Genomic DNA, 139,786 nt, shown 5'->3' with positions numbered 1-139,786 from the left:
GAGCCTCAGGTCGCCAGGGTCTGTGCTAAGCACCCTGGGAGGTCTGTGCCCCCTCTGTTCAGGGGGCCTGGGCTGCCCGGGCTCCGGGGCGCTTCCTCCCCTCCCCGCCCCTTGCCTGTGCACCTGGGGCACAGAGGGCCCACGGGGCGGTCAGCGTGGCACCGGAGGGGACGTCAGGACAGCAGGCCCTTGCAGCTCACACATCTGGGCCACCCTCACCGGGCGGGCTCAGCGTACACACCTGGTGCTGCTGGATCTCTCGCACCAGAGTGTGGAGGGCACCCTGCACGTCCTAGAGAGTAGGGGCTGGGTGAGCGTGGGGCTCGGCCTGGGGGCAGGCAGCGCAGGGGACCGAGGGACCCCAGCCCCGTCCCCACCCCGACTCCCACACACAGGCAGCCCCAGGGCTCCCCCCATGGGCAGCCGGCTCCTTAGGAGCTCCCCCCAGGGCGGCCCCGAGGTCTGGATCCCCGCTGGAGAGGCATCAGGGAGAAGAGAAGCGGCCGGCGCTCGGCGGGGACCCACTGCCACCAACGGGAATGTGGCCGAGCCGGACCTTCCAGCTCAGCTGACCCTCCGGCGTGTCGGCCGGGCACGAGGGAGCCTGGGTCGGCCAGGAGAACCCAGCTAGCCGCCCAGTGCCAGCACCAGAAATGATGGTGTTTCAACCGTTTCGGCGTCAGGACGACGAGGCCCGAGGATCAGATCGCGGCACGGCGACAGACACACACACACCCCAAACCCAACAAATGTCGGAATCCCCCGATTGTTGTCAGACAGCAGCCGGACGGTTACAGACACGACGCTGGGGTCCCTGGTAGGACACATGGAGGACGCTCCAGACCACGGCTGCAGAGGTGCTGGAGGCCCAGGATGTGCCTGCAGGTGCCGACGGGGAGCGTGGGGCGGCGGGAAGCACCCTACAGAGGGGGGCCCCTCCTGGGAAAGGACGCCAGGTCCCCGCGAAGGCTCTGGATGCTGACATCTGTCCTCCTCTCCTTCAGCTTCTGGTCTCCCCCCTATTTTGTTCTTCCTGATTCTCCTTTGGCCTCCACCCTGCATCTGAGCCACTGACCACACGGGCTTCTTTACGACGTTGGGTCCCAAAAGGAGGCCGAGCTCTGGCTCCCGGGATCGGGAAGGATCATTGCCGAGGTTTATGCTGATCCCCCGAGCTCATGCCTTCCCAGCTCTTCTCTCCTGCAGAATGAGGGGAGGCAAGGGCCTTACAGGGAAGGAAGCCCACTCCCACTCAGGCGGGACCGTCCCTCGTGGAGGACGTCATCTGGGCCAAGGAGTGCAAGCGGGGCGATCAAGGACAGGTCGCAGGTTAGACATAGTCCGCTTTGAGGTTTGTCCTGAAGCGAGCACTCACCTTCGATGTCATGCTTTATTAGTTCATCCATTTATTATTTGTTAAAGATTTTATTTTTATGTCCTCTCTACACCCAACATGGAGTTCAAACTCACAGTCCTGAGATCAAGGTCCCCCGACCAGGCCAGCAGGCACCCCAGGGCCATGTTTCTCATCTCTCTGCTGGCTCGCCTATCTCTGCACCCAACTGGGACATCAAGTCCATGACAGGGGAGCTTTAGGTACCTCCGAACCCGGAACGTTCTCGCTGTATCCCCATCCTAGAACGACCTTCGCCATTGAATAGCAATTTAAATAAATCGGCAGGCAAATGACTCCTGGTAAAGGAAATGGCCAACTTGTCACGTGTGTGGGCCCCGCTCCCTGGGCTCCCGGGGAGGCTCTGCTTTCTTTAACATCGATCAAGGTCCCAATGACTCCACCACACCTCGACGCGGGGGCTCAGTTTCTGCCCTGACACAGGCAGCACGTCAGCTTCAATTAATACCTATCAATCAAAGGGAGCCTGGCCGCTCGGTGTGGTTGGTAAAAACAGGCGACTCTTGTTCTTGGGGCGGAGAGTTCAAGCCCCATGTGGGTGTAGAGATGACAGAAAAATAAAATCTTTTTTTTCTTTTTTGAAAAATAAAATCTTAAAAAGAAAATCAATCAGTCGGTCTGGGGGAGACACAGCCCCGGATCCCACAGGGGCAGGGAGCCAGCTGACGGGTCTACACACAGTATTAGAAGAAGCAGAGCACAAAGTCAGAACTTTCAGAAGTATGCTAGAGTGGGGGACACGCCGGCCTTGACGGTGCTTGGGAGGCGAAGTGGGGGGTGGCCCCTGGAGCGACAGGGTGGGCTTAGGACCCCGGGGGTCCCAGGGACGGTGGCGCCAATGGTTCCCAGGCCCAGGAGCGGGGACCCCGGCAGAGAGTCGCGGGACTAGGGCCAGCTGTCTGCCCTGTGTGGCCACAAACTGCAAACCCCTGTGCAGTCACAGGGCTGCGTCCCTGGGCCGGGCCAGCAAAGGCCAGAAGTGGGAGGAGACCCTCCCGAGCGGGAGGAGCACGGGTCTCCCCCAGGGCAGCCCCTAAAACTTGGAGGTTTGAAACTCAGTCACTTGTCCGAGATCAAAAAACAAACAGAAGCTGGGACGCAGGCAGGGTGAACGCAGGGTCTGCAGAAGTGGCGGAGGCCCAGGGCCCGGGGGCTCCTCTGCGGAGGCCCCTGCAGACGGAGGGGGGGGGGGGGGGGGGCGGGGGCGGGATGCTCAGCTCCAGGCCCAGGGGACGCGGCGCCCCCGCCCGCATCCCGCCCTCAGGCTCGGGGGCAGCACAGCGCCGCCCGCGGGAGGCCAGACCCCGCCTCTGACCCGCAGGTGCATCTTCCTCGAGGCAGGTGCATCGCCCCCGAGGCAGGTGCATCGCCCCCGAGGCAAGTGCATAGCCCCGGAGGCAGGTGCGCACCTGACGTCAGCGCCGCGGCCCCGCCCCAAGACCCCGCCCCGACCCCTCGCTGCCGCCAGGTGGACTGACTGCAGAGGCCGCAGAGCTCCAGCTCCGCGGGGAGAGCGGGGTCGAGCTTCCTCTGTACTTTGTGCTTGCTTTATTTTCATTTCTTTTCTTCGATTCTTTTTTATTAATTGCTTGATTTTAATTTTTATGTATATACCTTATATATTACTTATTTTTGTTTACTTTCATTGTACTTTGAGCTGAAAAAGGACAGCAACAAAGCCTAAAGCCTGCAGCAGAAGGGAAATAATAAAGATGAGAGCAGAAATAGACAATACAGAAACAACAAAACAGTAGAATGGAATAGCGAAACTAAGAGCTGGTTCTTCAAAATACTTAAATGGATCAAGCCCTAGCCAGCCTCATCAACAAGAAAAGAGAAGGGACCTTCTCTAAATAAAATCACAATGAGAGAGGAGAGATCACAATCAACACCAGAAAAATAAGACAATTATAAGGGAATACTGTGAAAGATTATACGCTAACAAACTGGGAGACCTGGAAGAAATGGACAAATCCCTAGAAATGTGCAAACGAGCAAAACTGAAATAGGAAGAAATAGAAAATGTGAACAGACCCATAACTAGCAAAGGAATTGAATCAGCAAGGCACCTGGGTGCCTCGGTGATTGAGCATCTGCTTTGGCTCCAGTCAGGATCCCGGGGTCCTGGGGGATTGAGTCCCACATCAGGCTCCCCGCATGGAGCCTGATTTTCTCTCTGCCTGTGTCTCTGCCTCTCTCTGTGTGTCTTTCATGAAAAAATAAATAAAATCTTTTTTAAAAAAAGGAAAGATGAGACAGGACCCAAATAAAATCACAAATGAGAGAAGAGAAATAACAACAAACAAAACAGAAATACCAACGATTATAAGAGAACATTATGAAAAATTATAGGCCAACAACTTAGAACCTGGAAGAAATAGATCAATTCCTAGAAATGGATAACATAGCAGAAATGAAAAAGGAAGAAATAAGAAATTGGAACAGACAGATAACCAGCAAAGAAATTGAATCAGCAATCCAAAATCTCCCAAAAAACAAAGTCCAGGACCAGATGGCCTTCCCGGGGCAATTCCACCGGACATCTAAAGAAGAGTTAATATCCATTCTTCTCAAATTATGCTCAAAGCAATCTACACATTTAATGTGATCCCCATCAACATAGCAATGGTATTTTTCACAGAACTGGAACAAATGATCCTAAAATTTGTATAGAACCACGGAAGATGGGCTGCCCGGGGAGCTCAGCGGTTTAGCGCCGCCTTTGGCCCAGGGCGTGATCCTGGAGACCCAGGATCGAGTCCCACGTCGGGCTCCCTGCATGGAGCCTGCTTCTCCCTCTGCCTGTGTCTCTGCCTCTCTCTCTCCCTTCTCTGTGTATTCTCATGAATAAATAAATAAAATCTTTAACAAAACAACAACAAACCACGGAAGATTGAAAATAGCCAAAGCGGTGTTGAAAAAAACCCAAAGCTGGGGTTTCAGATTTCAAGTTATATCACTGAGCTCTAGTCATCCAAAGAGTATGGTGTGGGCACAAGAAGGAGAGCCTTAGATCAATAGAACAGAATGGAAAACCGGAACAAGACACACACCTGTAAGTCTATTTTCAATTAATCTTCAACAAAGCAGGAAAGAATATCCAACGGCAAAAAGACAGTCTCTTCAACAAACGGGGTTGGGAAAACCAGGCAGCCACATGCAGAAGAATGAAACAGGACCACTTTCTTACACCATGTATGTAAAAAATAAATTCAAGGGATCCCTGGGTGGCACAGCGATTTGGCGCCTGCCTTTGGCCCAGGGCGCGATCCTGGAGACCCGGGATCGAATCCCACGTCAGGCTCCCGGTGCATGGAGCCTGCTTCTCCCTCTGCCTGTCTCTGCCTCTCTCTCTCTCTCTCTCTCTCTCTCTCTGTGTGACTATCATAAACAAATAAAAATTTTAAAAAAAACAGAAAGGAAATTGAAAATCCAAATAAAGAGTACTTAGAGCCGCAAATCCCCTCCTTAGCTCAGGAGACCCCTGCCATGGCTATTGTCACCTCAACAGAGGCCTGGAGTTTGATCCTCTGGAGAGGCTTCTGAATGGATGGATGCCAAGCACATACCCTAATCCAAAACATAACTTTAACACTTAAAACTAACCCATTGAAGCTACTGGGAGTTCCAGTGCCAAGCACATGACCAGATCCAATCTCTACTGTTTACAGACAAAAACCCTAACCCTCATCTTAACCCTAACCCTAACCTAGCCTAACACCAGACCCATCAGTAACCGAAACCAAACACTAAGCCCTAGTCCATAATCCATATACCTAACCGTGATTCCAAGTATAACTGTAAAGTTAACCCTAACACCCCAACCCTAACCCCTATCCCTAACACCTAACCCCTAACTGTAACCCCTGACCCGAACCCGAACCCTAACTCCTGACCCTGACCCTAACCCCTGACCCAAACCCCAAACCCCTAATCCTAACTCTCACACCTAACCCCTAACCCTATCCCTAACCCTAACCCCTAACCCTAACCCAACTCACCCTAACCCTAACCCTAACCCTAATCCGGAACCCCTAATCCTAACTCTAACCCCTAACGCCTAAGCCTAAGCCTAAGCCTAAGCCTAAGCCTAACCCTAACCCCTAACCCCACCACTAACCCTAACCCTAACTCTAACCCTAACAGTAACCCTACGTCTTCCTGAAGCCTTCCCACGGGGTCCTAAGTAGGCCGGGCCCTGTCAGCGTGGACGCGGCCCCACGGCCTCCCCGAGCCTCCCCGCGGGTCCTGAGGAGCCGGGCCCTGTCAGCGTGGACGCCCCCCCCGCGGCCTCCCCGAGCCTCCCCGCGCACCCAGGCTCCCGTCAGCAGGCGGACGAGGCTACTGCGCACGCGCCCCCGGCGGGGCCTGGGCTCGTGCGCCCCCTGCGGGACGCGCAGGCGCTGCAGGAGGCCGAGCGGGAGGCGGCGTCCCCGCGCCCAGGGCCGCCCCCGCCTCCGTCCAGGCTCCAGCCGAGGCCTGTGAGCGGCGGAAACGTCTCCCCGACGCGGAGCCCAACCCCGGCTTCCCCAGGACACGGGCGGACGGGGACCTGGAGCCCAGGGACGCGACGTGACATGTGGACCAAACTCACCCCGTCCCGCAAAACCCCCTGCACCCTCCTGCGCTGCGGGCGGGGCCGCGGGCCTGTGCGGCCGCCCTGGAGACAGCGCGGAGGCTGCTCGGGGAGTTCCCGCTGGAGCCGCCCCGGACCGGCAGGTGCGCGGCCCGGAGCTCCCGGGAGATGGAGACGCGGGAGACGCGGGGCACCTGCCCCCGATGTGCACGGCAGCCGGGTCCACGGCGGCCACACTGCGGGCGGAGCCTCGGTGCCCTCGGGCAGAGGGTGGATAAAGGGGATGGGGACGGGTGGTGGCGAGAGACAGAGACAGAGAGAGAGAGGTCGGTGTCACTCAGCGTCGAAGAGAAGGACATCTCGCGGTTTGCAGTGACGCGGACAGAGCTAGAGGGATCGTGTTAAGTGAAATAAGTCAGTCCGGAAAGAGAATGACCGTGTGGCGTCATTCACAGGTGGAATTAAAGAAGCAAAGCAGAGGAACATCCGTGAAAGGAAGGAAAGACAAATAAGATGGAAACAGAGACGGAGGAAAAAGAGACTCTTAATCCGAGGAAACACACTGCGGGTCGCTGGAGGGGAGGGGAGGGGAGGGGAGGGGGGCGGGGTCACGGGGACCGGCATGAAGGAGGGCGCGGGATGTCACGAGCACTGCTGTTCTCTCCAACTGGTGAATCCCTGAATTCCATCTCTGAAACTAATAATACACTCTACATTAATTCATTGGATTTAAAATTAAATTTTTTTAAAAATCAGTTGACTGTATCAGAGCACATGTCCTTCCAGGCTCTCTATTCTGCTCCTTCAGCTGATGCCGGAACCACCCCCCGTGGGTCTGGTTTAAGTAGGTGCCACGCCTCGTCCACGGCCCAGCCCAGGGCTAGAACTCACGACCCTGAGATCAGGACTGGGGGCGAGGTCAGGAGTCCGGTGATTCACCGACGGAGCCAGCCGCGGCCGAGAACTGCACTGGTTCATCCTGCGTCTCTGTGATGTGACATCGATTGAAATAGGAAAGTACTGCGTCCCGCTCTGTCCTGCTTCTCCAATACTGACTTGCTGTCCGGGGTCATTCGTGGGGGCAGACGGATGTTAGTTTTTTTTTTTTTCTATTTCTAAGATCTGCCACCATGATTTTGATAGGAGTGACATTGAAACTGGAGAGTGGCTTCAGGAACTGCAGTCATTTTCACAAGCTGAGGCTCCCACCCCACGAGCCCAGGATGGCCTCCCAAATTCTTGTAGGTCTCAGTGCACAAGTCTTGCACTTCCTTGGTTTAGTCTAATTATTTTCTTCTTTTTGATGCTCCTGAGAAGAGAGTCATTTCCTTAATTTCCTTCCTCAGTGCTCATTGTCGGGACACAGCAAGGCTACTGATCTCTGTAGGTTCATTTTGTGTCCCATGACTTTACTGAATTCACTCATTAGTTCTAACAGTTTTTGGTGGAGTCTCTCAGGTTTCCTGTTTCTGGTACCGTGTCTTCAGCAAACAGGGACAGTTTGACGTCCCCCTTCCAGGTGTGGATCTCGGGCTTCTCCTCTCTACCCCTCATCCAAATGGCACAATTTCCACCTGGGTGATCAGGTGACCTTTATGATGTGGCTCACTAGTCCCCCACCCTTCGCAGGAGCCAGGCCCCGAGGTGAGGATGGTGCGGAACCCAATTTAGGGTTAGGGTTAGGGCCCTAGGAGCTCTGTTGGTCCTATCTACCAGGGTGGAGACCTCCCAGGACGCTGAGTTGAGGGCAAGACTCAGCATGAGGCTCGGGCTCATAGCCGATGTAAAGGGGGCCATGGAAGGTGTTGACTGGGCTTAAGAGGCCCTTCTGAGTTTTCAAGCTGGAATCATCTGCCGGAATTCCAAATCGCACAATTTCATCTGGGTGCATGGGCGAGCTTTCTGCTGTCACTCATGTGTCCTCAATGCCTTGGAATTTGGAGCTAGGCTCGGGGCCTAGGTCAGGACAGAACACAATCTAGGGTTAGGGTTACTGACCAGGAGCTCAGACGCTCCAATCTGTAGGCATTGGGCAGACCTCCCGGCAAGGCTGAGTGGAGGGCAAGGCTTAGCATGAGGCTCAGGTGCACGGCTTGGGTGCAAGGGGGTGCTGAACTTGGGACTGGTCTGTCTCATCGGCCCTTCAGATTGTTCATCTATGACAGTGCAGTCAAGGATCGCTTGATTCTCAGAGTTAAGTCTATCACATTTTCACTGCACTTCCACACCTACTGTTGAGATAGGTTCAAACTCCCTTATGTGAGAGGGTAGTTGAAAACTGTATTCAAGGAACACTTGTTTCAGAGTTAAGTACAGCGCATTTCCTTTGACAGGCTCAGACAGGCCTCTGCCAGCAGGGCTCCTGGAAAGAGATGGGAGTTCAGGACAGATACCTCTGGGGCTTTGTCTTCTGGAAGTGAACCTGGCTAGGACCTCCTTAGCAGGCACTGGGCATATGGTAAGCAGCCCAAGCCTTGGACGGGGTCACAGCCTCCAGGAAGAGCCCATGTGAGAGAAGGGAAGGTCCCTGGAGTCAGGCAGATGGAGCAAAGTGAGGAAAACAGAGGCTGAGAAACTTGCTCCAGGGCAGACAGCTGTCCAGACTGGTACCAGGTGCCCAAAAGACTTGTCCACTCCCCACCCCAGTGCAGCTCAAGCTCCCTCCTCCCAGAATCCTGAGGGTTTGCAACCCCCTCCCCAATTATCCTTTCCATAGGCCAGGCCAGAGTTGTCTCCATGTGGGAGGGAGCCTACACCCATATGACCCAGCCCCTTAAGACTCTCCCAAGAGTGGGCCCGTCCCTAAAAATCTGAGGTACAGAGGTGAGGGAAAGGGGCTCCAGGGGCAACCAATGCACCACTTCTGAGCATCTCCACGTGCCAGGCTCAGGGTTGGGCCAGGCTGCAGGTGGGCAGACATAGGTCTCACAGACTGGCTGGACAGACAAGCTCCTGGAAAGTTCAACAGGGAAGGCCAGGAGTCACGAGGAGCAGCAGATGAATCTGATGAGGACCGTGGACTCAGTACAAATAGGAGATCAGAGAAGAAAGGGGTTAGGATGGGCTGGAGCCCTCAGGAAGGCTTCCTGGAAGAGGGGTGCTGCTTGTGTCTTGAAAGCCTGATAGGAACTGAGGGGATAGGCAGAGAGAAGGGTCAGGAAGAGCACTGTGAGTGAAGGAGGAGGAGGGGTAGGGGAGTCTGTGCAGGGCAGGGGCCAGGATGAGCAGGATTCTTCAGGGTTCCAGAGCTATGGCTCAGAGTGTCTTTTGAGAGTCAGGCAACCTTCCTCCCCTTCTCCACCGGCCCAGCAGGCCTAGGTACTGTGACCCACAGGGTGGGAGTCTAGCCAGAAGGAAGGGAAAGGCTGGTCAGTAGCCTAATCCATTGAAACGCCCCCCTTACAAGGTGCCCTATGGGGCTCAGAGAGCTCCTCGTTGAGCTCCTTTCAACCCCTGCTGTTGAAATAAATACTTGTGAAGAAGCGGTGAGACCTGTGACCTAGTTTGCTCAGGACTGAGGGAGTTTCTGGGATGCGGGACTTCCAGTTGTAAAAATGGGTTGAGTTGGTCACCCTTAAAAAACAAATCCCTACTGGAGGACAGTCCTAGAGCAAGTCTGAGGAGGTCATCCCAATGATCCATGACAGATTATATGACTCAAGTGTTTCTTAGGAGGAGAAATGTTCTGTTTTTAGTTCTTTAGAACTGTTTTCCAATAATTTAGGAAAGCAGGACTTACATGTGATAGTAAATAACCCACATGAAGTATTACCCACAGAGCAGTTCAGCACTGTTTCCCAAATGCTGTTTCCTTAGGAGATGTTAACTGGTAAATCCAGAACAAAGAATTCCTGTGACCCTTGGGAACACCGAGTCCTCTACCATCCATCCACCTGCTGCACCCTTACCTCAGAGAGTCCTGCAGCCCATCAGTACATTAAAGCTCCAAAAAGCCCCAAGGGAGAGAAAAACCTGCTTCATCCTGTTTAATGGCTCAATAAACAAGGTTATTTGCACAGTGGGCGAATTCTCTTTACTCGCCTGCACACTCTCTCACCCAACACACAGATTTTCTCGTGATTCCATGGAAAACCCTGGAAAAGAACATAGATCTATAGAATCACCCACTTCATGGATCCCAAGAGCCGGTACCAATTCAATAATCTCATGGTAAGACTTTAAGGATAACCCTGTGGGAAGTGCAATTTCCGTTCTTGTTCAATTCAAAATTTCCCTCTCTTTTTTTTTTGCTTTAATAATCCACTGGATTTTATTTTTATTAACTACTCTCTATACCCAACGTGGGGCTTGACCCCACAACCCTGAGATCAAGAGTCGTATGCTGTACTGACAGAGCCAGCTAGGTGCCCTAATCCACTGGATTTTTTTTTTTTTTTTTTTTTTTTTTACTTTTCTTAAAGATTTTATTTACCTTTTTTGTCAGAGAGAGCACGCAAGCAGGGGAGTGGCAGAGGGAGAAGCAGGCTCCCCTCGGAGCAGGGAAACCGATGGGTGGCTCTATTCAGGGACTCCCAGATCATGACCTGAGCCACAGGCAGACGCTGAACTGACTGAGCCACCCAGGCATCCCTCCACTGGCTTTTAAATGCTGGACTTTTCAGCTGTTCCAGGGGCTTCACCCCAAGGCCTCAGGCTTGGGCTGTGCTTCCCTCTGGGCTGGAATGGCCAGCAGCTTCAGGTCATTCTCCGGCCATGCCCTGCAGGGTGGGAGGACAGAGCTGGCACCCCTCACTCCTCCTTTCCTGGGGCAGCTCAGCATTCTCTTCTGGATTCTGGGTCAGGGAAGACAGTGTCCTGCCCATGGTCAGAGCAGGGGTCCAAGCTGGCCCAGGAGGCCCCAAAGCCTCTTGTGGGCGTTCCCTAGCACACTGCCTCTCCCTGAGTGAGGGATTATATCACAGGAGGCCACTGAAGCTCTTGAGCAGATGGGGTTTTGTGCAGTCATGAACCCTCTGCTGGGGCACTGGGGGAAGAAAGGCAGGAGAGGCATGGTACAGCCCAAATGGTCCCTGAGCTCTGTAATCCCCTGAGTGGGGCAGATGGGGCAAGGAGATAGCCACTGGTTGTCAAACCAGGCCAGAGTCACAGTAGAGGGGGACTCCCTGGAGGAGGCAGCACTTGAGGATGGCTTACAGAGTGAGAGATATTCTAGTCCCAAACTGGGAGAAATCTTGGGCCCTGTGAAAGGATATGAGTTAGGCTCTGGAAGAATGAAACGTGGGAGCAAGGTGGGGACCTCTATATGGGAAGCCAGGTCTTGAGCTTTCTCAAGGCCCAAGCACTGCCTCATTCTCCCCGCTCAAGCCCCACTGGGGAAGAAAGTCAGAGAAACTAACACCCACTGAGGATCCCAGACATGGCTGAGGAAAAGCCACTTCGCCTTCATCCACACTCCAGTACCTCAGATATGGGGTGTGGCGGCATTAAGCTAGGCAGCCGCTTCTACTCTAAAAACAACCCACTGAAAATCCCTGGAAATGAGGTGTTGAGAGCATAACAGCATCAAGCTTAGAGCCCTGACAGATGGATACAAGCCAGGATCGATTACAATATTCGAGTTAGGAGGGTTTTCTCTTCCCACCTTTCAGGACTTCCCCCACATACACTAGGGGCTGTGTGTGTTAACAGAAGTCCTGTGGGAAAGCAAGGAGTGACCTAGAGGAACCAAATTGCAGATGGTGGCATTTCAGGCACCATAACAGAGATAATTTGGGTCCGGGTCTTCCTCATACCCTCCTTATCACACCACAGCCCCTGTTCGCCGAGCTATCTCTGCTCCCGCTTCGGGAGTGAGTGGGGTGGGGGCCCCCATCAAGGGGTTCGCTGGCCCAGCCAGTCCCACGTGGCCAGGCATGTGCGGTTCAGTAGCCAGCTGAGGTCTAAGCAGAGGGGACGGCAGTGCCTTTCCTGAGACAAGTGGGAAGAAGGTATCAGCCATGGCTGACCGAGCGGTGACCCAAGGCCCAACACAGAGCCAATTAGCAGCCCCCACAACGGCAGTGGGCTGGCTACAGCTTCCACAGGAAGCCCCACGTGCAACCGGTGTGTCAGGCCGAGTTAGCACCAGGAGGGCTGAGTGGAGTCCTGCTGGAGGCTGCCTGGATGGGGGAACGTGGGTGATAACACCTCCCCCTGGACTCTGGGGAGCTGGGCCAAGTGCGACGCGTGAGGATGCCTGCCTCCACCTGGGCCCGTGCCCACGCGCGTGCTGCGAGTGCTTGTGTGCACGTTCACGAGGTAGGACGTGTGTGTCCCTGGGTGTGTGCGTGCCTGCTCACGCTCACTTAGCATACTCTGTGTGTGTACTTCATGCCTACTTTGTGTGTGCGCTTGGAAATTCTGGGACTAAACACGCCAGGTCTCTGCCCTCGTGGGGCTTCCATTCTAGTGGCGGAGACAGAAAAGAAACAAACATCCACACGGACGCGTAGTGGTCAGCGCCAGAGGAAAGGTAAAACAGGAAATGGGGAGGAGGAGCTATCTTAGAACACAATCAGGGAGGGCTCCTCTGTGGAGGTGACCTTGACCTAAATGACGAGGAGGCAGCCTGCTGCATGTCAGGAGGAGGAGGGCTGCAGATGGAGGCCAGAGAACAGGGCCAGGCGGAGAGGAATTGGGATGCAAACATGCTGCTGGTATGTATGGTGTGGCCGGGAGGAAAAGGAGGATTCCACAGCTGAGGAGACCTCCAGGCAGCGGGACAACCCTCAGTAAGAATCTGCTTGCCTGGCACAGCCCTGAGGGGCAGTTATGACCCTTCCCCACATCCAGTCTCTGGGTCCAGCACACAGAGGCCTCTCTGCTTGCGCAGGTCCTGACCACCCGCAGGGGGCACCCTCAGCTCTCCCAGCCCAATTGTATCCACAGGAGAGGCCACTGCCCAGGAAGGAAGAACAGGACTCTTCTAGCCAGACTCAACCCTGAAACCAGAGCCTGAAACTGGCCTTGAAATGGAATCCTAGTGGCCAGAGGCAAGGCTGCCTTTGGATGCCCTGATGCATAAGACCTGCTGGTTGATGGTGTGAAGCGATGGCTGAGAGGCTGGAGAGGGACACCGGGGATCCAGCCCCAGCTGCGCCAGCCCAGATTTTCCCTTAGGAGGCCTGGCATGGCACGAAACCAGGACTGGGAACTGGGGACACTGGAAGCCTCCCCAGCCTTTGCTGCCTTGCCCAACCCTCTCCACAAACAAGGCAGGCTCTAGCCTCCAGCAAAGAGGCCAAAAGCCAGCTCCAGACTTTGCTTTCCATTTCCTTAATCCCACAGCCCTGGGACAGAGTGCCTCACTGGCTCGGGAGGGGAAGCTGAGCTGCACGCCCCTCGGGAGGCCTCCAGGAGAGGGCAGGTGAAAGGAAAGGGAGGTAAGTGGGTGGGAAACACACTATTATTGCCTTGACAAACCAAGCAAAGGCTTCCTTCCAGTGTGGAAGACTGATTTGGGTGTGTCAGGATGACATCGACGGAGGATGAGAACTGCATCTCTGGGTCTACTTGTACATGAGTATGTTTGATATCTAGGTCAGACTGGTACCTTCCTGATTGTTCACGTGTCTGTGAGTGAGTCCCGTGCCGCTGTGCCTGTAAGTCTGCCTGTGGCCCTTGCAGTTGCCGGCTGTGTGGGCGCCTCTCTGCATATGTGCCTTTCTGGGCATGAGTGGTGAGGTGTCTTAAGGTTTGTCACCTGTCAGCCTCTGAGGTCTGTATCACGCTGTTCCTTAGCCTGGCCTGGCCCTGAGGCTCTGGGGAGACGATGCCTGCTCTGCTCTCATCAAGGCCATAGACAGGGTGGCAGGGGGACTCACAGTTCTTGGGACATGTGATTCTGCTGCTGTTGGCTGGCAGAGATCTGCGCTTGCTTCATCCACGTGTCACCACCTACCCCACCCCCACCCCTACTGCTACACAGCTAGCCAGACCAATGGCCCTAAAACCAGTTCCATGCTGATTCTGGCCTCTTACTGACTTCTGGCTGTGGCTTCAGGCCCTCATCCTGGCCACTGCCTCCCTGGAAGAGGTGGAGGCTGGGGGCGAGGAAAGGCAGGCAGGCTGGCTGGGGCAGCAGTTCATCTGGTATGTTGGGCTCAGAGATTTCAGATTGAGAGGAAATTAAGAGGTAATGTCATCTCCTCCCCCAACTTATTCATTTTATCAGCCACAGTAGTGTCTCCATGTGGGAGGGAGCCTGCACCCATATGACCCAGCCCCTTAAGACTCTCCCAAGGGTGGGCCCGTCCCTAAAAATCTGAGGTACAGAGGTGAGGGAAAGGGGCTCCAGGGGCAACCAATGCACCACTTCTGAGCATCTCCACGTGCCAGGCTCAGGGTTGAGCCAGGCTGCAGGTGGGCAGACATAGGTCTCACAGACTGGCTGGACAGACAAGCTCCTGGAAAGTTCAACAGGGAAGGCCAGGAGTCACGAGGAGCAGCAGATGAATCTGATGAGGACCGTGGACTCAGTACAAATAGGAGATCAGAGAAGAAAGGGGTTAGGATGGGCTGGAGCCCTCAGGAAGGCTTCCTGGAAGAGGGGTGCTGCTTGTGTCTTGAAAGCCTGATAGGAACTGAGGGGATAGGCAGAGAGAAGGGTCAGGAAGAGCACTGTGAGTGAAGGAGGAGGAGGGGTAGGGGAGTCTGTGCAGGGCAGGGGCCAGGATGAGCAGGATTCTTCAGGGTTCCAGAGCTATGGCTCGGAGTGTCTTGTGTGGGAGTTGGGGGAGAGGACCAGGAATGCTCCAGGAGACTGACCGTTGCTGGGTAGGAGCTGGAAGGAAGGGGAGGAGGAAGAAGGACAGGCTGGGCAGGGCAGCTCTAGCTGAGAAGAGGTGGTGGGTATGAGTACTCAGGACTCCAGCCACCTCATGGTTTCCTGTGCTCTTCCTTCCCCACAGCAGAAGTTCCCAACCTGGCTGCCCTGAGGGCACCCTGTGCAAACAGGAGACTTGAAAAACTGCTGCCACCCAGGTCCCTGCCCGAATCTGGTTCCATCAGGCTGAAGTCATTATAGTGTGTGGCCAGGACCAAGAACCATTTGACTCAGTGTTGCACAGCAAGGGGGAAGGGCCAATGCAGCTGGCACTGGGACAGAAGGGGCCCAAATGGGGGGGGACACTCCTCCTCTGGAGCACTTAGGACTCTTGAGTTGCAGGAAACTCAGCGGTGCCATGCAGAAAGAACCCAAGGGGAGAAAGGTAACTGGGAAGGGAGGGGCCTGGAACTGGGATTGGGAAGAGGCCTAGGCCACAGTCCACTGACTGTACCCTGCTCCCACGTAAGCCTGGGCCTTCTCACCAGAGCCTGACTTCCTTTGCTGTCACTTGCATGCTGTAGGCTTGCAAGGGGACATCTTCATGGCCGAGGCCCACATACTACACACAGGCTCGTCCAGCTCTCTCTCAGACACCTTTCCAGTTCTGGGAAAGAGAATGTGTGAGGCCAGCTTAGGTAAAAAGAATCAGTTTGGCTAGCTTGGGTCAAGGCTCTACCTCTCCAAGGGGTGCAGTATCACCCAGCAGAAATATGGCCATAGGTGGGCTGCTTTCCCCCACCATAAGCCCCTTGTTGTGCTAGACCCGCATCGGGTGCTGGAGATATTCTCACGGCCTTCTCAGGAAATATTTAAGCTGGATCTTGAAGAATGCAGGTTGGAGAGGTGGGCAGGGTATAATGGGCAAGGCTGGAGTCTGCATCTGAGGCAAGAAACCACAGAAAGAGAAGGAACCGCTATCTCATCTCATCCTCTCCTCTCCTCTCCTCTCCTCTCCTCTCCTCTCCTCTCCTCTCCTCTCCTCTCCTCTCCTCTTCTCTTCTCCTCTTCTTCTCTCTCTCTCTCTCTCACCTGTGTGAGCCAGGAGTCAGGGAGGGCTACCCGGAGGGGCAGTACTCTTCTTGCATGTTACTGGATTTAATATGCATCTCACCTCTTCCTCCTCCCCTGCCCCCACCCACTCCTGAGGCTGATAACAGAGAGCTGGGGGGGTGGGGGGATTGTAAAGCAGGACACCACTGCTGCCCTAAACAAAACAGAGGTTGTGGTAGTAGGAGGTCCACCAGCAGTCCTTTAGCTGGCATACACATAACCAGCTTTTTATTAAAAGCACCCAAATCAGACTACCGCAGGGGCACAGGAGAGGTGATGAAAAGTTTATAAAAGCAGAAGAGAGTGTTCCACGTGAGTCCAGCAGGAAGGAGAGGCCGTGCAGGGAGTGTGTGTGTGTGAAGTACCCGAAAAGCAGGTATTAGGTATTCTGAGGCCAAGCATCTGTTGGGAAAGGAGTTCTCCTGTGCGGGCCTGAGAACACCAAGAGGCATTCTCCTGTGCTCCGGCCCAGACCTCACCAAGAGCCCAAGAGCCCACACAGCTGTGCTGAGCTTATGGAGCCCTGTGGGAATGTCTTTCCCAGGCTCAGGCTCCAGAACTGCCTCTGTTCTGCCCAAGCAGGTGCCCAAGCCCCAGCTTTCTCTATTCCAGAGTCCATGGTCCAGTTGGGACCTTCTGCTGCGGTCCAAGACCGGTGCACAGAGGCCAAATGCCCAGCTGGCTGCACCCATTGTTGGCCCCCGCCAGCCACCAGGGGATGATGCCCACTGTAGAAGCTGATCTTCTGTCCCTTCTTATGGGAGTAAAGCATTGTTCTATCCAGACCTTGACTGTATTGTGTTTTCCTTGGTGATTCCAACACCAAGATGCAGCGAGAAATGGGCAGTATTTGGATTTCCGGTCCTGGTGGCTGGCATTGTGATGATCTTGGCTATATCGTCCACATGGTTGGAGTGCTCCCCTGGCACTGGTTAGCCGCACATGGTATTCTGTTAGATAGTATCCCAGTGGTTAAGCATGTGGGTGGCTAGAGTCAGGAAGACTAGGGAGTGGGGTTACCAACTCATCCCAGTTTGCCCAGGACTTTCCTGGTTAGCACTGAAAATCCCATGTCCAGGGTATACGAGCAGGGTTGGTCACACAGCCTGCGGCTTACCAGCAGTGTGAACTTGATCAATTTATTAATTAATTTTTCTGTGCCTCAGTTTCCTCCCCTGTAAGATGGGTCTAAAAATAATACCTACTTTATAGAATTTTTGTGAGGGTTAAACAAGAGAGTTCATGTGAAGGACCTAGCTCAGCGCCTGGCACAGAGACATGTTCAACAGCATTAACAGAGGCTAATATTTCCCCTGCTTTGCAAAGTGGGTGGTAGAACTAGCCACCTCCTGGCCCGGAAATATCTTAGTCTGATGATAAATTAATCTCTTTCTCTTTTTCCCCCCATTGCCCCCCAGGAGGGGAACTAGTCTGTCAGAGAGAGCAGTCTCTTTTTGTCTGATCAGCAATTCCTGTCACGGGAGACAACTCAGAGCTGCTTGAATAAAGACAGAGAGACATTCCAGCCATGAATCTAATGATCTGTGTTATGCTAAAGCCAGAAGCAAACATGAATGGGTGTCCTGGCTGCTGGGGCTGCCTCCTCTCCTTGGAAGGGAGCTCCCAGCCCTGGCTGGACTTCCATTAGCAGGCTGCTTCCCCACAACCCTGCTCAGGGGCTCTGCTGTGTGCGTGTGTGAGAGAGAGAGAGAGAGACACAGAGACAGAGACAGAGACAGAGACAGCGAGGTCAGCAAGTGTCTCATGTGATGTGTGCAAAGTCCCAGATTGCTACCCTTCCCCCACTTCGTTCCTGTTATTCCCCAACCTCCTCCCCCTCCTCGCCATCCACCCGCACCTCCACCCCCTATGGCCCTCACAGACCCAGTAGCTTAATGCGAGGCAATTAATAGAGTCCTTTGAGGAATTGTCATTAGAAAGCTCTTTAACTCAGCCACTTGAGTTGGGGCCCCAGGCATGTGACAGGGGTGCCAGGAGCACTGGGGCAGCTGCTTGGCCTGTGGGAGGCAGAGGCAGAGCAGAGAAACAAGGTCAGGAGGCCTAGGCTTTGGGGACAAATAGATGATGTGAACATAGTAGTGGTCATTGTTTTTCATTGTCTGTGGTTTGTCTTTTACCAAATTTTGCTCTGGCTAAGCTGCAGCAAAGCCGAGACCAGAGAGGTGAGATGCCCAACAATAACGCTGTGGGCTACACGGATCACGGTAGGAGAAATTTCACTGGGATGTGGGCGCCCTACAGAGGGGTGGTCATGTAGTGACATCAGATGTGTCAGGGTAGAGTGGGGTGGGGCATAGCTGTGCTTCTTTGGGGCCAGGGGAAGTCATCCAAAGAGGCAAGAGCTCCACGGGGGGGGGGGGGGGGGGGGCGTGAGGAGAGGATGAAGAGGGAGGAGGGACCTGGGTCTGGGGCCTGCCTCTGTCTCTGACTTCCCCAGATCTCTCACATAACCATCTCTATTTATAGCCAAGCCAGCCGGGGGCAGCAGACAGATGCCACCGATAAGGACTTAGTCTCCCCGAGTTTGTAGTGTGTGTGTGCACGCCCCCTCGCACCCCCCCCAGCTCTCCACCTGCCCTCCCCGCCCACACTGGCCTGGCCTCCCCTGCAAGAGGCCTTCGAGTGGCTTTGGTGTTCTGCAGCGCAGCGGGGCCACCACTACAGTGTAGCAGCCCCCCCCACCCCGCCCCAGGAGTTGACCCCTGCACTCCCCAGCCCTCTGCCCTTCCCACTCTGGGGGTGTGCAGGCCCCAGCTGCTGGGACCACAGAACCAGTTAAATTCCTGTCCCTGGCCTCGGGCTTCGTGAAGGTGTAAGTCTGTGAGAGTGTGAGAAGGGCAGTTAGTGCAAATGCAGGCGGGGACCAGAGGTGACCTGAATCCTAGGTGTGTGTTCCTCAGCTCCGTCAGCATAAAGGTGGAAGGAGAAGAGGAAGAGTCAGAGGCTTCCGGGGAGAACCCCTCTCACTACAAAGGCAGGTGGCTTTTCAGAGACCGGGAGAAACCACGTGGCTCTGGAGCCAGACTGCCCAGAATCAACCCAGGCTTTTCCAAGGGCTCAATTTCTTACCTGTGAAGTGGGCCTAATAATGGCTCCGTCTTCTGTGCCAGGTACGAACATTATGAGTTTATACGTACAAATCACATACAACAGCATCTGGCACAGACTCAGAACACTTGAGGGAGAGATCCATATGACAGTGAAAGAGCTAGCTTCTCCTAGAACATCCTCATGACATGTACAGGAATTGGGCCCCACACATGCCAGCATCATGTGGTAACACATGAGTGTGTGAATGAGTAAAAGTCAAAGGATTATGTGTAACGTGGAAATAAGTGTATATACTTACTGTCAGTATGTAAACCAACCAACTTCTGAATCTACAAGCCCTTTCGCTCTTGAGCCCCTTGGATTGAGGGTGGAGAGCCCTCCTGCTCGCTCCAACCCTCCTTCCAGGGAGGCTAGGTTTGCTCTCTCCTGCGACAGCCCTGCCTAAGCACGGGTCCCAAAGAGCTTCCCTGAGCCCTGTCCAGCCCTGTTGGGTCAGCTGGAGCAGATGGGAGCCAGTGTCTCTGGCCTGCTTCCCGTTGCTCTCAGGAAACCATGGCTTCTCCTGCATGCTGTGGGAGGAAATGCCAGTGCTCGGCCTTGGTTCCTGGGCCAGCTTTGGCCCTAAGACAGTAGGGAAGTGAAAGTGCCCAGCCCTGCAGCAGTAACCCTGTATCGGGTCATCTCAATGCACTTAACCTTTTTGGCCTTCAAGTTTCTCTTATCTACAGTTCTGGGGGGAATGGGGGAATACTTTCCTATTCTTCTCCCTCCCTGGGAGGACAATGTTTAGGAAAAAAATAAGAACAATTGAGATTTTTCTGTGCCTCTATTCACTGATGCATCTGTGTCTCAAATACAAACTCCTGGGTGACCAGGTCGCAAGATCCAAGATTAGCCAACTTACCTGTAAGGCCCTACACAGTGGCTTTTCTCACAAAGGGATGAGGTAATAACAAGAAATTTGATCCATTCCAGCAAATCCAGCATACTACGACCATTTTAATTTTAAACTTAATTTATGAATGGGTAATATGTTTACATATATTTACATAGTTCAATGTGTTATAAATATAAAAAGGCATACAGTGGAAAGGCTCTCTCTTACTCTTGAACCTCACCCTCACTTCCTAGGAAGCAAACAACGTGACCATTTTATAATGTACCCTTCCGGAGATATTCTATATAAAAAATACCTCTATAAAGAATACCTAGTTCTTTCTCCCCAGCCTTTTACTTTTTTTTTTCAAAAGAGGGATCCTTTGGGGTACATAAAGAACATCCTCATTTTTGTGTGTTTGTTTTTATTCTTTTTAAAAATTAAAGTAGCGTTGGGCAGCCCAGGTGGCTCAGCGGTTTAGTGCCACCTTCGGCCCAGGGCGTGATCCTGGAGTACCAGGATGGAGTCCCGCGTCGGGCTCCCTGTGTGGAGCCTGCTTCTCCCTCCCCCTGTGTCTGTGCCTCTCTCTCTCTCTCTCTCTGATGAATAAATTAATAAAATCTTTTTTAAAAAATAAAAATAAAGTAGGGTCGACACAATGCTACATCAGTTTCAGGTGTGCAACACTGTGATTCAGCCAGTCTATATGTTATGCTGTGCTCACCACAAGTGTAGCTGCCATCTCTCACCACACGCTATTACAGTATCATTGACTATATTCCCTGTGCTGTACCTCTTATCCCCACGACTTATTCTGTCTTCATTTGTTTTTGCGGCCCCACTCTATGATGTACCAAAAGGCACTTATCGAGTTTCCTATTAGTCTATTAGTAAACTTTTAGGTTGTTTTCAATGCCTCCCAGGGCTTGCAATGAAAAGGCTTGTAGATAAGCACTCAGTCCTTGAAACTCCCGCTGCTCCTTACACATATTCCTTAGGAATTCTTAAGCTGGCGTTTAGGATCCCTTTGGAGTCAGCAGACATAGAATTCAGGGAGATAAACTCCAGAATCCTGGAAAACTAGAAGGAAAAATATTTTCCATCTTTATGTACCCAAACCTCTAACTGAAGCTGAACATTTCCCTCCATTGTGAGTAGAGGCAACAAACTGATAGTACTTGTTAGCAATATCTGGAACTCTCTCACATGGTTGATGGTATTTTGAAATATTGGGACACCTGGGTGGTTCAGTGGTTGAGCATCTGCCTTTGGCTCAAGGTGTGATCCCGGGATCCTGGGATCCAATGCTGCATGGGGCTCCCGGCAGGGAGCCTGCTTCTCCCCTGCCTGTGTCTCTGCCTCTCTCTGTGTCTCTCATGAATTAAAAAAGAAATATCATTTACACTCATTCATAATTTGCCACTGTAGTAGGAAAGGAAAACGTTTCTCTACTCACAATCCTTCTGACACGAAACCTGTGCGCTTTCCCCCTCACATCAACCAGTTATCCAGCACTCTGTACATCAGTGTGGTGTTCCGTAATTTTATTCCATTTTGATACTAACTACCTGGAGTTAGTGTGAGACTCCCCAGGCTTAAGGGCTCAGTTCCACAAGACTGTCCTCATTTCAGATGCTGTTACGGTCATGGGTCACCAGGGTGCCTATGCTTCCGTCTCACTTGGCTACAAAGTGGGAGGTTCCCAAGGTTGGAGGCTCCTCAGGTTGGATAATTTGCTAGATAAAACTTGGAAATAACTCAAAAAGAATTGGCTGACAAAACTTGGAAATACTTACACTTATCAGTTTATTACAAAGGATATCATAAAGGTGCAGTTTTAAAGGCACAGAAGGGAGGGGTCTGGAAGCGCCTCGAGCTCAGGAGCTTCTGTCCCAGTGGAGCTGGGGTGTGCCACCCTCCAAGCATGTGGATGCATTCCCAACCTCTGAACCCTAGAGTTTATGGATTTCTATGGAGATTTCATCACAAGGTCATGATTGATTATTAACTCAATCTCCAGTCCCTCTCCCTTCTGTGGAGGATGGAGGATGGGACTGAAATTTCCCGGGGTTGGTCTTTCTGGTGACCAGCCCCCATCCTGATCCATCCAGGATCCCATCCACAGTCCCCTCGTCAGATCAAAGATGCTCCTCTCACCCTGGAAATTCCAAGGGATGTAGGAGCCCTGCGTAAGAGGCTCCCATCACCTCTACTACTCAGGAAATTACAAGGTTTTGCCTGTCAGGAATAGGAGCAGAGGCCAAACATATAGATTTCTCATTACATCACTGAAAGTTAGTAGATTTTCCATTAGATCTGGTTAGGCTATGCGTTAATAAAGAAACGTATTGCTGTATCACACATTTGGCTTTCTAAAAAGTATTTTGATATCTGTATTTCAGCCTCATTTCTTTGTCGTATTCTTATGTATTTTTTTATTGTGGTAAATATACATAATACATAAATATATATATTTATATACATATTATAAAATTGACCGCTTTATCCGCTTTAAGTGTGCAGTTCAGTAGCGCTATTCGCAGCGCTGGGCAGTGATCACCACCGTCCATCTCCGGAGCTCATCTTCCCTCACTGGGACTCTGATGCCATGAAAAGAGTAACCCCCACGACTCTGCTCCCCTCCTGTGGCTCACGACTTCCCGTTGAGGAGTTTGGGGGCTCTAGATGCCCCAGACAAGCGAAGTCCGACAATGTCTGCCCTTTTGTGTCCGGCCTGTCTCACTTACCACGTCGTGAATGTGCATCCTGATGTGACGTGCGCCGTAATTTCGTGCGTTTTTAAGGTTGGATAATACCGCGTTGTGTGTATGAACGCATTTCGCTCACCCGGCCACCCGTCGCTCTCGGTTCCCCGGCTGCACCCGGCTGGAGCCGATGCGCCTGCGGTGACTCTCCGTTCCACCTTGAGGATCGTGTGTCCACTTCCACGCGTGTAACGATGGTCCCGGGGGAGCGGCGAGCGGCCCGTAGGCGCCCCTACTGCGCACGCGGGCGCGGCCCCTGGAAGGGCTCCCCGCGCGGGTCCCGCCCTCCCGCCCCCGCGGCCGCAGCCGCTGCCCGGGCGCTCCTGGGTCGGGGCGCCCCCGCCCTAAGACGACTGACCGCGGGCCGGGTCGGCAGAGCGCGGCGCAGCCCCCAGCCCCGGAGCCGCCCGCCCTAGGCGCGCAGCCGTGTCGGGGCGGGTCTCGGGGGCGCCGCGCACCCCTCCCGCGGGCGCGAGCAGCGCCCAGGCCGTGCACCCAAGCGGCCCCCGTCCGCGCCCCGGGGACCGTCCGCCTCCTCCCGTGGGCGCAGGCGGGGCGGGTCCTCCGGGCGCGTCCTCCCGTGGGCGCACCTGGCGGCGGGGTCCTCCGGGCACGTCCTCGCGTGGCGCAGGCGGGGCGGGTCCTCCCGTGGGCGCACCTGGCGGCGGGTCCTCCGGGCCTGCGGGCGGCGCTCGTCGGGCTCGGGCCCGGGCGGGGCTGCAGCCGGGCCCCTCTCGGCGGCGCACGGCGGTCCGGGCGGCGCGGCGCGGGGCGGGGCGGGGACGCGGCGGCGGCGGCTCCGAGTCGGCGGGGCCGGGGCGCGCAGGCCGGTCCCGGCGGCGGGGCGGGCGGGGGCGCCATGTGGTTCATGTACGTGCTGAGCTGGCTGTCGCTCTTCATCCAGGTGGCCTTCATCACGCTGGCCGTCGGTGAGAGCGCGCGGCCCGGGGCGGGGGCCGGCACCTGGCGGGCGGGGGGTCGCGCCGGGGGGCGCCGGAGCCGCCGAGGGCCTCCCGCGGGTGCCCGCCCCGCCCGCCGCGCCCTGCCCTGCCCTGCCCTGCCCTGCCCTCCGGGTCCTGCCCGCCGCGCCCTGCCCTCCGCGCCCTGCCCCGCGGGAGCTCGGGGCCTGCCGGGGTCACGGCGGCGACTCGGGTGCCCCGCCCGACCCCGCGCGCCGCCAACCGCCGCCGGGTCCCTGCCCTCCCTCCCGGCCACCGCCCGCTCAGGTCTCCGCTGAGCCCCCCGCTCCTCCGGGCCGGGCGGAGCCTCGGCCACCCGGGGTCCCCGCCCCCCGCCCCGGGGCCAGGGAGGGACCGCGTCCGCCGCAGCCCTGGCCCGCTCCCAGCCGCCCTCGGCCCCTCCCCGGGTGCCGGGGACCCGAGAGCGCCCGTCCCGTCGCTGCCCTGACCCAGCTCTGCTCCCCAGGCGGGGGGACGCCACGTGGGATGAGCGGGTCGCGCCCGGGGAGGGCGGTCACGGGGGCGGCGGGGCGCGCGGCAGGGGGAGGGGGAGGGGAGGGCGGCCCCCCAGCGCCTCCCGCTCGCCTCTCCCCACCCTCAGCGGCCGGACTCTACTACCTGGCGGAGCTGATAGAGGAGTACACGGTGGCCACCAGCAGGATCATAAAGTACATGATCTGGGTAAGCGGCGGCCCCAGGGCCCCCCACGGCCCCCCAGGGCCCCCGTAGTTGCCTGCCTCGGGGGAGGCGGATGGGAGACCTGTGGCCCCGCTGCGGCTTCCCCAGGGGCAGGGCTGCCCGCAGACCCGGCCTCGGCTCCTTAGGCTGCTGTGCACCTGCTGAGCGCTGAGCCCACGCTCGTGTTGGCGGGACCGTGGCTGGGCCTTTGCGTGCTCTTGTCCACGGCCTCTGGCCCTCGCTCCGCGCGGAGCATTTACGAACCTGAGGACGGTCCTGAGTAGCTGGGTGAGAGTACTCGCTGCCCCGGGCGCCTCGTGCCCTGGCCTCGGCTCATGGGAGGCTTCTGTTCCTGAAGACGCAGCCCTTGTCCCCGATGTCGAAGCTGCTAGATCCCTGCCAGCTGCAGGGAGAGGTGGCGATGAGACCATCTGGATGGGAGAAGTCCAGTGCCTCTCAGGTCCCTGGTGTCAGCAGCCACTGGGCCCGGCTTGGGGTACAGGCATATAGTGGCCACAGGACCAGAGCTCTCAGCTCCGGGTTCAGAGGCCTGGGCTGTGGGTTTCGCTAGAGCAGTTAGATCTTCGTTCTGCCGACTGCGGTTTGTTAAGCGCCGACAGCTCTCAGTCCTTCAGAACAGTGTTTGTTCAAGGTACAGGTGTCCTTATTGGGTTGTGCCACCAGTGCAGTGGGTCACGATTAGCGTTCTCAAAAAACACAGAATAGAAAAGAGTAGAATTGAAATTTGAACTTGGGTCTGTAAAATGCCTCGTGGGTTGCTGTCAAAAGTTTCTGAGCATTGAAAGATGTTGCTCGCCCTGTGGGAGTGGAGAGACAAGTTGGGGAGGTGAGATCTGGTGACTGTGAAACACGGAGAGACTGAGGCATGACCCCAGTGTTGCCCGGAGTGGGCTGGGGTGTAGCGAGACCAAGAAGGCTGCCCTGGAAGAGGCTTCCTGTACTGTACCTCTGGTTGTTTCAGTTCTCCACAGCTGTGCTGATTGGCCTCTACGTTTTTGAGCGCTTCCCCACCTTCATGATTGGCGTGGGCCTCTTCACCAACCTCGTCTACTTTGGCCTCCTCCAGACCTTCCCTTTCATCATGCTGACCTCGCCTAACTTCATCCTTTCGTGTGGTGAGAGGGGGCACACGTAGGGAGGCAGCTGGAGTGCATGCGTGTGCCCAGCTAGTCCAGGGCACTGTGGGGATACACAGAAAAGAGGCAAACCAGTAAGGTCCTCCAGGAGGCCAGGCTGATTGGAAATATGGCGCTCTCACACTTGAGGGGCCTAGAGTCTACCTTGGCTCTGGTGACTGGTATTTGGGGCGACGGGGTGGTGGGGTTGGAATACCCAGACAGGGAGGGCTTTCCCAGGGAGGTGAGTTTGAGAAGGGAGAAAAAGTGGGAGTTCAGACCCCTTCTGCATCTTACCAGGGGGTGAACCCCCGCCACCCCACCCCACAGTAGCAGGCCCTCCTGGCTTCCCTTTGTCATCCCCCAGCCTACTCTTTAAATGCATGAGAGAGTTTTCCTGAAGATCTGTGGGCATCTTCCAGTTTCCCCTAGTGCTAGGAAGGAGAAACAAGACGTGGCATCGGGCTTGGAGGTGGATGTGCGGCTGCTTTGTTGTGGTGCCTGCCCCTCACCTCACTGTGGGAATAGGCAGGGATGCCCGAGTCTGAGCAGCCCAGCCCCAGGATCTGCAAGTTGTCTCTCTCCTCCATAAATGTGGCTGCGCTGTAAGGAGGTGGGCGTCAGTCCGGAGACACCAGTTCAGACTGGTGAGGAGCCCTACCCTGGGGCAGCATGAGGAAGGACCTTCTCACCCAGAATTTGGAGGAATCCTAAAACTGCACCCCAAAGCATCTAGCAAACTGCGCCTTTTTATTCCTGAGGAGTGGGAGCCTCTTTATTTGAGGCCCTCTCCCAGCTGCCCCGTGCAGAGTGGACTCTCTTGGGAGTACGTCATCTGCACACCCATGACTTCTGTACCCACTGCCCATGGGAGGGCACCCTCAGGACTCACATCCACTTAAAAGTAGGTTAATTGTCACAATCCTTTGGGTTACATAACAAGGCTCATTGTGATACCACTCAGAGTTTTCTTACCTGCCTTCTAATTTTGCTCACAAATGCCTTCTGCGGAGGGCAGGGAGGAGCCAATCCTCCATTTGCACAGATGGAGAACTGAATTCTGGAGGGTAGTGTACATGGCTCGTAGCCATCCTGTCAGTTGGGTGTGAAATCAGGACCAAGACTCGGGGCTCCCAACTCCCAGGGGCCTCCTGAAGGTTAAAAGTCCAGCTTTATGTCATTCCCCCCCAAACTGACTGACTCTTCATTCCCTCAACAGGGCTAGTGGTGGTGAATCATTACCTAGCATTTCAGTTTTTTGCAGAGGAATATTATCCTTTCTCAGAGGTAAGAAGCGTTCGGTATGTCAAACTCAGCAAGGACGGAGGACGTCAGGGGGACTCGCATGATTTGCTTTGTGAGCTTAGCTGGGATCTGAAATAGTCTATTCAGTGGTAGCACATTTAGAGAAGATAGAGGAGTTTAGAAAGCAGTGTGGGTAAGGAGCAGAGGTCTCCTTGTCCGCGGTGGGGAGGACACTGCCCTCCCCCAGGGAGTCCTTCCGCTGTCCCAGGACCGCAGCCTAACACCCTGAGGTCAGGACAGGGCACTGGGGTGGCCTCGTCTGACGCAGACCTCACGGGGCTGGGCAGGTTGCAGCCCTGAAGCCCCAGCTCCTCCCAGCAGCCTGCCAAGCCTTTTTCCTCTCAGGGGCTCTTCACACCCTGCTGCTTCAGGTCGCGCCCCCCCCCCCCCCCCCCCCCCCGGAAAGAACAAGGTCACTTTTGGGAGGAATATGGGTCGCTCCTAGTTTTGCCCTCCATCAACTTCCTGTAGTTCAGATGAGTTCTTGTCCTAGTGAACGGGATTTGGGGATGGTGCTCACACTGGGTCACCCTCAGTCTCCACCTTTCCCCACTGAGCAGTCTCCAGTCTCCATGTCTGAGGTTGCCCTGTCTCTGCCTCCGGGGGCCTCCTTCAGAGATGAGGTGTGGGGCCGTCTGTGCATCCTCCACCACGTCTGTAAGCTACAGGACCACCACGTGGGGCCCACCCTCAGCACCTCCGGGGCACTCTCTTCTCAGTGTCTCTTGTTGCCAGGTCCTGGCCTATTTCACTTTCTGTCTGTGGATCATCCCGTTTGCGTTCTTTGTGTCACTGTCGGCAGGGGAAAACGTCCTGCCCTCCACCATGCAGCCAGGAGGTGAGAAGGCGTGGTCGGGGTCCCAGGTGGGGTGACATCGGCAAGGCCTGGGCCCTGTGAGGGACACGCCTGGGCTCCGGGTGAGTGAGCCGTGTTCACAGCCAGATGCGCATGCTCATCTCCCTGCCTGTGTCTCCACAGATGACGTGGTCTCCAATTACTTCACCAAAGGCAAGCGGGGCAAACGCTTAGGGATCCTGGTTGTCTTCTCCTTCATCAAAGAGGCCATTCTTCCCAGTCGTCAGAAGATATACTGAACCCCTTGGGGAGGGCATGTGGAGCCCCACAGGAGAGTCGGGCCCTGGGCCTGTGCGCTGGGCGGGGCCGTGAGCCTGGAAGGCATCTGCCCCGAGCCCCAGCCCTTGCTCCCTCGACTCTCTGAAGCTCTCGTCCCCGCCTTCCTCGAAGGGCTCAGCTTGGCTCAGATCTGACGCTGCTAGAGGCTGTGACCCCACAGGACCCCGGGAGGATGCCAGAGCCTGCCTGGCCAGGAGGCCGGGGTCCACCTGGTTATGTGGAAGCTGAGCTCCCTAGGGCCCTCCTGCCCACCTCCGCGGTGGGCCGGGAGGTTGTGGCCCAGCCGGGGCAGGCAGGGCAGGGGCCGTGAAGCTGGAGAGCAGACAGGGCTGTTTCCTGGGCAGACGGCCGTGGGGAGGGGCCGTGGCTTGGCACTTCCAAGAGAAAGAGTTTTCGCTGTTGAACTGTGATTTCTGTCCTAGTGCTGACTGCCATTGAATAAAGATTCTAGGTGGCACTGTTTGCCTTAATACCTGAGAGTTCATCTCCCTGTCTTCCCGTTGACCTTCTGCCCTGGACTAGACTGGCTCTTCGGCTCCAGGGGCCCCTGTTCTGGGTTTGAGTCTTGCCCTCCCGGAGGGACCACTCACGGCCCTTCATGGGGAGCGGACAGAGCTCAAGGGCTGAGCGGTGTCAGGGGAGTTAGGGGCGGGGGCAGCCTTTCTTGTGCCCTTCCCTTTCCTTCCATCTTTTCTTTCCCCAAGGCTCCCTGGCTGTGACACTGGGGGCAGAGAGGTACAGCTTGGGACTGGGTTGGCTTTTCAGAGCATCTGCTGTGGCCTATTTGTAAGCCCTCCCCTGGGGAAAAGGAGTGCTTTCTGGCTGAATTCTGTCTTGGGCCCGAGGAGAAACAAAACAGAAATCAGCTTCCAGGCAGCCTGGGTTACAGCCTCATCGAGGGGAGAAAGGGTTCGTCCTTCGTCCCTCTGAGCACACAGAGGGCTGGCCCTACCTTTTGTGTGCTCTTGGCTCCTGGGGAGCTGCCCTCGGGCCAGATTCTGGCACAGACCAGCACTTGCTGACTTTGCACCCCAACTACAGTGCCTTGCAAGTACCCAGCAGTACACACTGGGGCAAAGCCCCCGTGAGAGCCGGTCTTAGCCACGTCCTGTACCTCCGAGTGGGGCTGGCAGGGGTGCAGATGGCCAGTGCGCGTGGGGTGCATTTAGGCTGGGGGAGGCCCCAGTGCTTGAAATTCTCTATATTCCTGCCCCAAGTCCCACCGCAGCCCTTCACCTCCTTGACTGGCGTGTTTCCTGTTCTCTTAAAAATACCAGCCTTTCCCTTTCCCTGAGAGGAGTAGCTCGTTGTGGTTTTTTTCTTGGTGGGAATGAGATGCCCAGGCCTCCTTATCCCGTGTCGACAGGGGAAGACAAGGTAGAGGACGCCGGAGGCCGACGTCCTCCTCACTGCTGGGTCAGCAGCTGGCCCTGCTCTCCCTTGCTGTCTACTTTGTTCCTCACCCCGAAGCTAGGTCTTCCCTCCTAGGGGTTGCCAGGGGCCTCCTCGTGCTAAATCCAGCGGACCCTTTCCTATCTGCTGCTGGACCTCTGCAGCATCTAACAGGGCTCATCACCCCCAGCTTCTGGAATTGTGCTTTCCTGGCGCTCCTGTGGCTGGCCTTCCTCCTACCTCTGCTCTTCCCTTCAGTTTCCTGTGAAGCAGGCTTCCCCATTTGCCCCATGCACAGTGGGGTTTCTCAGGGTTCTGCTGTGGGCTCCCTGGAGGAGCCCATCCATGCTGATGGCTTCAGGGACTCACTCTTTGCAGCGGAATTGAGTTCACCTCCAGCCCCAGCATCCCTCCTGATCTTCTGAACCATAGTTCTGCTGCCTTTGGATGCACAGACAGCTCCCGTGGCCCAGAGGACACTTGTTGCTGTCCTCTGCAAACCTGCCTCTTTTGGGTACCTGCCGTGGCCCCAAGACCCTTTGGGAGCCAGACTAGAAACCTGCTTTCTAGCCCTGCTTTCTCTTTCTGCCCCTCCCCCGGCCATCCGATCTCTCAAAACCGTTAAGTTTACCTTCCTAACATCTCTTGATTCAAGCCACACCCACTAGTCATCAATTTACACCTGGATTATTGTGACAGCCTCCTTCTCCTCTGTTCCACAGCCAGAGTTGTCTAAAATGTATAGTTGATCAAGTCACTTCCTGGCCTACAACCTTCCATGGCTCCCTACTGCCCGCAGGATAAAGTCCAGACCCCTTAGCATGGCTTGCAAGACTTGTGATGTCTGGTTCCCGCTCACCTCTCTGGCCTCATCACTTGCCACCTTGCATCCCATGTCCCAGCCTCCTGTATTCCACGATGCCACTTTGATTCCCCTTTCTTCCGCTCACCTTGGGACCTTCTCTGTCACTTCTCTACTTAAAATTTCACTTCCTCTGAGCTCTGTCCCCTCTCCCTGCAGCACACCACACAGATCGCTCTAGGCTTACTTACCTGCTTCCTGGTCTATCTCCCCACTAGACTGTACGCTCCTTGAGGGCAGGGACTGTCCTTCAGTTTTTGTATCAACAATGCCTGGCTTGGTGCCTGGTACATAGAAAGCACTCAATAAATGTTTGTTTAATGAATGATTTGTAGTGGTGCGTGCCGGGGAAAGCAGGGGATCCAGGGTAGCTTCCTGGAGGAAGTGCAAGTGCGTTTTTAGTCTCAGATTGGAGCCACAGGTCCTCCCTCCCTGCCCCCGAGATGTGCTGCTTGTGCCTCCCTCAACGACAGAAACCTCAAAGGACTTAATCTGAACAAGAGGCAGAATTTTCCAGGGGTCCCTCATCCTGGAAGGCTTGTGCCCAGTGGTCCAGGGGTCCCTCATCCTGGAAGGCTTGTGCCCGGTGGGCTGGGGGGAGGAGAGGTGGGGATACCAAAGTGTCACTTTTACAATGCCTGGACCCAGGATAGAGACTGATGCCCACTGTCAGGCCTCTACCCTAACTTAAACCTGGGGAGCCCAATAAATGTCTTTGTGGAGAAGGGAGACCTGGGATCTAGGCTTTTGTTAAGAGAGAAGGGGCTCTGATCTTGGAGCTTGGGAGTGAGAAGTGGAAAGCCTGTGAGAACTTCTCTCCCGCTCGTCCATTCACAACACGAATCACCACACCTCAGCTGTCTTTGGGCTGCCCCAGGTTGAGAGCCTACCAAAGTAAGTTTATGGGGGGCTTTTGAGGGAGGGCAGAGTGGGGAGCCCTTGATGGGCTCGCAGAGCTGCCAGGAAGGCTTCATCAAATGTCTCGCGCAGGTTCATGGCCAGAGTGTCAGTCCAGAAGTTGTCACCCAAGTGCCGCTTCTGGGGCACGTCCCTCATGCTGACGGAGTGAAAGCCCTGGGGCGCTCTCATCCTGTACGGCCGCGCTGAAGGGTACAGCTCTTGCACCATCACCTCGAAGGGCAGCTGGGGCACAGGTGCCACCCGGCTGCCGGCCACCGTGCACAGTTGTGCCCCACCTGTGCTCATCAGGCCTCACCTCGAGGAAGCTGCGGAAGTCGTGATCCGGGCTGGGGTCTGGGTGCACGCCCAGGCGGATGCCCTGTGGGTAGCCAATCTGGGCGGTGGGTGATCTGGCTGGGTTGTTGCTCACATTCCACGACTTGGGCCGCCTGACCGTGGGCTTCGTGTACGTGGGTGTGGGTGTCCCCACGGGCTGCAGCTGTAGCGCTGGTGTCTGCCTCAGGCGTGCCTCCGGGGAGGGGTAGAAGCTCTTGGGGGGCCCCTTGTGCTTGGGGGTCTTGGACACGGTGATCGCCTCGGGTGGGGCACCAGGCCCTGGCTTGGCATTGCGGATCAGGGACTGGCCTCGGAGCAGCTGCTTGCAACGGAGCCACTCCTTGAAATCGGCTTCTCTCAGAATTTGGTGCTCTTTCTGCAACATCAGAGGGTGCAAGACAGTCATGGGCGGCTGCCCCTCCTCCCTGCTCCTGTGGAAGGGGGCTCTGTGGCTGCAGCCCTTGGAAACCTCAGGTGTCGCTGGCCAGATGCAGTCTTGCCCCTGAAGGCCTCAGTCCGATGAGAGAAAACTCCCGCCTTATGGGAGCCGTCATTCTGACAGGGAGATAACTGTTGCCTGAAGGGAGCCCTTGGGCTGGTGCGGCAGATAGAACCTCTCCCATCGGGGAGACCTCCAACCTGATACGACCTCCACCCTATGGAAAACCTCAAGTCTCATGGGGAAGACAAGCCTCCACCCCAAAGAAGTCCCCGTTCGGATAGTGGAGATCTGCCCTTCCCTGAGAGAATCTCTGGTTTGATGGGGGAGGAGAGACAAATCCTTGACTCTGGAAGAAGCAAGCAGAAAGGTTTGAAAGGCCTGGAACCGGAGGAGACCAGTCTGGGTAGGCTTCTGGAAGTGGGGCACCATGTATGTTCAGGGATACAGCTGGCCGACTCTCTGGGCTGGGTGGTCATGACTCCATCTACCTGTTTTGCCTCCACTAGAATTGAACCTTCAGCTTGTCACAGAACTGCCCCTTTTCCACCCCCTTATTTCAGTGCCTTGCTCCCCAGACTGTCGCTAAGCCATCAGGTGGTATGGAGATTGACCCAGCTCGGGAGGTAGGCTCTGATTAGGCTAAGCCCATCATAATACTTCCATCAGCCTTGCCCCAGACCCAGGTCAGTCAGTATGTGGCTTTTTTAGCTCTAGGGATTGGGACAAGAATGGACATACGATCCAATTGAGGCCAATGAGATAAGGGGAGATCTGCAAGGGGCTTCTGGGAAAGTTCAGAGCCACGGGAATGGATGAGCTTTGCCTCCTCTGGATGCAAGGGACTCTGAGGACTGGGTGACATAATACAGGAGGGTGGGGCTGAGAAAACTGGAGAGAAACACAGCTGGAACCAAGCTGGAGTACTGGATTTTGCCAGCCCTGAAGCCCTCCCCACTTCTGGATCCACGTAGGATTCCCAGCATCTTTTCTCTGGGGTTTCTGGCTCTTGCATCCTATATAATTATACCTGCTTAAAATCCTTTAGGCATGCCCCCATACATCCCCAGCACAGGTCCATCAGAGGTGTGAGCCCCTGCCAAATCTGTCCATCTCCCATCTCCAACTCACGTCTATTCCCCTAGCTGTACTGACTTTGTCCTCTGCAGATACCACGCCCTCGTGCACCTCGATGCCTCCACAGGGCTGTCTGGTCCTTGTGCCTGGTCAGCCATTCCCTTCTTCATATGGCCCTTCCTCCTCTGTGGGAATATAACCAATCTCCCATTCTAGACCCTAAGCTCCTTGAGTGAGGGGACTACATCTCATTTGTCTCTGGAGCCTCAGGGTCCAGCAGGTGCCTAGCAGACCGTAAGTGCTCTGTGTCTGTTGGAAAGGATGGATTTTTTTAAAAGACTTTATTTTTAAGTAATCTCTACATCCAACATGGGGCTTGAACTCCCAACCTTGATCAAGAGTCACCTGCTCCACCGATTGAGCCAGCCAAATGCCCCAAAGGTTGGATCTGTTTAACCAGTGTGAGTCCCAATGTAGGGAGGGCATGAGTCTCACCAGCGATTTTCCTCCTAATCCAGAAGGAGGCAACGCACTAGGAGGGGTGCCATAGTTCTTGCTTACTTAAGCTGCTTTTGCTTTCTAATACAAAACAAGGTTTTTGACCTAAAGGAGTGGCTTTTAAGGGTGGAGTTTCAGAACATGGAGAGAAGGAGGCTTTTTCTGGATGGGACTGCTACCAGCCACTCTTCTATCTGCACTTGAGTCATGGCCTCTGGTGCTCAGCTGCTTGGATAGCAGTGGCTGCCCAGTGCCCCTTCCCAGCGCCCCCCCTTACCTGATATTCAGTCAGGTAGTCCTGTTCCATGAAGATCAGCTGGTCCTTGAGCCTCTTCAGTTTCTTCGTCTCACAAGCAAAGTCCTTCTTGTCCCGTCTCCACATCGCATCCTTCAAGAACCTGTTGCCAGGGTGGGGGTATGTCATCCCCCAGTGACAACCTGGGCTAGGAAGACTGGCTGCTGCTGAGAGCCTGGATGAGGGTGGGAGGAGCCACCAGAGACACCATTTCCCACTGTCCAAGGCCCCTCTAACTACTATCCTGTGAGGTGAGAAAGGAACGTGTCTGACAGTGGGATCACCACCACCCTGCTGGGGATCCAAGGCCTCGGGGCAAGGAACGGTAGGGCTAAACCCAAAGGAGTGAGGCCCTGTGGAAAGTCTTGGGAATAATATCCTGGGCAGGGGTCTCCTCTGCACACTTATCGCCCAGCCCAGCCCAGCCCCTCCTGGTAGAGGCTCAGCCTTAGGTGAGGGCCCCAGGGGAAGGGCTAAGAAGAGGGAAGGGGTGGCAGGCTGTGGGTGGTTCTCACACCCTCACCGGGCACAGTCGCGGTGGTTCCATATTTTGCAGTAGTCGATGGGCTTGCAGCCCGTGGCATCTCGGGCATGGACATCGGCACCATTTTGCACCAGCACCTTCACACAGCTCAGCAGGCCTTGGAAGGCTGCCATGTGGAGGGGAGTAGAGCCATTGCATGTCTGACTGTAGAGGGCCACACCAGCCGGGAAGAGGAAAGGAAGGACAAAGGCCATGTGCCTATCAAAGAGGTGGGCAAACCGGCTTCCAGGCCTGCTGTGCCACCGGCCCACTGGGTGACGCATGTCCCTTCTCTCTGAGCTTCAATCTCCTCAACTGTAGGACGGCCTGGACTAAATGAATGGTGGAAGCCTGGTTATATGGATACGCAACAGTTCAGATCTGCCGGGTTGGCTAGAGCTCAGAGGGCACTAAACCTTACTCTTGCTCTCCTGCCCCCCCTCCCCTGACTGGCCATGTGTAAGCCATGGCTCACAAAGCCTGTGTGACCTGGGCCCTGCTGCATCCTCCTCACCCTCATCTTCTGACCTTGCCCCACTCTTTCCCAATGTATGATCTTAGCATGTGTTGTTCCCTCTGCCTGGGACTCTTCCCTGGTTTCTTGCATGGCTGGCTTGCTCAGTTTTCAGGCTGCAATTTAAATGTCCCTTCCTTAGAGGAGACTTCCCCTTCCAAAATAGATCCTCTACCCTATCACTTTTACTCATCACCTCATTACCCTGTTATTTCCTGTGTCACTGCTTACTACAGTGTCATTTTGTTCACTTATTAGTTTGCTACTTCACTGTCTGCTCCTGCACCAGGATATCAGCTTCATGAGGGCAGGGTCCTCAACTCAGGCGTGGCGCTGAGCACATAGGGCAAGTGCAGTCTCCCCTATGCCATCCGTGCACTTTCCATGCGTTTCCTCAGTTATCACAATAGTCTCATGTCATCTTCCCACATTTCAGTTGAAGACCCTCAGGAAAGAGTACCCAAACTTTGCTGCAAATTAGAAACACCTTAGGGATCTTTTAGGCCTTCCAAAGCCCAGACCGCACCCCCGTACCAATTTCGACCTTTGATTGGATCACAGGCACTGGTACTTCGGTATTTCTGAAGCTCTAAGGGGACTCCAGTGTACTGAGGCTAAGGGTTAAGTGACTTGCCCAAGGTCTTGCTATTTGCTAGCAGATGCAAAGCTGGGATGTGAACGATGTCTGTCCTCTCCTCATCTCCTTACTACACCACGTGGGCTCGCTGTGTTATGTGGGGCCCAGTCCTTGTCACCCCACAGCCCTCTGCCTGTCCTGGAAGTGGGGTCTCTATCTGCCTAGGCTCCAAAACACTTTTTGGACACAGGCTGGACTCACGTGTTGAGGGCCGCCCCTTGCTTAAGCAGATAGTGAATGCAGGGGAGGGTCATGGTCTTGTTGTCCCCGTGGATGACCAGGTGCAGGGGTGTCTGGCCATTGTTGGTGGGCAGGTCCACAGGAAAATTGTACTCCTCTACCAAGACCTGCAGGCACGCAAGCTTGCCACTCTGGGCTGCAAAGTGGATGGCAGTGAAGCCCTGTGGGGGCCAGAGGAGGGGAGGAGGAGACTGAGCAGGATTGGGGCCCCTGGGGTCCACAACCAAACCTACAGAGCAATTTCTTAGGGTTCCTGTCCCTCTTTCCTGTACCCCAAGAGTCGCTCACACTCCTTTCCCACTCTCACATGTGCTCACCCTTGCTGGCTGCCCCTCAGTGGCCCTCCTACAGGAGCAAGGCAAATTAGGACTATCGAAAGGAGAAAGGCTATCTATGGATGCTGCACAGGCACACCTTGGCCAGGGAACCACTATGTGAGGAACTTTCTGTGGATGCAGAGGACTTCAGTGCTTGCCCCCAAGCACCTAGGCCTTGCCTTGTCATCGGCTGGAATTTCCTTACGGTCCCGACTCAGACAGAAGTGCAACCATTCCAGGTTGCCCAGTGCAGCGGCAAACAACTCATAGTAGCCCCCAATGGCACTCTGGACCCATGCGTCGTCCGGGCGAGTGAGGGCGCAAGAGTGGAGGGCGGGGAGTGGGGAGGCAGGCAGGCAAGCAGCGTTGGAGTCTGGGCGGCCCGCCCTGCAAAGGGGCTTGCGTGAGCGTAAGGGCTGGCATGGAGCCCCAGGGCAGCTCTGGGGGCCAGGTCAGGGCTCCCTGGTCCACAGGGCAACGAGGGAGCCGGGCACCCGGGCACCCAGCCCAGTTCTCCGGGCTCCTCGCGCGCCCAAGGGCCCCTACCCACTCCAGGGAGGCCCCGCAGCCCGGCCACCTCATCCCGGCCCACCTGGGCTGCTTGGACGCTGAGTCACTCAGGAGGACTCTGGAGGAGACCTTCTCCGCTGACTGCATGGCCACGCTTGTGTGTGTGTGGGGGGCTGCTCCCCACCCTCCCCACGCCCCGCCCCCGCCACGCCCGGGGAACCCAGTGGGCAGGCCTGGGCCTGCGCTGCTACCTGGGGGAGTAACCATGACTGCCCCTTGTGGAGGGGCGGAGGGGGGAGGGGAGGGAGGGAGAGGGGGAGGGGAGGGAGGGGGAGGAGGGGGAGGGAGGAGGGGGAGGAGGGGCAGGGAGGAGGGGCAGGGGGAAGAGGAGGAGGAGGGAGGAGGGGGAGGGAGAGGGAGGGAGGGGGAAGGGGGAGGAGGGAGAGAGAGGGAGGGAGGAGGGGGAGGAGGGGCAGGGAGGAGGGGCAAGGGGGAGGGGCAGGGGAGGAGGGGGAGGCAGGGGAGGAGGGGGAGGGAGGGACGGGGTGCACTGCTCCAGCAGCAGGGGCCTCCTGCACAGCATCCACCACGCACACACACCAGAAGACACTTAAGTTTTGTTTCTGATTATAAAATTAGTAAGTGCTGATTGTAAAAACAGAGAAAAGGACGGTGAGGAAATTTTTAAAATCACAGTCGCACCACCCACAGACGTCATGGTCTATGACGATATGCGCATATCGTGCAGACTTTTCTTGTACTTCGTTTCCGTCTAGCGTTTTATTGTGAACTAGCAGCCGTTGCCATGGCGCGTGCGAGACTACATTATGACGCCACCATGGGCCAACATCATAATGATGTGCCATCATTTCACATGTGCGGCAGAAAACAAAATGATTCATCTTGGCCATTTTCTTGAGATGGATTTCCTGGAAGTAGAATTACTAGGTGAAAGGAAATGAACATTTTTAAAATCGTTAGTGTTTGCAAGCTGCCCATCAACAAGGTTTTATATTCCTTTACACTTCTATCTGCACTGAAGCAGCAGGTACCCTGCACATCAACCACGTAACTTTGGGTGACTTATTGGACCTCTATGTCTTAGTTTCTGCATCAGCAAAATGGGAGTAATACTACCTACTTCACAAGGAGGGAGGGGATTCAAGCAGTGAGACAGAGTCAGCCATCTATGAATTTGCTGTTATTAAAAAAGGAACTACTTGAACCATTACCACCAGCCCTAAAACCTGATTTTTTTAAACATTTGCTAATTTGGTAGTGGAAATGTTCTAATTTGAGGACTACCAAAAGTCAAACAATTATCGGTGTTTTTCTCTTCTGGAAATCATCTGTTTCTTCACATTGTTCTCTGAGGATTTAAAAAGTATTTCTTATTGGATTTGTAAGACTTATTAACACAGTAACCCTTTATATATTTGTTGTTGGTGTTTTCCTCAGTTCGCCTTTTAAGTTTTTACAGTATACAGTAGTCAAGCAATCAATGTTGAGTATCACTGGACTATCCACGTTCCATCCCTTCTTAGGGATCCGAAGCTCATGGGAGGTTTACTGAGGCCCCAAGGGTCAACTCTAGCTATACCAGACTACACCCCCCCACTTCTAACTACCTTCTCCCCTCTATGTCCCATCATTCCTGGTATTTCCCCCAGAGAAATCCAAGAAGGAGAGGGGAGGATCTCCCAAGACCACAGTGACCTACAGGGAGAGCAAAAATGCAGATTGCTCACCTGAAGCAGCTCTCCCTCATTCCAGGGAAACTTCCTCTGGTAGCCCAGTCACCTCCCGACCCCAGGGGTCTGAGGAGTCTGCACCCCTCCTGAGCATTCCTAGCAAATTCTACTGGGCATCTGCCCCAGGTGAAGCCTTAACACCTGGCTCCAAATTAAGATAAAGTGACAATGCTTTTCATGCACATAGCTTGAGGATTTCCTGGCAGTTGGGAGATTCTGTGGGCTGTCGCTTCTGAGGTTATTAGGATCCTAAGAATGGCAACAAAACCCTACGTATATGTGGGGTTGGAGAGTGTGTCCCAGGACCTCTTCAAGTTCTCCCTCACTATCTTTACCTGGGTTACCCTGCAGTCTCTATACTAGTGGTTCCAACTCTGGCTGCACCTGGAGGAAAAAAACACCAATGCGCAGATTCAGGTTAACTGCTCTGGTTTGGGGCCTGGGCCTCGTGAAGCTCTCTAGGTGGTTCCCTCTGCGCAACCAGGGGCTGGTTCTCTCCGGGGCGGGGAGTGCAGGGAGAGGGCTGGGCCCGGGCAGGGGGGGGATCCCCAGGTGTGGGCCCAGGGCTGGGGTGCAGCTAGAGCGCGGTGTCGGATGAGGGGGCCTGCGGCGGCGCCTCCCGGGAGTAGAAGTCCTCGAGCACGCTCTGCGGGATGCGCTTCAGCATCTCCTTGGGGAAGATGCGCAGCAGCTTCCAGCCCAGGTCCAAGGACTCGAACACGGAGCGATTCTCGTAGGGGCCTAGGGAGGAGCGGGGTCAGGGCCGTGCGCCCCCCACCCCCGGGTTCCAGGGTGCCCCCAGCCGCCTCACCCTGGTTGATGAAGCTCCTCTCGAACTTGTGCAGGAACTCCAGGTAGAGCAGGTCCTCAGAGGTGAGCGCCTCCTCCCCCACCACGGCCTTCATGGCCTGCACGTCCTTCCCGATGGCGTAGCAGGCGTACTGGCGGGGGGGCGGGGGACGAGTATGGTTTATACTTTCCAACAAATGTGATTTTTGCAATCTCCTTTCTTCCCTTCCTCCCTAGTGGTGAGACGAGACCACCTTGGTTTGTGTCCTGCTTTGGTGCCATGTTGGAATCTACCACTTTCTCCCAGAACTGCCGCCTGGTTTGGTTGTCAGAGCCGAGTCTTTCCTCTCCTTATTGAGTGACTTGAGGGAATGTGGTGGAATTATTTTTTTGGGGGGGGGGGGGGTAGCAGCACTTCACATTTATTGAGGGCCTGCCTCCAAGGAGCTCACAGCCTGGGGGCCAAGACCCCACATGTGCTGGGGTGGAGGAAAAAAAGAGGTAAAGGCAAAGAGGCAGGCAATGCAGAGACACCGTGGCCCAAGCAAAGGGGTTGCAAAGCAGGCACAGGCAGGGGGCGGGGGGGGGGGGGGGGGGGGGGGGGGGAGGTGGGGGGTGGGTGAAGAGCAGCGGGGGAATGGCGGCCCTGCAAGTCCTGCCTAGACCTCAGGATCACAGACCAAGCACAGGACTCAAGGCTGCTCCTCCCCAACCAGGTTGGTACCACCTGGGTGGGAGTGGCACTGGGGTGCCCCGGCTCCTACATCTGCCCTGAGCCAGGCCCCCACAGCGTCAGCCTTCTCCACCCAGGACTGGACCATGCAGACCCCTGACAGGAAAAGGGCAGGCAGCTCAGGTTTGGGGGCCCTGACCAAGACAGCAAGGTGGAGTCCAGGCCTGTAAGGGAACAGCTTGAAGTCTGGGCAGTCCTAGGTCCCTGGGCAAGGCCCCCAAGGAACTTCCAAGATTCTCATGGAAGCCCCTGGGCCAGGGGTGCGAGCCCGGCAGGCCCAGGTGGGCTGAGGCCACCCCGGAAAGCTCCGGCCTCCTCTGAAGCCAGCGTACCCCATGCTGTGTCCCCCTTACCAGCTGGTTGGAGACGTCTCCATGGTCCTTCCTGGTCATGCCCTCCCCGATGGCCGACTTCATTAGCCGCGACAGGGAAGGGAGCACGTTGACCGGAGGGTAGATCTAGGGGAGCAGAAGGCGGTCCAGACTTCCCTTCCCTTCCTACCCCTGCTTGTGTCTCCTGTCCCTGGGCCCCTGGGCTTCTCGAGGGCCCGCCCCTCGCTCCTCCCACACAGCTGGGCAGGTCATGCCCTGCGCCCCTGTCCCCACAGATTCTAGGGCTTAGGTGTTCACTGTTGGCTCGTGTGCTCCTGGACAGGAGGTGGACAGCGGACATGACCTGACTTAAGTAATGAAAGCCAGTATTTCAAGACCTTTGATAATTTGGACAAAAACCAGGTTGAAGCTTAATAGCTACAAAGAAGGAAACCACTAAGCAAAGAGGGAAAAGTCACAGGGGTTGCCTTTGACCTCGGCCGGGGACACATTGTCTAAGCAGCTGGCACGTTATTCACCATCTGCTTGTGTCACTTACTCCTTGTTTTGTTCACCAAAGCAAATCACTGGGAAGGAACGACAAGTGGTATTTACTGAGTATCTACTATGTGCGGGATGCTTTCCATATGCCAACTGACTTGATCCTCCACAGTGCACTCCACCGAGTGATAAATGCCATTATTTCCATTTTATAGAGGAGGAAACCTAGCAACAGAGGGATGAGATGCCCCAGTCTGGTAGGCTGGATTCTTGTGTCTGTGAACCACACAGTCTCCCTGGGTCAACTCCTCTTTGGAGTCAGCCTTGCCTGGCCCCTCCTAATTCACAGAGAAACGAAGCGCAGCTGGTGGTGCGACACCTGCTAGTGTCCCCGGAGGTGGTGAGGAGAGCACTGAGTGGGTCGGGAGGGGACCGTACTTGTCTGTTATGAAGCTGCCTGTCCACGTAGATCTGTCCCTCTGTGATGAAGCCCGTCAGGTCTGGGATTGGGTGGGTGATATCTGCAAGGAAACGCACCGGTCTCTGTAGATGGGGCCCACGTCTCCAGCCACCCAGGTCGAGTGGGTTCTCTTCCTCTCATGGGAGTGACGGGGTATGTGGAGGCAATGAAAAGACAGTGCACATCTTGAGGAAGGAACAGAGCTACTGAGCATCTATGCAAAAAAACCCACGGGCCTTTGAAGCGTCCCAGTGGGAAGGGAGGGCAGGGGCTGCAGTAGAGACTCACCATCATTGGGCATGGTGAGGATGGGGATCTGGGTGATGGACCCTCCGCGGCCCTCCACGCGGCCTGCCCGCTCATAGATGGTGGCCAGGTCTGTGTACATGTATCCCGGGAAGCCTCGGCGCCCAGGCACCTCCTCCCTTGCAGCTGAGACCTGCAATATCAGTGTTGCTGGGTAAGAAGGGGGGCAAGAGGCTGAGTGGGAGGTTCAGCAACTGTGAGAAATGCAGTGGGGGCACGCTTGGATGGGCAAGTTTCGGGGTGTAGGGACCAGGGAGAGGCAGGCACGGCCCTGACACCCTTCACCAGCTGCCTCACCTCCCGCAAAGCCTCTGCATAGGAGCTCATGTCGGTCAGTATGACCAGCACGTGCTTCTCACACTGGTAGGCGAGGAATTCAGCAGTGGTCAGTGCCAGGCGTGGGGTGATGATCCGCTCGATCCTGGAGGTACAGCCAGTGTTTAGAGAGCCCGGAGGCCTAGGCCTGTGTGCCATCGAGCCGCAAGTGCTGAGTGGAAATCTCACAGTGCACAGCAGCAGAGGAGTGGGTAGGAAGGATGAGCCCCATCTCCCAGGTACCTAGTCAGGGCTCTGCTTCCTGGAGGTGGGCAGTTCACCAAATCTGGCATTCCTCCCTCCCACCATCCACGGGAGGAAAGGGTAGGGAGCCTGGGACAGGCAGGGAGTTGGGTGAGAGTAGGACAAGCAGGGCCCAGAGTGTGGAGAGGATGACAGCACCCTGTCCCAGGGGGCCCTGAAGGTGAGGGGCTCTGGCCTTCAGCGCCAGGCAGGGGCAGGGCTCCGGCTGTAGCTGTCTCTTCCCCAGGCTCCCTCCCGGCCTGACTCAGCTGGAGCACTGTCTGGATTCTCTCTGTGAGGCTCCTCTCATACTCCAGAGCCACTTAGTGTGAGAGTCCCTCTGCTTGCTCTGCCCGCTTGGCAGCCCCTTTCTACTCTGAGCTCTCCCGAGTCCCTTCCTCTGGCTGCAGGCTCTCTGTCCTCAAGCTCTGTGCCTGTGGGTCTTTTCCCTGGTCATGTCGCCTGGGCCTCCAGAATTCTGTTACTTCAGTGTTTGGAGCACCTTCAGTACCTGGCACAGTTTATTAGCATTCTTTTTCATCCACCTGACCCACGGATGTAAACTCATATTTTCTGAACTTTCCAAATGAATAAATGAACAAAAGGCAGAATCAGACCTATACATACAGAGAATAAACTGATGGTTGGCAGAGGGAGGAGCTGGGAGATGGGCAAAATGGGTGAAGCAGCGGGAGTTACAGGCTTCTAGTTACATAGAGAATACAGTCCATGGTATTATCATAATGCTGCTTGGTGACAGGTGGCAGGTACACTTGTGGTGAGCACAGCATAACCTATAGAGAAATTGAATCACTATGTTGTAGGCCTGAAACTAATGTGACATTGTGTCAACTGTAGCCATATAAGAAAATTAAAACGAAAACCAGCAGTTTTTGTAAACAAATGGATTAAGGAAATATCTCTTTAGTGGTGACTTTGTGGAAGTGACTCAAGGATAAGGAGCCCTGACTGGGGACAGTGGCTGGACGCAGATACTGGGAAGAACAGAGGGGCTGCAGGTGGCAGGTGGGGTTGAGGTCCAGTTCCCTCTGTCTCTCCGAGGGCTAACCCTAGCCCTTACCAAGCCTCAGATTCCCCGTCTGCACAGAAAGGGGTTGTTTTCCCACCCCTGGCCCATGGCTGTGGTTCTGGGAGACTCGTGAACTCTGGCACTCTGGATTTTGAGAGGGGATGGGGTCTGCTGCCTGAAGGCAGTCTGGGTACCAGGGGCTGGCTCACGTGGGGTCGTTGGCCAAGTTCAGGAAGAGGCAGACATTCCCCATGGTACCGTTCTGCTCGAAGTCAGACTTGAAGAACCTGGCGGTCTCCATGTTCACCTGGACACACAGCAGGGAGGGCTGGAGCCTGAGGGCTGGGGCCCTGGCCCCTCCCATCTCTTCTCAGTAAAGCCTATTGACTGACTGGCTAACAGTCCCTGGGATGACCCAGCACCTGAGAAGGCAGGGGCTGGGTTTGCTGCCCAGTCCTGGGTGGGAGCCCATCAGGCCGCCAAAGAGAAGTTCACATTTCTTCAGGTTGAGCTCTGCTCAGTGCCATCCCGACCCCTCACCTAGGCAGCTGCTTCTCTGCTAACCCTTCCTTGGGCCCTCTGAGGGCCCCACAGTACCTGCTCCCTTGGCTTTCCCGTCCTCCAGGCCACCCTGGGCTCATCCTATAGCTGCCGTGTCCTTTGGAATGCGTTGAGGGACACACTGTCCTATACTGAGTGCCATCCCCACCCACCGCCCTCCACTCCAGTCATGCTCTTCTTGCCTCTCCCACCAGATAGGCCTGGACTCTGACAGCTGCTCAAGGAGAAGGATGATGTCTCCCTCATCATATCAGACAGAGCCAGGATCCAAGAGAGACAAGGCTGCCTGCCCCACAGCTTTTAGAACTTGCCAATCTGCCCAGCTCCTCTTACCCCCATGGCCGCAAAGACAATGGCAAAGTTGTCATCATGATAGTCCAGCACAGCCTTGGACTTCTTCACCAGCCCAGCCTGGCGGCAGATTTGGGCAGCAATCTGGGGTGGAGTGGATTGGAGGGAAGGGCATGAGAACCAGAGCCCAGGGTCCAGACCACTGAGCACCACTGAGGATGATGGGTAATTTCCAGTCCATCCTCCTGCCAAGGCCTTTGTGGGAAGGATCCAAGGCCAGAAAGATGAAAGGGCTGCCCCAGATCCTACTGCTTTCCTCACGGTGGAGGACACTTGGGGACACTAGGAGCTCTTATGCAGCCCTGAGTCCATGAGCTGCCAAAGGACAGCTGCCAGTCTGGACGGCAATGACCCCTGCGTGGCCGGTCCTTGCCTGTTGGACTCAGGAGACCCTCCTCACTGGCTCACCAGCCCTGGCCTCTGCCCCGTCCCTCCCTCTTGGTCCTGTGTGCAGGACCTGCAGGCCTCACCTCGTTGTGGGGGAGCCCAGCTGCTGAGAAGATGGGGATCTTCTGACCACGGGCAATGCTGTTCATGACGTCGATGGGAGAGATGCCCGTCTGAATCATCTCCTCGGGGTAGATGCGGTCATGGGGATTGATGGGCTGGCCTGGCAGGCGGCAAGCGTGGATCCATGATCAAGAGTTCAGGTCCATCCCTGTCCTCCCCCAGCCCTGCCCCAGACTCCAAAGCAGTGCTATTTAACAGAATTTTCAGTGATGATGAAAATGTGCTCTAACTACACAACCCAGTACAGTAGCCCGAGCCACGTGTGGCTGCTGAGCATGTGAAATGTGGTTTTGAAATGAAAGTACATTCCGTTTGAATTAATTTGTACTTAAACAGCCACGGTCCAGTGCTCCCTTGGACAGTGCTGCCTGGCACATTAGAAGCGGCAGGCAGGGGGCAGCTCCGGCTGAGGCCCCCGAGGCTGAGCAGGTGTTGTTCGGGGCTCAGAGGAACTGAGGGTGCCCTGGAGAGCTCCTGTCTGAGTGGATGTGTATTCTGTGCTCTGCCTCTGACTTCCTGAGTGGTTTGAGGCCAGCCACGACCTCTGTGGGCCCCTCTGGTCCTCAGAACTAACAGGGCTGGAGGACTCAGGATGGCCTCCCACAGGGACTGGCTGTATCTGCTCCACAAGCCACCCAGGTGGCTCTGAGAGGCAGGGACAGGGAATTGGAAGGCAGGAGAGTGATGGTCTTGGGGCACCCTTGGAACTTTGCACCTGATGGTGGCATTGAGGAGCAGGAAGGAAGTCTGATGCCAGCATTTCAGGCTCTGCGGCAGATTGGGGGGCAGAGAGAGGCTCTGCAATTCTCCTCATGTACCCAGTCTGCCTGGCGGTCTGACCGACCTGTGGCTGAGCCCTGGCTGATTGCCCCTGGGGCAGAAGTTCCAAGGGCAAGGGCAAGGCGGCAGAGGCCGGCTGGGGGTGGGGAGGGTGATTGGGTCCCGAAAGCTGTCCAGAGCCTCTCGCTGGCCACTCACCATTGATATCCTAGGAAGTCCTCTGCCATGACCACTGGTCCCTTGTCAATGGGCTTGCCGGAACCATTGAAGACCCGACCTGAGGGTGAAGGCGGCTGTTGGGGGATGCTCAGGGCCAGCCCTGGGTCTCCCTCCCCTCGCTGCTGTCCACCCTCCACACCACCACCGGCTCTCACCGCCCCTCACATGTCCCTCTCCCCTCGGCCCTCAGTTACCCCCAGAGAGCTGGCTACAGTGACTGTCTCCCTGAGGAGCTTCTCTCCTCTCCTGGAAATCTTTACAGGTGAGGCCTTGGCCCATGAAATGACTCTAAAGTTTCAGCCTTAAAACTGAAAAGAGGGCCAGGTATGGCAGATCTTGGGAGAAAATTAGGGGACATGCATTCTGTTTCAGCCTAACCCCAAATAGATGACCACCTACTGTGCCCCTAGCTCATTGAACCAGTCTTCCTTGTTTACAGAACATCAGCTGTACGTCCGGCTCTGAGCTGGAGCCAGGGGTCAAAGAGAGAAGACACAACTTCTGACCTCCAAGAACTCACAGCAGAGGCAGACAGGCAAAGAGGCAAGGACCAGGCAGTGTGCCAAGTGTGTGGTCGGGGAAGCTGGGCTGGTAGGACAGAGGAGCACTACCCGCTCACCCAGCATGTCTTCTGACACTGGAGTCCGTAGGATGTCCCCTGTGAATTCACAGGTGGTCTTCTGGGCATCGATCCCAGAAGTTCCTTCAAACACCTGTGGGACAAGAGGTTAGTTACTCTAATAAGGGTCTTGCTGGGGAGAATGGGGCCCTCCATTCTAGGCTCCCTTTGTACCCAGCTCTGGGCAAGATGCTCTTGGGGAAAATAGGATGTTTCCTGCCATGAGGGTTTATAAGACAGGAACTTTGTGGGTTTGTTCATTCATCCAACCAGCCAACATCACGTTGACACCGCTTACCTGAACAATTGCCTTGGTCCCAGACACCTCAAGCACCTGTCCACTTCTCTGAGTCCCGTCAGGGAGGGTGAAGTTGACGATCTCAGCATACTGTGCAAACTGGCAGAAGGGGAGAGCAGCCAGAGCAACCATGAGACCAAAAGTGAAGTCCCTATTCCCCCACCATCCCTCCTGGACCTCCCTCCCTCCAGTCTCAAGCTTCTATGTCCCCTTTTGTGACCAGGCACTATTAGAAGTGAACTCGAGGGGCTGGAAGTGGGGCGTTTGAATTCTGTTTGGGACGCAGTGCACCTGAACAGGTAGGAGCACTGACTTTAGGGTTGGAAGACTTTAGGGTGAGAATTGAAGCTCTGATGCTTAGAAATTATGTGATGTTATGGAAATTACTTAATGTTTCTGAGTGTTATTTTCCCTGTCTTTCAAATGAGGATAATAAATAACACCTATTGTGTAGGGCTTCTGTGGTGAGAAAGTGACATACGTGAAGTCATTAAACAGCTCAATAAGACGTAGTAATTACGATGGCTGTTTAGTCTCATGAACAGCACCGTTGTTTCTGCCTCCACAGACCACAGTGCCCTCCTGGGCTGTCAGGTGTCCCCCTGTACCAGTGCAGTCTTTCCCTAGCTATAGGGCTAGGGCTGATTCACGTGTCATCTTCATAGGTTTCAGGAATAAAAAGATATTGTCCAAAGAAGAATACAAATGACCAATAAGCATGTAAGATACTCAACATCATTCACCAGCAAAGAAATGCAGATCAAAACCACAAGGAGACACAACGTCACATTCATGAATAAGGCTGTAGTCAGAAGGACAGATAATGACAAGTGTGGTTGAGGGTGGTGGAGAACTCGGAACCGTCACACACTACTGGTGGGAATGTAAAACGGTGTGGCCACTTTGGAAAACTCTGGCCCTTCCTCAAAGGGTTAATCATAGAGGGATTCCCTGGGTGGCGCAGCGGTTTAGCGCCTGCCTTTGGCCCAGGGCGCGATCCTGGAGACCCGGGATCGAATCCCACATCGGGCTCCCGGTGCATGGAGCCTGCTTCTCCCTCTGCCTATGTCTCTGCCTCTCTCTCTCTCTCTCTCTCTCTCTCTCTGTGTGTGACTATCATAAGTAAATAAAAATTAAAAAAAAATACATAGAGATACCACATGACCCAGCAATTCCACAGCCAGGTATAAGCCCAAGAGAAATGAAAACATGTGACCACACAAAAACTTGTGTATGAATGTATATAAATGTTCATATACAAGTAGCATCAGTGTTCATAACAGCCCTAAAGTGGAAACAACCCAAATGTGCACAGATGATGAATGGATAAAGATGATGTATCTACACCATGGAATATCATCAGCCTTAAAAAGGAATGAAATACTGATCCATGCTACAAGGATGAACCTTAGAAACATGCTAAGTAGCAAAAGAAGCCAGACAGAACAGGTTACGCATTCTACGATTCCATTGATATGAAGTATCTGAAAGAGATCCATAAGACAGGAAGGTTTAGAGGTTGCTGGGGTCTGGAAGGAGGGAGGCTTGAGGGTGACAACTAATAGGTACAGGGTTCTTTTGGAGGCGATGAAAGTGTTCTGGGATCAGATAGTGTAGTTGCACAGCTCTGTGTAAATACTAAAAACCAAAAAAAAAAAAAAATACTAAAAACCACTGAACTGTGCTTTAACAGAATGAAGTTTATGATATGTGAATTATAATTCAATTTAAAAAAACAAACTAGGTGTCCCACTAGGACCACAGGTAGGTTGGGCAGGAGGAGGTCTGCCCCAAGAGAATCCCCCAGCTCTGTGCTCTACACACGCTCCGGAACCAGGGTCTTTCCCCACATCAGAAGAGGCTACGAGCTGAACCGGGGAAGCTGGGCTGGGAGAGCAGACCCTCCCCACTGACAGTGGCTTCAGCTCTTGTCACCCCCAAGAGACCTAAGCCCTGCACCTGTGCCTTCTTCCAGGGGAGGTACTGGAGACGATGGGTAGTTACCTTCAGGCTCCCTCACCTTGCTTCCCAGGGGGGTTGTTACTTCAGGGAATAAGTCATAATCAGAATCTAATAAAAATAAATGGTAAAAAGATGACATCCCTCCCCACAGTGTTCCTCAAATCCTAAGAAGTTAAAGTGCTCCTCTAAGTTACTCCTTGGATGTTAGAAGAAATCAGAACTGAAATGATAAATGAAACGGAAAAGAATAAGAAAGGACCTCTCCTTGCACCATGACCTATATAGAATAAATCAGCTCTACCGTGCTTTTTGACCATAAACAAAACAAGTTAGAAATCAAAAACAAGGGGTGCCTGAGTGCTTCATTTGGTTAAGCATCTGCCTTGGGCTAGGGTCATAATTCCCAGGGTCCTGGGATGGAGCCCCGCATCAAACACCCTGCTCAGTGGGGAGCGTATTTCTCCTTCTCCCTCTGCTGATCCCCCCTGTTTCCCTGCTTGTGCTCTGTTGATCTCTCTCTCAAATAAGTAAAATCTTTTTTTTTAAAAAAAGGGAAATCAAAACATTCATATATTTGGCAATTTAAAAACCAATGTAGAAGAATGTAGAGTTAGAAAATATTTAGCACTAAATAATAATGAAAACTACATATCAACTTATATGTGATGCATTTACACTTTATCTTAATTTTTAAAGATTATTTATTTGGGAGGGAGAGCAAGCAAGGGGGATGGGGAGAGGGAGAGGGAGAAAATCTCAAGCAGACTCCATGCTGAGCACAGAGCCCAACACAGGGCTGGATCTCTGAACCCTGAGATCACGACTTGAGCTGAAACCAAGATCAGATCCTTAACCAACTGCACCATCCAGGTGCCCCACATTTAAGCTTTAAATGCTTATGTTAGAAAAAAATTAAGGAAGTTTAAGAGTACGCAACATGAAAAGTTAAAGAAAATGATAGCATTAAAACCCCCAGTAAAGTAGGGGAGGGGGATGGATGAAATATGTGATGAAGATTAAGGAGTGAACCTGTCATGATGAGCCCCAGGTGACATATGGAAGTGTTGAATCACTATATTGTACATCTGAAGTAATGTTACACTGTATGTTAACTGGATTTAAAAGAGAAACTTATAAAAAAAAACAATATAGTAGAAGAAATAATAAAGGGCAGAAATCATGAACACGGAGAAAATATAACAAAGAAGATTAAAAGCCAAATAGGTTCTTTGAAAAGCCTAATAAAATAGACTGATAAAATAAACATTAAGAAAAAAACAAAGACATAAATAATTATTAGGGTAAAATAGTCAAAACTATACTAATAGTACTGTGATACTATACTAATATACTAATAGTACTAATAACTATACAAAAGCTATACTAACAATATTAAAAAGTAATAGAAAGGAATTATGAGCAACTGTATGCAATATAGTTCAGACCTTAGGTGAAATGACTAAAGTTCTAGAAGAAAACAACTCAAAACAAAACTGACTAAAAACCAAATAGAAAGCTGGAATAGTCCTACAATCTTTAAGATGGTACATATAGTGTAAAATCTTTCCACAAAGAAAACATCAGCCCCAGATAGTTTTACAAGTTCTGACAAAGAGCAAATAATTTGAAACTTTCTTGAGCTCTTCAAAAGACTAATGGAAAAGGAATGGCCTTGAATTGATTTTATGTGGCAAGGAATACCTTGATACAAAATAAGATAATTAAGGGAAAATTATAGGCAATCCCACTTATGAATATAGATGCAAAAGTTCTACACGAAATACTAACAAACCAAAACCAGCAAAGTATAAAAAAGATCAAATTACAAACCAAATGATAAAAGAAAACATCAGGGGGCACCTGGGTGGCTCAGTGGTTGAGTGTCTGCTCAGGTTGTGCAGACTCCCAGTGGGGAGGGAGCTTGCTTCTCCCTCCACTGTATCTCTGCCTCTCTATGTCTCTCATGAATAAATAAATAAAATCTTTTAAAAAAAGAAAAAATAAAGACAAAACAAATACACACAAATTAAAAAGACCAAGTTGGAATTATTCCAGGAATTCAAGGTTAATCTAATATTAGAAATCTGATAATGTACTTTACCTTATTAATGGATTATAGGATTAAAAAAAAAAACCTGTGATCATCTGAAAACATTCCAGAAAAAGTAAAAAAAAAAAAAAAAAAACCCAAAACTATCCCTGATTAAAAACAAAAGCTTTGAGATTAAAGAATCATGATATCCATAATTATAAAAAACAAAACTACCCTTTGAAAACAGAGAATAAAAGGGAAATTCCTTAACTCCAAAAAGCAGTCTCACAAACTACAGAAAACGTCATACTGATATAACGTATAAGACAGTCCCTTTAAAATTAGGAACAAAACAAGGCCTGCTATCCATCATTATATTCAGCATTACATTGGAAGAACCAGCCAATGTAATATGATGAACAGAAAAGAAACACTAGGAGGAAATGAAATTATAAAAAAGAAAACCTCCTAAACCCCAAATATAGTAAAGATGGAACCCTCTCAAAAAAAGTAGATCAATTTCTCTTATAAATATAGATGCAGAAATTATAATCTGTTAGACAGTCAAATCAAACAGTGTACCAAATAAACAGGTATGACTAAACAGGGTTTATTAAAAGAACATAAGCCTAGATCAATCAACCTCTGGAAATTTGTGAACATTTGACAATATAATTTGTAATAATAGGGAATTTCTTTTGTAAACACGGATTAAAAGAGAAACCACAGGATTATGTAAATAGAAACCCAAAAGGCTTTCTAATAAAATCCTATGTAAAACGGGAAAGGAAGGCAACTCCTTGAACACTAACTAGACCATTTACCAAGCCAACATCAACAAGCTTCTAAATGGTGAAATGCCAAATCCATTTTTATTTCTAATAAAATCAGTAACACAGAGATGCCTGTATTGGTATTGTCACTTAATATTGTTTTCGAAATTATAGTTTATATAATAAAACCAAAAAAAAGAAATTAAAAAGTATACTAATAAATGTAAATGGAGAATCTTTTTTATTTTATAAAAAAACATATATATATAACATAGTGAGAGGAGACTGTATTCTTCAGAAATGTCAGAGAAAGGATGTGGAAATGTTCCAGATTACAGGAGGCTACGGGGACATGACGATGACTAGAGGCTGAACCTGACTCCAGGCTGGATCCTCTGCTGGAGGGAGAAAATGCTATAAAAGACTTTAGTAGGACATGAGAGACTCCTAACTCTGGGAAACGAACAAGGGGTAGTGGAAGGGGGGTTGGGGTGATGGGTGATGGGCACAGAGGGGGGCACTTGACGGGATGAGCACTGGGTATTATGCTCTATGTTGGCAAATTGAACTCCAATAAAAATATACAAAAAATAAAAATTAAAATTAAAATTTAAAATAAAAAAAGACTTTATTAGGGCAGCTGGTAAACTGGAATATGGATGGTCCCAGATGAGCATATCAGTGTAAATTTCAGAAGTTGGTAACTACTGTTGTTATGTAAGAGATTATCCTTATTCTTTGGAAATTAATACAAGTTTTGGGGGATAACTTACCCTTGAAAGATCTAGGAAAAAGTTATGCACACATACGCCTACACATGCAAAGCAAAAGATAAAACAAATGGGGTAAAATGTTAACAACTAGGTGTACGGATGTTCCTAGTACTATTTTTATTTTTACAATTTTTCATAAATTTGAAATTGTTTCAAAATAACAAGTAAAATTAAAGTGTGCTGATGTAAAAAGAGACAGAAGTCCCTTCGTTTGCAGATGATAATGTATATATAGAAAAACTCAAGCGGCTCTAGTGAAAAAAAACAGAATTAGTAAAAGAGATTGGCAACTGTATACAAGATAAATATGTAAAAATCAATCTCTTGCATCACTGTGTGTCAACCATAGTTTAGTAAAAATAAAATGAAAAAAACTAAAAAAGAATCTCTTTTTTTCTATTCCAGCCATAAATAGACAAGGAAATGGAGAAAAATGTTCTATTTATAATAGGGCCCAAACTCATACAATATTTGGAAATAATTTTGACAAGAGAGGTGCAAGAAAATAATAAAACCTTACTGAAGGACATAAAACAAGCCCTGAGCAGATGCAGAACAATACTATTTTCCAAGCCAGAACAACCTACTGTCATAAAAATATAAATCCTTTTCGAAAGCATATAAATCAAATGCATTCCCACTGGATTATTGTTTCTTCTGGAACTTAACAAAATCATCTTAAAATTCATATTAAGTGTCTGACAATATCCAGAAATAGTTATGGAAAAGATCGGAGTGGAGGACTTGCCTTATCAGACATTGAAATGTGCTCTAAAGCTGCTGAAGTCAAATAAAATGGTTAAGTGATGGTGCGTAGCAGACAAATGGATCCGTGGGGCAGGTCGGAGTCCAGAGACAGATCAGATTTTAGGAGACTGTTGTAGAACAAATGTGGCAAATTACTTCACAGGGGAAAAATAGAACTTATTGAATAAATGGTGCTAACCTATCCAGCTATCTACTTAGAAGATACCCCATCGTAAACACAAACACATTTCAGGCATATAAGACCTTTAAATATAAAGGTTTTATAAAAACACTAGAAGAGCTTTTCTTGTTTCGTTTCCTCCGCTTTTCTAGAAAAGCTGGAGAAGAGAGATGTCTTAAGTAAGATGAGAAATCCAGGAGCCAAAAAGAAAAAAAGAAAAAGAAATCCAGAAGCCACCAAGGAAAAAACAGAGAGGTTTGATTGTATAAACGGACATTTCTGTGTGGCAGGGCCCGTAAGCCAATGTGGACAATGAACAAAGAGCTCCCACAGCTCAAAGTGTGCACCTCAAGGTGTAGGAAGATGTCACGCTGCAGAAAGTGAAATCCAAACCGATAAGAAGGTACGGAAATATAAGGAGAAGCGGGGCAGGACAGTTTTCATCATCGGGAGAGATGCTCAGGCCCGCGGGGGTGCTGGGTCGTGGTCCCCACGCAGGCTGCCAAGGGCTGGCCGGGCTGGGCCCACCTCAGTGCCTCTTCCAGTCTGCAGGTTTTGAACCTGCAACTTCATTTCGGGGGATCCACCTTCCCGCCGCGAGGGGCCCAGCAGCAAAGGGGCATTTTAGCAAAGCCTGGAAGCCCGCGGAGCGTCCGTGCATCCTGAGCCCCGAGGGACACGCAGGCCCCCAGGCTCCAGGAGGCCGCAGCCTCTGGCTGGGCGCGAGGCCGGGGACAAGGACGTCAGGGACGCTCACGCGCGCGCCTTTTCTTGTTTCACTCGTTCCAAGGAGCAAGCTTTTAATTTTTTGGTGATTAAAACGTAATAAAAACGTGGGATGTCCAAGTACGGTGCGACTGGTTGTCACCGTCGTTTCTCCATCAAATCCCGGCTCTGCCTGAGATAGTGACCTTAGGGGCCTGGGCGGCGGGGGCGCGGCTCGAGCTCCCAGCGGGGCGGGCGGGGCGGGGCGCACCCCGGCACCCGGGCACCCTGCAGGGCCCACCTGGACGCCCCGCGCCGAGGACGCGGGGAGCGCACCTCCTCGCACCGCCCCCCCCCCCCCCCTGCAGCGGGGTCGCCGGGGGCGCAGGGCTCGGCCAGGGGTGCGGACCGCGCGGCGGGGCTCGCCGACCACGAGAGGGCGCCCGGGAGCGAGGGCTGCGCGGCCTCAGGAGCCTGGCCTCGGGGCCTGGGCGCCGGGAACCGGGGAAGCTGCGCGGCGGAGCGCAGGCCGGGAGCGGGGCCCGCAGAAGGCGGGCCGGCAGCTCTGCAGAAGGCGGGCGGCAGAGGGGCCTGACAGAAGGCGGGCGGCGGAGGGGCCCCACAGAAGGCGGGCTGCGGCCCCGCAGAAGGCGGGCGGCGGGGCCCTGCAGAAGGCGGGCGGCGGGGATGCAGAAGGCGGGCGGCGGGGATGGCAGAAGGCCGCGACTGCCGCGCAGGACGGAGGGCGGAGGAGGGGAGGGAGCGGGGGCGGCCGCGGCGGGAGGAAGGCGAGTGCGCGGCGCAGCTTTCAGCCAGGTGCCGGGGGACTGTGAGGCCCGCCCCCCCCCCCCGTGGAGCGGTCGTGGGGCCCCTCGGAGGACAGTACCCGGCGCTGCGCGCGTGCACCCGGGGTACCCGGGTTATGGGGCGGGAGCGCTCACGCCGGAACGCGCAGTGCAGAGGGACGGAGGCTCGAATCCCAGGCCGAGGCCGTGCGCTTGACCCCGAGGAGCCCGTTCGGAGCCTGGTTCTCCCAACGCCCACCCTTGGGCTCTAGGAGGACTGCCGGGGGGGGGGGGGGGTCAGTGCCACCCACCGCCTCTGCTGGGGACCAGCCGAGTCCGCAGCCAGCCTGGGGTCAGGCAGACGGGAGCTGCAGCCCACACCGCGCTCCGACGGCTGGGACTTCTCTGCAAGCCCCGCAGGGCTGGTCGGAGGAAGCGCCGGCCTCCCAGTCCTCCCCTCCTGACGATGCCCAGGGCGGTTTGGGAACCCCTCTTTGGAAATCGTCTTCAGGGCTGAAGCTTTTTCCTTTAAAAGTTTGGAAGCAGCCACAGACGTTGGGAACCAAGCGCTTTCTCCAAGTCTCAGCAAGGACCGGTCTACATCAGACTACAGCAGTTGGCAGATGTGGTCCCCAGCGCAGCCGCAGCACCTGGGAACTTGTCCTGAATCAGAACTTTGGGTGGGGACCCCAAGAATCCTTCGGGGGATCCTCCCGCGTGCTCAAGTTTAAACACCACTGCCCTAGTGAGCTCGGAAGCACCCCAGGCAGGTGGCTGCCAGCTAACGGGACTCCTCTGTAATGCTTGCACAAACTGTGTGTGACTGTGAGATCCGGGCTGAGAGTGTGGAAGTTTAATAGTCTCGAGGGGTCATTTTTACAGTCTATACTCAGGGGTTTGGCCTTTTACAGTCTACACCCAGATCTCCAAAAATCAGAGGAAACCATGGAAATTACCTCTAGAAAAAAGAGCAGGAACATGGATACACAGTATCAGAGGTTTGCGAACAATTTCGAGGCCCTTATTCCCTGGGCTAAGGACTTTGAATCAACATAAAATTCTCCCCCCCCCCCAATTTTTCCATTTGAGAAGCAGGGAAGCTGGAAGCATAATTGAGGGTGTGATTCGATTTGGGCAGGAGGTGGCACTGGAGAAGGGGAACTGTGGCATCTTGCCCAAGTAACCCAGGAGGAGGGCAGGGGGTGTGGGGCCCCACGACGGGTACATAAAGCTGTCTTCTCCACCTCCTGAACTTAGGAGACTACACACCACTGCTGCTTTTCCTTCCTTCTGCAAGTCCAGGGTTCTCTGGGGTTCTCCAACACCCTGTCATTCTTCCTGCTCTTAGAAAGTTACAGATGCATCTACTAAGCACTAAGCACAGCGGCACGGTAGGTCTGGGGGGCGGCTTGTTTCCTCGTCTAGCCCCATTTAATCGTTGGGAGAGTGGATGTCTGGAAAGGTACTGAGCCTCCAAACCCCAGCCGAGGGCAGCAGGTGGCAGCAACTGTTCCCTCAGGCACGTTAGCACTTCTGCATTCCAGGCAGAGCTAGTGCTAGCTGTTCTCAAGGAGGAAAAATAAAGATACGTTTATCTGATTTGATCCTCACCACAACGCTCCTGTCATTTACTAGATGAGGAAACTCGGATTTGCATGCCTGGATCGATGCTTCTCAAACTTCAGGGAGCATCACATCACCTGGAGGGCTTGTAAAGACTGACTTCTCAATCAGAGAAGGACAAACATTATATTATATGGTCTCATTCATTTGGGGAATATAAAAAATAGTGAAAGGGAATAAAGGGGAAAGGAGAAAACATGAGTGGGAAATATCAGAAAGGGAGACAGAACATGAGAGACTCCTAACTCTGGGAAACAAACTAGGGGTGGTGGAAGGGGAGGAGGGTGGGGGGTGGGGGTGACTGGGTGATGGGCACTGAGGGGGGCACTTGACGGGATGAGCACTGAGTGTTATTCTGTATGTTGGCAAATTGAACATCAATAAAAAATAAATTTACAAAAAAATAAAATAGAAGAAAAAAAAAGAAAAAAAGAAAGACTGACTTCTCTGCATTCCCCCCCCACCAAAGTTTCTGATTCTGTTGGTCTTGGGTGGGAGCCCCTGGATCCGTATCTGTAACAAGTTCTCAGGCAGCACTGACGCAGCCCATCTCCAACTGAAGGGTAGCTGGTAGGAAGTATGGGGTGGAGGAGTCGGAGTCAGGCTGCGTGACACCCGTGCATACCCGTGTAAACACTCCATCACACTTCCTCCCAGGGTCCCCCCAACGCTAGTGGGTCAAATGGGATGAACTCAGGATCTAGTTTCCAGGAATGAGAGGGTCAGATTTAGTCATTCTGACATTTATTCATTCATGCATCTCATTCATTTACTCACCCTTCCTTTGACTAACTGAGTACCCACAATGGACTGGGTGTTCGGTTAAAGTGCAGTGCGGGGCTGTTGCGGTATGAGTACTCAGGAGCAATGAGTAATAGGAGGGATATTACAGCGAGGGGACATGTGGCCAAATGGCTTAAAGGAGCTGCCAACAGGGCAGCACAGAAGAGGGAGAGGAGGGACAGGCTCATGGCCAGGGGCCTGGGTGAAACTTCTAGAAGTGACCTCTCAGCTAGGCCTGGGGATGAGTCAGAGGAAGTCATGGGGGAAAGGTAGTAGGAGAGGCAGAGGGAAAATAGGAGCAAAGACAACAAATGGCAGCTCCATGCAGGGGCAGGGTGGACTTCCAAGGAGGGAGGGGAGAGTGGGAAGGTAGGCAGGAACCTGTGGGGTGTAGAGCCTGAGTGAAGACGCTGGGTGAGTCTGAAGCAGGGAAGTGAACGGGTCAGGTTGCAGGGGGCACCGGGCGGGGGGGCCTAGAGGCCATGGCCATAATCAGGGAGCAGTGGGGTGGGCGACTGCTGACAGATGGGTCGTTGGCACTGATAGACTGGGGCCAGGAAGGGATGACTCAAAGGTAGCACCAGTTTTCCTGCGTGGGGTAGGAGCCTGATGGGCAGAACTTTGGTGGAAGAGGGACAGCAGAGTGATCTAGTACCTTTGCAGGGCCCCTTATGCCTTAAGAATCCCCAACCCCAAACTGAAAATGCTACCAGTCTGTGCCAGGGTCTTGCAGTTCCCCGGGGGACACACGGGAGCCCACTTCCCACTTCTTTCTGTGAACCACCCACGCTGCTGGCTCCCAGGCTGAGATACTCAGAAAGCCTCTGAGAACCTTGAGCTCGGGAGAAGAGCTAGGTGGCATTGTTCTTCGGCCTTCTCTTCCTCTTAAAAGAAGCAGATGGAAGAGTCCAGCTCGTGAACAAGCTCAATACAACCATACTACCATTCTACTGATGAGGAAAGAGGCACAATCGCCCAAATCCCCCAGTCCTGGGCAGTAGGTGTGGGTCCCTGAAGGCCCAGAGGGGGCGGGGTGGGCACTGAAAAGGCGGGAAGGGGAAGGGGGAAGCTGAGGAGACAGCTAGGGGGGAAGAGGGTGGAGAGGGGTGACAGGGAATTAGAAGGGACAGGTGGGCCCACGGGGGACAGCCAGGGACAGGGCAATTTAGAAGAAATCCTACAGGGCCGGCTAGAGAGTCCTGGGATTTGGCCTTGGGGCCTGGCAAGAGGTGGAAGAGTCTTACCTTGACCTGGTCCAGCACCACCAGGGGCCCATTGACGCTGCACACAGTCCTGTAGGCTGGAGAGGAGTGCAGGCCGGTGAGGGTGTCGCACCCAGACACCCAGAAACACACACACACACACACACACACACACACACACACAGGCATCCTCTGCTTTCTGTCCCTGGATGCACCACCCCCACCCTCTTCCCAATCTGGGCTGTCAGGGTCATTAGCTGTGACAGGGCCAGCCACCATTGCTGTAAGGGTCATGCCCCTGCCCACAGGGCCCCCCGCTGGCTTGGACACCTGCAGGAGGCTGGGGGGAGGGCCAGGGCAAGGGCAGAGGCCCCTCGGAGTCCTCTCCTCCCCCTCAGCCAGCAGAGGTCTTTCTTATCTTGAGTCGGCTTCCCCTCTGGCCTCAGCCCCCATCTTACCCACTCCTTCCTCTCTGACCCACAATATTTTCCAAAAGCTTCTGGCCCCCAGCTAGAGATGAGAAGAGAACTACCCGCTGTGTCTGTCTGGGAGCATCCGGCACTGACTGGGCACTGCCTGTGTGCGTGCCCCTGTGTGTGTGTGTACACCTGTGTGCCTGTGTGTGCACCTGTGTGCCTGTGTGCACCTGTGCGTGTACAACTGTGTGCATGTGTGCCTGTGTGCACCTGTGCACCTGTGTGTGTGCACCTGTATGCCTGTGTGCCTGTGTGTTGTGCACCTGGGTGCATGCATGCACCTGTGGGCCTGTGTGCATGGGTGCCTATGTACCTGTGCGCATGTGAGTGCACACCAGGTGGTGGGTGGTGCAGACACCTGTAAGGAAAACCAGCCAGGGTCCCTGCTTTGCCGTGAGGCCTTGCCAGGGAGGGTCCTGGAAGGAAAGAATGACAAGGAAGGGGGAAGAAGAATGTGCCAGTCCCTGTGGCTGAAGAGATCCACAAATGGGGAAATGAGCTCAGCTTACAGGGAGCCTCTAAGCCCAGTGTTGAGGAGCCCTGAACTCCAGTGTTAGGGACCCCAGTAGGAAAGCCATGGACTGACTGGCCGACAGGAAGCCTATCTTGGTTCTGCCAGGGCCTAGCTGGGAGACCCTGGGACTCTCCCCCGCTCACGACCCTGGAATACATAGCTCTTCCCTGGGGTCCCTGTGAAGCACCAGTGGGACAGCTGGGATGAGGGACCCTGACGAGGCAGGAGGACCAGAGCGCCTGGAGGATCACTGGGTCACTCACAGATTGAAGGTCATCAGAGGCGAGAGTGGTCTAACCCTCTTTTCAAAAGGAGAGGAGAATGGAGGTGAAAAACCTAGTGCAGGGTCCCCCAGCGCGCTTGAGGCAGAGCTGGGGCTGGGTTCCCGCCCTGTGCTTCCTTCCCATCAGACACAGTGGCTCCCAGCCACTTGCCCTCATGCAAGCCTGGTGCCCAGTCACCCCTCTCCAAGAGAAACTAAACGCCGCCTGCTCACGTCTTCCCCAGTCTGGGCCTTCGTGCTCAAACTCCTCATTTTTGTCTGATCTACACTCCTTTCACTGGGACTTGGGCTAGAAAGACCAACTGGCAAGGTGATCCTCCTGGGGATGTTTGCAAGGCTCTTCTGAGCTTAGGACTGCTGGGAAAACTCAAAAACGAGGGCACAAGAAGACCCACTCTATGGGGCTTGCACCCGGAGCAGGGGAACTCCTTCAGCTTCCTCGGGTTCCATGGGGGACACAGCCAACCTTCCCTCCTCAGCCAACCTTCCTTGGCCCCGGGGCCCAGGCCCCAGAGATGGCTGCTCCTGAGGGCAATGGCCCAGCTCCCCCCTCTCTGGTGGCCCTCCCACTAAGCAAGCTCTGGTATTTTCCATTATGTTTCTTTTTTTTTAAAAAAAGATTTTATTTATTTGAGAAAGAGAGCACAGGAGCAGGGGTGGAGGAGAGGGAGAAACAGGCTCCCCTGCTGAGCTACCACAACTCAGTGGCTCCATCCCAGGACCGTGGGATCCGGACCAGAGCCAAGGGGAGGTGCTCATTCCTGAGCACCCCAGATGCCCCTGGTATCTCCCATCTTAAAAACCACTCCCTGGGCCCCAGTCCTTGCACGGCTGCTGCCCTTTGCAGCCCAACTTCTGGCAAGTAGGGCTGATTGCTCACTTCCTTTGCCCACCTTCCACCTTCTCCTTGAGCTCTCCAAGCGGGCATCTCTCTAGGTCACCCCAAGGGACCAGGCACAGCAGATCCAGCCCTGGGAAGAGCTGGCCTCTGGGTGGCCCTATAGAGAAAATAACCAGGCCTGCCGTGGGCTGTGAAGGCAGAAGCAAGACGCAGAGCGGGTGGGCTGGGGTGCGGGGGAGGGGGAGCTGGGGGTGGGTAGGGCCCAAGGTCCACAAAGCCCTGGGGGACTCTTTCTAATTCTGCCTCAGAGTCCAATCTTTCAACTTCCTCCCTTCCTTCACAGCTGGCTCCCCCCATTTCATCCTCACAGCACTACCTTGGGGAGGACCCCTGAGGTGGGGGGAGCAGTGGTGAGGGCGGTGGGAGGGCGCCAGGGCCCTTGGGCTGGGTGCCCAGTGTGGTCTGCAAGCCCCCAGCTCACCCAGCAGCCTCAGCCCGGCCCTTCCACCCCGGTGAGGTGCAAGGCGGGGGCAGCGCTGGGGGGGGCTGGCCCCGAAGACCTGGAGACCTGGAGGGGCTCTCGGTCAGTAGTCGGTAGGCCTTCCCGAGACTCCCAGACCCTCCCTCCCTCCGCTCCGCTCCTCCCCTGCTCCTTTGTCCTCGCTGACATTTCGGGTTGCACTTGGGGCCGCAGGCGGACCCCTCCTGCCCCCACTCCCCTCGGCTTCCCCGTCAAAGGCCCAGCGGGGGCTCCAGCAGCCCACTAATTAGGGCCTGCCCGGCCACACCTGCAACGTCCGGAGAGGGCTCAGCCGGGCGCCCAGGCGTGAGGAGGCCGGGTGGGGGCAAGCCCGGGGCAGCAGGTCCTGCACCTCCTCCCTGATCCCCTCTGAGGGATTAGGGGAGGGAGGGCAGGGGCTGGAAGCCCAGGCTTCTGAGAAGCAGCCGAAGACCTGCCAGGTGTGACCTCCTCGGCCTCTCAGCGGGGGAAACCGAGGTTTGGCACCCCAGCCTCTGGGTGACCTGACCCAGCTCTACCTCTCTAGCTGGGCTGACAGCCTGTGGGCCCGACCTTTGCTCGTGCTGGGCCCTGTCCTCTCCCCGCTGCCCCTGCCCCTGCCCCAGCCTGGCACCTTCTGCCCCACACAACAGGTAAAGCTCCATGCCACCCCCTCCCCTGGGGAAAGAGCCCTAGCTCTGAGGGTGGCAGACGGATCCCTCCTTTCCTTTCCGGAAGGATGTTGCTGGGATTCAGTCCCCGTCCCCTCCCTCCCCCATACCCTGCTCCCTACTTTCTGGCCCATTCCCTCTGCCTCTGCAGTGAAATCACCCTTAAGGTCTCAGGCCTGTTGAGGGCACCTCCTCCAGGAGGCCTTCTGCTGGAATCGCTCTGAGGCTGGGAGCCAGCTGCCCCATCCCTGTCCCTCTGGACCCCCAGCTCTCGCCCTAGGCTCTTTCTGTCTCTACATAAAGTTCTCCTGCTCACAAGCAGGTAGCGTCCCCAGAGTCCTGGGGTAGGAGGCCAGCTGGGAGAGCTACAGGGGTCCTGCCTCTAGCAAACAGGGCAGCAGTCTAGGTTTTGCACCCCCATCCTCACCCCTCACAGACAAAACCCCTCAGGCCCCAGAGGAGGAAGGGGGCGGGAAGTGGAGAAAGCTGTAGGGGCCCAAGCACCCTGAGGTCAGCTCCTGGGTGGGGGGAGGCTCTCGGTGGGGCTGGGGCGCTGGTTCCCTGCGGGGACCCTGGTATGCAGCCCAAGCAGAGGCGGGAGCCTTCGTCAGTGCAGAAACATCTTTAATGCAGGTGGGGAGCAGAGTCGGGGTGCAGGGGCTCCCCCACACGCAGCTTGTCTGTGGGTCAGCCGTGGGCTGTGACGCATTCGCCTGGGTCGGGGCCATGTGAAGTGACACACAAGCAAACACGGGGACGCTGCCACCCCTGGGATCCAGCCTGGGTCAGGACTCCTGGATGTTTCCCTGTACCTGGGCTTGTTGACTCTAAACAAGGTGCCAGCTGGAGAGAACTGGCTTGGAGGAGGTTGCACCCCGCAGGGCCCCCAGACAGCAGCTGCAGGAGTGATGGGGGGAGCCTGCAGGGCTGGGCTGGACAACTGGGCTCAGGTCCCCACCGGGCTTGGGCTCGGGACCCAAGGGGGGGCCAGTCGCTGGGTATTTCTGGGCAGCCTTGACCTCTGCTTGGCCCCAGGGGGAGGATCTGGGCTTTCCTCTTCCCCCATTCCTACACAGGGCAGGGCCTGCAGGGCCTGCAGGGCCTCCAGGGTAGATCTGGTCCCATTCAGTTTCTCCTCTGCTGGAATGTGCCCCACCCTGTGCCTGCCTCCAGCCTCCGGAGGTGCCTCCACACCCCGGGATGTTCCCTGCACCCTGGGCCTGCCCACTGGGCACTTGGTCCCTTCTGGGTGGATGCCAGCCCCATTCAATGCAGACCCAGCTCTCAGGCTGCCCTGGCAGGTGGCCCCTCCCCCTATGGCCTGGGTAACTGGGGGGCGGGGGTGCTAGGCCAGCTTCTCCCCACACACACCCTGTCAGGAGCCTCAGGCCCTGCCTGGCTGGGGCTGGACAGGCCGGTTTACTCCAGTGAGCTGGGCTGCCTGAGAACTGGAGAGTGACCTTGGCAAGGAGAGATGAGGGGGTGCTCCCTCCGGCCCTCAGAGCCCTACTGGTGTCTGGGCCCTCGATACCGGCGCACCTCGGGATCGCCCCCTCCGAGCCCTCGGCACCCAAGGCCACGGCACACACTCTCCGTCGCCCAGCTGTATGGACACAGACACACGACCTCCCCTGGCCACGTACCCACGTTCTCCCCGTGAGCCACACGCTCGTGCGTGGACACACACACTCACCCTGAGTGTAAAAGCGTGCACAGGTACTGTCACACATTTCCTCACTCTGATCATACACACATGCAAGCTGCCACACAGATTTACACATATCCTCACCCAGGTGAGGGTGGGAGCGCGAGCAGACACAGGCACGTGGCTTATACACAGACACCTGCCCCGAGAAGGCCCAGGTGACACGGACCCGTTGACAGCACTCGCAGTGGCATGTACTTCCCCATCCTGAGAACGCGGGCTAGCCTGGGTGGGGACCCCATCCCTCCATCTACAGAGGGGCCCCTTGTCCAGGCGGTCCATCGAGTCACCCTGCTGGACGGAGACCGCAGCCCCCCCGCCAGATCTTCCTCTGTCTCAGATCGTCTCGTGCCCTGAGCCTGAGAAGCAGAGCCACCAGCAGCCCACCCAACCCCACCCACCGCGGGGGCTGTACTCACTGACTCGGGGGTGGGTGATGTAGTTCCGGGTGACGGCCTGCATGTGTTCTCGGGCGGGGCCCAGGTCACAGCCACTGCCGGGGAGCCCCCCGGGCCTACTGTCTACCTTCAAGGCCATGGCGAGGCGGCAGGCGGGAGCGAAGTACCCGAGCCTACACCCTACACCGGGCTAGAGCTGGAGACGGTGACCAGCCGCCGCCCCTCCCCTGCCCCCGCCCCCCCGCCCGGGAGAGCTCCTCCAGGTGGGGCGGTGCCCTAACCACCTCAGCAGGTGGTGGGGAGGGGCAGGGCTGGCGGCTGTGGCCCCCCGCAGCTCCTCCCCGTGGGACCTGAGGGCCCCTCCCCAGCTCCCCACCACGGCCCTTTCTGGCAGGCTGCCCTCCCTCGCCTGTCTGCCTCAGCGTCTCTGCCGGTCCTCACCCTGCACCCCCTGCCCTTACCGGGTACAGAAGTACCTGGGCACTTCTCCCCCCGCACAATTCCACTGGCATCTTTTTTGGAACATCTAGAGGATCATTCTTGTGCCAGGTCCAGGGCCGCCTCCTGCAGGAAGCCCTCCCTGCCTCCTCCAGCACTCTGGGCCCAGCACACAGCTGGTGTCTTTCCTTGGTTGCGCCCTTTGGACAATTCTCTCTTGTCACTGCCCTAGACTCTGGGCCCCCAAAGAGCTGAGCTTATGTCTCCTCTGTCAGACTTGGGTCGCTTTAAGCTTTTCTGTCTCATAGTATTGAGAACTTTGCAGGAACAGGGAAGGTGTCCCTCCACCCTATCACAGGACCGTGCCTCACCTTTCCATACGCCACCCCCCCCCCCCCCCCCGCCCCGGGGCTCATGCAGGAGGGCTGCCCTGACACTCCTCAGCTCAGAGCAGAATGGACAAACGGAGGAGCCCTCCTGGTGTCAAGTGGCTGACGCAGTCAGTGGCACGGACGGCTGGACAGGCAAGGTGGACACTAGGTGGTATCTCGGCCCACTGAGCCCAAGGCATGCCCCGGGCACCCTCCTGTTTCGTTCCAGACTCAGGGCGTCTGGGGACGTCGAAGCACCTGCCCAAACCGTACGCCCGCGCAGAGGGAAGGGAGGAAGCACGGTCACCCAGGCCCGGTCTGGGTGACCCAGGACAGCCGATCTGAAACCAAGTATGTGTGTCCCAGAGCAGCCTGGAACAAACCGTGCTCCTCTTTGTACACCCCCCCCCCCCCGCCCCGGGTTGAACCCTCACCTCCATCCTCTGGCCTGAGAACCCATTTCTGGTCCCTTGTCCCTCTCTCATGATTCCCATTGTTTGGAAGATGGCTCGTGGGTGGGGGGTTTGGGAAGGCGGGGGCCCTGCGCTCATGGCAGTGCCGCACCCCGGCTGCAGTGCGGGGGCCCCACACACCTCACGGGGAGCTACGCACGCAGCACCAGTCCTGCCGTCAACCTGGGTTACGGAGAAAGCAGCCCCTGGGGGAACTGCGTGGAGGGTACGAGGAATTCTCTGAGGCATCTTTGCAACCTCCTGGATCCACAGTCCTCGCAAAGCAAACAGTTAAATGCAAGTGTCTTACTTGAACAACAACAACAACAACAAAACACCTTTGAGAAGTGCTTCGGGGCCTGGCGAGGGTGACGGCCTGCTCGGAGGCTCGGGGAGCTCTGCACCGACCGCCGGGCTCTGGCTCTCACCTTCGCTGTCCCCCCTCCAAGGATTTCCCATTCCTACCTCTCAAGGGTCCTCGTTTCAGAGGAGCTTGCTGGCACAGAGCAATGTTTAACCAACAAAAGCGTTGGCAATGCCACCACGGCTTTGCGGTGCCCGAGGGGGGGCTCTAGTTGGGAGCCGGAGAGGGGTGCCCGTCAGCCACACGGGGTACCCCCGCCCCCGAACTGTGGACAGGGCTCTGGCTCTGCCCCTCCCCTTGAGCTCCCCTGGCTCAGCCCATTTTCCTCCCCAGTGAGGAGAAGGAGAGGGGCACTGAGGGGCAGGGGTGGTGCTGCGGGGACTCTGTTTCCCTTCTTGTCATTGTTTTCCTTTATTTCAGTGAGAGGCACACGCACGCACACTGCACTCACACACACGAGCCGCGGGACCCAGGCCTCCTGGTCCACAGTCTGGGGGGGCAGGGCCAGGTGTGCGGCTGCCCCCGTCTGGTGCCTGCTCGGGGCAGTCCATGGGGCAGGGGAGTCAGGGGCAGTGCCGTGCTCGGGGACTCGGGGTCGCGGGGGGCGGTGGAGGCCTAAACGTTGGCTTTTTTGCCACCACCAGGGCTGCCCACTCTCCGTTCTAGCCGGCTGTAGGGCTCGAAGGCCGAGGAACCGAGTTCACAGCAGGCAGGGAGGTCCAGGAGGGGGGCAGAGGGGAAGCAGAGGGTTGGCGGAGGCGGTGGCAGCGGCGGGGACGCGGAGGCCGAGGTCAGGGGGTTGAGGCACGGGGAGGACTTCCTGGGGTCTCCCGGCGAGGCGCCCCGGTGGCCGGCAGGCAGGCCCAGAGGGCCAGGGCTCAGCGCCACGAGGCCGGGCGCCCTGGGCACGGACAGCAGCCGGCCCTGCTCCAGCAGCCGCAGGATGTTGGAGGTGGCAAAGGCCTCGGAGGCCTCGGAGGACGTCCGCTTCTCCAGGTCCCTGCTCTGGTCTTTCTTCTGCTTGGTGCGGCGATTCTGGAACCAGACCTTGACCTTGGGGCCGAGGGTGGGGAGGGGTGTCAGGAAGGGACAGGAGACAGGCAAAGTGCGAGGAGGTCGTGGAGGGCCAGGGAGGGGGGAGCAGGGCAGCAAGGGTGGAGTGAAAGGGGGAAGAAGAGCATTCAGAGTGTCGTTAGGTCTTCCCCGCTCGGCCGCTCTGCGCCAGCCAGTCAGGGACCCTGGCCCCAAATCGTGGTCGCAGGGTATGATCTAGAAGGTGGGCACAGACTCCTGGTGGCGACATCCCTCAGCCTTGCAGAGCACTCACCGGTAGGGAGGCCCAAAGTGGGCGGGGGTGGGCTGCCGGCCTGGGGACCAGCTCACCTCGGCTGTCCTGGGACCCCCACACCCCCTCCCAGGTGAGCTCTCCATCCCAATCTGCATGAGCCCTTCAGCTGCAGAGGCCAGGCTCCTCAACAGGACACCCAGTGTGGCAGGAGGTTGAAGGCCACTGGCCAAGGCCAAACCTGGAGACGCAAGCTTGGGGACAACCAGGTGCCAAGTCCTCCACAGCCTAAATGGAGCCACCAACGACAGGGCGGGGGGGGCCCTTTGTCAAGGTCTATGAGAGGAGGCCGATCCAGCCGCCTCCACTGCCCAGCACCCGGGGCTCCAAGGCCCGTCCTCGTGTATGGAAGAAACCATAGGCTGGGAGGGAAGCTCAGTGGTCAGCCCCCATGGTGCTGGGATCCCCTCCCCCTGGGAGAAGGCAAGGGCAACCCCTCACAGAAGGCAAGGAGCAGTCTCCAGAAGAATCTTGCATAGGGCCTAGAGGTGCGGGCGGAGAGACAGTCTGATGCTCATGGCCCAGCTGGAGCACTTGCACAGCATCTGTAGGCCCACCGCCCCCCCCCACTCCCCCCCTGCACCCGCACTGGTGTCCTGGGAGCACAGACTCTTGGCCGGGAGGTTCGAGGAGGCTGGCAGCTGGCTGGGGCAGGGTGTGCCAGCAGGACAAATGGGGGCACTGGGTGGAGGGCGTGCCCAGGAAAGGGTGGGGAGGCCTTGCTGGTGGCCTCCAGCTTTGGGAGAGCGTAAGGGGGGCCGGCAACTCCTATGGCTCCGGTGAAGGAGCCCAGAGGCTGGGAGGAGGCGGAGGCCGGAGTGGGAGGGCTGCCTGGGTGCGGATGAGGGTCGGGTGAAGCCTCCTGGGGCAAGGCCTCACGACACCACCTCCTAGGAGCCACCACGCCCCGGGCGCCAACAGTGAGTCAACCTGTTCCAAGTGGGGAAGGGGAGGACGAGATCTGAAACAGGTGTGGGTTTGGTGTTTGGGACGGGACTTGGGAGGCCCGGGGGGCTCAGCAGTGGAGCATCTGCCTTCAGCCCAGGGCATGACCCCGGGGTCCCGGGATCGAGTCCCGCGTCGAGTCCCTCTGCCTGTGTCTCTGCCTCTCTCCGTGTCTCTCATGAATAGATAAATAAAATCTTTAAAAAATAAAAAATAAGTAAATAAATGGGTTTGGACTGAGTTTCAATGATGGAAATTAACCAGAAGGTTGCGGGATCCACTTGCGATTGGACACATCATTCATTCCCTCAATCATTCATCCTGCAGAGGTGCACTGGGTGCCCTCTACCTGCCAGGTGCCGCCTCGGACTCAGGGCATCAGCAGTGATGAGAGCAGAGCAAACCCTCCGTGGGAGGGGACACGGATGAAGAACGGCAGCGAGAACGGCAGTGACTGTCGGGGCGCTCAGTGCCTGGAGCAGGGTCTCTCGAATTATTCGTGCTAAGGAACCACTTTATAAAGTTTCCAGTGTGTTGTGAACCTGCACCCTGGGCCTGCCCACTGGGCACTTGGTCCCTTCTGGGTGGATGCCAGCCCCATTCAATGCAGACCCAGCTCTCAGGCTGCCCTGGCAGGTGGCCCCTCCCCCTATGGCCTGGGTAACTGGGGGGCGGGGGTGCTAGGCCAGCTTCTCCCCACACACACCCTGTCAGGAGCCTCAGGCCCTGCCTGGCTGGGGCTGGACAGGCCGGTTTACTCCAGTGAGCTGGGCTGCCTGAGAACTGGAGAGTGACCTTGGCAAGGAGAGATGAGGGGGTGCTCCCTCCGGCCCTCAGAGCCCTACTGGTGTCTGGGCCCTCGATACCGGCGCACCTCGGGATCGCCCCCTCCGAGCCCTCGGCACCCAAGGCCACGGCACACACTCTCCGTCGCCCAGCTGTATGGACACAGACACACGACCTCCCCTGGCCACGTACCCACGTTCTCCCCGTGAGCCACACGCTCGTGCGTGGACACACACACTCACCCTGAGTGTAAAAGCGTGCACAGGTACTGTCACACATTTCCTCACTCTGATCATACACACATGCAAGCTGCCACACAGATTTACACATATCCTCACCCAGGTGAGGGTGGGAGCGCGAGCAGACACAGGCACGTGGCTTATACACAGACACCTGCCCCGAGAAGGCCCAGGTGACACGGACCCGTTGACAGCACTCGCAGTGGCATGTACTTCCCCATCCTGAGAACGCGGGCTAGCCTGGGTGGGGACCCCATCCCTCCATCTACAGAGGGGCCCCTTGTCCAGGCGGTCCATCGAGTCACCCTGCTGGACGGAGACCGCAGCCCCCCCGCCAGATCTTCCTCTGTCTCAGATCGTCTCGTGCCCTGAGCCTGAGAAGCAGAGCCACCAGCAGCCCACCCAACCCCACCCACCGCGGGGGCTGTACTCACTGACTCGGGGGTGGGTGATGTAGTTCCGGGTGACGGCCTGCATGTGTTCTCGGGCGGGGCCCAGGTCACAGCCACTGCCGGGGAGCCCCCCGGGCCTACTGTCTACCTTCAAGGCCATGGCGAGGCGGCAGGCGGGAGCGAAGTACCCGAGCCTACACCCTACACCGGGCTAGAGCTGGAGACGGTGACCAGCCGCCGCCCCTCCCCTGCCCCCGCCCCCCCGCCCGGGAGAGCTCCTCCAGGTGGGGCGGTGCCCTAACCACCTCAGCAGGTGGTGGGGAGGGGCAGGGCTGGCGGCTGTGGCCCCCCGCAGCTCCTCCCCGTGGGACCTGAGGGCCCCTCCCCAGCTCCCCACCACGGCCCTTTCTGGCAGGCTGCCCTCCCTCGCCTGTCTGCCTCAGCGTCTCTGCCGGTCCTCACCCTGCACCCCCTGCCCTTACCGGGTACAGAAGTACCTGGGCACTTCTCCCCCCGCACAATTCCACTGGCATCTTTTTTGGAACATCTAGAGGATCATTCTTGTGCCAGGTCCAGGGCCGCCTCCTGCAGGAAGCCCTCCCTGCCTCCTCCAGCACTCTGGGCCCAGCACACAGCTGGTGTCTTTCCTTGGTTGCGCCCTTTGGACAATTCTCTCTTGTCACTGCCCTAGACTCTGGGCCCCCAAAGAGCTGAGCTTATGTCTCCTCTGTCAGACTTGGGTCGCTTTAAGCTTTTCTGTCTCATAGTATTGAGAACTTTGCAGGAACAGGGAAGGTGTCCCTCCACCCTATCACAGGACCGTGCCTCACCTTTCCATACGCCACCCCCCCCCCCCCCCCGCCCCGGGGCTCATGCAGGAGGGCTGCCCTGACACTCCTCAGCTCAGAGCAGAATGGACAAACGGAGGAGCCCTCCTGGTGTCAAGTGGCTGACGCAGTCAGTGGCACGGACGGCTGGACAGGCAAGGTGGACACTAGGTGGTATCTCGGCCCACTGAGCCCAAGGCATGCCCCGGGCACCCTCCTGTTTCGTTCCAGACTCAGGGCGTCTGGGGACGTCGAAGCACCTGCCCAAACCGTACGCCCGCGCAGAGGGAAGGGAGGAAGCACGGTCACCCAGGCCCGGTCTGGGTGACCCAGGACAGCCGATCTGAAACCAAGTATGTGTGTCCCAGAGCAGCCTGGAACAAACCGTGCTCCTCTTTGTACACCCCCCCCCCCCCCGCCCCGGGTTGAACCCTCACCTCCATCCTCTGGCCTGAGAACCCATTTCTGGTCCCTTGTCCCTCTCTCATGATTCCCATTGTTTGGAAGATGGCTCGTGGGTGGGGGGTTTGGGAAGGCGGGGGCCCTGCGCTCATGGCAGTGCCGCACCCCGGCTGCAGTGCGGGGGCCCCACACACCTCACGGGGAGCTACGCACGCAGCACCAGTCCTGCCGTCAACCTGGGTTACGGAGAAAGCAGCCCCTGGGGGAACTGCGTGGAGGGTACGAGGAATTCTCTGAGGCATCTTTGCAACCTCCTGGATCCACAGTCCTCGCAAAGCAAACAGTTAAATGCAAGTGTCTTACTTGAACAACAACAACAACAACAAAACACCTTTGAGAAGTGCTTCGGGGCCTGGCGAGGGTGACGGCCTGCTCGGAGGCTCGGGGAGCTCTGCACCGACCGCCGGGCTCTGGCTCTCACCTTCGCTGTCCCCCCTCCAAGGATTTCCCATTCCTACCTCTCAAGGGTCCTCGTTTCAGAGGAGCTTGCTGGCACAGAGCAATGTTTAACCAACAAAAGCGTTGGCAATGCCACCACGGCTTTGCGGTGCCCGAGGGGGGGCTCTAGTTGGGAGCCGGAGAGGGGTGCCCGTCAGCCACACGGGGTACCCCCGCCCCCGAACTGTGGACAGGGCTCTGGCTCTGCCCCTCCCCTTGAGCTCCCCTGGCTCAGCCCATTTTCCTCCCCAGTGAGGAGAAGGAGAGGGGCACTGAGGGGCAGGGGTGGTGCTGCGGGGACTCTGTTTCCCTTCTTGTCATTGTTTTCCTTTATTTCAGTGAGAGGCACACGCACGCACACTGCACTCACACACACGAGCCGCGGGACCCAGGCCTCCTGGTCCACAGTCTGGGGGGGCAGGGCCAGGTGTGCGGCTGCCCCCGTCTGGTGCCTGCTCGGGGCAGTCCATGGGGCAGGGGAGTCAGGGGCAGTGCCGTGCTCGGGGACTCGGGGTCGCGGGGGGCGGTGGAGGCCTAAACGTTGGCTTTTTTGCCACCACCAGGGCTGCCCACTCTCCGTTCTAGCCGGCTGTAGGGCTCGAAGGCCGAGGAACCGAGTTCACAGCAGGCAGGGAGGTCCAGGAGGGGGGCAGAGGGGAAGCAGAGGGTTGGCGGAGGCGGTGGCAGCGGCGGGGACGCGGAGGCCGAGGTCAGGGGGTTGAGGCACGGGGAGGACTTCCTGGGGTCTCCCGGCGAGGCGCCCCGGTGGCCGGCAGGCAGGCCCAGAGGGCCAGGGCTCAGCGCCACGAGGCCGGGCGCCCTGGGCACGGACAGCAGCCGGCCCTGCTCCAGCAGCCGCAGGATGTTGGAGGTGGCAAAGGCCTCGGAGGCCTCGGAGGACGTCCGCTTCTCCAGGTCCCTGCTCTGGTCTTTCTTCTGCTTGGTGCGGCGATTCTGGAACCAGACCTTGACCTTGGGGCCGAGGGTGGGGAGGGGTGTCAGGAAGGGACAGGAGACAGGCAAAGTGCGAGGAGGTCGTGGAGGGCCAGGGAGGGGGGAGCAGGGCAGCAAGGGTGGAGTGAAAGGGGGAAGAAGAGCATTCAGAGTGTCGTTAGGTCTTCCCCGCTCGGCCGCTCTGCGCCAGCCAGTCAGGGACCCTGGCCCCAAATCGTGGTCGCAGGGTATGATCTAGAAGGTGGGCACAGACTCCTGGTGGCGACATCCCTCAGCCTTGCAGAGCACTCACCGGTAGGGAGGCCCAAAGTGGGCGGGGGTGGGCTGCCGGCCTGGGGACCAGCTCACCTCGGCTGTCCTGGGACCCCCACACCCCCTCCCAGGTGAGCTCTCCATCCCAATCTGCATGAGCCCTTCAGCTGCAGAGGCCAGGCTCCTCAACAGGACACCCAGTGTGGCAGGAGGTTGAAGGCCACTGGCCAAGGCCAAACCTGGAGACGCAAGCTTGGGGACAACCAGGTGCCAAGTCCTCCACAGCCTAAATGGAGCCACCAACGACAGGGCGGGGGGGGGCCCTTTGTCAAGGTCTATGAGAGGAGGCCGATCCAGCCGCCTCCACTGCCCAGCACCCGGGGCTCCAAGGCCCGTCCTCGTGTATGGAAGAAACCATAGGCTGGGAGGGAAGCTCAGTGGTCAGCCCCCATGGTGCTGGGATCCCCTCCCCCTGGGAGAAGGCAAGGGCAACCCCTCACAGAAGGCAAGGAGCAGTCTCCAGAAGAATCTTGCATAGGGCCTAGAGGTGCGGGCGGAGAGACAGTCTGATGCTCATGGCCCAGCTGGAGCACTTGCACAGCATCTGTAGGCCCACCGCCCCCCCCCACTCCCCCCCTGCACCCGCACTGGTGTCCTGGGAGCACAGACTCTTGGCCGGGAGGTTCGAGGAGGCTGGCAGCTGGCTGGGGCAGGGTGTGCCAGCAGGACAAATGGGGGCACTGGGTGGAGGGCGTGCCCAGGAAAGGGTGGGGAGGCCTTGCTGGTGGCCTCCAGCTTTGGGAGAGCGTAAGGGGGGCCGGCAACTCCTATGGCTCCGGTGAAGGAGCCCAGAGGCTGGGAGGAGGCGGAGGCCGGAGTGGGAGGGCTGCCTGGGTGCGGATGAGGGTCGGGTGAAGCCTCCTGGGGCAAGGCCTCACGACACCACCTCCTAGGAGCCACCACGCCCCGGGCGCCAACAGTGAGTCAACCTGTTCCAAGTGGGGAAGGGGAGGACGAGATCTGAAACAGGTGTGGGTTTGGTGTTTGGGACGGGACTTGGGAGGCCCGGGGGGCTCAGCAGTGGAGCATCTGCCTTCAGCCCAGGGCATGACCCCGGGGTCCCGGGATCGAGTCCCGCGTCGAGTCCCTCTGCCTGTGTCTCTGCCTCTCTCCGTGTCTCTCATGAATAGATAAATAAAATCTTTAAAAAATAAAAAATAAGTAAATAAATGGGTTTGGACTGAGTTTCAATGATGGAAATTAACCAGAAGGTTGCGGGATCCACTTGCGATTGGACACATCATTCATTCCCTCAATCATTCATCCTGCAGAGGTGCACTGGGTGCCCTCTACCTGCCAGGTGCCGCCTCGGACTCAGGGCATCAGCAGTGATGAGAGCAGAGCAAACCCTCCGTGGGAGGGGACACGGATGAAGAACGGCAGCGAGAACGGCAGTGACTGTCGGGGCGCTCAGTGCCTGGAGCAGGGTCTCTCGAATTATTCGTGCTAAGGAACCACTTTATAAAGTTTCCAGTGTGTTGTGAACCAATGATTTTGTCAAATACAATTAAAATGAATTGCACTTACTCTCCATTTCTGCACCTAACCTTCCTGGGCAGGTAACAGTTTGAGGGGGACACCCGCCCCAGAGCCGCACTTTGAGAGGCGCTGCTTTGGGAAAAGGCTGAAGGATTAAGGGGGAAAGGCTGGCTTACTACTGGGTGGCAAACACAGCCTCTCTGAAGAGGTGACATTTATTTTTTATTTTTTTATTTTTTTAAGATTTTATTTACTTTTTTGACAGAAAGAGCACATGTAGGGGGAGTGGCAGGTAGAGAGAGGGAGAAGCAGGCTCCCCACGGAGCAAAGAGCCCGATGGGGGGCTCGACCCCCGGATCCCAAGATCATGACCCGAGCTGAAGGCAGATGCTTAACCGAGCCTCACGGGCACCCAAGAGTTGACATATGAAGGGGATATCAGTCAGGGAAGGCCAAGGGACATTCGACCAAATGTGGCTGAAGGAAGCGACTGGAAAGAAGAAAATGTTAGTTTGTCACTCCTGGGATCTCAATTGCTCCAGGAAAGGATCCAGTCAGACACCTGGGGAAGCGGCTCTGTGGGTCTCTGCCTTCCTCTCCCCTGCTGGGAAGCCTCCTGGCTTCTGCCTTGCTAAGCAGCCACCCTTTTAGGACCTAGATACCACCCCAAGAATGTCCCAGCCTCAGCTTCTCATCTCAGAAACAGGGACAAAAATACGTGGGCTGTTGCAGGGATCAGATACAGACGTCCACGCAGAGGACTTCACATGGTGCCTGGCCTATCCTAGCACCGAACCAGCGGGAGAGGCCAGACTCAGAAGTCAGGATTCCTGTCCTGGCGAAGCTGAGGGTCTAGGGGGAGGGTGGCACCGACCCACTCCCAGCAACAAAGGGGGTGGCACTAACAAGGGGGATGAGCCGTAAGGAATGACAGAGGTTTTACGGGTGTCCTGTCCTGCAGCTCTGGGGCAGCAGGAAGAGAGAGGCGTGGGCTCCCCGGGTTGGGGAGTCCCTAGGGAGGGGAGGAGAGGAGGGGAGGCCAGGGCTGGGGGCTGGCATGCCCATTTCTTGGGCCCTTATGGACCACGTCGGTGGTTGTCAGTCTGGGCTGCACTTTGAGATCATTTTCTTCTAAATCCTGATGCCCACACCCGGTGGGGCCCACACATCCGTATTTTCAAAAAAATTTCTGTGCGTGGGAGGCCTGGGTGGCTCAGTGGTTGAGCATCTGCCTCCAGCCCAGGGCGTGATCCTGGGGTCCCGGGATCGAGTCCCGCATCGGGCTCCCTGCATGGAGCCTGCTTCTCCCTCTGCCTCTCTGTGTCTCTCATGAATGAATAAATAAACTCTTTAAAAAATTTTTTTCTGTGTATGAATCTAACCTGTGAACTGAGGTAGAAGGAGCTGGAGCTGCAAAGGTGGGGGAGAGGCGCCCCGCCTGACTACTTCCTACCAGCAGTCCCATGGTCCCCAAAGGGCTGACTCATAAGGCTCAGCAAACAAGGGCCAAACTGAGTGAGAGGCAGGTTCAGAGCCTCTGGGTTTGTCCCTCCTTCCTCCAGGAAGCCTTCAGTTCCGCTGCAGGGACCCCCTCTCTCAGGGTTAAATCTGGGTATGGTCTTCGGGGAGGCCTGGGTCCTGTGCAGAAGCATACTTCCTGAGGCGCTGGCCTCCCCCTTGCCTTCTGGCTGCCCTGCTGCGGTCTCCCTGCAGGCCGCATCTCACCTCCTCCCCCTCCTGCTCCCCCGCCCAACTCCCTGGGTGCCTTCACTTCCCCCTCCCCACCCTCTCCACCCTCCCCACCCGCATCCTCCACTGGACCACACTGTGAGCCGCCCGCACACACAGGGGAGGGCTGTGGTTCCCAGCTGCCTGCCAGGGCCACGGAGGTACTTTCTGGGAGATCATCTGTCACCCTCTTGAGGCTCGTGGCGGTGCTCAATCCCAAGCCTCATGATCGATTTGGAAATGGCCTTAATCTTTAAGGGGCTACTTCCCGTGACTGGGCACATTCCCATGACCGGTACTTGCGGATCTGGGATGGCCCTGGTTTTTGTGACCTGGAAGGTACCAGCTATTCTGCTGTTCTGGAAGAAGTCATGGGGGCAGAGCCCCAGGTATGGGGCTGAAGATAATTGTCAGAGAGCCGGAGCTGCTCTTATCCAAGCTAATAATAGCGGATTTAGTAAAGCCTCTGGTGGACACTGAAGTCTGTCAAGCAACGTGGTCCCACATCAGCTGAAAAACAGAGAGGTTGTCAGGTCCTCCCCAGAAATTCTGACTCGGAACCTGTGGGCTGCACGCGAAACCTGAGCCAGGAATCTGTATTTTTTTTTATTATTATTTTTAAATTTTTTTTTTATTTATTTATGATAGTCACACAAAGAGAGAGAGAGGCAGAGACACAGGCAGAGGGAGAAGCAGGCTCCACGCACCGGGAGCCCGATGTGGGATTCGATCCCGGCTCTCCAGGATCGTGCCCTGGGCCAAAGGCAGGCGCTAAACCGCTGCACCACCCAGGGATCCCAGGAATCTGTATTTTAATGAGAATCTCAGGGGTTCCTCGTAAGGCGGTCTGCAGACCATACTTTGAGAAGCCCTGGCTTAACCGAGCACCACACGTCTCCTTGAAACAAGGCAAGGCGACCAAGTGTGTCGGGAGTTCCTAAACACCGGGACAACTGTACCAAGGGGCCCGTCCTAGTTCTCCGATGTGGAGAAGGGCACGTGCGCTCCGGGTGGGCCAGGGGCTCACGGGCCTCCTCTGAGAGCTGTGCAGGCGGTGGGGAGGGAAGGCTTCACGGTCCCCCCAGGTCCCGCAAGGGGGATTCTCACCAGGGGTGCCCGCTACGTAACCAGGCACATAGAAGCTAAGACAGAGAGAGGGAACGAGAAGGGAGTCCTGAGTCAACCCACATTTTCTCCACCTAAATTAGGGCCCTCCTGCTACCCAGGAAGGGGGTAAAGATGCTGGTTGGCAGGAGGAGGAGCCGTGGACAGAGGCAACCTCTTGAGAGCAGGTGCGGGCGGACTCTGGGGAGCCCCGGGGTGGGGAGGGGGCGGCACATGGTGTTGAAGCCCCCAGGCCCCAAATGAACCTCAGCTTCGGTTCCCTACCAGGGGTGGCTACAGCATGCTTCCTGTTCCTGGGCTGACACAAGATTGTGCCTCCTGGTTCATCCCTCCGGGGTCCATCTGTTATTTGAGCACACGTGAAGGAGTCTCTTATCCTTTCCCCTAAAAGAGCTGCAGGTAAATCAGAGAAACAGCAGCCCCCTGAGAAAAATCTGACATGTCTTCCCGACATCTCCACCTGGATCTCAAACTGAACCGATCCCAAACAAAACGCTAGATTGCTCTCCAGTGTCCTGCTCCTCCCCAGCTTTCTCAACCCGTTACGTGGGCTCGTTGGCCAGTTCCCATCATACGCCTGTACCCCACCAAACCACTTCTTTTTCCTTTGCCCCGTGCACATAATTCCTGATGAGCAAGTCCTAACAGATGCCACCTCCAAATTAGAGATTTGGATTAGACCAGTTCACTCCTCCACCGGCGCTCAGAGCCCCACCTCGGCCTCTCGTCCCCCTTCTCCAGGTGACAGAGTGGCCTCTGTAATGCCAGTCCCCTCGTGTCACTCTCCCCTCAACACCTCACCATGGTCTCTAAACACCACCTGCTGTGTCCCACCCGCCTTCCCTATTACACTCTGACTCCAGCCACACTGGCCTTCGGACACTTCAGAACATTCTGTGCTAGTTCTCACTTCCAGGCCTTCACAGTTACCCTGAGTCTTGACTCCTCCTCTCCTAGCTCTTCCTCTGCCTCTTCCCTGTCATTCACACCCCGGCCACTGTCATTCACCTCCTCAAAGAGGCCTCCCCTGACCACCCCAGGGAAAGATTTCCAGGCCTCAGCATACCATGTTTTATCTGCTTCCTAGCACCCACTAACTCTTGTAAATGCCATCTTTCTCACTCAGGGCGTACGCTGCACGGTGCCTGGTCTACGTTGTTCTCTGCTATGTCTCTGGTGCCTAGAACGGGGCCTGGTACATAGGAGGTATTCAGCAATATTCTTAACAAAGCTACGGGTATGTATAAGGAGGATTCCACAGAATTTTAGCTCTAGAACCTAGGGCAAGTTACTTACCTCTCTCAGTTCCCTGAAATGGAGATAATATTACCCATAAAGCCATCTTTTTATAAAGACCAGGTGAGGGCAGCCCGGGTGGCTCAGTGGTTTAGCACCGCCTTCAGCCCAGGGCCTGATCCTGGAAACCCGAGACCGAGTGCCGCATCGGGCTCCCTGCATAGAGCCTGCTTCTCCCTCTGCCCGCGTCTCTGCCTCTCTCTGTGTCTCTCATGAATAAATAAGTAAATTCTTTTTTAAAAAATAAATAAACTGCACCTGAGTTCATTCTAACAAGGTGACTCAGGGTGGGCTCTGCCTGGGTTCAGGGTGCAGCAGTGGTCCCAGAGACTGCACCTGTGATTAGGGGGTTGGGCCCCCCACACTTGCCCTCTGGAGAGCGGGGAGGGGCTGGGTTACAAAAACTCTTGAACAGTAAGATTCAGAGAGCTTCTGGGTTGGGGATCACGTGGCGGTGCTGGTGGGTGGCACCCAGAAATGGTATAGAAGCTCCCTGAACACCCCACCCCAACATCTTGCTCTATGCATCTCTTCCATTTGGCTCTATCTCCCCCTTCCACCAAATGTGGCTATTTCTGAATTGTATCCTTTACCATAAGCCTGTAAATGAAAGTAAAGTGCTTTCCTGAGTTCTGCAAGCCATTCCAACAAATTTCCAAACCTGAGGAGGGAGAGGTGGGAACCCCCAACTTTATAGCTGCTCCATCAGAGAGGTACCGGTGGCCCTGGGGCCTTGCATGTGGCATCTGATGTAGATGCCCAGTGAGACTGAGCCTTAGCCTGCATCATCTGTGCTCACCCCAGGAGTCCGGGGCAGAATTGAATCGAGTAGCTTGACACTCGCTTGGGGCTAGGGAATGGGCGGTCTGGTTGCTGTTGGAAAACATCCCACACAGCTGGTGTCAGGAGTGTTGTCTGAAGAGAAACCTCACGCTCTCCCCACACGGTCACAGCGAGGACTAAATGAGTTGGAACATGTCGAGTACCAGAGCCTGGGACAGAGGAAGGTCTCAGTAACTGTTAGCTGTGCCTTATAGTCTCTGCCAGCCCCCGGCCTAGGAAAAGAGAAGGGATTTTCTAGAGCTGTTGCTCAATAAGGGTCTCCGGATCATTCTTTACAAGCTCTAGGATGGCCGCCAGTTTAGAGATAGCATAAAGATGACAGACTGCTTGCCCAAATCCTAGCTCTGGTAATTGCACCGTTGGGTTGTCGGGTTGTGGGGAGGCCTCAGTGAAATCCCGTATGCAGGGCACTTGGAGCCACTCCGGGGCACAGTGGGCACCCAGCAGCATTATTATCATTATTGTTTTCTTGTGTCTCTGGTACCAGACTCAAACACCTCCATTCGCACAGAGTGGGTGCTCACTTCACAAAAGTTTTTCCTTTGGGCTAAGCTTATTACTGTTAAAATCCTAAGCCCTTCCTGGGTGAAGGAGGTATTCGGACCCCTTCTCTCCAGCAAGGACTTCTGAGGTACAGTGGGATAAAGGGTATGTATGGAGGATGGGGAGATGCCCAGAATGGGGAAATGAGATATACCCAACCCAATTTTGGAATGTTTCTTCTCTTCTCTGGAATCTCTGCTCCCAGTAAGCCAACACCTCACCACCCTCTCCTGCAGGGTCCCTCATGTGCCAACACCCCCCCCCCCCAAGTCACTCCCTGCATCCTGGATGCCCCTCCTTCCTATTTCTCTGGCCTTTCCCCATATTCCACCCAAAGGGCCTGATGCATTCAGAAGGCCCTCTGTTGGCATACGCCAGCTCTCTCTTATCCGCGCTATATTTACTGCTCTGATTTACCTATAACTCTAAGCTTTTCCCTGATGCACGTGTGAACTCCAAAGCTGGGTCTGCCTGTAGCAGCCCACAGGCCTAGTACCCCACAAAGTTTCCGGGCTGCAGGGCAAGGGTGGAGGGGCCTGGCCCTGCCCTCTTACCTGGGTCTCGGAGAGGTTCAGCTGGCGGGCCAGCTCAGTGCGCTCACGGCCCACCACGTACTGGCAGCGCTGGAACTCCATTTCCAGGCGGTATAGCTGCTCAGCTGTGAAGGACGTGCGGGTCCGCTTGGGTCGGTCCAGGTCCAAGCCCTTAGGCAGGACAATTTCCCGGATGGTCCCTTTAGCATCTGCAGGGGCCATGAAAAGAGGCTGTTTAGTTCACTAGTTAAGTAGCCAGACCACCAACAATCATCTTCACAAGAGCCAGTGTGATCTAACCGGAGTTCTTTGGGCCTGCGGCTGGCTCTGTGACCTCTGACAAGTTGCCTACTGTCTCTGGGCCTAGCTTCCTTAATCGTCCAATGCAGTAGGTTGTATCTATTGGGCCTTTGTATGTGAATGGGCCTCGTTACAAATTTCAAGTCCACTACCAGAGCCTGGGAAGAAAGGATTCACCCTGACCCGGCCAGGATTCTGTTCCCTCAGCAGAGTGAAAGGACAAACAGAAAAGAGATATACCAAATCCTCAAGTGTAAAGGATAGGATGGGTTAGAATTGGTCTGATAAGGCTTACTGGAGGTGCCCAGAGCCAGGTCCTGAGCCCTGTGTATGGGTGTGCATGCAGGGGTGAGCACTCAGTCCACAGACCCTCCTGGGGTCCGTGAAGAGGCTGGCCCATATGGGGTGGATTGCAGCCTGGGGAGCGGGGATTCCCAGGAAAGAGCCCAAAGACCACTGCCACTACATCAAGGTGCTGGGGTGCCTCCTAGGGGGGAGACTGCCACTTCCCACGTATTTAGTTCTGAACAATAGGACCACCCTCTTGGGTCCTAAACCAGTGCCATCCATGCATAACCAATATTTTGAAGACTACTTAAGAGAACTTAAAATCTTGCAGCCTACACTCACCAGATATTCCCACTCAAAAAAAACTGAGAAATAACAATAAAACGTTTGGCAAAAGTGAGATTCAAATACGCACTCTGAGAGCTGGAAATCCAGTTATTAGAAAAGTTTGTGTCAAAAATTGGGAGGTGGAAATGTGCAGCATCACATTCTGTAGGATTTACTAAACCATTCCCAGCTTACGACATTGCTGAATGCAGCTGAACTGACATTACAGAGAAAGACTAGTGTCTCTGGAAAACCCGCCAGCTCAAGGCAGCCCTGATCAACACAGGTGGTGCTGAGCACGCACAGGAAACAGAGCAAGTCGCAGGGGTTCGAACCCTCCCCGGGGCGCATGCACAGTTGGAGCTGGCAGTGTGGCCAGAAATGCAAGGCGAGGCTGCTATGTTTTAGACGTGTTTGCCCTGGGCCAGGCACTGTTCTACGTGCTTGAACCCTCTCAATGTCTCAGTGAAGCCGGAACGATTATGAAGCCCATTCTGCAGGTAGGGAAACAGAGGAACGCATGTTAAGTAACTTACCCGAGGTCACACTGACCGTGCTCCATCATCTGTGTAAACACCCTCGCTTTACTTTACTGAAACCCTCTTGTAGTAATACTTAATGATTCAGTGCTTAGGCTATAATGAAGAGAAACTCTGGTCACGGGTAAAGAAATGGAATCTTCTGGACAGGTCCGTCAGTGCCCTGGAAGACACAGGACAGGACCTGCCTCTGGGATGGGCTGTCCATCCGGGGGCTCCGGGGAGCCTCACCGCTGGAGACTCTACTTTGGAATCCCTGCTCTAGGGTGACGGGCACTGAGGAGGGCACTTGACGGGGTGAGCTGGGGGTCTTATGCTAGACGTTGGCAAATTGAATTTAAATTAAAAAATGCAAAAAGTAAAAAAAAAAATTTTTTAAATTAGAATTCCTGCTCTAGAGGGTGAGCCTGACGCCTCTCCCTCCAAAGGCTCCTCCACGTGATTGAGACTGGTTCTGCCCGGCTCCTACCAGAGCCGGCTAACCTCTGCTCCTCCGGGGTGTCTCGCAGCTCCTTCCAGCACCTTCGTGCTGGGTGGACCCTGGGGAGAAGGTGGGTCTGGGTCAGGGACGCAGCGGTGCTCAGAGCTGGTCCCCCCACACTGGGCAGAGCTTGAGACCTGCGGCCCTGCTCCTGAAGTGCAGGTGGGACCACAGGCCTTCGGACGACCCAGGCCTTCCCTGACACTTCCTACATGCCGGAAAGGTGGGGGAGTGTTTGCGACCCCATTGACTGGGGGTCCTCTCCTCAGGCCCTATTATTTCCAATCGTGACACAGTCTCAGGACTTCGCAGGACACCCGGCTCCGAGGCATTGCTTTGTTAAAAGTGTGTCGGAGGCGCAGAGTGGAGGGAGGTGTGGGCGTCCTGGTGGTGCCGGCTGCTCGGCTCGGCTTCACTCTCGCAGGGGGCCTCCTCGAACCCACCAAGCTGGAGCCGGAGCCGGGGTTCCTGACCGCTGAGATCACGTCATACGTGGCCCCTGCCCTCTCCTCCTGTAGAAGAGCTAAGACTCGGGAAGCAGGCGGGCGCAGCTCTCCCCAGGGGTCAGGAAGGCAGCCTGCCGGCCAGATAGCAAAATGCGCCGTAAAAGTAAGCACAGGAAAAGATATCCAACATCGCTAGCCATTAGGGAAAGGCAAATCTAAACCAGGAGGGACACCTATTAGCACAGCTAAAAACAAAAAACACCGTGAGCGTCAAAGGCTGGTGAGGATGCGAGCAAGGAGGCCTCATCCACCACCGGTGGGAATGCGGAGGTGCGGCCGCTCCAGAAAATGACCTGGCAGTTCCTGAAAGACTGAAGCCTACACTTAGCATGGCCCTCGGTGCCCATACTCCCGGGCATTTGTCCTAGAGGAGCAAATCTTGGGTTCACACCCAAACCTGTGCGTGAATGTTCGTAGCTGCTGCTGTATTTATAACAGGCCCCCGTGGAAACAGGCCAAGTGTCCTCCAGGAGGCGAGCGCTTAAGCAAACTAGGTCCCGCAACACATGGGATATTACTCGGCAATAATGGAATGACTCCTGACAGACAACAAACTGGATGAATCTCCAGGAAATTCTACTGAGTGAAGAAAACCAGAGTTGGTTCCCAAGATCACATACTGCATGAGCCCATGTGCACGACGCTACCGCGAGGTCGGACCCAGAAAGGAAGAAAACAGAGGCAGGTTACCAGCGGTGAGGGAAGGGAGGTACAACCATCAAGGAGTAGCATGAGGAAGGTCCTTGATGGTGACAGACCAGCTCTTGATTCGTGGCGGTGGATATGCCGATCTATAAATGTAAAGCGTCACAGAACTATATATAAAGGCTAAAAAATGAGTGCGTGTACAGACGGGTGAAATTCAAAGATCTGTGGTCTAGTCAATTACATCATATTGATGTCAATTTCTTGCTTTTGATAATGTTTTATGGATATGTAAAATGTCACTTTTGGGACAAGGTAGGTCATGGATACACAGGGCTTCTCTGTCAGGACCTCTCTCTACTATTTTTACAACTTCTTGTGAGTCAAAAATTATTTCAGAATGAGACATTTAACAACAAGAACAAAACATGAAGCTACAATGAGGTTTTGTTCCAGAGATGGACAAATCCATTGGTGGAAAAAATATAATAGAGTTTCCCTGCGTGCCTGGTGGCTCAGTGGTTGAGCATCTGCCTTCAGCTCAGGTCGTGATCCCGGGGTCCTGGGATCTAGCCTCACTTCAGGATCTCTGTGTCTCTCATGAATAAATAAATAAAATCTTAAAAAAAAAAGTTTCTCCAAAGTGCCTCCTGTAATTTTCAAGGTGACTTAAAATGGTACATAAATAAACATTTATCCAATCAAAAGTTATGCACTTAATGTTTACTAGGAACAAATTTAAACCTATGATTTTATGTGCTTAGAACGAGGCAGAAGTAGATAATCTTAAAATGTATTATGTTAAAATATTAAGTAAATAAATGGGACATACATATAACAGAAATGGTGAAGATGATATTCAAATGACTGAAAGTCAGAGAACAATGGAATCGAGGTGCACAATTGGACCCACGCATATATATATACACACATATATATATTTTTAAGATTTTTTTATTTATTCATGAAAGACACGGAGAAAGAGGCAGAGACACAGGCAGAGGGAGAAGCAGGCTCCATGCAGGGAGCCTGATGTGGGACTCGATCCCGGGACCCCAGGATCATACCCTGGGCTGAAGGCAGGCGCTAAGCCATTGAGCCACCTAGGGATCCCCCCCACATATATATTGATAGTTTGTGATAATGGGAGCTTTCTCAATGGAAAAAGGTCTAGTCAATAAATGGAATTAAGCAGATTGGTGACTATAACTTATCTATTTGAAATAAAATTAAGTTAAATTCCTGTCTTTCATCATAAGAGACAATCATTTTCAAATGGATTACAGAGAAAATCATAGACTATAAAATGATAAAAGCACTAAAAGGAAATGTAGGATGCTATTTTTATAATCCTAAACTTGGGAAGAGCAAGATATAAAACTAGAGCTGCAAAGGAAAGACAAACAACTATATTACAACCATACTATATTAAAGCCAACACCTTTTGTATGATAAAAGCACCAAGACCAAGGTAATTTAAAAAAATTGAAGAGAAAACTTCTTTAAATGGTAAAAAGAAATTATACAATGCAATGATAAATATTTTTAAAAAGGGAAATAGTCCAGTAGAAAAGAATGGTCAAATAATTTATCTGGCCTATTTACAGAAAAAAATGCCAAATGACCAATAAACATGAAAAATGAGCACAGCTTCACAGAAATTAGGATGACACCAACTCACACAACAATGAAAAATCATTCATCTCCTATAGGACTGGAAAGACATTAGTGAATGGTTAATAAATCAATAATGAACTGTAGGGGATTCCACACTCGCACTCAATGTAGGACTGTAAGTTGTCACCACCTTTTAAGCCTGTATTTGTCAAGATTAAAGATGCACATAACTTTTGCCCTAGCAATTTTATTTTAGTAGGTACTTATCCAGAAAAGCACACACTCATGTGCTCCAAAGTATATATAAGGACATTTGCTGCAGTGGTGTTCAAAATATTGAAAATCTGAAAGCAACCTCAAGGTTCCCACAAAGGAAATGGCTCAACAAATTATGGTAATTCATACTACAAAACAGTGCAGCAATTTAAAAGAATGACCAAGTGTCTATATGAACTTACATTAAGTGAAAGAAAGTGATATGATAATATATGCAGTAAAATCCTACTAGTTGTAAATTAAACAACTATACATATTCAAATATTCAACATATATTTAATGAGCACCTACTAAGTGCCAAATACTATTCCAGGGTTTAGGGATAGAGAAATGAGCAAAATAAGCAAGGTCCTTGCTTCCATTGACCTTGTATTGCGGACAGAGAAAAACAATAAATTTAAAAAATGAATGTGTATGTAACGACAACTGCTGGGAAGACAATAAAACAAGGTAAGAGGATATTACTGACCTTCTCCAAATAACTAAAACCAACCACTACAGTGTGTGTGTGTGTGGGGGGGTCTATTCTAGCTATAATGGTCAGAGAAGGCCACTCATCAAAGTTTAGTGGAGAAATCATGAATGCTGTTCACCAGTGTTTCCAACTCCACCCAAAGCACATGGTAGGGTTGCAGTAATTTTCTCCCCTTTGAAATTAGATATGACCATATGACTTATTTTAGCCAAAAAGAAGAGTTCACCTTCAGATGAACCTTTAAAAACCGGTTCATAATTTGCCACACCTCTTTCCTCTCACTGTCATGGTCCTGGAAGCAGGAGTCAGGATGGAGCATCATCAGCCTGGATTTCTGAGTACCAAGGTGAGCCTGTGCCCACGGGTGATGCCCTTATCATGTGAGTGAGAAGTACATGTGTGCTTTATTAAAACTCTAAGATTTAGGGTTGTCTCTAGCCCATCCTTGTTGACACAGCCTCCTTACCCAAATTGTTCCTTTTCTGGGTGGAGTTTGAGGGAGGAAGCATCAAGAAGGAGGGACAGCTTTAATTGCAGGGCCTCTTTGTGGGTACAGTTGTTAGCATGAAAATGCATGCGTCTCCTGCCTGAGTCTTGCTGCCTTCCTGGTCTCCTCAAAGAAGAGTGAGTCCTAGAAGAAGGGGAGAGGGTGATTCTGTCCGAGGAGCCTTGGCTTGAGCGTGGTCATCTCTGTCTGATGATAGTGATGATAGTGAGCCAATGCCCCTGACCTCTAGAACCAAATATTATCCCCTCCTGGTCCTTCTCCTAGGAGACACCCACAAAGTTCTACCTGATTTCATCTCCTAACACCTGCGGAGTTCCTTTACACAACAAGCTGGTAATATACTGATTTTTAAGTGTGACAAGGTCCTTCCTGCCTTAATCTATAATGTGATTATTATAAAAATTCCTTATGGGGGATCCATGGGTGGCTCAGCGGTTCAGCGCCTGCCTTCGGCCCAGGGCGTGATCCTGGGGTCCTGGGATCAAGTCCTGTGTTGGGCTCCCGGTGTGGAGCCTGCTTCTTCCTCTGCCTGTGTCTCTGCTTCTCTCTATGTCTATCATGAATAAATAAATAAAATATTTTTAAAAATTCCTTATGGAAGATTCATCAAGTTTATTGGGAAAAATTGAAAATGGAAGAATAGTGAAGAAACAAGGTGAAAAAATGAAGAGAAAATGCTTGCATTACACCCAGCAGAACATATTACACGTTTACAGCAACTAAAATGGTATGATGCCGGCACAAGAGTCTGGAAGCAATCCATGCATACATGAGAATTTCTATAAAGAAGACATTTCAAATTAGCAGGAAGAAAGGATTATTAAAGACCTGGCTTTTGGACAATTTGCTCATTATTTGGAATAAAGTAACTTATCTCTCTGCATGCAAAAACAAACATAAGATACATGAGCACTGGGGATCCCTGGGTGGCTCAGCGGTTTGGTGCCCGCCTTCCACCCAGGGCGTGATCCTGGAGTCCTGGGATCGAGTCCCATATCAGGCTCCCTGCATGGAGCCTGCTTCTCTCTCTGCCTGTGTCTCTCAGTCTGTGTATCTCATGAATAAATAAATAAAATCTTTTAAAAAAAAGATACATGAGCATTTTTCACATAAAAATAAGCTCTAGGGCACCTGGGTGGCTCAGTTCATTAAGCCTCTGCCTTCCACCTTAGGCCACGATCCCAGGGTCCTGGGATGGAGCCCCCATGTCAGGCTTGCTGCTCAGCGGGGAGTCTGCTTCTCCCTCTGCCCTCTCCCCCTCCCTGCTCGTGATCGATCTCTTTCTCTTGCTCTCTCTCTCAAATAAATAAATAAAATCTTTTTTTAAAAGCTCTAAAAATTGAAGAAAACCAGACAAAATTTTAAAAGGAAAATAAATGACAGATTTGAGGCCCTAGTAATAAAAGCTTATTTATGCAGGATAAGAGAAAGTTAAAAGACAAATGATAGATTAGGAGAAAATATTCATAATACATGCAGAGCAGAGTCCTAAAGTCTGGTACTCACAAAAGTCTTTAGAGACTGATGAGTAAAGTCAAGCACTGGGAAACTAAGCAAATTATATGAAAGGGTTATTCAGAGAAGAAGAAATGCAAGTGCCTAATAACTATGAAAAAATACTCAAGCTCAGAGGGAATCCAGGAAAAATGAGTTAGAACAGCAAATGAGATAGTTTTTTCTTTTTCCAGATGCCATATTTTGCCTATCAGACTGTGGAAAATGTGCTGGCAAAGATGAGGGAAAATATGGGTTCTCTCAAGTACCATTGTTAAGAATACTTTTAGGGGACAATTTCACAACACCTAGCCAAATTAAAAACTGCATAATTTCATTGTCCTAGAAATTTTATGGAGGTTTCTACTCCAGAGAAATATTGATACACTTTGATATACTTTATTTTTTTTAGAAAAATATAGGGAAAAATTGAATGTTTATCAGTGGAAAAATGTACCTGTGTACATTTTTGTTTGGTTTGTTGCAAAGCCTGTGAAGAGCTTTCTAACAAAGAACTAAAAGCCCCAAAAGAAATGGCCATTAGATATGATTACAATTTAAATTTAAATTCAGAAAAAAAACTTACAGCAAAGTTTTAAAAAATAAAATGATTTAGGCATATTTGCAACACATGTCACAGAAAAAGGGATTCTTTAGTATAAAAAGAGCAATCACAGCTATAAGGAAACAATAAACCAACAGAGAAATAGCTGAACACATGAATAAAAAATTCCAGAGGAAAGTAAAATGAATAAGTACATGAATATATGCTTAACCTCATTAGTAATGAAAAATGCTAACAAAAATATATATATTTTTTCACTTGAAAAGATCTCACTGTAAAAGATTCAGCATACTCTGGGTTGGAAGGATGAGGGAAATGGCACATTTATACACAATTGCTAGATTTTTTGGCATGAAATATCTATCATAACTTTAATATGATATACGTGAACTCAGCCATCAGAAAGGATGAACACCCACCATTTGCTTCGACGGGGATGGAACTGGAGGGTATGATGCTGAGTGACGTAAGTCATTTGGAGAAGGACAAACATCTTATGGTCTCACTCATATGTGGAATATAAGAAATAGTGAAAGGGACCATAAGGGAAGGGGGGGAACTGAGTGGGAAAAATTAGAGAGGAAGACAAACCACAAGAGACTCCTGATCTGGGAAACAAAGGGTTGTAGAGGGGAGGTGGGCGGGGGACGGGGCACTGAGGAGGGCACTTGATGGGATGAGCCCTGGGTGTTATACTATATGTTGGCAAATTGAATTTACATACAAATTTTAAAAACAGCTAAGAAAAAAATATATGTGCTTATTATTTTAAACATTTTATTATGAGAAATTTCATACATATACAAAATGAGAATAGTGTAATGAGCTCTGATATACCTATTCCCTAACTTCAACAACTATAAATTCAGGAACAATCCTGTTTCTCTCTAGCCTCATAATTTTAAGATATCATATCATCTCACCCAGAAATATTTCTATATGTATCTCTAAAAAAAACTTCCTTTAAAAAACAACCACAATACTGTCACAACCAAAAACATTAACAATCATTCCTTAATATAAAAAAGTCCTACTTGTTTACACATTTTTTCAGATTGTCTCATAAATGAGATATTTATTTATTTATTTATTTATTTATTTATTTATTTATTTTAAAGGAGACTTTTAGAAACCATCTGTCCAAATTAGGATATAAAGATGTTCACTGATGCACTGTTTGCAGTAGTGAAAATGTAGAACAACCTAAGTACCCATCAATAGGGGACTGGTTAAATTATTATTTATTATTTATTTATTTTTTGGGGGGGGACTGGTTAAATTAATTTTATCTGCAGAACAGAATATCATGCAGTTGTTACAAAGAACAAGGCATGCTAGACAGCAATCTTTCTACAAATGTTTATTAAATGAAAAAAATTTTGCAAAAGAATTCCCACTTTTGTAATATATAACTTACATATTTATACTTTTCAACTACTGGAGAAAGTTTGGGAAGTTACATCCTGGGAATGTACATGCTTTATGGGGGGGGGGGAATGAAGATGTTTTAATTTATACATGATATAGCAAAACAGCATGGTTGGTTTTGTAATTAGAAAGTTATTTTATAGGTCAGAAAATAAAAGACATCAAAAACAAATTAGAAGGAAATTATAAACTTTTTAAAAAAACTGCAACACATATGGAAAGCACTAAGCAACTATCCTTAACAGAATTCTACAAATCAATAAATAAAGGAATATTTAAAAATTGGAGGTGATCAAGGAAATGAGTTAATAACACCAGAAGAAATACACTGGCCAATAAATACGGAAAGATCATCAACTTCACTAATAATCAATGAAATAAAAATTAGAATGCCAATGATGTACCACTTATCTCCTATTGATAAGTATAAGTGACACATATTGGTACTACTTACCACGGTTTAACAAAGGTAATAAAGATATGTAATGCCCAATATGGGCAAAGGGAAAGGGTGAAGGTAAAAGTAGCAAACTTTTCCCTCCAAAGAATAATTTGACGGTATCTATCAAGATATAAAGTATAAGCTGTGATGGCAAGATCTGGAGGTACAAGCACTTTCAGGCATTGCTGCTGGGACTAGGGGGGTGGGGAGAAGGGCGGTGTACCATCTAGAAGGCAATTTGGCATTATCTTCTAAATTACAAACATACCCAGTAACCTGCCTTCAAGAACTTCTCTGGCACATGTGGAAATGACCAAGAAGAAGCTTATTTATTGCAGCATTGTATATAATAGCAACATCTTAGAAAAAGGCTAAATGTCCACCAATGGGACGTGGGTTACACAACAAACATCATGGTCCAGTGTAAATGGAATACTATGCATCTGTGAAAAACCAAACAAGAAATTCCTTACATCCCCAAAATATATTGGTAAGTGAAAATAGCAAGGTGCAGAAAAATATAGAGATGTCACCGTAGGAGTAAAACAAAATAAAAGCAAGAAAAAGTAATATAGCAGCCCTGACTTGCAGAAGCAGGAACCGGTTTTGTAAGGACAAATTAGAAAGTAAAAAGTGGTGCCTTAGAGCCGGGTGGGAACTGGAAGACAGCCGGCAGGGATGGGAGATTTTTCACTATATACGTAAAATAGCAACACAACGTCTTGATGTTCAAATCATAGGAGCTAATTACTGTTTTCGAATCCAACAAAACCCGTTTTTAAATGTTGTAGTGTGTGTAAACCTTTTGAGGCACTGAGGGGAATCATCTCGTGGAAACACTCAAGTGCGCAAAGGCCCACGCCTTGAGAATTTATCCCCAGTGTTTATATTGAGGATAAAACACCTGGACCGTCTCCCCAGAGGCTGGAATTCGGCTTTCCCCACCAAAAGGTCAGTCCCGGAACAGCAGAAACGGCTGACCCCAAAGATGACCCCTGCGGACTGAATTTGTTTAAAAGGTAAGTTGCAAAACAGCTCACGTCATAGGATCCCGCTTTTGCTAATGTGTGTGAGAGGGGAAAGCTCCTGGAGCACGCAGCTGAGGCTGGGGACCGCGCCCTGGAGCACGCACCTGACACTGGGGACTGTGTCCCCCGGACACGCACCTGAGGCTGGGGACCGAGTCCTGGAGCACACACCTCACACTGGGGACTGCGTCCCCGGGCACGCACCTGAGGCTGGGGACCAAGTCCTGGAGCACGCACCTGAGGCTGGGGACCACGTCCTGGAGCACACACCTGAGGTTGGGGACTGCGTCCCCCCGGCACACACCTGAGACTGGGAACCGAGTCCTGGAGCACGCACCTGAGACTGGGCACTGCGTGTCCCCCCCCCCCCCCCCGCAGCCCCCTGCCGCTCGGTTGGGCTTGGTTTTGTTCTCTGACATGCGCGCGTCTCGCCTTTGGAAGTCAGTCCTCGACCGCCCCGTCTACCATGCGAGCCCGGCTCCGCGTGCCTGGGTCCCCGAGCCCCACGAGCGGGAGTGGACGCGGCCGCAGCAGGAGCAAAACGGCGAGCACACCCGGGCCCTGGGGCTGGAGGCCACTGGGCTGAGGGGGGGGGCGGGGGGGGGGCGGACTTGCCCAGTGGTTTCCATCTCACCACTACCCATCCCGCCGCCCTCCGCCTCGCAGGACCCCCTGCCCCGGCTGGAAGGCACTAGGCCGCTGCCCGGCCCTGGGGACCCAGCTACGAGTCAAAGAAACATATTTGAGGTTTTCCAAGTTTTTCATTTCGGTGATTCCCAAAGTCGAGGGCTGCATAAGATTCCAAAAGTACGGCCGGCGTTGGAGATTTTATATTTTAACAATTATCCTTGTGGCACCATCACCGGCTCATGGAAGGAACAATACTGTAAGGTCAGAAAACGAGGACCCTCTCCTCTCAGCGCGGCCTTGTTCCGGGGAGTCTTCGACGCAACGAGATGCGAGACGTTGGCAGTTCTGCCTCCTTCCATCCATCGCGGCTCTACCGTGTACCCTGCGCGGGGACAGTTGCCTTAGAGGACTGCGGAGATCCCGGACTCGGGGCGCGGTGACCTCTTCCCGCTCCTGGTGCGGCAACAAAGGAACTGGGCTCGGGCCCTGCCTCCCCGAAGTTAGCAGTTAGCGGGGGGAGCCTCCGACCACCGGCCCCATCGGGGCCACCGCGGGCGGGTCGGGAGCCCTGCACTTCCCGGGGTTCAGAGGGGGTCCTGGCTGGGAAGCTGAGCACCAGCAGCCCCCGACAGCCGGCCGGGGACACATTCACTGACGTGTGTGGAAAGAACCTACAAGTGAAGGGCGAGACGGAGGGAGCAGCGGGGAGAGAGGGATGGTTCCCGACACCGCAGCGGCCCCAGGAGCCAGCACCTAAGTACCGCGACCCCACTTCACCCCCATCCCGGCGCTCCCTGCCCCGGCTTCCACAGCCCTCACTCCCCTGCTCTGTGGCCCAGATGCGGTCCTGGCGGCGCCACTTCTTTCCGCATTGTTTGATGCCACCCTGGCACCCTCAGCCACTCCAGCCTCCCGCCCGCCTGGATGGGGCGGCGGACAACCAGGGGCTCAGGGCACCCAGCTCCCAGGGATTCCTGGGTAGGTCCACTTTGCCTCGGTGTTCTCTATCGAGGTCCTCGAACGAGGGTAGGGAACTCAGCAGGATACAGTGCTCCCTAACTGGCTACCTGCTTTACAAGGTGTAAGGCCAATCCTTTTTCTTTTTCTCTCTTTTTTTAAATAAATTAATTTATTTATTGAGAGAGTGCAGTGGGGAGAGGAGGGGAGGAACACAGAGTTTCAAGTAGACTTTGCTGTGAGCCAGAGCCCAAAGTGGGGCTCAATCTCATGACCCTAAGATCAGATCAGGACCTGAGCAGAAACCAAGAGGGGGATGCTTAACCAACTTCCTCACCCAGGCGCCCCAGGCCAAGTTTTATTTTATATTTAGCAAGCAGGAAATAGAAGCAAAATTAACATGTTAATACCCCCCACCCCCACACCAAATACAAATCAAAAAGATATAGGGCGGGAGCTCAGGGCCCCTATGGCCCCAGGCTCCGTCAGGGTAATTGAGGAAATGGCTTAGAGCCAACAGAACCCAGGGACGCTCTCTCCCTGGTGCACAATGGGCCAACGCCCCAAACTGATGCCATCCATCCACCTATATCAGTCCAAGGACACACACCCCGGGGTCCCCAACCTGCCCTGCAAGTGCTCACTCACTGTCCCAGCCTTGGAACACAGACTCCTTGCCCTGTAGGGTGAAGGGGGTGGAGGTGCAGGTGGAGATGGAGGGGGTAGGGGGGCACCCAGACGTTCTGACCCTGCAGGTATGTGTATGTGTGTGTTTGCACATGGCCATGGGCACCCACACGAAGATGTGGTAGCAGGTTCATGGGCACGGACTCCAAGCCACCACCCAGAACAACAAAAATAGTATGAGAACACAGGAGCCTTGCACAGTTCCCCGAAATGAAAACAGTGCACACAAGACACATCAACAGGAAGACACATTTGGTTGCTGGGCAGCTTCTGTGCAAGCGTTGGGGTGGGGGTGGGGGTGGGGGTGGTGCAAATAGATAAAGGGAAAATAAAGAACCAACGTGATAGCACCCAGCCTAGACCCTTGTTGAGAAAGTGGGTCTTTCTGCCAAAACAAAGCAAAAGGAAAAACATTACAAAGCAAAACAATCCCAGGGAAATAAAAAAAAGAAACCTAATACACCCCCCCCAAAAGCCCCCAAACTAAAAATTAAAATAAACACAAAATTGCAGCATGCAGTCCTCTGCATGAAGGATTCAAACCTGCTGCCTGGGGCCTGGTCCTGGGTAATCGCATCTAGTAACAGACTAGTATAGTAGCCACGGTCCCGAGGTCCCCGAGGTCCAGGAGCTGAGACGCAGAACCCCATGCTCAGTTAGGTAGACCCGTCTGCCCCACCCTCCCTGTTGCCAAAATGCCCGCTGGACAAGCGGGCAGATGTGCCCCTGCGGAGCTGCTATGACTTGTAGGGTGAGGTCTGCGAGGTCAGGGCTGAGCCGCCGTAGGTCCAGTGGTTTCTGTAACTCCAAGTAGAAAGCGAGCAGATTCGGAGTGAACCTGAGCCCAGATGGGGAGTCTGCACCCCCAAGCCTCTCTCAGCGCAAGCCCCCATGCCTTGGCCCCCTGCCCAGCGTCTTCCATGAGTCTGGCAGTCAGCGTCCTGCCTGGTGACAGGATTGTGCAGTCTGTAAGCGTTCAGAGGTGCTGGTTCTGGGCCACACCAGCACTGCCCCCAGATTGGGGGTGGGGTCGGGCCTAAATTCAATGTCTGCCTTCCCGGGGAGAACTGCCAGCAGGAGTCGGAGGCCCTGGTCTTCCTGGGTTTAGCCACTCGTGCATCCCTCAAGCTCCCAAGTGAAAGCATATCAGCTAGTGAGGGGTGGTGTGGAGCCAGCTGTTCACGAAGTCAAGGGATCCCTCATCGTTCCTGCCCTCCTGCTCCCAGAGAGAGAAGTGTGGACGTGAGGAGGGGCGCTCCCCAGGCCTCAAAGCAGGGGAGCGCTCTGGGGGCCAAGGTGGCTACATGGTGGCATGGATGGAGCCCGAATGGGGTTCTGACACCCATCGCCGTCCCCAGAGAGACCAATCCAGGTGAGCGGGTGGCTGTGCTGAGCGTAGTTCCTCAAAGTCGGTGACGCTAGCAGGCGGCTCTGGTGTCCTGGCTCTATCCAGAGGGTTGTTGATTTTGCATCTGGATTAACCTGGGAATCCTGCGGGCGCCTCTAGTGTGTGGGTGCGAGTGCAGATGGGGAGGTTGCTGGAAGTTCTGGGTGAAAGCTGGTCCGCCTCTTCTAAGTGCCCGTCCCGGCTCCACCGAAGAGGCCTTAGCACGTCCGCTCGCCGCGAGCAGCCCGGCAGAGCGTTAGAGCCGCAGCTGGGAGGGGTCTGCTCGGGCGCTTCCTGCCCGGGGCTGGCGCGCCCCTTCCAAATGTAAAACAAAAGGATCCCCCGTCCACGCTCCTCACGGGCCAACGCGCTGTGCACGCAGAGGTGTGCAGTGGCCTATGTGGCTCGCTGGCCGTAGAAGCCCGGCTGCGGGCGCTGGCGTGCCTGGTGTGCATCCAGGCCTGTCACCCTTGTGGCCTTGTTTGTGCCCCCGTGTGTGGCTTGGGGCGGCCTCCATTTTGAGGTGGGGATGCAGCAAGTTCGGCCTCCGGGCTCCCTGACCCGCATTTCGCAGAGGCAGCCGGAAACTTGAACGATTGGTGGAGTGAGGGTTCCTCGAAGGGGATTGGGGAAGGCCACACCTCGTGGTCTGTAAGGTGGCACTAATCCTCCTTTCATCAGCCAGTTCTCAACCCCTTGGCTACTCACCTCCCAACGCAGGCGCAGCAGTTTTGCCAAGGCCAAAGGACAGCAAGTCCCCTACAGGGGGATGAGCTGGGGGAGGCTTCTGAGGAAGTAGGCCCATGCCCCGAGTGGTTTGTGGGTCACCTCAGAGCAGCCCCCTTTCATTCAACAGAATATTTATGGAGATCCTGGGGGGGGGGTTTGTGATGTTATAGACATCACCACTGACTCTCAAGGTGACAGCTATGGGTTTCTATGTATAAGGAAACTGAGGCACAGAGAGGCAAAGACACTGGCTGAAATTTAAACGGCTCTAAGACCAGTATTCCAAAGCAACTTCATTTAATTCCAGTACATATGGTTTCCTTTTATTCCCCTGTCTCTCGAAACTACCCCCCCCACACAACAGATCTGCTACCCTGGGGTGGGGCCCTCAAGGTAGCAAGTTCAGCACGCAAAAGAGATAGGAGTACAGAGAAAGTGGGATTCTTTCCCAGAATTCTCACCCCATCACCAGTCTAATGGGCTGTGATGGCAAACACCTCCCTTCCACCTTTTTATTGTTTCCTCTGAAAGTGCTTTGGGAGGATGTGCCCTGGGAGGTCAAGGGCAGCATGCACCTTGGTTAAAGCACACTGCAGAGGCATTCATCCCCAGACAAGGCGCTGCAGACTTCCCCTTAGCAGTGCCAGGCCTTTCAGCTGTCGGAGCCTCTACCCACTGTGGGGCCACAGTGACACAGGTGACCCTGGCTAGGAGGGATTAGAGCTAAATGATGTGCCTGGTATCTTGGGTCTGAAATAACCTCCTTTCCATTAAATGAGAAATGGCAGAAGGACTTAAGAGGGCCTCGTGTACCTTTTATTTTTTTTTAGGTGTGTAAATGCACTCGCTATGCTCTATTCCCATATTGTACAAATATAGTGGCCTTGTTCTATATGCATACATGCATTCATAAACGTGTATCTCCTGACAGTGCATACAAGCTGCCCCACATACAGTGTGTGTGTGTGGGGGGGGGGTGTCCATCTGTCCAGCTGTGGATTGCTCCTAGTCACTTTTGACTCTTCCCTTCTATGAGTCTACACCTGGGAGTCATGCAACTGGCCATCTGTACAGCAGAAGTGATGGTAGGTGAGCATAAAACTCACAATTGTCCAGAACTCACCAATACCCACAGGTGAGTGGGTATGAGGTGGTGAGTGTCACGGGCAGGGACTTGAGGGTCTTCATCTGGGAGTGTGGGTTTAAGAGGCTGATTTCTCCATTTCTGAAAGCCTTGCACGTTTTCTCAATGAAACCCCAAGTTAGCTGTTGACATCTTGTATTCAGGGGACACACACACACACACACACACACACACACACGATGAGAAGGGATCTAATCTAATCTAATTTAATCTCAGGTGCCCAACAGGTCCACACACCTGCTGGAATTGCTGCGAGGTGGGGACTGCCCTCCCATCCAGTCCCATAACTGTCCCATCCCAAGCCTGCCCTCCCAACATCGCTCAGTGCCTCACCTCTAGGACACACCTGACACCGGGAGTGCTCCCAGAAGACCGGGGTCCTTGGGTCTGTGTCCAAGACGGACCCTTCCCATCGGGCTGCCTCCAGGCTGCACACTGGCCCTGCCCCCATTCCCGGCCGCCGAGCCCAGGGGCCGCGGGGACGCTGTGCGCAGCAGCCGAGGTGCCCCGGTCTGTGTGCGGGTGGCCCAGGTCGGATGGACAGAGGCGGGGTCCCGGCGCCCGGGCGTCCTGCGGCCCGCGTGGGGCTGGTGGCCCTGCCCAGGCCGCGGTGGCCGGGCGCCGGGTCTGGCCCGGGGACTCCGAGGCCTCGCGGCCGGCGAAGGAGAAGCGGAGGAAGGGCAGCGCGGGGAGCTGGGGGGAGGCCGGCAGCCGCCGCCGCCTGGGGCCGCCGACCTGGGCTCGGGCCGCGGCCTGGGCGGGGAGGGCAGGACCCCGGGGTCCCCGCGCCCCTCCCGTCGCTCCGGCTGAGCCCGGGTCCCGCGAACGCTGGGGGCCGAGGCCGGGGAGGGGAGGCCGGGGAGGGCGCGGGGCTGGACCGAGAGAGGCGCGGGGATGGGGGCGCGGGAGGCCGGGCCGGGGCAGGGGTGCGGGGCGCGGGGTGCGGGGCGCGGAGGGGCGCGGGGTGGGGCGCGGAGGGCGCCGAGGCGGGCGGATCGGCCCCGAGCGCAGCGCCCCGGACGCCGGCCCTTCCCGGTCCCGACGCAGCCGAGCGCCCGGGACGCGGTGTGCGCTCCGCCGCCGGGAGGCTCCCCGGCTCCGCGCCCGCATCTGCGCCGCCGCCCGGCTGGGAGCGGCCTAGGGCGCGGGCCCGAGCAACGGAGCGGAGCCGGAGGGGGGCCCGAGCGGAGCCGAGCGGAGCCCCAGGCCCGCGGCCGCGCGCGGGAAGCCTCCTGCCCGGGCCGCCTCTTTGTCGGCCGCGCCCCGCTCTGCGCCCGGCGCGCAGGGGCCCACCCGCCGCGGGGAAGGGCGCGCGGACCGATGGCGGACGCCGGCCAGCCCGCGCTGCGCCCCGGGACGCGGCCGCTTACCTCGCACCAGGATGCGGCGGCAGTGGCCCGGCTCCCCGAGCCCCGGAGGCCCGTCGCCGTCGCCGCCCCGGGGGCCCGCGGGGCTGGGAGCCGAGGTCCCGGCCATCGCCCTCGGGCCGCGGCGGCCCGCACCGGCGCCTGCGTGCTCCGCCGCGCCTCGCCCCCGCCGCCCGGCTCCCCGCGGGCGGGTCCGCGGCCGCGCTCGGCGCCCCAGCGCCCATGCCCGCCGCCCGCGCCCCCGGCCCGCCCCGCCCCGCCCCGCCCGCCCCGCCGCCCCGCCGCCCCGCGCCTCCCCCTCCGTGCGCCCCGCCCGCGGCTCCACCCCTCGCTGCCCACCGGGCCGGGCCGGGTCCCCGAGTCGCGGAGCTGCGAGGGGGCGGGGCGGGCGGAGGGGGCGGAGGGGGAGGCGGGGCGGGGCGGGCGGGGCAGCCCCCTTCCCCCCTCCACCCCCCCGCTCCAGCCCGCGCCCCGCCAGGCGCAGGGAGGCGGGGGCTGCCCTGGGGGCTGTGCTCGCCGCGCGCCCTGAGCTCAAGTTCGCCAGCCTCACCCCTCCCCGCGCCCCCCGCGCCCCTGGCCCTCGCCCCCCGCCCCCTCCCCTGGCCCTCGACTCCCGCGCCCCTCCCCGCGCCCTCGCCCCCCGCCCCCCTCCCCGCGCCCCCTCCCCGCGCCCTCGCCCCCCGCGCCCCTCGCCCCGCGCCCCCTCCCCGCGCCCTCGCCCCCACCCCCTCCCCGCGCCCCCTCCCCCCGCCCCCTCCCCGCGCCCCCTCCCCGCGCCCTCGCCCCCCACCCCCCTCCCCGCGCCCCCTCCCCGCGCCCTCGCCCCCCACCCCCGTCGGCCCGGGGAGGGCAGGCCCCGCGCTCCCGCGCTCCCGCGCTCTCAGCCGGGCCAGCAGCCCCGGGGCTCCGGGAAGGCGACCCCGAGACCCTGCAGAAAGCAGCAGAAAGCGCTGGGCCTCGGCCCGCGGGGTCGGGCCTCCGCGCTCCGCCGCCCCCAGACCCCAACGCCCGCTCCCGGGCCGCTGGCCGCAGGCAGGCCCCTTGCTCCGCGGAGAGCGCCCGGCGCCCCGATCCCGACGGGCAGCAGGTGGGTGACCCCGTGCGCCGCGCCCCGGCCCAGCCCCGGCCCCGGAACGGCCCCCGCGGGGCGCGGAGAAGCGGGGGAGCGGGCCCCGGGGCGAGCGCTCGGCCTCCCGCGCTCAGACGGGCCTGCGCCCCGGAGCCCAGCGTCTCCTCCGACGGCCCCAGGACGGGCCCGGCCCCGCGTTCCCTCCGCGCGACCCCGGGAGGGGCTGGAGGAGACGCTGGGCCCGGGAGGCCGGTGCCCCGGGCGCGCCCGCACCGAGGCCTGCCCCCCCGCAAAGCGCCGGGACAGCCGACTTCGCTCCCCTCCCCGGCTCCGGGCTGTCGGGCCCAGAGTGTGGGCGCCAGTGGCTGGTGGGGTGCGCTGGGGGCCGCGCCCGTGGCCCCTGCAGCCCGGTGACCCGGGGAGCGCGCGGCCGGGCCAGCCGGTGCCTTAGCGCGTGCCCAGGGTGCCCGTGTTTGTGTCCGAGCTCAGATGCCCGCGGCAGAAGGCGAGGTGGGCTGGACGCCCCAATTACTTAATTGGGTGACAAACAGTGCCTCGGTGAAAGGTTTGAGATGTGGGAAGAGGGGAGGGAAAAGGGTGCAGGGGAGGAGGACGGCTGCTCCGTTCTGATAGAAAGTGGGGGGAGGATAGTAAAGAAAGAAACTTTCTCCGGCCAGGGAGCCCCAGGCTGTCAGGTGCTCGGGCAGCGCGCACAGGAGAGGTGACAGTTGGTGGCACCTGGGGACCTGGGAGGAGGGAAGCTTGTAGCCGCAGGAGGACCCGGGCAGTGCGACCCGACCCTGCAGGACCTAGCCGGTGGGAAGGACCCAAGCGGCCCGTCTGAGGGGCCCAGACTCCGCGGTGACCCCCACAGGGGCCTGGACTCCCGGAGGCCAGTCGCCTGATCCAGCCTGTCCCCTTCGCTCCGCACTTCAGTCTTTCTTGGCTCCGACTCTCTCAAGCTGACTTATCTTTATTATTCAAGCAAGAAGCAGAAAGTAAATACTCCAGCTCCAACCTTGGGTGATGTGTGTGTGTGGGGGGGCAAGCCTGGCTTTTCTCGGGCGCAGCTGCCCAAATTTCAATTCAAAGAAAAACGGAACAGCCCCGGCTGAGCCCTGCCGGGTTTTGTTTGTTTTCACCCTTTACATTTTTGTTCCACAAACACCGTCTCTCAGGGCCAACAACTCCGCTCTCCATGGGGCAAACTGTCCCGAGGTCCACGATGGGCGCACGGGCACCCACACCCCTGGGGACCCAGGCGGGCCTGCGGGAGAGGCGAACCCCAGGGGCCAGGACTCTCCCGGAGCAGGGAGGAGGGCTAGTTCTTGGGAGGTCCTGGTGCTTCCGCTGTCTCCCGCCCTCGATTTTTCCTTTCCCTCCCTGCTGCCTCTTTTCCGGGTGGGATTTGGCTTCTGGAGGGCATCAGGCTCTCTGGGCTCCCAGGCCTGGAGGTGGGGCCCCCACCCTGGGATTGCACCCCTCGGGGCCAGCGGGGGAGCTCAGGGCTTCTGCACACAGAGGCGGAGAGTGTGCGTTGTGCACGCGTGTGGGTGTGGGTGTGGGTGTGGATGTGGGGGCCGTTCTGGATCTGCTGGATCTGCTGGATCTCCTCCCTCAGCGGCTGCAGCCCAGCCAGGGTGCCCGCGGGCCCTGCGGAGCCTGAGCCCATGCCTGGCCCAGGAGGTGGGCTGTGCGGGGCCAGCGGGCTCCCACCCACACCCTATCCTCTCTGGAGGCCCTGACCTGCCGCCCGCCCGGGTCCTGAGCTTCCGGGGTGCGGAAAGCTGGGGAGTCTGTACTGGGCAGGGCCCCCCTCCCGTAGGGCCGTGTGGGGTTGGCTTTGCTGACTGCACACACTCATTTGTTGGGGGTGCCCGTGGGTTCCAGAAGGTCCTCCTGCCAGGGTGGGCAGCAGGCAGAGCGCTGGTGTTGACCCGCCTGGTACGAATTCTCTGAGATCTGGGGTTCCTGCCTCTGCAGCGGGACAGGTGGCCTATGTGGCCAGTGTCTTAGGCTCTCACTGCCAGTCTACACTGGCAGTCTCCCAGTCATCTCAGCTGGGTCGAGATCCTAGGGATCTGGAAAATCCTGTCTCTCTACACACCTGCTCCCTTTCTGTAAATCGATTCAGGGACTTTAGTGGGAGGGACGCATGTGGGGGAGAGCAGAGGGAGTCCCAGTGCGCAGGGGCGGGGCCGTGGCCCAAACTGCTTGCCCAGAGGCTCTGACCCTGCCGTCCTCCAGGGCCGCAGACCCTAGGTGTTGCTCTGGCCCTTTCTGGGTCCCACCGAGCCTCCACAGCTCAAGCCAGGATCCGTCCCTGTTACCAGCTCTGTCCTGGCCTCTGCTGGTCCCACCGAGTCAGTGGGCTTCTGCTTCGCAGGATGAGCTGGTCTGGTTACATTGAACTGCCGCGTCCTGGGCTGGCGCCCTCTGTCCTGTGTGTCCTGTGTGTCCTGTGGCGACCTCTGCCACAAGGAGCTCCCTGGCCACGGTGGTGGGGGTGGTCCTCCCTCGGCTGTAGGAATGGAGAGACAGCCAGGCAGCAAAGGGCTCCAGCAACCCAGCTCCCTTCAGATGCTCCTTAGCATTCGGTCTCCAGAAGATTTCTCCAAAACAGCCTGAGTTGGGGAAAGTCCTCCCTCCAGTCTCACCTTGTTTCCCGCCTTGCTTAACTGCCATCTCCAATTCTTGCCGATTTTTCTCCCGGTGTGGGCTTGATCCAGTCTTTTTCCAGGGACCCTTTAGGCCCTCCCCATCCACCTTCACCAGGCCTTCTAGCAGCCTAACGAGTGAGGAGTGAGACGTGAGACTAGTGAGATGTCCTGAGCCTCTGTCCTTCTGACAGCTGGGCACCCCCCGCCCCATGCCTACCCTGCTGGGCAGCAGGCCCTCTAGCATCAGAAGTGTGTCACCTGTCCTGGGTTCTAGGGGAACCAAGATGCGCATGTGTTTGGGCGGGAGTTGGAGTCCAGGTTCTCCCAGAAGCTCCCTGTATTTCGCACCCAAGCGGCTGAGTCCTCCACAAACAGTGGTCCTGTGGCTCTGGCTGGAACCTTCAGCATCCCCTTTGCTGCTCAGATCCTAGAAAGTCAGAAGCGCCATCCTGTGTCTGGTTCCTTGTCCTTCTGTATCCCTAGGGTGCTCTGACAAGCACGTCAGGCCAGCTCTCCAGGCCTGGACCCCCGACCCAGCTCAGCCCTGCTCCGTCTGGTGCCTGGGCCAAGCCTGCAGCCCCTTCCGGTGCCTTCCCCAGCTGGCTTCCTCCCTGCATTCCTCAGCCTCTTTACCTCCCTGCTCCCCTCTCTCGGCCAGTGCTTCTCCTTGGTCCTTTCCCTGAGGCCTAGAGGCTTGGAAGGTCTAGGCATCTCTGTCCTGTCTCATCCCCTTTTTGTCTGGGACTCCTGTCCATCTTTCTTTTTGCGGATTTTGGGGCACCATACAGAGGTCCCTGGGAGATCCTGGGTGGCATTCTTCTGGCCCCCAGCTATTCCTGCTGGGACAAGGACCTCGGGGTTTGAGTGAATGGAGAAGACCACTCCTTGCAGATTCAGCTGGGGAGCACAAGACCCAGGGGGCAGAAAAAAAAAATCCAGGCTTCTCTTCCTTCCCTGACCCTGCCTATACCCCACCCTACATGCCTGGGAGCCAGACCTCCGGAACATCAGGGAGGGACCCTGGCCCCACTCTCTGGTAGGAAGGGATTGACATTTTAAAAGTAGATGAGGTGCTGGGGCGCCTGGGTAACTCCGTGGGTTAAGCATCTGCCTTGGGCTCAGGTCATGATCCCGGGGTCCTGGGATGGATGGAGCGCCATCAGGCTCCCTGCTCGGGGGAAGCCTACTTCTCCCTCTGCCTCTGCCTGCCGCTTCCCCTGCTTGTGCGCTCCCTCCCCTCCCCTGTCAAAAAAAAATTAAGTAGATGGGGTGCTGTTGGAGTTTTTTTGTTTTTGTTTTTTTTTTACAATGGACATTGTTATTTTTGTAAAAAAACAATAAAATGTGTTCATTTCTGAGAAGAGTAGCAGTGCTGCAGCCCAAGGAGAGGCTACTCTACTGGTGAGACGCCGTGTTCCTGGGTTGGTGGGACAGGTGCTGGGGGCAGAGTGAGGTTCCTCTCGATAGCCAGCCGCCTGCAGGCTCAGACAGGGCTCAGTCAGTGACAGCGAGCAGACCCTCCGGGCCCTATACGTGCCAAGGTGGAGGGAAGATGGAGGGGGGCTGGGAAGCAGGGAACCCAAGTTAGCTGTGCTGGGGTGGGCTGGTGCAGGGTGAGGTGGGGAAGGGCCAGCTACTGCCCCATTTCTCATTTCTTTGCCTCTCAAGGCAACACCCCCCTGCTTTGCTTTGTCCCCTCTTCTGTGTAGGCAGGAATCCCAGCGAGGCGGTGGGACAGCTCTAGGGCTGTCAAGATCTGCGGATGCCAGGTCTGGTACACCTGCTGGTGCCTTTCCTGATCCTGGGGGATCTTGATCCTGATCCTGGGGGTCCTGAGGCCCATGGGGAGAGCTGCCCGGGGGGAGGCTGTGGGTCTAGGCCAGTTTGTAAAGAGGACCACACTGGAGTGACAATGGCAGGGTTGATAACCTCTCCCGGTACTTACCACCCAGTGGCTACCAGGAGGCAACTCCTGCCTGGACTCTGGCGTTGGACCAGCACCAGGAAGGCTTAAAGGGAGGAGGCCAAGGATTTCTTGACTTCCCATGTATTAAATCACTTAGAAAAAAATCACTAGTGCTGGGCTGCTGACCAAATGGCTTCAATTCAGGTCCAATGACTTCAGATCAGGTCCCCAGTGGATTCGTGATATTTCAAGGGCTTCCAGGGAAAACCTGGCTGGGAACCCTTGCATTGGGCTAGGGCGGGGGGGGGGGGGGGGGGGGGGGGGGGGGAAGCAGGCATTGCTGGATGAAAGCCAGGAGCCAAGGTCTCGGGTGGTCAGTATGCAGTAATCCTGGGAATGAGAAAGGGTTATTTCATTCAGGACTTAGGGTGGGTGGGGGAGGAGGGAAGTCAGCAGAGGTCTGGGAGGTAGGGGCAGTCTGGGGGTAGGAGGATCAGAGAGGGTGAACAACTGGGCCCAACATGCAGGTGTCCAATCTGATCTGGAAAGCTCCCCCACCCACAGGACTCTGTTGAGAGGCCACCTAAGGGCAAGAGCGGAGGCGACTGGCCGGCCAGCCGCTGGACGTAGACTCAGCCAGTGGAGCAGAGTGGGTGTCCCCAGGGTCTGGGGCAGGGGCTTGGCGGGGTGGGGGACTCCTGATTGCTGATCTTCTCATCTGCTTTCTCTAGACAGATCACCCCAAGCTTCCTTGGCGTCCTGTTCCTCTTCCCTGGGATACTCTGAATTTCCTTCCTTGCCCCTTCTCTGATGGTTTGCTACTTCATCCTCCTGCTTCCTTTCTCCTTCCGGTTCTCTAGTCTTCCTCCCTTCCCGGCGTTTCTCTCCCTCCCCTCTCCCTCCTCTTCCCCTCCGTGGCTCCCAAATTCCCCACTTTCCATCAGCCTTCTCCTCGAAGGGGCTGAAGCACCCATGCTTACTTGTGTTTCTTAGGAAATTACCATCCCAGCTGGGTGAGGAATTTAAACGCATGAGAACACTTGAGACTTGAGAAAATCTTCTAAAAAATTTCCTTCTTTCTTAATAAACAAAATTCACTCACTCCCGCCACACTCTGATTTTATCTGGATCATTCTCTAAATCAATCTAGCAAGAGATACAGGGCGAAGTGCCCCAAACTGTGCAACGCGGACACTGTCATCAATCGGACACGACACCCCTTAGGGTGGGACTGGGTTGCTCCCTTCTGCAGAGAAGGAAATGGACCAGACCGAGGTCACATCCCTAGGTTGTGTGGCTTCAACCCAGGTGCGGGATGAGGGCACTGCCACGGCAAAAACCCCTTCCTTTGTCTCTCACTTCGCTCTGAGAACGGGGCTTCCCCAGACTGTCTCGGGACTCGGGCGGCTCCCAGCACAGCAGCCGGTGGGCCCCTTCCAGGGCGGCTGTGGCCTCTCCGGAGACCAGAAGAGCCCCGGGGTGTCAGACTCCAAGGAGCAGAAGCTGAGTCGCCTGCGGCTGGCTTTACTGTGTGCGGCTTTGTTCCTGTTCGGGTGTGGGCTTCCCTGAGATACGGCCTACGTACCCGACTCACACACTGCGCTTCAATAGTTTTTAGTATTTTCACAGATAATACTCACGTGCGTAATGTATGTCCAGATGTCCAGTGCAACTGTCACCAATGTTAGGTCATTTTCATTACCTCAGAAGGAAACCTGTCCCCTTTAGCCGGCACTCCAGCTGCCCACACCGCCCCCCCCCAGCCCTAAGCAGCCACCCATCTACTTTGTGTCTATGCATTTGCCTATTCTAGACTTTTCATATAAGTGGAATCATATAATAACTGACCTTTATATCTGGCTTCTTTCGCTTAGCATAATGTTTCAAGGTTCATTCACGCTGTAGCATGTATGAGTGCTTTACTCCTTTTAGGGCTGAGGAACATCCCCCTGTATGGTTATCCCACCTGTGCTCACCCATTCATTATTGGTAGACATTTGGATGGTTCCCACCTTGCCTGTGAGAGTGTGGGTCCACCCCTAGCTGGGGGTGTTCCACTGGCAGCTCAGAAGAGCAGCTGGAGAAGCACGGCGAGGCTCACGATGGGCCATACACTGGCTGATGGGTCACCTTCCAAGCCTCCTTTCACTCCTGCCCAGTGAGAGGGGACAGCTGGACTGAGAGACTTGTAGGAATTCTAGGCTCTGTAGTAAAGATTCAGAGCCTTGACTCTTGACTAGGTTGGGTCAGAATCCTGGTTCCTTTTTTTAAGATTTTATTTATTTATTCATAAGAGACACACAGGGAGAAGCAGAGACGTAGGGAGAGGGAGAAGCGGGGACCCCAGGATCACGACCTGAGCCAAAGGCAGAAGCTCAACCACTGAGCCACCCAGGCGTCCCTGGAATCCTGGTTCTACCGCTACCTAGTTGCTGACAGTTTAACTTCTGTCCCTCAGTGTCCTCATCCATTAAATAGGGATCATGTTACTGCCAAACTCCTGGAGTCGTTATGAGGGTGAGTTAATCTGTGTAGAGCACTTGATCTGGTACCTGGCACTCAGCGGGTGCCGATGCCGGAGGAAGACAAATGTAAGCTTTCATCATTTAGGGCGTAGAGCCAGAGCTCACAGGTAGCACAAGTTGGACCCGCTTTCTCTTCCTCCCGGATGGGTAAAAGAACAAAGTGGTTAGCCGTGCCTAAAGGGAGGGGGAGGTGGTCTGACCTGGGGGCTGGGAGCCCAGATTCTAGGTCTTCAACCCCAGCCGCCTAGGTAGAGTCAGGATGGGGATGCCGGAGAAACCGTCTCGCTGCCAGGGCCCCTGGATAGCAAAGCTGTGGTTTTCAGCCAACCTCACGTTTCTCAAAAGCAAACATTGAGCTCAGAGAAGACAGTGGGCGGTGTGGCCCCCGACCAGAACCCTGCTTTCAGTTATCCAGCCGCAGGGACACTGCTGAGCTCTTGGTGTTGAAAGTGCTACCCTTGCCTCTGCCGTCAAACTAGATTCTCCCCTTTCCTGGTGGAGAACCCCAGCCAGCCCCGGTGGCTCAGCCCAGGAAGGAAGGAACGGTAAAGGGAGCCCCAGAGGGATCTGAGTCTGGCCTAGAGGCAGGGGGTTCCCCACAGGCAGTGTCCTGCCCCCCCCCCCCACTTCCCGCATTTCCCACCAGGCCTGGTGCGGACAGACCAGGAGTGGCTCCTTGGGCTCTTTGCGGAGCAGTCTGGAGGCCACCAATGGTGGCTTTTATATCCTTTTACACCTTTGGATGTGTGGGGTTCAATTCAAATCAATCTAGTGAAACAATTTTTTTTTTAATGTTGCTAGAACAGGTTTGAAGAGGCATGTTGTTTTGTTTTGTTTTTTAATTTGACGGGGGTGGGGGAGGAGAGAGAGAAAGAGAGAGAGGCAAACAGGGGGATCCGCAGGCAGAAGGAGAAGCGGGCTCCTCGCCAAGCAGAGAGCCCGACTTGGGGCTGGATCCCAGATCCTGGGATCCTGACCTGAGCTGAAGCCAGAGACCCAACCGTCTCGGCCACCCAGGTCCCCTAGGAGTTTTGTTTTGACGTCTCCATCAAGGACAGCTGCTCCTTTGTCCCTCCCCTACTTTGTGCCTGAGAGCTTGCCTGTAGTGACTTGCCCCAGAGACACGGTTCTTTTTGTCTCTGCTGTGCCTGCTGCCGCACTGCACATTCACGGTCACCAACCATCCGGGTCGGTCCCAAGTCCCCAGCACGGGAACCCACTCGTCTTGGACCTTGTCCCAAGAAGGATCATTTGCCATCAGCATCACAGCTAAGTTGGGGAAAGGGAAGCTGCAGAGGCATGATGTGTAGCACCCCTTAGCAGTTCCCTGGCTCTGGGGACTCCTCTACCTCTCCGCCCACCCCCCTCCCAAGCTTACTTGCTCTCTGGGTCAGGCAGGTCCCTCCACCAGCATCGCCTGGCACCGGCTGCCACACAAAAAGGGAGTTAACTGGGGATGAGCATCAGGTGGCCCTGGAAGTATTCTCCAGCTCCTGACTTCAGAAGTGGAAGGGCAGGGACGCCTGGGTGGCTCAGCGGTTGAGTGCCTGCCTCTGACTCAGGGCATGATCCTGGAGTCCCAGGATTGAGTCCCACATCGGGCTCCCTGCATGGAGCCTGCTTCTCCCTCTGCCTGTGTCTCTGCCTCTCTCTCTGTGTCTTATGATTGGATAAATAAAATCTTAAATAAAAAAAAAGTGGAAGGGCAAGGAGCTGCATTGTAGCCTATGTTGGGCGACTGCTGAGCCTTTGTTGCAATCTTGGGAACACCCTGACCACTAGCCAAGGCCCCCTCCAGATAGTCCCTTAGGGCACCTGTCCTATTACCCACGCCCGCCCAAATGTTGCTAAGAATTTATAACCACTGGGAACCATACTCTAGAAGCTGCTGCACACTCTTTGGAATATCCCTCCTCTGACAAATGTTTATTGAGCTATTACTATTTCTGGACAGGAGGCCGGACATTACAGGACATTTTTGAGCCAAACAGACCTAAATCCCCACAGTCAGGAAGCCTATTTTATTGGAGACAGCTAACCTTCCCTTGGATAGTGAAGTTCAAAGGGGAGTCATGGAAGGGCATCTCTGAAGTTGATCTAGAAGGTCCCGCCCACCTGCTGGGCAGTTTGCAGAGATGCACAGACCAGTCAGTGACTAAGCGCAGGTTTGCTTTGGGGACTAGAAACTGGCCTCTGAAAATAACTCCTGTTGAAGAGGTGCTCTCCTGTAGCCTCAGTGGTTCTGTAATAAAGGAAAATCCCAGGAGGGGAACACATATTTCTCTTGTTGAGTTGGCTAAGACAAAACAAAATAAAACAAAGTAAAACAAACATACAAACAAAAGCCCCCAAACAGACATGCAATCCCCTGCCTTGGGTGTGCGGGGTGGGGTTTTTGTTCACGGATGTTTGTTGTGCACCAATTTCATTAACTTTTAAACAGTTTTTTTTTTTTTAAAGAAGGACAACATTCGTCTGAGAAAAAAAAAAACCAACCCTCTAACTGGGACAAAGGGTTATAAAATGACAAGCAGGTGTCTCTCCAGAGCCTCAGCCGCATCCTGGAAGCCCCGAATTCTTGCCCCATCTCAGACATCCGTGACCGCACGGAAAAGCAGGACCGAAGCCACCTGTCCTCTGCCCTCCCTGCTGCCCTCGCCCGCCTGCGCCCCGGGTGACCCTGGAGAGTCCCCTTCCCCATAGCCTCACCACGTCAGTGTGTCACCTAAAATTCGGATCTCTGTGGGTGTGATAGGATTTTTTTTTTTAAGATTTTATTTATTTATTCATGAGAGACACACAGAGAGAGGCAGAGACCCAGGCAGAGGGAGGAGCAGGCTCCAAGCAGGAGCCCGACAGGGGACTTGATCAAGGGACCCCAGGAGCATACCCTGGGCGGAAGGTGGCACTAAACCACTGAGCCACCCGGGCTGCCCAGGATTCTTTTTTAAAAAAGATTTTATGTATTTATTCATGAGACACAGAGAGGATTCTCAAACGAATCAAGCCCAGGAGAAAGGAGGGGGAGTGCAGCGCGGGCCGGGCACGCAGGTGGGCTGCAGCGGGCGGGCCTGGAGGCCGCAGCGCAGGGGTGGGGGTGGGGGGGCGCGGGGTCAGTGGGAATTAGCGCGCGGCTGCCCGAGGAGCCCGCGGGGCGAGGTTCGGCGGATTAGCGGGTTCAACGGCAGGTCAGGGGAGCTCAAGGGGGCGACGAGGTCCGCGCGAGGTCAGGGCCTCGGTACCGCGGGCCGGGCGCGGGGCTGCAGCGGGGACCGTGCGGCCTCGGGGGCTGGACCCGGCCTCTGCAGAGCGCGGGGATGCGCTCGGCTTCCCGCCTCGGCCTGGAAACGAGGGGGCGGCCAGGGAGCCCCGAGGGGTCCGATGCACCGTCCGCGAGCGCCCGGCAAAACGCGCGGGGGCTGCAGGTGCGCGCGGGCGCAGGCGTATCTGGGGAACCGACTTCTGGGTTTCCATCCCGGTTCCTTTTATCTGTAACGACTTTCCCGTCCGGCCAGGTGGGAGAGCTCTCGGGCGAGCGCACAGCTCCACGGGCCGCACCTTCGTGCCGAGAGCTCGAGTCTGTCCTTTCCCGAGGCACACACCTGCGGCCTCCGCGGCGGGACCATCGCACCGTTGGTGCAAAACTAATCACGACCCGCGCCGCGCGCTCTCGGAGCCTGGGCGCGCGGAGGGAGAGCCGGGAGGGCGGCCCGGAGCCAGCGCTTCCCCAGGGCAGCGGTGTTGGCGCAGCGCGCGCCCTCCCGGAGCCCCCGACCTGCGGCCTGGGGAGAAGGCGCGTCGATCTGTCACTTGAGCCCCTTTCCCTGCCTCCCCCATACTCCTGGGGGTAGCGAGGGATGCCAAGTGGGCTCTCCACCCCGAAATCCTGGGGCGCCCCGGGGGCTCGGCGGTGGAGCGCCTGCCTTGGGCCCAGGGCGTGACCCCGGGGTCCCGGGATCGAGTCCCACGTCGGGGTCCCTGCGTGGAGCCTGCTTCTCCCTCTGCCTGCGTCTCTGCTTCTCTCTCTCTCTCTGGGTCTTTCATGAATAAATAAATAAATCTTTTTAAAAATTTGGAATCCTGGCCTTGGCAGATGATCCCCAAACCCCAGGAAACAGACGGACAGACGATGGATAGCGCTCCGCGTCACTAAGTGCAGGTGGCGCCACCCTCGTCGCCATCTCTAGTGGCCTCACGTTGCATCATTCCTTCTCCAGGGACCTGCCCCTCCTTTCCGCAGCCTCGGGGTCCCCGAGGGCGAGGCCAGCGCCGTCTGGGGCGATGGAGCGGAGATGCTGAGCGGGAGATGCTCGGGCGACGTCCCCACCTCCACCTCCACGAAAGCCGGGCCCCCGGGTTGGGTCCTACTGATTTTCCGGAGAAGGCTCCTCCTTTAGGGTCGCTCCTCTGGGGCAAAAATTGCAATAATTGCGAATCCTTGGGGGAGATGGTGGTTGGGAAGGCAGTGCTGGGGGTCCAGCTGGGGGAGAGGTGTGAGTGCGCGCGTCTCTGTGTGTGCGTCTGTGTGCGTGCGCCTGTGTGTGTGTGTGTGCGCATCTGTGTGTGTGCATCTGTGTGTGTGCATCCGTGTGAGAGTGCATCTGTGTGTGTGCATCCGTGTGAGAGTGCATCTGCGTGTGTGCGCATCTGTGTGTCAGTGTGTGCGCGTCCGTGTGTGCACATCTGTGTGTGTCCGTGTGCGCGTCCGTGTGCGCGTGGGGGGCGGTGGCCGACCCGGCCGGGGAGCGGGAGGGAGGAGGAGGGTGGGAGGAGGAGGGAGGCCGCCGGGAGGGCGGGGAGCGGGGAGGCTGCGCGCGGGCCGGGGCGCCGCGGGTCTGGCCGGGGCCACCCTCCGGGTTCTCGCCGCCTGGGCTCGCGCGGACGTGCGCGTCACGGGCGGGAGGTAGTCTCCGGGGACGTGGCGAGGGGTCCTGGCCTGCGCTCCCGTCCAGGTGCACTCGGAGGTCCCGGCTCCCCAACAAAAGCCCCTGGAACCCCGGTGCCGCCCCCGCTGGCCGCTCGCGGCTGCAGTCGCTGCATCTCAGGACTGAAAGGCTGGCCTCTGGCTGGAAATACCTGTTTTTAAATCGAATGGACAATGTTGAGCCTCCTTTAAACGCCGCTTCCAGCCTCTGCACACTAGTCAGTTAGAACAACACTAATAGAATTGAAAGGGGGGGGGGATCCTAGTGCCCAAACCTAAATCCATCACCTTCTTTCTTGCATCTTTTAAAAAAAGATTTTATTTATTCATGAGAGACCCAGAGAGAGAGGCAGAGACACAGGCAGAGGGAGGAGCAGGCTCCCTGCGGGGAGCGCGATGCGGACTCGATCCCGGACCCCTGGATCACCACCTGAGCCCAACCACTGAGCCACCAGACGTCCTGTATTTTGCATTTTCTACTTGAGGTCTCACCTAAATACTTGCCGCGCGCTAGGGTCCTCAGGGCCGAGAGATATTCTGTGACTCTGCAATTTACTTTAACCATTCCACTGTTAAATATTCTGGTGTGTCTAGCTGTTGAGCATCAAAGTGATGCTCAAATCAAAACCTTCAAATAGATACTTTTCTCCTTTAGGGGGATTATTTCCTTAGGATCCTTATAGGCCAGCAGGGTAGGGACGGTTTCACTGCTCTGAATACATCGCCGCACCGCCTTGAAGCTTTTCCCCACACCACAAGCCTCTGCAGAGCGGGCGCCAGAGCAGCAACTCCGCAAAGTGCTGAGCCCTTTAGGTAGAAGGGAGATGAGACCCGGGAAACGTGGGGAGGTGGAGAGGGTGTGGGGATGGTGGGGTAGAGTGGTGAGGCTGGGGCAGAAAAGGACTGAAGGTTCCTTTTCCTGCCTGGAGAAAGGTAAGACTTTCCAGGGGACGTGATGCCCTGACAGCCTCAGGCAGGAGTTTGTCAGGTAAAAGCTAAGGGAGGACACAGGGACCTTCGGGTTCACAGGCCGGGTAGCTGGAGGGCTTTGGGGGTTTGGAGGGGCAGTCGGTGGGAAAGTCCGGGAAGGTGAGACTCTTACCTTCCATTCAATGGAATTGAAAACCACGACCTCCTCATTGAGCATAAGCACTATTTTAAGCTGTTGCAGGATTAATAAGGGCATGACTACATAATCATTAGTGTTTTAAGTAGTGTTTGGTTAAAAAGGAACTTATATTTCCTTTTAAAAAATCAGTTGTCCTTTAAGAAACAATTCCTTACCTTAGCTACAGTAATATGTATCTTAAAACCATACATATATTACTTGATTTTTTCCCGTAATGAGACTATATTCATGCATTACGTGGTTAACATTTTTGTTAACAGAAACTCCTCGTAAAATAACCAGGCTGAAATGTATCTGAGTCCTCCTCCTTAATCCTCCTTCCACAAGTCACACAGCTGATAGGTACAATGGTGCGTGTGCAAACTGTGTGTTTTTCATCAACGTTTTATACTATTGCTGCCACTGTGCAAGTTCATTCCCATTTAAAAAAAAAAACTAAGAATAGGCCATGACATTCTTATATATCAGTGGATGTAACTCTATCTCAGTTTTTAAAAAATATCTTTAAAATTTATTTGAGAGAGAGTAGGTGCACGGGAATGAGGGAAAGGGAGAAGCAGACTCCTGGCGGGACCAGGAGCCTCAGGAGGGGCTGCTCCCAGGACCCCATCCTGACCCCAGCAGAAGGCAGCCACTTAACAGACTGAGCCACCCAGGCACCCCTCTATCTCACTTTTAACAGCTACCTAGATCACATTATGTGGATGTTCCATCTTTCCTCTATATCGAAGATTATATAAATAATAGATGAACGTATTTTGTATCACAAAACAATTCCAACAATCCCTAAACATAAAGATAAAACACAAAACAGTGTGTGTTTGTATGATTCCCTTCTTCATGCTTGCCTCCACTCTTATTCTGCCTTATTCCTCAGAAGTTTGAGGTCAGAAATTTGGCTTTTGTCCCTCTGGACACCCCGCCTCCAAAAGACTTTTATTTGTTCTCTTGAGCAGACGCACTCCCATTTCCCTCCCCGCACCACCCCCTACTCAATAAGGAACCATTGAATTGTGTGTCGTGTGTGTGTTTCTGTTATTACACTTCCTCACAGAATACACATGTTTTTTGTGCGTGTGCTTTTCATTCTTATGCATCGGTTTTATATTTCATCTTTTTAAAAAAATATTTTATTTATTTATTCATGATAGACATAGGGGGAGAGAGAGGCAGAGACACAGGCAGAGGGAGAAGCAGGCTCCGTGCAGGGAGCCTGATGTGGGACTTGATCCCGGGTCTCCAGGATCGCGCCCTGGGACAAAGGCAGGTGCTAAACCGCTGAGCCACCCAGGGATCCCCTCATCTTATTTTTAAACATTATTTTAAAGCTTTAGTTTCAAATAATTTTAAAAGTTACAATAGTACAAAGAACTCCAGTAAAGCTGCATTTGCTTTATCTTTCTCTTCCCCTATATATTTATAAAATTATTGTTATTGAAGTATTACAGAGTAAGTGGCAGATATCATGCCCCCTTATATTTCCGAAGAAGGAAGTCCTTCACTACCTGAGCACAGTGCAATGATGAAAATCAGGACGTTTAACATGCTATCATATACTCTTCAGATCTTATTCAAAATTTGCCACTTGTGCCAATAATGTCCTTTATTAATTTTTTAAAAGAGTTTATTTATTTATTCATCAGAGACACAGAGAGAGGCAGAGACACAGGCAGAGGGAGAAGCAGGCTCCATGCAGGGAGCCCAAAGTGGACTTGAACTCAGGACCCCGGGGTCAAGACCTAGGATGAAGGCAGATGCTCAACCACTGAGCCATCCAGGTGCCCCCAATAATGTTCTTTATTATATTTTTCTGGTCCAGGATCTAATTCAATATCACTCGTTGCATTTAGTTTTTGAGTTTTTGGTTTCCATTAGCTGGAAACAGTTCGGTTTCTTTTACGTTTTTGTGATATAGAAATTTTTTGAAAAGTATGGGCCAGTTATTTTATAGGCATTATGGTTTCCTGCTTTCTTTTAAGCAATCAGAAACTTACAGAAAAGTGGTCAGATATAAAGAACTCACCTGCCCTGGACCCATTTGAGTATAAATTCCTGACATATGCTTTATTTTGTATTTCCAACAAACAAGGACAATCTCCTCATAATCATAATGCAATCGTCAAAATAATAAAATCAACATTATCACCACGGACTACTCAGATCTCATTAATGTTTGCCAGCTGTCCTGACAATATCTCTGTAACACAAAGACTCAGCCAAGATCACATGCTGCATTGTCTCCTTATTCTTCGTCAATCCGTCAATCCGTAGCAGTTCCAGGCTTTTCTTGACTTCCATGGCCAGTTTCGATGTATGATGTCCGTCAGTATGGGTTTGTCCGTTATTTTCTCCTGGTTCAATTCAGATTATGCATCTTTGGCAGGAACAGCAGTGCTCAATTCTCTTATTGCATCCTTTCGGATGGGGCATGATTTTTATTAATCCCATTATTGGTGATGTTAACTTTGATCATTTGAGTGAGGTGATGTCTGCTAAGTTTCTTTCTATAAAGTGAATATTTTTCCCTTTGTAAGTAATAAATATTTTTCAGGGAGGAGCTGTGAGACTACGTATATATCCTGCTACTCATCAAATTTTCTCTGCCTTCTTATATCATTAAGTGCAACAGATTCATATTTTACTCAATGGGTTATAACACATTACTATTATTATTATTACTTAATTTGCAAATTATCCCAAATGTAGTCAGTGAAACTGCCTTCAGCTGGCCTCTGAATCCTTTTTTTTTTTTTTTTGTGACAGCTTTGTTGAGATTCACATACCAGAAAATTCACCTATTTAAAGTGAAGTCTATTTAACCATACAATTAAATGGTTTTTAGTATGTTCACAGAACTGTGTAACCTCCCCTCCAATCAGCCTTAGAACACTCTCATCACTCCAGAGAGAAGCCTTTAGCTATTCTGCTCTCAATCCTCCGAAGCCTCAAGACCCTGGACAATTATTAATCCACTTTCTGTGTCTATAGCTCTGCCTATCCTGGACATTTCATGTAAGTGGAATTGTACAACATGCAGCCTTTTGTGACTGGCTTTTCTCACTTAGCAGGATGTTTTCAAGATTCATCCACCTTGGAGCATGTAGCAGTCCTTCATTCCACACTAATGCCAGAGCATGTTCAATTGTATGGACGTACCGCATTTTGTATCCCCATTCCTCAGTTGATGGACATTTGCGTTGTTTCCACTTTTTTACTATTATTAATAACGCTGTTGTGAATGCTCTTGTAAAGGTTTTTGTGTGGTTTTATGTTTTCCTTTCTCTTGGGTACATACCTAGGAGGGAAATTACTGGGTTGAAGAGTTAACTTTGTGTTTAATTTTCTGAGAAACTGCGACACTGTTTTCCCAGGCGGCTGCACCATTTTATGTTCTTACCAGCAGTGAGGATTCCAGTTTCTCCTACATTTTTGTTGCCACTTGTCGTCATTATCTGTCTTTTTGATTATAGCCATCCTAGTAGGTGTGAAGTGGTATCTTATTATGGTTTTGACTTTCATTTCTCTGATTAGCGATGTTGGCTATCTTTTCATGTGTCTATTGGCTATTTGTATATCTTTGGAGAAATGTCTGTTTGGATCCTTTGCCCATTTTTAATTGGGTTATTTGTCATCATATTATTGAGTTGTAAGGGTTATTTGTATATTCTAGATACAAGTCCCTTATCAGATATATGATTTGTGGGGCACCTGGGTGGCTCAGTCAGTTAAGTGTCTGCCTTCAGCTCAGATCATGATCCTGGGGTCCTGGGATCGACTTGACTCCCACATCGTTGGGCTCCTTGCTTAGTGGGGAGTCTGCTTCTCCCTCTCCCTCTGCCCCTCCTTCCCACTGGTGCTTGCTCTCTCTTAAATAAATAAATAAATACATATTTTAAAAAATGTTCAGATACATGATCTGCAAATATATTGTCCCATTCTGTGGGTTGTCTTGTCACTTTCCTGATGGTGTTCTTTGAAGCACAAAAGTATTTACTTTTGATGAAGTCCAATTTACCTTATTTTTGTGGTTGCTTGTACTTTCAGTATTATATCTAAGAAACCACTGGCAAGTCAAAGGTCATGAAGACCAGGGGCTCAGCCAGAGGCAAGAGTTTGGGAAGAAAGAAGGCATCCCTGAGAGCTGCTCCTGGTTTTAGAGATATAAAAAGAGCATTGTAGGTGTAGTCAGGCAGTGAGGACTGTCCCCAGGAGCTGAGCACAGGGATGTCAACCATCCTGGCGGGGATGTGCCAGACGGTGGGGGAAAGGCCCCCGGCTTTCTGAAGCTGCCCTGTACACTCCATCAGTTGCAGGGCCAGAGGCTTTAGAGGGAGGCACAGGAGTTGTGGGTCGCCTGATGGAGTAAGAAGTGTTATGTTCTTGTAGGGACAGTCGCTGTCCTGGAGTGTAGAGGTGGACAAGCGGACTGACTGATCAGAGACAGTCTGAGTTTCTACTCTCCATGGGGACTAGCAGGATGCAGTTTGGGCAGGTTGTGCCCTATACCAGGCCCCCTGGCCCTGAAGGCCAATGGGGACTGAAACCCAGCCTGAGCTAATTCTCACAAGGGCGCTGGGTGGGCTAGAGGCGGACTTGCCTTTGGGCCACAGGGGAGAAGACAGTGCCCAGGGCTCCCTGGCCTCAGGCGCAGGAGGGAAGCTGTGCAGTGGGGGGTCCCCAGGACCTCTCAGCAGCGGCCCCCTCTTCCCCGGGATCCCTCAGGGAGGGCGGCGCAGGCCTTCTGGGAAGATCCCACTCCACGTCCCTTTGGGCTGAGCCCCAGGGGCTGTGCTGTGAATAGAAGAGCAAGGATTTCCGCAGGCTGCAGGTGGAGGTCAGTGCTGCGCCTCCGGGGAGCTCCTGCGGAGAGAGCTGAGCGAGCTGAGCGGCTGATGGTAGGTGCCAAGGTCCACCCGTCGGGGCAGGAGAACCCGGAGGCGGCCTTCCCTCTTCTCCCTTTGGGATCTGCAGCCTCAGCAGCAGGCCCGGCCGAGGCCGCAGAGCCGGAGGCGCAGGCTGGCTGGGGGCTCAGCACTCGCGCCCTACACACCCCAGGGGCCGAGGGACTGGGGCTCCGAGGGGGCGGAGCGCTTGGGGTGCTGGGGGCGTCCTGAGGGCTGAGCAGGGCTCCGGGACCCGGGGGGAGGGGGCCCTCGGCATCTCGGGATCCCCGTGGGGCCCGGTTCTTCCCAGCGCCCGGCTGCCTTCTGGGGGGGGGGGGCGCGGGCCAGCCTGGGGGGCGGGGTCCGTCCCGTAATAGGGGGGCCGGCGGGGCGCACCTTCCTTGGGCTGCGAGCGACCCGGCGACCAAGGGGGGGCTGCGGCCCCGTTAATACGCGGGGGGGGGGGGCGGGGCTGGGGCGCGGACCGGCCGGACCCCGCCCCGGGTCACACAGCCCAGCGCTGCTCCCTCCACCGCCCGCTAGGACCGCGGGGCGAGCGCGGAAGCCCTGGGGCCGGAGGGGGGACGGGGGGGGGGGGGGGCGGGGGGGGGGGGGGGGAGGGGTGGGGGTAGGGGGGCGGCCGGAGTAGCGCAGGGGCCGTGTCTGCGCTGCTTTCTCCAGGAGCCTGGCGCTTCTCCACCGTCCCTCCCGCCCTCATTTCTGCTGGGTCAGGTGCCGGCCCTCCCTCCTCCCCTCCCTCCTCCCTCCTCCCACCTCCCCTCCCTCCCTCCCTCTGACTCTCCCTCCATCTCTCCCTCCTCCCTCCCCTCCCTCCCTCCCTCCCGTCCTCTGAACCATCCCTCCTCCTCCCCTCCGGTCCCTCTTCCGCCCTCCTCTCCCCTCCCCTCTTACCTCCCCTCCCCCCTCCTTCCCTCCTCCCCGCCCTCCCTCCCCCTCCTCCCTCCTCCACCTCCGCCTGCCCCACCACCCTCCCCCCCCAGCAACCACCTCCCTCCTTCCCCTCGCCTACCTCCCCCGCCCCCCCTCCTCTCTCCTCCCTCCCGCCCGCCCTACCCCATCTCCCTCACGCCTCCCCCCCCCCTCCGTCCCACACCTCCCATCCCCCCGCCTCCCCCCTCTCCTCCCTCCCCCTCCCTCCTCCCCTCCGTCTCTCCCTCCTCCCCTCCCTCCCTCTCCCCTCCCTCCTCCGCTCCTCCCCTCCGTCTCTCCGTCCCTCCTCCCCCCTCCCCCTCTCCCGCCGGCGGCGGACGCGGCTGCGGGCGAGCCGGGAGGCGGGCTCGAGTCGCCCCCTGCTGGTCGCGAGCTCCAGCGCCCGCCGGGCTGTGCCGCCGCCGAGGAAGCTGCGCATGCGCCGCGGCTGCTCCTGCCTCCCGCGGACGCGGCCCGGAGGCGGTGGGCGGGGCGTCTCCCGCGGAGACCGGCTGCAGCGCGGGGCGGGTCTCGGGCTCGGTCTGTGCGGGAGCGGCCGCCGCTCCGTGGCCGGTCCCTCCCCGGGCGGGGGGCGGGGGGGTCCGGGGGTCCCGCCTGGGGCCCTGGAGGCCTTGCCGAGATCCAGCCCCGGGCGATGGAAGCGGCGCCCGTGGGACCCAGCGCAGTGCCTGGGGCTCGACATCGCGTCCTCCTGCCTCCGTGTCCGGCCGGGCCGGGCCGAGGGGCAGAGGGCACAGGGCGGCAGCAGGAGCAGCGCCGGGGCGTGGGCGCAGCCGGGGCAGGGGCAGGGCTGTGGGCGTGGGTGCAGCGGGTACCAGGGTGCAGCGGCTGTGAGTGTGGGCGCAGCCGGGACAGGGGGACAGGGGCTGTGGGTGTGAGGGTGGAGCCAGTACCAGGGAAGTCACGGGTCACCGGGAGGTCGCCCAGGGCAAGCAGGGGAGACTCCGTAGGAGCCCGCCGGGCGAAGGTCCCTGTGCAGAGGGCCTGGAAGGAGAGGTTGGGGGCCCTTCTGCATGTGCCTTCGTGTCCGCCTTGTTGCCGGCCGCGCCGCCTCTTTCCTGAGCCTCAATCCCGTATCTCCCCAGGTTGCAGGAGATTGGATCGTTCAAGACCAGCGGGCGAGTTGTTAGCCGCGTCTGCCACCGAAGCAAGAGGACAGTCGTTATCTGACCCAACAGGTGAAGCAGACAACACCCAGTGTGCTGGGGAAGATGGATCCTCCCGAGATGAGGAGCACAGGCCCTCCCTAGCCCCGTCCCCTGACCCAAGAGAAGGGCTTCCCTGACCCAGCGCTGTTCTCCGGAGAATGGTCCCAGAAGAGTCAGAGGCTGTGGCTCTCATCCCTGAATCTGCTGGTTTCTGCCGCTCAGTTTCGTCTTATTTGTAAAGTGGAAGGAAATGGCTACGGCCTTTGATCCATTGACCTCACCAGAATGTGGGATCCTGGTGCTCCCCAGGTCACTGGCCCTTGGCTGTGCTGGAGCCTCACGGAGGACAGTGGCCAGGGGACATCATTGGGGCAGTTGTGTGCCTTGTGTGAGTGGGAATCCTCTAAAATGAGCCTGGAGGGGATCCCTGGGTGGCTCAGCGGTTTGGCGCCTGCCTTTGGCCCAGGGCGCGATCCTGGAGTCCCACGTCGGACTCCTGGCATGGAGCCTGCTTCTCTCTCCTTCTGTGTCTCTGCCTCTCTCTCTCTATGTCTATAATGAATGAATGAATGAATGAATGAATGAATGAATGAATAAATAAATCTTTAAAAAAAATAAAATGAGCCTGGAGGATGCCGCTGGGAATTTGTGGTGCTTTGGATACTGGACCCATTTCAGCAAAGCAGCATTCCTCAAGGGCAGTGACTGAGCAGGGGAGATACGAGAGATACACAAATAATGAAAGTGTGTGGTAGAAAGGGACCAGGACCTTAAAATGGTTCTTGCCAATGTGCGATGAGAGTTCAGAGGAGAGAGGGCCTTCTTGCTCTGGTGTTCAGAGAAGGCTTAATGGAGGACGTGGATTTTTTTTTTTTTAAGATTTTATATATTTGACAGAAAGAGAGCATAAGCGGGGGCAGTGGCAGGCAGAGACAGAGGGAGAATCAGGCTCCCAGCTGAGCAAGGAGTCTGATGCAGGGCTTGATCCCAGGACCCGGGATCATGACCTGAGCTGAAAGCAGACGCTTAACCCACTGAGCCACCCAGGTGCCCCGGAAGTGGCATTTTTGGTGGGTTGTGTAAGTGGGAAGGATTTCAACAGGCTGACACGGGCAGCAATGTGCCCACCTAGACATTAGGGTCACAGGCTGGGAGAGGACCCTGGAACCTGAAGATAGGACACTGTGTATGTATTTGAGATATTTATTAACTTAAAAAATATGTTTAAAAATAGAGATACAAGTGACTCTGAAAAACAGTTTGGTGACTCCCTATAAAATTAAATATACATCTACCCTATTACCCAGAAATTCCACTCCCAAGTATTCACCAAGAGAAATGAAAATATATGCGTGCCCGTGGGTGTACACACACACACACACACACACACACACAAAAGCATACATGCAAAAATGTGTATAGCAATTTTATTCATAATAGTCCCAAACTGGAAACAACCCAAATGCCTATTACCAGTTGAGTGGATCAACAGATTGTAGTATTTCCATATAATGAGTATATTTCCATGCATTTGGCAATAAAAAGGAAGAACTATTTGTGCATGCAGCAGTCTCTGAGTATGTCAAAGGCACTGTGGCCAGGAAAGGAAAGGCAGGCAGACATAGAGAAGACTTGCTATCCAATTCCATTAACCATGTTCAACAACAGGAAGAATTATCTATAGGGACAGAGAGCAGAGCAGGGGTGTATAAGGCAGTGGGGGTGGAGAGGAGGGCTGACTGCAAGGGCCACAAGGGGTGGTGATGGGTGATGGGATGTGTTGTGTGTTGACTGTGGTGTAGTTGCATGAATGTGTACCAAGCTGTACACTTAAAATGGGTGTGTTCTCTTGTTTGTAAAAATATACCTCCATAAACTTGATTTAATAAAGAGGTACAAAAGGCCTAACAGCTTAAATTCCCTACCCCAGGCTCTAATCGCTCAGGTACCGTTCTCAGAGGCCTTCAATAGTGTTCATTTCTTTTTCTTTTTTTAAAGATTTTATTTATTTATTCACAAGAGACACACAGAGAGAGGCAGAGACACAGGCAGAGGGAGAAGCAGGCTCCATGTGGGGAGCCCGATGCGGGACTCGATCCCAGGACCCCGGGGTCATGCCCTGAGCCGAAGGCAGATGCTCAACCCCTGAGCCCCCCGGGGGCCTCTAGTGTGTTTCTTTTGTGGCCTTCCAGGATGTCCTGCACATATACAAGTACATGCACACACACCCACGTGTGCCACCCTCTTTACACAAATGACAGCATATTGCAAGAGAACATATCCATTTTAAGAATGGTTGGAATTTTGTGGGGAATATGACCCCATAAACTAAAATAACTAGACATCTGAGGAGAACAAGTATCTCAAAAGAAAGTAACAAATGAGACAATGTTTATCTTTGGAAGTATTAGAATAGATGCACCAATAATTTAAAATAAATTCAATAAATATACTTAAGGAGACAGGGAAGGTGTTAATAATATAACACAAGAACAAAGGATCATAAAAAGTGAGAGGAAATATTAAATGTGATCAATATAATATTTGAAATAAAGAACACAACAGATGGGATAAATAATAGAATGGGCACACTTAATAAACAGTGAGTTGGAAGATCAAATGTCTCACAGAAGGAAGACGTGAAGAATAAATAATTAGGAAATTGAGAACAAAAGTTAAGAGGTATGACAGTAGGAGGATAAGTGCCAGGATCCATATTACAGGAGTCCTAGAAAGAGAAAATTAAATATGCAGAAGAAGTGTTCTGAACAAAAGATTCACAAAGCTGTGTTTCAGTTTTGACAAGGAAAGAAAACTTTATTATTATTATAGAAACCTAATAGAAACGGAAGCGGAGGGACGGCTGGGTGGCTCAGCGTTGAGTGTCTGCCCTCGGCTCAGGCCGTGATCCTGGAGTCCCGGGATCGAGTCCCAGGCCCAAAGTGGCCCCTGTCTTCTGGACGCCAAGAGCTACAGTCTTGCCTCACAGCCGCTCCCGCGCCGGGCTGGGCATCCAGGAGAGGAGGCAAACAGCACAGCCCAGGCTCCTTAAGTGTAAAAACATGATAACACGGAGATGTAGCTCACTCCAAACTGCACGTAGGCCAACAAATGCTTACTTTTGAACCCTGTCGTTTGCCCTAGAAGTATGGCCTTTGATGGGGCTGGTAGTTGGAGGTCTCACCTGAGGAGGATGCTCTGGCCAGGCCTCTATCGATTTCACGGCCCTGAAGATGCATCTCCTGGGCTGGTCAGACGCCCCGGAGAAGCTTCTCCCAGTCCCCTGCTTGGAGGGAAAGTCCAGGTTGCTAGCGGGTTGGGGTGAGTGGGAGAGGAGGGCTGGGCAGGTGACCCAGTGGGGAGACCCTCGGTCCCTCTAATTACATCTGAAGGAAGCTGAAATTTTTCTAAAATAATTTTATCAAAGATCGAGGGAGAACAATAACAACAGAAAGACACACACAGAGACACACACATACACGTAAAGAAGGAAAGCAAGCAAGCAAGAAGCATTCCGTAAAAACAGCCAGGTTCTAGGGACCAGGCTTCACCCCTCTGAGAAGGGACCGTGGTTCTTTCCCGAGTCACGGCCTCTGTCTGGGATTAGCACGCTCCCGCCCAGAGTTGAGCAGAGAAGCCTGGTCCCTAATCTCAGCTCTGATCAGTGGACTGTGGTTGCCCCATGTGCTTTGCCAAGGAGCTCTCTCTCTGTCTCTCTCTGTCTCTGTCTTTCTCTGTCTCTGTCTCTCTGTCTCTGTCTCTCTGTTTCTCTGTCTCTGTCTCTATGTCTCTGTCTCTATGTCTCTGTCTCTGTCTCTCTGTCTCTGTCTCTCTCTGTCTCTGTCTCTCTCTGTCTCTGTCTCTCTCTCTGTCTCCGTCTCTCTGTTTCTCTGTCTCTGTCTCTCTCTGTCTCTCTCTGTCTCTGTCTCTCTGTCTCTGTCTTTGTCTCTCTGTCTGTCTCCGTCTCTCTGTTTCTCTGTCTCTGTCTCTCCCTCTGTCTCTGTCTCTCTCTGTCTCTCTGTCTCTGTCTCTATCTCTCTGTCTCTGTCTCTCTCAGCGTGTTGGTGTGTGTTTTGAAGCAAGCGCGAGGCTAGTCTGATGATCGCCATAAACCCGTCGTCCAGCTTCAGCACTGTTTGATCCACATCCCTGTTGTTCTCCCCCAACTTGTCTTAAAGCAAATCCCAGATATTCTATCATTTTTACTGTGAATACCTGAGAAGTAAGAACTCTCAAAAAAGAGGAAGAGCTCTTTAGAAAACCACAATAGTCACACCTGTAAATTACTACGAACTCTTACATTGCCAAACCTCTGGTCGTTTTCTCCACTTTCTGTCTCCTGTCACGTGTCGTTTACGGGTGGCTTACTTGTCAGTGTCCAAACTCCGTATACCTCGTGTGTGTCTGACACACTCTTCGGGCTTTAAGCTCTGTAAGGCAGGTGCGTGGGAAAACCAGACCATATATCCTTACAGTTGTTCGCTCTGGATTTCCTGCCCCCCCACCCCCCGGTGTCTCTAACCATTGCTCTGTTCCCTGTAGTTAGGGTTAGAGGCCTTATCAGATTCGGGTTTGATTTTCCTTTTTTTTTTTTTCCTTCCTGTTTTGGACACTAGAACCTCGGGGTGGTACTGGCTGCCCAGGTGTCTTTCTTCCCTGGTGGAGGCCTTCCTGCCCTTGGCAACCACGGCTTTGGTGGAGCAGGCGTGCGGCGTCCCCGGGCCACTGGCCTCCTGTTTGCAAGGGGTCTCCTCACGATAGGAACCCTGGCAGTTCTAAGTGTTCTGGTCTCCTGGGACTGACTCCATCAGGACCCTTGCTGCATTTCACAGTCCCAGCGGGGGGAGGCTGGTCCTGGCTCCGGTCCGCCTGCTCCTGAAGACCAAGACTGAGCGGCCACGTTGCCCCTCGGCCGCAGCTGTGTTTTCCATAAAGGCGTCACCGTGTCTCTGCTCAAACCATCGGCCCCTTGATCCACTTCCTGCAGCCTCCGGCCGGCCGGCCGGGCAGTGAGGGTTGGGGGATTCCTCGTAGCACTCGCTGCCCTTGCCTGCGGTCCCTGGAAGGCCGGGATTCTCACTATCTTGAGGTCCACAGCATCTTCAGGAGCACCAGACTCACGCAGCTGTGGAAGCGTTTCTCCCAGGAGTGGCGGAGGAACGGTGTCCCCCCAAGGGTAGGGGCGCCACCTGCGGGCCCGAGGACAAAGCCTGGGGGTCAGTGGGGGACAAAGCCAGAGGCCGGCAGTTGGGAACGGAGCTCCCGCTGATTAGGGAGGCGTGGGGCGGACGGTGACCTGGTGGGCACCCGAGGGGACCCGCTGCAGCTCCCGGCCTGAGCCCCTGCGCGGCCCCCCGGTTGCTCCGTCCGGTGCGCTGAGCTACCCAGGCCCCGGGGCCTCCGTGTCGGCGGCGAGTGGGCAGCGCTGGGCCCGAGGCTCCCGGGCGGTGGAGCTCGAGCTGCAAGGCGCCATCGCACGTGCGGTGACTTAACGACCTTGTTTCCTGAGCGTTGTCTTCTTCCCGTCAGTCCGTCTTGGCCAGAAGCACACGTCTTCATTCAACCACCTTAGTTTTGGGCTCCGTCAAGCCCCGTGACCGATGGCTTCAGGGCCACCACTAGAGGAGGCCGGAGTCTCAGCGACACCCTTCCTCCCCGCCCCGGTGAGTGTGGCTGGAATCCAGGTGTGTGGCGCGTCCTGGGCCCCGGGATACCCACTGAGTGCAGGGGCTCGCAGGAAACAGTCTTTCTGCTTGGTGGGGGCTTCCTCTTAGTCTTGTCAGGGGCCTCTGTGACAAAGCCTTTTGGGTGTTGCTTCCTGGCTTCTTTCTTTGTTTCTTTCTTTGTCTCTTTGTTTGTTATTTCTCTTTTAGTAGGCCCTGTGCCCAAGGTGGGGCTCGAACCCACGGCCCTGAGATGAAGAGTTGCACATTCTACCAACACCTGGCCAGCCAGATGTCCCGCCTCTTGTTTGTTTGTTCTTTTTTAAAGATTTTATTTATATATTCATGAAAGACAGAGAGAGAGAGAGAGGCAGAGACACAGGCGGAGGGAGAAGGAGGCTCCCTGCAGGGACGAGGACCTGGGGATCACGCCCGGAGCTGAAGGCAGACGCTCAACCGCTGAGCCACCCAGGGGCCCCCGAAGATGGTAGATTTTTAATTCTCTTTCCAGGGCAATGAGGATCCTTGAAGCAAGGGAGCCCGGGACCGCCTGGCCCCTGTATGATCTCATTTCTTCCCATACCTGGGAAATGCCCTCAGGTGCCTGGAGCTACTGTGTCCACGCAAAGTGTTTCTGTTCTTTGTAGACACGTAGCCTTTCCCGCATCCGTTTCCCTGGTGGCTACACACTGGGCCTTTGTGTCCCTTCTGGTTCTCACTCCAGGGAAAGTACCCAGAAACCAGGGGATTCCCTGGTCGAGTCGCCCAGTCCCAAGAAGGTGACTATAAGCCACACCCCGGAAAGGGAGCCAAGCCCACATCAGAGACTTGTGGTCACAGGGAGCAGCCAGGCCTCTTGTGGCCAGGGAAGAGGAACAGTTCAACTTAAAGCAAGAGACAACTTAAAGCAAGCAAAAGCACGTTGTGGGGGGAAATGGATGAATAAATGCTCAGAATGGAGGATCCCAGGAGGGATGGGCGCTCATTCCTTCTATTTTACGCTGGCCTTTGCCTCTTTTCCCCTCTCTGGGTCTCCCTGATGGCACTTACCAGTATCCCTGTCCTGTCCTGTCTCGCAGCCCTACAGCTGTGTCACCTCCTCTCCTTCTTAGCGTGGAAGGTCGGGAAACCACCACATACCTGGACAGATGGGGCCACCCGCCCTTAGTGGCGTGCCAGGACCGGCCCCTACAGCCTCGTAGGCCTATCGTGTGCTTCTGTCCTCAACTCTGCTTTCAGTGACATTATGTTGGTTCCTTAATGGCCATTGTGGAAATATTTACACAGTGACAATGGGCACGTAATACAAATCAGGGTTTCCCTTCTAGAAGGAGAGAGCCAGTTGTTAGTCTGAGCATACTACCGCATATTCCATTTGTTTTAAATTCTCTTTTACCTTTTTTTCTATATTAAAGTTTCTCGGGGGCACCTGGGTGGCTCAGCTGTTGAACGTCTGCCTTCAGCTCAGGGTGTGATCCCAGGGTCCTGGGATCGAGTCCTGCATCGGGCTCCCTGCATGGAGCCTGCTCCTCCCTCTGCCTGGGCCTCTGCCTCTCTCTGTATCTCTCAGGAATAAATAAATAAATTTTTAAAAAAAGTTTCTCAGGACTTTTCTCCTGGACTAAAGGACTTAATCTTGAGAGCAGGTTTACCCTTGAGCATGATGCTCATGAAAAAGATCTTAGAAACTGTAGGAGAAAATATCCCCTCCCACAAAACTATAGGGAAATGGGCCTATTTAAAGTGACTTCTGATGAAGAGGTGTATAGAGAAAATCCACAACACGCATCAGTTTTACTCTCTTGCCAGTGGGAAGACTCATTGAAAGGGTAAAATCCTATTCTGTTTTCACATAACAAAGGAATCTCTTAGGATGTCTGGATGGCAGAGATGGTTATGTGCTGTGAAATGTGCCCTTTGATTCTTGAAAGTCCACAATTCCAATTGGATGTCACTCAATATTTCAATGCCCTGATAACAATATTTACATTGATATATTTTTTTCCCGAATGTATAACTTGCAAGATTTTGAGTTAGTCCAGAAAAGAGGCTCTGGCATGTCCCTTGCCAACCTCCAAGCACGGTAGATTATTGCTTTTTCAAAGGGTCTGAGAATGTCTGAAATGGGCAGGGCCACTCTGAATGACAGGGCCGCTGGGAGTGTGTGGCCCCTCAGGGTCGCCTGGCGTTTCCTAGCCCGGGGGAGTTTCCTCTCCCATTCTCTCTTCTTCTTCTTCTTCTTCTTTCTTCTTTCTTCTTCTCTTTAAGATTTTATTTATTTATTCATGAGGGACACAGAGAGAGAGAGAGAGAGGCAGAGACACAGGCAGAGGGAGAAGCAGGCTCCATGCAGGGAGCCTGACGTGGGACATGATCCCGGGTCTCCAGGATCCCGCCCTGGGCCAAAGGCAGGTGCCAAACCGCTGCACCACCCAGGGATCCCCCACTCTCGCTGCTTCTATTCTAAATCTGCGCTCTTCGGTTTCCTGGCACGACTCCAGCAGATCTTTCTCTCCTGCTTCGTCAAACAATCAGGAAGGAACAAGAGGGAAATAGACACAGAGAAGCTTCCAGACAGATTTCTGAGAAAAATGGTGGGGTGGGAGCTGACCAGCTAATCAAACCGCTTCTACCTGGCTGGAATGAAAAGAACAAAAGGAATAAACGTAGCAAAGACCTCCCGGCTGTGCTACAGCCAGGAATGCCGAAGTTTTGAACAGTGTCCTTTAGACATGAAAATCTGGACTCTAAACCTGAAATGAGATTGTACAACCCGACATGGTTCTCTCTGGAGAACCGGTGACCAGCTCCTGTTAATTCTGCTCCTTAATATATCTGGAATCTTCCAAAAGTCTCCGTATATTCATAGTTTTCATGGGTTTTGTGTACACAGGAAAGTTATTCATGTGGGTTGCTTTGTCCATATGATTATTGAACTCTCATCAATTTAAATAAGTCTTCCAGATGGTTCTTTCAGATTTCATAGGTAAAAAAAAATCATACCATCTGCAAATAACAATAACCTCGTCTTCTTCCTTTGACAAGAAAAAGGTTGGGACCTGCATGAAGGACACTAAAAAATGTGGACTGACAGATGAAACAGAAATAGACATCATGTGGATCTAGATGTAAAGACTCTTCTAAGGATGTCAGATCTTCCTAAATTATTTCATCGCTTTACTAAAACTTACTAAATTCACTAAAATTAACCTTTACGTAAAGTTGCAGTAGGATTTTGTTGTAACTTGCCAAAAGGTAACTCGAAAGAACAAGAATGGCTAAGAAAATTTTAATTTAACAAATGGTTAAGAGGGAGGATCTGCCATATTTTAAGATGTTTGGTAAAGCAATTATTAATTTGGTAAGATTAAAATAATTCTGAGGTCAACAGAACAGAAGAGAGGCCTTTAACAGACTGAGAAGAAAACCACGTCAAAGAAAGTAAGTGAAATTAATGGGGAAGGTACCTATTGCTCAACAGAAGGGGCTGATGTTCTGTGGGTAGCGTGGCCTCCTTGGAAGAGGGTGATGATTCCTCGTGTGATTCAACTGGGGAAGTGGCAAGACCTCCCACAGCAAACAAACTGGAACTTAGAAATCTGAGGGAACTGCAGTCTCTCTCTCTGAATATTCCTCTTTTTTTTGGCATCAGGACACTGATTCTCAGAGTGAGAAGTGTCATCCATTAAGCATGAAAGAAAAAATAGTAATGGAAACCTGTTATAAACAATGTGAAACAGATTTGCTCAACACAGGACTTCTCAGGACCTTTAATATAATCACAGTTGCCATCAATCTTCAAGAAAGGCATACAGGATGGACTGTTTACCAAACTTATTTAACTTTTGAGCCCATTCTGAGCATACTTGGGCTAGTGTTCCATTTAACACCCCGTGGGAAAACTGGATCAATAGGAAAGGAGATACCCCGTGGGTATATCAGTTAGGGTTCTTGATGGAAACAACAAGCCCATGTCTGCATAATTTAAGCACAAAAGAAATTTATTGGGAAGGTAACCACTTGTTCTCAGCCTCCATGTGAAGGCTTGGGAAATGGGGCAGGACCAAGGAAAGGAAGACATCAGAGAGGACTCCCAAGGTGTCCCTTGGAGACTCTCAGATATCTCTGAGGCAGCGCATTGATGTCTGAGTCGTGCAGATGGGGGTATCTGATTGCCCGAGCCTGGGTAATGTGCCCGAGGTTCAGCTGCCAGGGGACTGGGAAAAAGAAATGTCCAACTCTTTTGGTCTTTGGACTCAGAGCTGTGGTCCAATCTCACTGATACTGAGATTTCTCGTTATTAAGAAAGGAACTGATATCCTGGACAGGGAGCCAAGTATCTCCACAGCCCGACACCCACATACACCCTTTTCCTCATCCTGACGCTTCCCCAAGCTGCTATCCCCTGACCTCGGGTAGCTCCATGCTTTCCAGATGCGTCTTTCTAAGAGTAGACAGCCCACGGGCTGCCGAGGTACTGCAGCCAGCCCCGCGGCCAGCAACACTGAGTGATGGGTCATCCTCTTTGTTCTGTCATGACCCCATCTGGGTTGCATCCAATGCTAAGTGAGAGGAAAATGAAGGAAAAATTATATTAAATTTAAAAAAAACAAACAGACGGGGCACTTTGCTGGCTCACTTGGTAGAGCATGCAACTCTCGATCTTGGGTGTGTGAGTTTGAGCCTTCACGTTGGGTGTGCAGATTACTTAAAAATAAAATAAAAAATCATAAAATTAAAAAAAGATTTGGTCATCCTGTTCATTAAGAATTCCAAACTTTACAGGTTGAACTAGAAGATATCCCAGAGTAGCTATTGCTTCAGTTCTACTCATAATTTCTGCACTACTCATCTATTGCTGCCTAACAAATTACCTGCAAACTCAGTGGCTTTAACAACAGACCTTAATTACCTCAATGTCTGTGGGCCAGGAATCCAGGTGAGGCTTAGCTGGGCTCCTCTGACTCAGTGTCTCTCATGAGGTTGCATTCAGGCTGTTGGCTACAGTTGTGGTCTCATCCGAAGACACAACTGGTGGAGGAGGCTCCTTCTCTCAAGATCACAAGGACATGAATACCAGGAGGCAGAGATCATTGGGGACCATCTTGGAGGATACCTACCACATCCCATTTGTGTGTCAGTGAATCCTCTTCCCTTGATTATCAGGATCAACCATCCCTACATGGTAGACATGGAGATTTAGTTCCCAGGTCCCCCTTCAAAGAAGAGCTTGTTGCCTGAACTGTTGGGGGCTGCTCAGTCAGCAGATGGTGTCCAGCTGTCAACTCCTTTCAGGGAGCCTCGGTTACAGAGATACCCTCACCCAAGGACATGTCCCTTCCCTGGGTGGCTTACACCCAACAAACGATTAAGGCAGGGTCAATCAGGCATGGACATTTTAGCCTAACACAGGACAAGTCTGGCAGGTCATTTATGCTCCGGAGCTCCTCATGGGGCTGACTGAAGTTTTTGGTCCTGTACTAAAGTTCAACAGTTCCGCTTATCTCTCTGCCCAATCCTGTCCCCTCCTACTCCCTTCCACAGATGTTGGTCCTTCCTGAAAAATCCTATACACCAAACTCCATCTCAGTGTCTGCTTTTGGAAAACCCAGTCTGAGATATTGGCATAATTTAAGCATAAAAGAAATTTATTGGGAAGCATAAAAGAAATCATTGGGAATTTATTTTTTAAAGAAATTATTGGGAATTAATTTTTTTAAAAGAAATTATTGGGAATTTATTTATTTATTTTTAAACCTGTTTTTCCAGTGGCATGAAATGTTTGAAAGAGCCTGATAGCAATCTCAGCTCCTAATTCAGGAGAATCATTGTTGTGTTCTCTGATGGAAATATTGCTCTCGTGGATCCTGTAAGAGAGCAGATCCAGACTTTCAGAAGTGGAGCAAGACCACTGAGGGTGCATCCTTATATATCAATGTGAGCGATACTACCGACCTTGCTCCCTGGTATAAATACCCTAGGTCCCTGTATTTGGGGAGGGCAGGGAGAAACAGCCCCATTTTAAAGCAGATGCCACATGCTGCAGAGCAGCTCCCGGTGTTTCAAGGCATGTGTCCTGGTTGGTACTACAGCAGACTCTTGAGCCCTCAAGTCCACTGTTCTAGAAGGCCAGCTATTTCTGGGGGATGGACTACATGACAAATCTAGCGAATCTCAGGGCACCAGCCCATCACCTTTCTTCTTTCACTCTAAAGTGAGTTCCTTAGAAGGACTACGTTGGATGGGATGCCATGGCATTCAATAAGGGGCTATAGACGGTGTTGCAGGCAGAAGCATGGCAATCAGTGAGAACAAACTTAAATGCAAAATAAGTTTCTTTGGCTGTGAAGACAAAGCACTGTCCCCTCCATAGCAGTCCACCTGCTATTGGGTAACACTCTGATCCCTCAGGGAAAGACAACCATTTTGAGGGTTCAGAGTTAGCTGCTGTGCTGGAAGGTTGGGTATGCAGCAGCGACAGCTTGGTGAGGAGAAGTCCAAGCTGTTGAGCTCATGCACAGACAACTACATACTTTGAACATGGATCCACGGAGTAATCACAGAAGAGGCCGGGCAAAGAGGCTGACTCTCGTACACTCCAGGGTCATTTAGTTTATGGTTATTGACAGTGTCTTCCTTTAGGGGGCTCTATGGCAGTATTGATGTGGACAAAAATATTCTCACACTTTGGACCAATTTACTATCCTACTCCTGATGGAAAGGGTCCAACATAATCAATACGTTACTAGGTACACGAGTGCCCCCACCCCTGCGTGTATAGAAGCAGGAGTATCGTTGTTATGAATAGTGATTATAATAATAACATGTATTAAGTGCTTACTATTCACTTGCTTTTGCACGAACTCACTGAATCTCCATCAAAACCCCGGGAGACAGATGCCACTGTCATGCCCAGTGTACAGGTGAGGTGGCTGCAGCACAGAGAGGTTAAGTGACTTGCCCGGGGTCACACATTGAAGGGGTCGCTCAGGTTTGAATGTGGCTGGTCTGTCTCTGGAGACCTGGTACTTGAGACATTTTTTCTGAAATACCAGGCCGTGGCCTCCCTTCGTTGCAGGCTCTCAGACCTTCGGTCTTTCTTGCAGTTACCCCCTCCCTCGGGGGTGCCCTTGCGGGGATGCCTTTTTCTCAGCCTACTTCTTCCTACTTTTCCTTCAGATTTCAGCTCAAGTATCACTTTCCAGGGAAGCCTTCTCTAATCCCCACAGACAGGTCTTCTCCATCACATCCCCTGAACGCTCGTCAGCCCAGTACTTACCGCGCACCACCCGGCGCAGGCCTGCACACGGAAGGCATGCAATGAACACCTGCCGGGTGACTCTGGCCAGGGAGGTTTCGGGTGTGTTCTTGATTCTCTGTGAATGTGTTTGTGTTTTACTTGAGTGACTGACAGGGCAGTAGGTTACTCTTTCAAGGCCCCATGAATATACGCTTGCAGGCCTAGAGCAGTTAAGCTATGGGGTCTTGAGGCTTGGGTTTTTGGGCCACAAGATGGCTCACCCCTTTCTTCCCTTTCTCGTTCAAGATAATCAACTCAAGACAAGCGCTGCCAGACATTTTCATTCACCAATCATCTAGACAGAGCAACTCTTTTTTTAAGATTTTATTTATTTATTCATGAGAGAGAGAGAGAGAGGGAGAGGCAGAGACACAGGAGGAGGGAGAAGCAGGCTCCATGCAGGGAGCCCGATGTGGGACTCGATCCCGGGACTCCAGGAGCACACCCTGGGCTGAAGGCAGTGCTAGACCACTGAGCTACCCAGGCTGCCCCAGAGCAACTCTTTTTATGCAGCACTAAGGTGTTTCCCTATAAAGTTATTTCATGTCACTTGAACTTACACAGGTGACATACATACCTCTAAATAATTTGTCTACCCAACCAGTGGGAGAGCCGGGATTCCCTGCCAAAACTCAGGTTTTCCCACTGGATCGATGGTTTTCAACCTTGACTGTATGTAGGACTCACTCAAGACTCATGAAAAATGTGGATGCCTGAGCCCCGACTGACAGCAAGTGTCAGAATTTGGGGGGCACGAAACTGGCATTTTAACAATGTGTCCCAGGGGTCGAGGACGACTACCCTGGGTCCTAGACACGTGGCCCTCCTTCTCTACCACCCCACCCAGAGAAGGGGGCTCTGTGAGCATAGAGTTCTCATGTAGTTGAGAGGCAGATATATCAGGAGAAACAGGTTTATTGCGGGGAATGAAAGCGTGGACCTATATCTCTGTGCTGTGTTTATTTTTATTTTTTTGTTTATTTGAGAGAGACAGCAAATGAGTGGAGGGGCAGAAGAAGAGAATCTTCAAGAAGACTCTCCACTGAGCACAGAGCCTAACACGGGGCTTGATCCCATGACCCATGAGATCATGACCTGAGCCAATTGAAGAGTCGGACACTCAACCGAGTGAGTCACCCAGGAACCCCTGTACCTCTGTACTGTGCTTCAAAAATCAGTATTTTGGGGGAAATGTCATATTTTATACCATTTTAATGACAAGGGTTTTTTTTTTTGTTGTTTTTTTTTTGTTGTTGTTGTTGTTGTTACTTTAGGCTTAATCATAGGTACACTTTATTTTCCTTGCAAGAAGACAGGTGGGATGCCAAGAATCATGCAGAGAGAATTGCCCTCCGCCTCTGGGCGGGGACAGGGCTGTTGTGTTCAAGGCGGAACTCCCAACATCTAGACGTAGAGCTTGGCACACGGGGAGCACTTGCTAGGTTTCCGTGGCTGGAAACCACTACGTACAGAAGTACGTAGTACGATGGGAAAATAAACTAAAAGCATAACGTTGTGGCTGAGAGCAGCTATCTCGTTACTTGCTGAAAAAGGGCAGAATCAAAATACTCAGAAAGAGAGCCCTGTTGATAAAGCTGAAGAAGCAAGTTGGAGGGGACCGCGCAGCCTCGGGTCGCCGGGCTGGTGGTGTGACGTCCTGGGGCGCGGGCGCACGCTGGCATCTCAGAAGGCACAGGCTTAGTGGCTTCTGACTGTGCAGGACAGAGAGGCCGCCGCGGCACTGGGGACATCAGCGGGGGTCTGGTTCTGAGCTCCTGTTCTTTTTTCGGGTCTGGGCGCAGGTCTGAGTACCACTTGGGGCACAGAAGTCGCGCCAAGACGTGGCACTGCGGGGCTTCACTTGCTCTGGGCGCCGGGAGCGGATCTGCTGCCGAGCAGGTGCACGGGGTTGAGGCCCTGGTGGTGCTGCTACAGGTCCGGGGCCTGTGCCACGCAGTGCACCGTCCGCCCCTGGTGCCTTCGGGGGGCGCCCTCCCCGAGAACAGCCTGCAGGGTGGATGGACGGATTGTGAGATACATGCCCGCTCCGGTCTTCCAGGTCTGTTCTTCGCTCCCCCCCCAAACCCCCGGTCAGTAGCCCGCGCTACTCCAGGCAGGGCCGGTTTGGATTCTGGGCCTGCTCCTCGGGGCACTGCGCGACGTGGCGAGACTTAGGCTCACTTCCTTTTCCCTCTTGTCCCTTCCTCTGTTCCAGACCAGGCCTGGAGCTCTCCACTGTTCCCCAAGTTTTGTCTGGTCCCGAGCCAAGTGGCTGGGGCTGCAGGGCGACAGGGAGCCTGTGATGCTTGCCCCAGGCCGGGTCTGTGGTCCCTGGCGCTCGAGGACCCCGAAGGGCTCCCAGCCTTCAGCACCCCCGCTCCTGGATGGGCTGACTGGGTACAAAGCATCCTTACGGCTTCGCATCATTTCCTCTTCAAACCCGGCCTCCTTTCTTGTTCTCCTCATGCCTGCATGGAGCCTTCCTGGTCACATTAATTCACCCCCAAATCTGGCCAGATAGTCACAAAAGTGCACACTTTCATCCAACTGCGTCCCTCCCCTTCCCCAAGCCAGGCTCAGCCATGGAAGCAAGAGATGCTGCCGGGAGGGCTTGACTTGTGTTCCGCTGCCTTCTCTCCTCCTCACCCCCCGCCGCCCACCCGACTGCACTTTGCCCCAGGCGACAGAAAGGTCTTCCTTTCTGGGGACAGCTGATATCTGGTATTCGCCACCCCTAGGTGACATTCCCTAAATTTCGTTCACTGTCGCGTGCGCTTCTGGGGCTTAGGGGAGGCCTGCGCTGCTGAGGAGCCGTCCCTGGCGCAGGCGATGGTTCTCCTGGCTGCTTGGGCTTCACCTCCGCCCCCGCTCTCCCGAGGTCCCAGCACCTGTTCCTGCAGGTGGTCCTTGTCGTCAGCAGTCCCCCTGAGTCGATGCAGAATACTTCCTACTGGGGGGACCCCGAGTCTCGTCCATTAACACACACCTTTCTCCCCACCAGTCTCTGGAAGAGCAGACTTGCCTTGAGCCCTGCTGCTCCACACCAGTAGCTAGCTGAAGCTCCTTGCCTTAGGTTCCCGCACTCACTTTGTTTTCTTTCTTTCTTTCTTTCTTTCTTTCTTTCTTTCTTTCTTTTCTTTCTTTCTTTCTTTTTTTTCTTTTCCTTTCCTTTTCTTTTTTTTTTTTTTTTTTTTTTTTTTTGCTGATAGATCCCACTTCAGTTTCTTAATTGAAATTCAATTAATTGGGGATCCCTGGGTGGCTCAGAGGTTTAGCACCTGCCTTTGGCCCAGGTCATGATCCTGGAGTCCCGGGATCGAATCCCACGTCAGGCTCCCTGCATGGAGCCTGCTTCTCCCTCCGCCTGTGTCTCTGCCTCTCTCTCTCTCATAAATAAATAAATAAATCTTTAAAAAATTCAATTAATTAACATATAATGTATTACAGTTTCAGAGGTAGAGGTCAGTGATTCATCAGGCTCATATGACACCCAGAGCTCACGACATCATGTCCCTCCTAATGTCCATCATCCAGAGACGCCAGCCCCCCCGTCCTCTCCCCTCCAGCGACCCTGTTTGGTTCCTATAATTAGGAGTCTCTTATGGTTTGTCCCCCTCTCTGATTTCGTCTTGTTTTATTTTTCCTCCTTTCCCCTGTGCTCCTCTGTTTTGTTTCTTAAATTCCACATGAGTGATATCATATGATAGTTGTCTTTCTCTGATTGACTTATTTTGCTTAGTGTAAATACCCTCTAGTTCCATCCATGTCCTTGCAAATGGCAAGATCTCATCCCTTTTGATGGCTGAGTAGTATTCCAGTGTGTGTGTGTGTGTGTATCACATCTTATCCATTCATCTGTCACCCCATTCAGTTTATTTTATTTTAACATTTTATTTATTTGAGATCAAGAGAGAACATGACTGTGGGCAGAGGCAGAGGGAGAGGGAGAAGCAGACTCCCCACTGAGCAGGGAACCCAATGTGGGGCTTGATCCCAGGACTCTGGGATCATGCCCTGAGCTGAAGGCAGCTGCGCAGCCCACTGAGCCACCCAGGTGTGCACCCCCCACCCGTATCACTTTAAATAGAGTATTTTTTAGGGCAGTTTTAGGTTTACAGTACAATTAAGCAGGAAGTATAGAGAGTTCCCATACAGTCCCCACCCAGCCTTTCCCCAGCCTCCTCCACTATCAACATCACCCCACCAGGGCCGGACGCTCGTCACAGCTGATGAACCCATCCCAGCACACCATTATCACTCCCCTAGTTCACTGCAGGGTTCACTCTTGTACAATCTGTGGGTTTGGACAAGGGTGTAGTGATGGGTGCTCACTATTACAGCATCATACAGAATAGTTTTGTTGTCCTAAAAATCCCTCCTTCCCCTCTTATCCCAGCAACCACTCATCTTTCTACTGAGTCCATAGTTTGCCTTTTCTAGAACGTTGTATAGCTGGAACCATGCGGCATGTAGCCTTTTCAAATTTGCTTCTTCCACTTACTCACATGCATTTAAGGTTTCTCTGTGTCCTTTCAGGCTTGATAGCTCATTTCTTTTTAGTGCTGAATGATATTGTGAATGGTAACTGGGTGTGCACCACAGTTGATTTATCCATTTACCTACTGAAGGGCCTTAGACTTTTCTTTCATGTGTCAAATGCCAGACTCTATATCTCTCAAATTCTCGGGGTATACATACCACGCTTTCTGAATAGGCTACCTTAACTTAATATTGTAGGCAGAGACACGGCCCCAAAGAGGTCCGCATTAATCCCCAGAGCCCGAGAGTATGTTACGTAGCACAGCAAAGTGGAATATAGGCTGATAATCCGCTGGCTTTCAGATTGGAAGACAGGGAGATTATCCTGGGTTATCTAGTTGGGCCCACTATTAACATCCTTAAAAGTAGAAAGAGAAGCCAGAAGACTGTGTCAGAATGATGGGATGTGATAAGAACCCGACTGCTGATGCTCTAAACCAAGCAATGTTGGGATTAAAAAGAGGGAGCCAGGGGATCCCTGGGGGGCTCAGCAGTTTAGCACCTGCCTTTGGCCCAGGGCGTGACCCTGGGGTCCCGAGATCAAGTCCCACGTCAGGCTCCTGCATGGAGCCTGCTTCTCCTGCCTGTGTCTCTGCCCCTCTCTCTCTCTCTCTGTGTGTCTCTCATGAATAAATAAATAAAATCTTTAAAAAAATAAATAAAAAGGGGGAGTCATTTTTCAAAGGAAGACTCTTGGTATCAGAAACCGGGATGGGGATGCAGCAAAAGCAGTCCTGATGGGGAAATACATCGCAATACAAGCATCCATTCAAAAACTGGAAAGAACTCAAATACAAAAGCTAACCTTACACATAAAGGAGCTAGAGAAAAAACAGCAGATGGACCCTACGACCAGCAGAAGAAGAGAGTTAATTAAAATTCGAGCAGAACTCAACAAAATCGAGACCAGAAGAACTGTGGAACAGATCAACAGAACCAGGAGTTGGTTCTTTGAAAGAATTAATAAGATAGATAAACCATTAGCCAGCCTTATTAAAAAGAAGAGAGAGACGACTCAAATTAATAAAATCATGAATGAGAAAGGAGAGATCACCACCAACACCAAGGAAATACAAACGATTTTAAAAACATATTATGAACAGCTATACGCCAATAAATTAGGCAATCTAGAAGAAATGGACGCATTCCTGGAAAGCCACAAACTACCAAAACCGGAACAGGAAGAAATAGAAAACCTAAACAGGCCAATAATCAGGGAGGAAATTGAAGCAGTCATCAAAAACCTCCCAAGACACAAGAGTCCAGGGCCAGATGGCTTCCCAGGGGAATTCTATCAAACGTTTAAAGAAGAAACCATACCTATTCTACTAAAGCTGTTTGGAAAGATAGAAAGAGATGGAGTACTTCCAAATTCGTTCTATGAGGCCAGCATCACCTTAATTCCAAAACCAGACAAAGACCCCACCAAAAAGGAGAATTACAGACCAATATCCCTGATGAACATGGATGCAAAAATTCTCAACAAGATACTAGCCAATAGGATCCAACAGTACATTAAGAAAATTATTCACCATGACCAAGTAGGATTTATCCCTGGGACACAAGGCTGGTTCAACACTCGTAAAACAATCAATGTGATTCATCATATCAGCAAGAGAAAAACCAAGAACCATATGATCCTCTCATTAGATGCAGAGAAAGCATTTGACAAAATACAGCATCCATTTCTGATCAAAACTCTTCAGAGTGTAGGGATAGAGGGAACATTCCTCGACATCTTAAAAGCCATCTACGAATAGCCCACAGCAAATATCATTCTCAATGGGGAAGCACTGGGAGCCTTTCCCCTAAGATCAGGAACAAGACAGGGATGTCCACTCTCACCACTGCTATTCAACATAGTACTGGAAGTCCTAGCCTCAGCAATCAGACAACAAAAAGACATTAAAGGCATTCGACTTGGCAAAGAAGAAGTCAAACTCTCCCTCTTTGCCGATGACATGATACTCTACATAGAAAACCCAAAAGCCTCCACCCCAAGATTGCTAGAACTCATACAGCAATTCGGTAGCGTGGCAGGATACAAAATCAATGCCCGGAAATCAATGACGTTTCTATACACTAACAATGAGACTGAAGAAAGAGAAATTAAGGAGTCAATCCCATTTACAATTGCACCCAAAAGCATAAGATACCTAGGAATAAACCTAACCAAAGAGGTAAAGGATCTATACCCTCAAAACTATAGAACACTTCTGAAAGAAATTGAGGAAGACACAAAGAGATGGAAAAATATTCCATGCTCATGGATTGGCAGAATTAATATTGTGAAAATGTCAATGTTACCCAGGCAATGTACACGTTTAATGCAATCCCTATCAAAATACCATGGACTTTCTTCAGAGAGTTAGAACAAATTATTTTAAGTTTTGTGTGGAATCAGAAAAGACCCCGAATAGCCAGGGGAATTTTAAAAAAGAAAACCATATCTGGGGCATCCCAATGCCAGATTTCAGGTTGTACTACAAAGCTGTGGTCATCAAGACAGTGTGGTACTGGCACAAAAACAGACACATAGATCAGTGGAACAGAATAGAGAACCCAGAAGTGGACCCTGAACTTTATGGTCAACTAATATTCAATAAAGGAGGAAAGACAATCCATTGGAAGAAAGAGAGTCTCTTCAATAAATGGTGCTGGGAAAATTGGACATCCACATGCAGAAGAATGAAACTAGACCACTCTCTTTCACCATACACAAAGATAAACTCAAAATGGATGAAAGATCTAAATGTGAGACAAGATTCCATCAAAATCCTAGAGGAGAACACAGGCAACACCCTTTTTGAACTTGGCCACAGTAACTTCTTCAAGATACATCCACGAAGGCAAAAGAAACAAAAGCAAAAATGAACTATTGGGACTTCATCAAGATAAGAAGCTTTTGCACAGCAAAGGATACAGTCAACAAAACTCAAAGACAACCTACAGAATGGGAGAAGATATTTGCAAATGACATATCAGATAAAGGGCTAGTTCCCAAGATCTATAAAGAACTTCTTAAACTCAACACCAAAGAAACAAACAATCCAATCATGAAATGGGCAAAAGACATGAACAGAAATCTCACAGAGGAAGACATAGACATGGCCAACATGCACATGAGAAAATGCTCTGCATCACTTGCCTCAGGGAAATACAAATCAAAACCACAATGAGATACCACCTCACACCAGTGAGAATGGGGAACATTAACAAGGCAGGAAACAACAAATGTTGGAGAGGATGTGGAGCAAGGGGAACCCTCTTACACTGTTGGTGGGAATGTGACCTGGTGCAGCCACTCTGGAAAACTGTGTGGAGGTTCCTCAAACAGTTAAAAATAGACCTGCCCCATGACCCAGCAATTGCACTGCTGGGGATTTACCCCAAAGATTCAGATGCAATGAAACGCTGGGACACCTGCACCCCGATGTTTCTAGCAGCAATGTCCACAATAGCCACACTGTGGAAGGAGCCTCGGTGTCCATCGAAAGATGATGAATAAAGAAGATGTGGTTTATGTATACAATGGAATATTACTCAGGCATTAGAAACGACAAATACCCACCATTTGCTTCGACGTGGATGGAACTGGAGGGTATTATGCTGAGTGAAGTAAGTCAATCGGAGAAGGACAAACAGTGTATGTTCTCATTCATTTGGGGAATATAAATAATAGTGAAAGGGAATATAAGGGAAGGGAGAAGAAATGTGTGGGAAATATCAGAAAGGGAGACAGAACATAAAGACTCCTAACTCTGGGAAACGAACTAGGGGTGGTGGGAGGGGAGGAGGGCAGGGGGTGGGGGTGAATGGGTGACAGGCACTGAGGGGGACACTTGACAGGATGAGCACTGGGTGTTATTCTGTATGTTGGCAAATTGAACACCAATAAAAAATAAATTTATTAAAAAAAAAAAAGAAACCGGGATGGGAAGGATGATGGGGAAAATAAGCACGAGCCGTCCTGTTGGAACTTATGTAAATACATGCACGTGGTTAGATGTCGCTGTGGAGATAGATGTGGGTACACCTATCCATGTATCTCCAGCCTGGTGGGGGGTGTCCACACACATGTACACACAGGCTTGCAGACATACATGTAGATGCTTAGGAAGAATGAACTATGTGTACAGATTTTTTTTTTTTTTTTTTTTTTTTTTTTTTTAATGATAGTCACACAGAGAGAGAGAGAGGCGCAGAGACACAGGCAGAGGGAGAAGCAGGCTCCATGCACCGGGAGCCCAACGTGGGATTCGATCCCGGGTCTCCAGGATCGCGCCCTGGGCCAAAGGCAGGTGCTAAACCGCTGCGCCACCCAGGGATCCCT

General features: G+C 53.9%; 4 protein-coding genes across 5 annotated transcripts; 1 reads left to right on the top strand and 3 right to left on the bottom strand.

Annotated features, from left to right (window-relative positions):
• Positions 1-23,376: 23,376 nt before the first annotated feature.
• Positions 23,377-30,373, top strand: TEX261 (testis expressed 261). Of its 2 annotated transcripts, none has more exons than XM_038551552.1 (6): positions 23,377-23,510; positions 24,142-24,221; positions 25,201-25,354; positions 26,574-26,641; positions 27,395-27,497; positions 27,639-30,373. In XM_038551552.1, exons 1-6 carry the CDS (start codon positions 23,441-23,443, stop codon positions 27,752-27,754), a joined length of 591 nt encoding a protein of 196 aa, XP_038407480.1. In that variant the 5' UTR covers positions 23,377-23,440; the 3' UTR covers positions 27,755-30,373. The 2 variants fall into 2 exon arrangements, with proteins under 2 accessions (XP_038407480.1, XP_038407481.1); XM_038551553.1 differs by having other exon boundaries at positions 27,379-27,497.
• Positions 30,350-36,543, bottom strand: ANKRD53 (ankyrin repeat domain 53). Its single transcript, XM_038551551.1, is given in 7 exon segments — positions 30,350-31,245; positions 31,247-31,660; positions 33,576-33,696; positions 34,117-34,281; positions 35,469-35,668; positions 36,004-36,211; positions 36,417-36,543. Coding segments are annotated over 7 exon segments (1,470 nt in total). The 5' UTR covers positions 36,482-36,543; the 3' UTR covers positions 30,350-30,948.
• Positions 36,544-36,939: 396 nt separating this feature from the next.
• Positions 36,940-63,284, bottom strand: ATP6V1B1 (ATPase H+ transporting V1 subunit B1). The gene is given in 15 exon segments (XM_038551550.1): positions 36,940-38,826; positions 38,897-39,026; positions 39,961-40,065; positions 40,858-40,940; positions 41,168-41,318; positions 41,483-41,606; positions 42,983-43,080; positions 43,668-43,769; positions 44,156-44,295; positions 45,174-45,183; positions 45,185-45,252; positions 45,814-45,907; positions 46,112-46,210; positions 57,720-57,775; positions 63,086-63,284. Coding segments are annotated over 15 exon segments (1,542 nt in total). The 5' UTR covers positions 63,204-63,284; the 3' UTR covers positions 36,940-38,662.
• A 6,399-nt stretch (positions 63,285-69,683) lies between these two features.
• VAX2 (ventral anterior homeobox 2) lies at positions 69,684-79,158 on the bottom strand. Its single transcript, XM_038551594.1, has 2 exons — positions 78,958-79,158; positions 69,684-71,095 (listed from the first exon to the last, which is right to left on the bottom strand). Exons 1-2 carry the CDS (start codon positions 79,156-79,158, stop codon positions 70,658-70,660), a joined length of 639 nt encoding a protein of 212 aa, XP_038407522.1. The 3' UTR covers positions 69,684-70,657.
• Positions 79,159-139,786: the final 60,628 nt, after the last annotated feature.

The sequence above is a fragment of the Canis lupus genome, chromosome 10 (genome assembly GCF_011100685.1).
Source record: "Canis lupus familiaris isolate Mischka breed German Shepherd chromosome 10, alternate assembly UU_Cfam_GSD_1.0, whole genome shotgun sequence".
Lineage (NCBI taxonomy): Eukaryota > Metazoa > Chordata > Mammalia > Carnivora > Canidae > Canis > Canis lupus.
The sequence above is the reverse complement of the archived record's forward strand: the minus strand, read 5'-3'. Positions and strand labels throughout refer to the sequence as shown.

Coding starts and splice junctions, on each gene's coding strand:
- TEX261 (XM_038551552.1), top strand. CDS start 23,441: ATGTGGTTCATGTACGTGCTGAGCTGGCTGTCGCTCTTCATCCAGGTG. Junction 24,222..25,200: donor TCATAAAGTACATGATCTGG/GTAAGCGGCGGC, acceptor TGGTTGTTTCAG/TTCTCCACAGCTGTGCTGAT. Junction 25,355..26,573: donor TAACTTCATCCTTTCGTGTG/GTGAGAGGGGGC, acceptor TTCCCTCAACAG/GGCTAGTGGTGGTGAATCAT.
- VAX2 (XM_038551594.1), bottom strand. CDS start 79,158: ATGGCCCCTGCAGATGCTAAAGGGACCATCCGGGAAATTGTCCTGCCT. Junction 71,096..78,957: donor TGAACCTCTCCGAGACCCAG/GTAAGAGGGCAG, acceptor CTCGGCCCCAAG/GTCAAGGTCTGGTTCCAGAA.